At 47.6% G+C, this 143,764-nt stretch overlaps 2 protein-coding genes across 2 annotated transcripts; one reads left to right on the top strand and one right to left on the bottom strand.

Moving 5' to 3' along the window:
* Positions 1–49,696: 49,696 nt before the first annotated feature.
* JAM3 (junctional adhesion molecule 3) lies at positions 49,697–101,324 on the top strand. Its single transcript, XM_074976839.1, has 9 exons — positions 49,697–49,760; positions 89,773–89,838; positions 91,075–91,188; positions 91,915–92,067; positions 92,310–92,512; positions 93,241–93,340; positions 94,903–95,032; positions 97,369–97,423; positions 98,125–101,324. The coding sequence occupies exons 1-9, from the start codon at positions 49,715–49,717 to the stop codon at positions 98,158–98,160; spliced, it is 903 nt and encodes a 300-aa protein (XP_074832940.1). The 5' UTR covers positions 49,697–49,714; the 3' UTR covers positions 98,161–101,324.
* Positions 101,325–102,099: 775 nt separating this feature from the next.
* On the bottom strand, positions 102,100–143,126 carry NCAPD3 (non-SMC condensin II complex subunit D3). The gene is made up of 32 exons (XM_074976949.1): positions 142,942–143,126; positions 141,522–141,686; positions 141,344–141,405; positions 141,016–141,097; positions 139,046–139,179; positions 138,129–138,201; positions 137,289–137,414; positions 136,890–137,142; positions 135,977–136,039; positions 135,674–135,757; positions 130,917–130,990; positions 129,348–129,482; positions 128,420–128,640; positions 126,550–126,741; positions 126,116–126,216; positions 125,884–125,999; positions 123,075–123,182; positions 121,334–121,448; positions 121,136–121,243; positions 119,816–120,054; positions 116,810–116,889; positions 110,595–110,732; positions 110,110–110,243; positions 109,740–109,939; positions 108,946–109,056; positions 107,786–107,953; positions 106,400–106,566; positions 105,993–106,129; positions 105,761–105,838; positions 103,107–103,181; positions 102,960–103,020; positions 102,100–102,870 (listed from the first exon to the last, which is right to left on the bottom strand). Exons 1-32 carry the CDS (start codon positions 143,092–143,094, stop codon positions 102,759–102,761), a joined length of 4,065 nt encoding a protein of 1,354 aa, XP_074833050.1. The 5' UTR covers positions 143,095–143,126; the 3' UTR covers positions 102,100–102,758.
* Positions 143,127–143,764: the final 638 nt, after the last annotated feature.

The following is a 143,764-nucleotide window of genomic DNA, read 5'->3' as shown; positions in this document are numbered from 1 at the left end:
TGCCTGGACAGTGCTGTCCTGGGCTTTGCTTTGGCTTTTGAAGAGGAAAAGGAAGAGATGTGCTGGATCAAAGCGTGTGCAAGAAGAAATGAAACACAGAGGAGGGTATGGCAAGGGACAAGGAGCCACGGGCAGGTACAGACTGTGGCACAGCTCTGAAGCTCCTCTGGACTCTGCATGAAGCTGCAAGTCCTCACTTGTGAAATTCAGACTCAGGGCATCTCAGGTTGGCCCCCTAGTCAGAAGCCAGCGGGAGACATTCAACACTCTGGGGGCATAGCCAGAGCTCACCCCTTCTAGGCCGTGCATGTTGAGTGCCAGCAGCCGGTAACACAGGAGTGACTGTCCCTGCAGTCTACCAACCACCCTCCCCCATGTGCTGTGGGGAGATTGGCAGAGGGAGCGTTCCATGCCTCAGCCCCCTCAGCAAGCCCCATCACGCTGCGGCTGGGACAGCGAAAGAACAGGAACTGCAGGGAGCCAACTGCTGAGGAATCCCAAGGGAACACGGTGTATTCCTACCCCCCACACTGAATCACTTGGCACCGCTGCCAGCCAAGCTGCCTCGGCGGGTGCCCGCAGCTCATCTCGTGCTCCTTTGCCCACGCAGCAGATGGCAGCCTCGCGGCTGGTGAGCGTGTTTGTTTTTCGGTGGTTATTTTTACTAAATGTCCCTCTCCCAGGCCCCATGGGAGGATGGTGCCAGTGCTGTGATAGTAGGAGCTGGGGGGAAGAGAGGATTGGGCCTGGCGGCACAAGAAGTTGAGACGCCAATGGCCAGGTCACCTCCCGGCCACAGCACCTCTCGCATCAGCTCCACACCTGTACCACAGCAGCCACCTCAGCCTGGGTCCAACTGGGCAGACGCAAGGCACAGGCCCGTCGACTCACACTGAAGCAGAGGCTCAAGGAGGGGGCTGGGCTCTGTTCATTTTTCTCCTCACTTTTTCCATTCATTTATGCACCCTTATGGGAGGCAGTTGAAGACACTGGGGCCAGGCCTGATCTTCCGCAGCCACAGAGCTAACGAAAGCCAGAGCTGTTTGCTCAGAGCCCGGAAGCCTACATGCATGCTGACACCTGCGCAAAGAGGAAATGCAACACTAAGCGCCCTGCAGGCCCATGTCACGCCCGCAGTAGCCACCTGCTCAGTTCAGGGCCACTCAGCTTCTTGGCTCCCAGCACCAGCTTAAATGCACAGGCAGGGCTGCTGGCAGGCTGGAGGCCCCAGAAGCCAGGATGGGATCCAAGGCCCCAGAAAAGGCACAGAACAATCTCCGGGATGGAGCCCTGGCCTGTACAAGCCAAGCAGCTGCCAGCTCCAGGAGGTCTCCTGCCCAGTGGGTGCACAAGATGAGACAAATAAAGTCACCTCCCCCATGTGTGACATATGCCATTAGTGACCAAGTCTCCAGAAGGTAAAAGGCTGAGTCATTTCTTCTCCAGTCTGCTTCACAAAGGCACATTGCTCCCAGCGGTGCAGCGATGTAGCAGAGAACCCCAGAGAAGAGTGAATGAAGCTGGGGCCCATACTCAGGAGAGACCAAGCAACAACTGACGATCTCTTGCTGCGCAGATCAGATACTGCCTGCCACCCACCATGCATGCCAGCTGTCTACCTGTCTGCCACCCAGCATGCATGGAACCTAGCCCTCCACCAAGCTCTCTCGCCTTCCCCAAGACCTACTTCTGTAGTGGAGCACTGGCCCCCGCAGCACAGAGATGAATCTCCACTCTTGCCCTCACCGATGATCGTCTTGGTCAAGGTTGGAGCACACTGGTAGAGCAGATGGGGCAAAGGGTGCAGCAAAGGAACTTGTAAGAAAAATCTCCAGGATGGCTGCTGACAGGGGCCTTGGGCCTGCTGGGCTGCCAAACCCTTTTCCTCTCCCACTGTGATAGTCCCTGCCCGGGTGACATCCCCTTCCCACCCCTGTGGTGCAACTAGAACTAGGCCCCTGTGCCCACTTGAATCCTGGCATCACTGGGGCTTTCTGAACATGGCTTACTTAAACCTTCAAAGACTGCAAACAAACCAAGATCCCAGCAGCATGGCAGGAGCCCAGCACCAGCCCTTTGCAGCCTGCTGCATGTGAGGATTCACACCACCCCAGGCATGGTTTTGTTCAGCTTTTGACTTTCCTACAGCACAAGGCACCCGACCAGGACGGCAAGAAATACCAAGGGACCTAGGCAACATTGAACACAGAGCCTCTCAAGTAATGCGTGGGCAACAGGCTCACAGGAATTTCTAGGACGGAGCTTAATGAAGTCATTAATATGCTTGAAAGGAAGCCAGGGAGAATCGGCTGAGCTGCCCCATCCAAGCCTTTCATGTTCTTGTCGATACCATGGCTGAACATCCATGCCAGTTGGCAAGTGGTGCGCCAGCATCCTCAGGAAAAGGGCAAGTTAATGCATCACCCAGAGCCCGACAAGCTTTCTGTGCTAAGGACGACAGCACTTGTGCACCAAAGGAAGGCAGCACGTCCTGGTGGTACATCACTGGGCTGGGTCTCGGGAGCACTCGAGTCAATTCTCAGCTCTGCCACAGATTTGTCAGGTGAGCCTCAGGCAAGTCCTTCACTCGCTTGCGTCTCCGCTTTCTGTAATCTGGGGATGACGATACTGGCCTCCTTGGTGAAGTGCTCCGAGCTCAATGGATAAGGATGAGGTGATGTTATTCAGTTCACATTGATTGACTCACCCCACTGCCTACAGATGTAATTTGCTCAGGTCTCATTGTAGCCCACTCCCCCTGCCATTCAGTTCCTCCTGCTTCCTCTCCCCACTATTTCACTCCTACAGCTCCCATTTGCTCTTTCCCCAGGGAACCAGAGTACTGCTGGGAGAAACCATGCCCTGGCCCTAGCTGTCCCTTTCTCCTCTGCTCCAGCTTCACCCTCTGGATCTGTGAGGGCAAACCCTGGGCCTACTTGCTGCTTGCTCCTGCAGCTCCTCTGTTCTGCCAGGTAGGAAGGGACTCACCCCCATCCCTTAGGCATGGAGCTTTCCGTTCCCAGCACACCCGTGTGAGCAGCACCGCTAGGGAATCCATTCCATGGGAGGAAATATGGGAAGTTACACACCAGCCTCAGAATGGGCGGGCCTGGCTCCCCCCTTGAGCTAGAGACAGAGGGTGGGGTTCAGCTGACATAACACATTCTTTAATAAGACTGCTGGATATAGCCAGTCCCACATTTTCTCTTCGGCTGGCCCTTGGAATGCTCTAGCCTGTCCTGTGCTGTACCGGGCCGAGGGTCTAGCCGGCAGGAGGCCGATGCTGGACTGCACCTCATGGCTTGGAGGAGGCACTGTGTAAAAAGTACAGGAAAGTGAGGAGGATGCAGATGGAGACCAGGAAGTGGCCTTTACAGTTCTGTGCCAGGAAGACTCATGATGGGCTGGGAAGGAGACTCACTCTCCATTTCGCCACCCCAACCAGCTGGGACTGAACTTCTCCAAGAAGGATAAGGGGACTCACTCTCCTATGCCATTCAAATCTGGCCCAGACCCTCAGGAAGTACCTAGGCTACCAACTCCATTAGACTCCTAACGAACCTTGAAGATCAGGGCCAGGCTGCTGGGAGAATGTGTCCCCAGCCCTGTGCCATGGCAGACACCACCACTCCCGAGTTTTGCATAAATTGCACGCAGCTCTGGCGCCATCAGCGTGGACTTGCCCTGTGATATGGGAAGTGACCAGTGGTGAACAAGAAGCAGGACTGAGACCACCCCACCGCCACCTGCTCCCCAAGAGGTGGAACCATGATCAGTGCCAGTGTGGTGCCCTCGTGGCTCCTGATGTGATTCCCGCCCCCTCCCCAAGCTGCTTCCGGCGGAGACAAAGCAGCAGTTCCAAGCTCTGAAGAGTTCAGGCAACTCAGCTGTGCTGGAGAGAAAGCGAGAGCAAGACAGACTATAAATAACACCTCGAGGAGTGGGAGGCGGCAGCCACAAAGCACATTGCGAGCCTGCAAGAAAAGCAGGTGCGCTTTGGAGAGGGCATTCGCAGCCTTTGTACCTCACTGCGACGTCAGGGCTTCCCTCGGCGATGCGCTCAGGCAGAGGGGCAGGTGGGGATGAGGTATTTTCCACCCCCGTTTCCTCCGGATTGGTACACTGAAAAAAAAAAAAAAAAATCAGCATTGTGCAGTACAGACAGGAGAGTTATGACATCAAGAGAACAAAGGGAGGAAGGGGAGAGAAAGGGCTCAGGGCGCCTGAAACATTTAACAAGCCCGGCTGGAGCAAACAGGAGAACTGAAAAACATCCATGTTAGTTTGGCACAGCGGTAGGCCCTGGGGAAAGGAGCCCCAGAGAGCCAGGGTTTGGTGAGCAAACTGAGCAGGGCTCTCTCCTCCGTGTGTAGCAGGGGATATTCCAGCCACCCCCAGAAGTGCTTGGTCTGGTCAGTCACCCTGGCCTCACTCTTCCCTTAGGCTTTTCTGGTAGCCAGACAGTGAGACAAAGCCTCAGTCAGCTGCAAGGAGAGCCAGGACAGACATGAGATCCTCCTCCCTGGGGCAGGTTCCCTCTCAACCCTGGGCTCCTGCTGATCCTCCAGGGTGCAGCAGGGAGACTGGCTGCATCGTGGTTAGTAGTAAAGCACCTCGGAGCCCCACCTGTGCCAGGTGCTGCACAGACACCCACAAACCTGGTCCCTACCCCAACAGCTCACACTGGAAGTGCTCGAAGCTGCTGGGGAAAGGCTCTGCTCTGTAGCAACATGCCTTTGGATTGGCCCAGGTCCCTGGTGCTTGCCTAATAGGTGCTGGCAGCACAGCAGGTGAGCAGGAAGACCAGGAGCCAAGGAGTTAATTGGCTGGATTAAGGTTTGGGAGCAGACTCAGGCCAGGCTGAGCCAGAAGCTGGCAGAGCTAGTCATAGCAAAGGCCAGCTCTGCCCAGGGCAGCCTGCGCTCGAGCAGAGCTCCAGGTGACCCAGCCCTGCTGCTCTGACACACAGCAGCCCTTGGCAGTCAGCACAGTGAGAGCAGAGGGTGGGAGGAATGGTGCTCCTGCCTCTGCAACAGGCAGCCAGCCCTGCAGAGGGAGGGACGTGAACCAGCGATCTCAGCCTGACCCTGAGCTCAGCAAGGCAAGGGAGGAGAAAGCGGAGGAGGCAGAAATGAGTTGGGCAGAGGGATGAAGGGAAGCAGCAGGAGGCCACAGACACATCACAGCTGAAAGAGCACAAGGGAGGGGGCAGCATGAGAAGTGGCAGTGACAGCTCCCCTGGAGCAAGGCTGCTGGGGAGCGCCTGTCACTGGCCAGGAAGCCACTTGCAGAGGTGCAGCTGTGTCCTTGATGGGGGTGCAGGGAAAGCTGTTCTGATGCACGCCAAGAGACTCACAACAATCTCTGTCCCACAGAGGCAGCATCTGCCAGCCTGGTACCCAACCACCAGCTGGAGAGAAAGAGCCCTGCACTGGAATTCACCTCTCCCTGCCTTCTGGTCACAGGCCTACTGGTGAAGGATGGGCCCACAGTCTGGCTGCTCTCCCACCCCCATCCTTCCCTTGGCCCTACTTCAGCGCCCAGGGAATGGGCGACTGCCCCTTGGCCACAGGTGAGCAGTGGGGTGTGGTCGGCAAGAGCAGATAGAGACAAGAGGCCCCGGTGTCACCATCCTGAGCACATCTTGTGCTCTGCTCGCCTGTGGCCAGCACCCCCTGCTCCCCACCCACAGCCTATGTGCCCCACACACAGCTGCCTACACACCCATGTTCCTTGGCCACCATGTGAACCAATGCCAGGTCTGTCTAGGTATATGCCACTTGCCCTAGGTCCCCTCCCACACCTCACCCTGGACTGGTACACACTTGCCTCCCCCCAGCTCCACAATCACTCCTTTGCCTGGCACTGCCCCGAGCTCCTCCATACCTCACTCTCCTACCCCTACCCATGTCTGCTGTCTGGGCAGACACCAGTGTGATCACTCACTGGCTGCGCGTGTGCCCTGCGGACAGGCGTTCTCCACCAGGAACCCCCCGGCTTGGCTGGAAACCATCAGCCACCTGCTGAGCAGGCTCAGCAGAGACACCGTGGGCAGAGCTCACTGGCCCCTTGCTCCCTGATGTGCAGCGCAAGAGGAAGAGGAGCAGCAGCAACCCAGCATGTGGCTGCAGCCCCCACCCTCCCAAAGTGGTGCCATGACCCCAGCTCTGATCTCCCCCCTTGCCTTGACTCCCAATCCCTACCAAGCTACCTGCTCTGAACCCCCAGGCCTGCATCCTCCTCAGCCCCCAGCTTCTGCCCTGACTCCTGCATCCCCCCTATCCTCACACCCTCCCCAAGCCCCTCCACCCCACACAAATGTGTCTATCGCACCCACCAAGCCCCCACCCCGAGCCTCTCCAGGGGTGTGCAGTGCAGCAGGACCTGAAAGAAACTTTCGCTCCTTTCACTCCTGAGCAGAGCGTGTCCCTTCGTCCCCACCTCAGCCAGGGAAAGCTTGCGCCCAAGGCTCGCGCCCTGCTCACTGGAGCTCCTGGGCTGAATCCTTCCACTCTCCCTTCCCCACCTCCCATCTGTGGAAGAGGTGGGTCCTCCCTCCCCAACAGAGAAAGGCAGGAAAGTGACAGAACTGGAGCCAGGGCAAGGGCTCCTGCGGTGGGATCCTGCGCCCCTCAACATGAACCAGGCCAGGATGTCACCCACACACACACACACGTGTGTTGTCCCCACCGTGCATTGCAATTACACCTAGGAGCCTGTCACAGGCCAGGCCCAGACCCCCACCTTGTGCTCGGAGCTGTACAAACTCAGAACAAGAGGACAGCAGGTCCTCACACACCCATGCTGCCCTTCCTCAATCCACCCCTCTCCCCAGCATCTCCCTGGGGCAGTTATGGGGAACAGACGCCTTGCTCCGCTGCTTCTTCAGTTGCATTGAAAGGGAACAGTGCCGAGACTAGGGAAGGGAGGACACTTACTCCCAACATGGGGACCACTGTTGCCTTAGCTCAGCAGCTCCAGGCCGTGAGAGGGTTCTGCTCCATAGATGCTGGCTGGGCAGGAGATGAGGGGGCCCTTTAGAAGCCGTTCCACTGCAGACTGTACCTAGTCCCCTGCATTTGCTGGCTGCACACTGGTTCGTGCCCCTCGAATCCATCTATTCCTACAGCTGATAAAACTCAAGGCAGGTCTCAGCATGCCCCTAAATACGGACGAGGGAGCGCTCCACGTGGCAGGAGACGTCGGGGAGCAGGGGATGAACGGAGAACACAGAGCGATACAAGCAGCGAGAGTGGGGAAGGAGGGCAGAAGAAGGGACAGGTGCACAACCAGGTACTCGCACAGTGGAGCTCTGGAGGTGGGGGTGGGAAGAGGGGAGAAAGGCCGATGCCACCACAGGATTCACAGCTGACGCAAGCAGGCGCACAGAGCCCAGTTTGCTGAAGAGCCAAACAGGGAACAAGCGACCAGTCAGCCGCAGCATTCCCAGTAAGCAGAGTGCAGGGAAGGCCACCCAGGAAAGATTCAGGTGCCACCCAACTGATTAGCACAGAACCCAGAGCCAGCAGAGTGTGTTTCTCCTGGGGGTGCACATCTCCACCTGCCTCAGCGCCATAACAAAATTTATCCTGCACATGATGGAAAAAAATTCAGGGCAACACTGGTCAGCTGGGTGGTTTCCATCCTGAAGGATCTTGCAGCAGAGATCACCTGGCTATGAGTGGGACTCAGCCCCAGTCTCCCATAAGGCATTCATGTGGGGCCTTGTGAGCCGCTCATCTGGACATGAGTGACTCACTCCCCGTCTCCCTCTGGGAAGCCCAGCATGCCCTTTGTAAACACGGGCCACGCTTGTGCAGCAGGCAGCAGCAGCCGCTGCCACTCTGCTGGGGTTTTGTTGGATGTGGTGACAGACTGTGGAAGTGGTCATCTTCCCACTGAGTTAAAGTGCCAATTCCCCAGCATGTCGCTGGGGCACTGCTCTACCAGGCCCTGCAGAAGAGACATACAAGTGACATCTTGACCTCCTGAGATCATTAATGGTCCCATGGCACTTAACAGTGGGCAAATTCCTGCCATTCAAGAGACCTTAAGTCCTCGGCAGCTTCAGCTGTGCACAGGATTTCTCTGGACATCTTGGTGCCCTTGACACCTCTGTGGTATTGCTGTGGGCTGGTAAACAGCTGCTCCTTTCCAACTCACAAGTAGTTAGGGATACATCTGTCTAACCTTGATACCTATCACAGGCTGTACAGCGAGAAAGCTCAAGGCTGTCATGGCTTAAACCCTACAGCAGCCTGTTTTGGAACCCCAGGAGAGGGAAGGCACCAACTGCACACACACACCATGTTACAATCCCCTGGTGTCCTGAAGAACCATGGGACACAAATGGCTCCATGACGACTACACAGCCAAGGTCTGCCTGGCTTCACTCCATTCCTGCCACCTGCAGTAAGCAAAGCCAGCACCACGCAGCTTAGTCACACACGGACACTTCTGCAAGTCCGTTTATTGCTGGGAACTTTCAACAACCCCGCTTGCCAAAGGGCAGGGCTGGAGCAGAAGGTGCTGAAGTTGCAGTGCTTCAGGGACCAGATCCCCCCAGGCCTGAGAGCTTACTACAGCAGTCTAGATACCACAGTGATGGGCATGGCCTGAGACACAGAACAGAAAGCTCCAGGGCTGGGTGCTTCCTTCACCGCCCCTAACAGTGGTAGAGCCATTTGTGCTCCTCACTCCTGCCTTTTTAACTCACTTGTTTCCCCGCTCCAGCCAGCTCCCTTCCATCGGAACCCTGCTCCCAGGCAGTACAAATGCCACGATAGTTTCCTCATTATTCACGCGAATCAATGGGTCTCTGTTAAGTGCAAGAAAAAAAATAAATAAATAAAGGAGCAGCAGCCAAGCAGGATCCTGGCTTGAAAACCATCACCCCATCTGCCTCTGCTGCTGCAGCTTCGGCAGCCATGTGTGGTTCCTCCTGGCTCCGGCTGTAACTCACCAGTGCAATGAAGCTAGCAACGCAGCATCTGCATTGGGAAAGGGACTGCAAAACCCTCCACGAAGCCTCATTAGTGAAAGGAAGCCAAGCTCACAGGCCTAGCATGGGAAATGGCTAGAAATGCCTTCTTGCTGCACTCTGGCCAGGAGAGGGCAGCCTGCAGCTAGGCCCTGGGCAAGGCAGTGGGGGGACAAGCATGTTTTGGAGGTCGCTCTCTGGCAGGTTCAGATAAAAGGAAAAGTCAGCCTGAAGAGCCACCTCAAATTCACCAAAGCCCTACCCCAACCCAGGCTCTCGGCCTTTCACCGGGGCCCAAACAGTGTCCCTCCCAGGGCCTCGCCTTCAAGTTTGTCACGCCAAACCTTTCCTCCCTTTGCTGTGAAAGCGAGTCAGTCCCACCCCACGAATGTAGCCTTTAGCCCAACCAACCCAGTCCCAGCCCCCACATCCCAAACTTGCATCTCCACTCCTGGGGCTTCACCCCCATCTCAGCCGGAGACTTGGAACCTATGCTCCAGAACTGAGGGTGGGACAGCGAAGGACAAGGGGGTAGGCAGTGGGGGGGCACCAGCCAGAGTACAGGGGCAAAGGCATCCCACAAGGCATAGAGCAGTGCGAGGAAACTGGTCAACATTCAACAGGAGGAAGATGACCACTGACATCCCAGTTGCTGCTTTCCCTCTCTCTGGGCCTTGCCTGCTAGAATGTGCAGGGGGGCCAGCCACTAACATCCTCTCCAGAGCGACTGGGTAAGCAGCTTGACCCAGATCACCGCAGGCCAGGAGAGCCCAATTCTGCCACCTCAGTGCATGAGAGCGGCACGGGGGCCGTTGAGGAATTCCTGCCGGTGCATGGAGGAGCGCGAAGCAGAGTGAAAGAGATACGGAGAGAGCGCGCGCACGAGACAGATGGGCAGCAATGGAAACATACGTTAACTGGAAGGAAGCAGATCAACAGCAGGCCTGGAGCAGAGAGGCTCGCATATGCTCCTGTACATAAAGCCAAGCACAGAGAGGTTCCCCACTGCTGCCTGCTCCATTGCCATCTCTGCCTGCGTTGCAGAGCTAAACCGAAACCCACTGAGCAGCCAGAAGCCCACAGTTGGCTTCCAGAATGGGCAGGAGTCAGCGAGTCTCCCCCATCAGTCCGGGAACCTGGGCAGAGCCTGGCCTAAGCAACCGACACTGGCAGTATCAATGTGAGCATCAGTGCTGGGGGTGGGCAGCTAAGTCAAATGGGGATGTAAAGCCCCAGACCCTTTGTGCCTGGCTGGAAGTTTGGTTCCAAACTCTGTTCTCACCCCAAGCAGTATGGCTGTCGTAGTTCCTTTGGCAAGGCTGATCCAGCTTGGGGATGGGCTGACTTCAAATGAATCTTATTGTAGTCCAAAATGCTGTAGCTGCAAAATTCCCCCTGGCTTGTAGCAAGAGGACAGCTTGGGAGGAACCCTGCGGAGCAAAGCCTCCCCGTTCTAGCCCCCATGTCCTTCAGCAGCATGCAGAGAGGGAGGAAGCAAGAATAGGGAAGCTGACAGACCCAGGGTTCTGGTCTGGGCTCCAAGAGGGAAGGATGCAATTGTGGCTAGCGTAGGGGTCTGGGTGCAAGGAAACCAGAGTTCTTGGCTCCTGGAGCGAGTACACCCGAGTGCTTAAAGCCAAGGGGAGGCAAGCGGGGGAAATCGCTGGGTGTATTCTTGGCTCAAGGGCAGCTTCTCTTAGTGGTTAGAGCCGGAATATGGAAATTCTCAGCATTCAGTTCTGTCACAAGCTCATGCTGCTGCCATGGGCTTCTCACCTCACCAGCCTTTGCCTCAGTTTCCCCAGCAGTAAAATACGGGATAGCAAAAGGTTCTCAGAGGGTGAGGGGCTCGGGAGTCAAGGCTTAGTAGTTAGCAGGTATTAAGGATATTTGTAAATCCATAAATGGAAAAGAAGAGAGTTATTCTCCAGGTGCCTTGTGGGACAGGGCTGGGTTACAGATATAGGTCACCACTAAGGACTCAGGCAACTGATGCAGAAGGGAGGGGTAAAAGAGTAGCAGAGACCCTCAAAAGTCCTTGAATCATGCAGTGCAGTGCTTCCCTGCTAATTAGCAAAAGCCAGTCCAGAGCCCCTTGTAGCAGTGATGTCATCCCTACGCTCAGCTGATTGGGGTGGCAGGGGGAGCAATTCGCTGGCAGCTAGGATGCAAGCACTGACACCATCCTTTCTTGCTTTCACACCTGCCTTGCCTCTCCAGGCCCATTCCCCAGCCCAGCTGGTGTCTCTGATACAGGCTTGGAACCAGATCAGAGCACTGATGTGGGGTACAGTTTCCAAATCACAGCAGGGAATATAGCACACATGTGCTTAGTGGGCAGTGTCTTTTACTTCCTGGGGGAATACACAGGGTTTGAAACAGAGCCACTCTGTGCCAGTGGGGCAAGACATGCATTGCTCTGCCAGCCAGATAGTTGACCACCTGCTACCGTGGATGCCAGCCCAAGGCTCTGCTGGCCAGGCACTGAGCCCACCAGGTCCCTTCTAATTCCACACCCGCTCCTTATCACTTCCCCTAAACAGAGCCCCCTCATTTCCAACCAGCTGGGCTGTAAGCCCCCTAGAGCCTCCAGATACCATTGATCTGACCCTTCCCAAGGGCAGGGACTTGGGCCTGAAGACCTCTTGACATCCCTTCCAGTTCTAGCCTTCTGTGATCATCTGCCCCTCCTACCCTGTCTCCATCCCCCAAGCCTCCTGGGGTTTCCCTACATGCCCTCCCAGCCTCCCTGCCCATGGCTGCCACCTCTGAACACACCCCAAGCAGGCAGAGCTGCTGAGTACAGGGCCATTGAGGTGGCGGCTCCTGAAGGGGGACTTTCGACTGCCGCAGCGCTCACAACTTGTGCAATGTGCTCTACTTGTGCGGAATAATAAGCAGGTGGGAGGGGGGAAGCCGTGCTGTGCCTTTCCTGAGCGCTTCAGCCCTGGTTCTAGTGAGACCTACTCCCTGATTTGCTGGCCAAATGTCATGACTCAGATTAATGGCTCAGGACAAAGCCTGGAGGCTGTTAAATCAGCAGCGCGCACCTCCAAAAGAGCTGCCCCAATGCAGAAGCACACAGTACTGATCACTGGATGCCTTCCAGCTGCAGCTGAGGCCTCTTTGTGTCCCGGTTCGGGGCAGGGGGTCAGGGCAGGCAGCTGTCCCCACCAGACAAATACACCATTCTTCACTGACAGCATCTCTCACCGGCCAAATGCTCACACATTGCGAACGGTTGCCAGGAACAACCCAGCTTTCTGCACAGGCAGGACAGCTACCAGGGGAGGTTGTGAAGCCCGGGACTTTAAACAGGGTTCAAAAAGAGATAAGGACATGCAGACTGGGTCCATCAATGGCTATTAGCCATGCTAGGTAGGAATGGGGTCCCCAGCCTCTGCTTGTCAGAGGCTGGCAATGGATGTCAGGAGAGCGATCACTTGATGGTTACCTGTTCTGTTCACTCCCTCTGGGGGCACCTGGCATTGGCCACTGCTGGAAGACAGGCTCCTGGCCGAGGGGGGGATGAGTATGACCATTTTTGCGTTTTTAGCCAGATGCGAAGAGCAACACCTCTGAAGGCCCCAACCCATCCTTAGACTGGGAAGCTGAGCACTTCTCATGGGCTTCCATTCTCACCTTCTCAATCATCCTGCTGGTGACGCAGCAGGGCATAATTTGCACCATGGCTTGTCAGAGCTGCGCTCCCACAACTCGCTGTGGTGGTTCAGTGCCCCTGCTTGGGGCTAGAGGCACTGGTTAGGAATGCAAAACAAATTGCTTAAGTCTCGGCACCTGTTTCATTACAAACTGAGCATTGAAGCAGAGGGGAAGTGGGCTGGTGAGAGGGGTTGGACGCCAGCTCTTGACCCCTAGACTAGCCCTGCAAATACCTGCTCTGTACCCCTTTTGTATGTGCGACACATTGATCTCTGGCACTTACCTGGCTTCCATCACCACAGTATCTGAGCCCCTCCCTAGTCTAAGGCCTGGGGGCTCCCAACACCCCCTGCGGCAGGGTAGCATAATCCCCATTGTACAGATAAGGGAGAGAGGTTAAGTAATTTGCCCAAGGTCACATAAGGCAACTATCGTAGAACAGAGACTTGAACCCTAAGCTTCTACATCTGCCCCATCCTCTGCACAGGAACCACCAGGCCATCCTTCTACTCTGCCATGCAGTTTTCCCATCTTGCCTGCAATGGGGCCTCTCAGTCCTGTCCCAAGGGCTAGCATCCCCACTGGCTAGGACCCTGGGAAAGGGGACAGATTATGCTGTGCCTGGCTGTTTGGCTGACAACCCCAGCTCTGGCCCCCCAAGTGCCCTCTGTGCTGGGGCACTGCCTCCCAAAAAATGGGAAGCGGGTGCATCCGCCAGGAGGAAGCAACCGGGTAGAAGGAGACAAAGGCAACCAGTGTAAGGGGATTAGCTCCCGCAGCCAAGTGCTTAACTTTGGCCGGTTATCAGGGTTATAATAGAGCTGGTGTGTGTCTATTGACACCTATTGAGGCCCGACCAGTGCCTTGGTGGAACACTGTGGAGGCTCACAGCCACTACGCCTACACGGCCGTGCCAAGGCAGCTTAATCCTGAGCCACAGCGCCTCCTGCTATCCTCTTCCTGACTGCCTGCACGCAGCTCTGCCAATGCCTTTCAGTTCTAGCCAGCACTGCCCCCCCATAGTCCATTCCTGGGTTCCTGAATCCAGCATGGTCCTGCCTCCCTGCAGTTTCTTTACTCCTCCATTCCTGGGCCCCTCCTGAACAAGAACTGCCAACCCTTCTGATTTACTTGGTACACACCTCCAGAAGTGCCAGCACAAACAAGGCTGAGACTGGGCCAGGCTCAGGACGCTTGCGTCCCATCAGGGTTTCAATCTGGTTCTCAAGTGGTGGCAGCAGCGCATCAGCCTGCTGCTTGTTCCATCCTCATGGCTCTGTGAGCTGGGAGTGGAGAGAACGGAATAAAAGCCAGCAAGAGGCTGGGGATGGCAAAGACTGGATCGCCACTGCACTGGGAGACCTGGAGCTTTGAATCTTTCGGCAGGAAATACATTCTTAGCCTGGCAGCTGCCTGCAATCCCAGCTGCCCCTTGCAGGAGATTCTGTGCTGATCTTCACAGGCATGGTGATGGCCTGGCACTGCTTGCTAGCCCAGGCACAGAAACCACCATCCAAAAAGCCAGGACTGGCACTGCCTTATGCATCCCACTCTGCAGCAGCCGGAGCTGGACCCCAGCATTGCCAGTACAGGGGATAGAGCTACAGCACACGAGACGATCAATTACAGCTAACAATAACACCTGGGGACCTGGCTGCATTGGAGCAAGTGCATGCGGGGGATGCAAAAGGTAGAGCAGATTGGAGAGTTCTGGGATGGGCATAAAGACACCACCCCATCCTCAGACACAGCAGTGCAGTTGTCTCCTATCCAGCTAAACATGTGTGGGGCCAGTGATGCTAGCAGTGAGGCCAAGCAACACAGCAATCCCAGGCTCACTGGGCGACACCCCCAGCCTCATAACACCTTGCATCTCAGACATAGAAACTCATGGAAAGCAGGAGAAGCAGGAGCTCTAGCAATGGCACAAGGGAACAGGCAAGGAGGAAGGGAGGGCCAGCACAGGGTGGCCCTTTAAGGACTCAGAGCTAAGGTCCATCCTAGGATGCGAGAGTAACTCTTGGGTGCAGAATGAGGGTAGGGCTCAGAACGCCAAGCCTGCCCACGGACACACACCCACCCACCCACCATGCTTGCTCCCAACCTAGCCCTGGCTCTCCAGGGCCTTGCCGACTACTGAGCCGTGATAGAGAGCCTGTGCACCCACTGACACCCTCTGGGTTTCGGCAGCCTTAAGTGTCGGTCTGGGAGTCCCCAGGCCCCACCCCCAATGTCAGATATTATGCTCATTCAGCAAGTGGAAGAGGTGGTGTATAAGTTGACAGGGACACAGCATACAACTGACTTGCTGGACAGCAGAAGGCATCTCTTCCCTGCTGCCAAGGAATTAACCCTCCCACAAGGCAGTTCGCTGTGCCCTTCAACCCCCAGCAACAGGGGAGTTTGCTCCTGACCCTAGCTGGGATTCAGTTCATCACATCATACAACACTACAACTGGAAGGGACCTCGAGAGGTCAGTGAGTTCAGTCACCTGTGATCACAGCAGCACCAAGCACCATCCAGACCATCCCTAAGAGATGCCTATCTAACCTGCTCTTAAGAATCTCCAGAGGCCATTCCACAACCCCACCAAGCAATTTATTCCAGTGCTTAACCACCTTGATAGTTCGGAAGTTAACCTTCCTTGCCGCAGGTTAAGCCCTTTGCTCCTTGTCCTATCCTCAGAGGCCAAGGAGAACAATTTTTCCTCCCTCCCACTTGTAACACGCTTTTAGGTACCTGAAAACTGCTATCATGTCCCCTCTAACTCTTCTTTTTTTCCCCTCAACTAAACAAGCCCAGTTTCAGACTTCCCTCATAGCTCATGTTCTCCAGACCTTTTGTCATTCTTGTTGCTCTTTTCTGGACCCTTTCCAATTTCTCCACATCTTTCTTGAAATGCAGTGCCCAGAACTGGACAGAACACTCCAACTGAGGCCTAATCAGCAATGAGTAGAGCAGAAGAATGACTTCTCATGTCTTGTTCACAACATTCCTGTTAATGCATCTCAGAATCATGTTTTCTTTTGTAACTGTTACACTCTTGACTCATATTTAGCTTATGGGTCATTCCTTCCTGGACAGTCACTTCCCATTCTGTACATATGAAGCTAATTAGGTCTCTCTCAGTGGAGTACTTTGCATTTGTCCTCAAGCTTCATCCTATTTACCGCTGACCATTTCCCCAGTTGGTCCAGATCATTTTGAATTCTGATCCTGTCCTCCAAAGCACTTGCAACCCCCTCCCAGCTTGGTATCATCTGCCAACTTAATAAACATCCTCTATGCCATTATCTAAACCGTTGATTAAGACATTGAATAGAACTGGTCCCAAAACAGACCCCTGCTGAAGCCCACTTGTATGCCCTTCCAGCATGACTGAACTATCAGCCCAGAAGCTTGAGAGCTGGAAGCCTCTGCAGTGCATATCCCAGAGGGTGTCACTGCAGGCACTGGTCTCCCTGCCATGCATTTCATATCCTATTCCTTCTCCTGGCAATTATTATTCATAAAAGCCTGTGGATTTCAGGTTGCTTTCTAACACAGGCAAGTCTGGCATCAGACATGCCATTAAAACACTTTGCATGTCTCCAGAACCTTCTGCCAGAAGCTCTCACAGCTCTTTAAAACCACAAATGAATTTAGCATCACAACCCCACCCCAGGCTGGAAGCTGAACATAATGGGCCAAGTTTTCCCAGAGAGATCAGCACCAATTTAAGTACTATGACCAGCAGCTACATTTCCTCAGTGTTTCCCAGGTCCTTTAGGAGCACAGGGCTCCAGATGAGGATTCACTCACAGGTCTGGTGAGTTTGGGGTGCCCGTCAGGTCAGCTGGTCTCTAATACAAGTACCTGTCTGCAGTTCAGAGCAGCACTTCCCCAGCGCAAAAGCAGGAGGGAGGAAGCATGTTCTGGCTGGGAAGGCTGGAGAGGGCCCAAGCTCTGCTGCCCCAGGTAGGGTCAAAGCCAAAACCTGAGTCCCACTGAGCTGGGCCTGGGGGTGGTTGAGCACAGAGCAGCCTGAGCCCTATTGCCCAGAATCAAAGCTCTGGAGCTTTGGCACTTGGGGATCACCAAGCCCAGTTTGGGAACAAGTGCTCTAATCCCTTTTGCCAGCCATAAGGTAGAAGAGAATACCTATGTGCCTACCTGCCATTTGTGGTGAGAAGTCTCAGGTATGTCAAATGCGTGGCGATCCTCAGGTGACAGACACAAGGGCACCCCCGAGAAGAACTCACTAGCATCAGGACGGAAGGGGTATTGCTCTCAGCAGGTTTCTCCTGGGATTGAATTCCGAAGCAGACTTCTCCCAGCTCCACTTGAGTCAGAGTGGGCCAGGTGCTCCCCAAAGAGCTGCTTCTCCAATGCCCAAGGGTCTGGAGTTGCCACCAGCTTCCTGAGCACTGGGAAACGACTTCCAAACCCAGGCAGGCTCTGCTCCTCAGGGGATGAGCTATTGGCAGAGTGATTTGTTCCTGTGTGTGAAGAGCCCCTTTTCCATGCCATGTGGCTTGTCCAGGAGACTGAGTGCACCTTGGCGACTAATCTGGTGAGGAGTGCAGCTCGGAGAACATGGCGCTGGTCACCTCCCCCAGAAACAGACATGGCATATCTGCAAGATGCTCCTGCAAAGAGCAGAGCGACAGGTGCAGCTCAGGTCTGGATTGATGTGTCTAAACGCACTTTGTCTGGTGCCCCTACACCAGTTACTCCAATGGAAAATGAGTGTGAAAGGGTTTTGATTCAGTGCTCATCTACATGCAGAACTGCTCTGGAAGATCTACACCAGCCCAGCTGTGTGGGGATGCAGTCATAAAAGGGCCCTATTCCAAATTAGTTATATCAGCATGGAAGTAAGTGTCCACAGACGGAGTTAATCTGGAATGGTTAATTTGCTTTAAATTCACACCCAACCTTCCTCTGGATCAACTTTCAGGAGTTGCCAAATCCTTGCTGAGTGCTTGATGCCCTCTTTCACTGGTCTGAAAGACTCTATGCAGCACAGGGCAGCGGAGACCCATGCTGAGTGAGGACACAATAGCAGTGTAATGCTCCAGGAGAATCCACTCTGTGCCCAGGGCCAGTACTGGAACAGCAGAGGCTGCTGTGGGTGAGGACTGAGGTGCATGGGCAGAGTAGAGGAGGTGGGTGCAGCTAGGAAGGCAGCAGGTGCCCTGCAGCACAGATGAGCTTTGGCAGAGTTTGGGTGGCAGGGGAAGGGACTAGAGGACAGGGTTCAGGTGCAGTGGCAGAGCTAGGACTGAGGTGCACTGGCAGAGCCAGGGAGGTGCATGGTCCCCCCACAGGAAGGATGGGTCAAGACAGGAAAGCACCAGCTGAGCTGCGTGCTCATTAGCCATCAGAGGCTGCACCATTACTCCTTCCAGGTCTCATTCCCACAGTGCAAGTCAGTTCTCACCCCTTTATCAACAGCGCTGGGAGGGTTGCAGAAAAAGCATTGCGCCATTCAACTCAGCGGCAGCACAGCGATGATGCAGCATTTGGGGACCCCTGGAAAAAGGAGGCTATTGCCATGGGGACGGGGTGTCAATTACAGTATGCAAGATGGCAAAAGAAGGCATAGCAAAGTAGTGTACGCTTCAGTGCTGTGTTAATGAAGCCAGATCAGCCTGGATGCTGGCAGGGCAGGCAAACCCATGCGTGTCCCCGGGATGCCCGTCAGGGTCGTACTGGGCATTTAACCTGCATGTAATTTGTGCCACCACACCTTTGCTATTCTTGTCACCAGCACTGGCAGAGATGAAAGCCAGCACAAGTATTTCTGGCCACACTGCGCTCAGACCTCCATTCACAGCACAGCCCAACCACATTTTCCTGTTTGTCTGCTTCCTGCTATGGAAACAATACATTACCCTGTGCTGTTCCCACGGGAGGAGTGAGGTGAACAGTAGGGTGCATCTTTCTAAAACAAACCAGTCCATTTATAGTCCATAAACAGCAGCTGATCCCATCCTGCTGCTAACATAACACACGCTTGAGGGAGCCCAAGAATCGCCTCCGTGGGGCTAGCCTTTAGGATTAGCCTGGACAACAAGCACAGACACCTGAGCTTGCCCTGACCCTGGCTGTGGATCAATGCAGGAGCTCTCGGACGCAGCCTCAAGCTCCCTCTGCAGAAACTCCTTCCCAGCTCCTCCCCAGAGCAAGGAGCACAAGATGCATGCTGACAGGCTGCAAGGGCACAGCACAGCTGGTGAACCATCTCATGGAATCACACAGTCCATCCCAAGCCACTAAGATTCTACACAACAGTCCCTCCTAGGGGTTGGATCAAGAATGGTCCCACCTGTTGTGACTCCTGGGCATCAGCGAGCAACTCTACCCAGCCAAAAAGCAACCCAGGACAGTGAGTCAGTCTGGCTCGGTGGATTCAGGCTTATGCTATGAGACTAAAAGCTGGGCCTTGATCATTTCCCTGGGACACGGCCTGGCCAAAAGCCTGATCTACAGGTCACAGACATCACATAGGATACTGCTCCTGCTGACAGAGGTTTTCCAGAGCTCAACTCCCTGTTAGGTCCCTCTGTAAGGGAGATTTCCAAGCCCTTCACTCCACTGCTGGACCACCACCAACATATTTTAGTACCTCTGTGGCAGCTGGGCTCTTCTGAAGAATCTGACTTCTGGTATGTCCCTTCTCAGCTAGATGGCTCAGTTTCTCAGTCTGTAAAGTAGATCCAAGAATCTCATGAATGCATCATGTGTCAGAGATGGCTCTTCACACACCAGTAAAATCTGTTGGAACTTCCTCTCTCAAGTTCAGTCTGCATTGCTCTTTCCTAATGCCATCCCACTACTCATAGATCCCCACCCTGGCACTGCCTATTATTCGTTATTGGTCTGTTAGCCTCAGCTGTGATGTGCTGGTGCTGTCTTATGAGATGTGTACAGCACCAAATACTCCAGAGCCCCAAACTCAGCTGAGGAGTTTGTGAAGTAACGTACAACATATCCAAAAGGTGTTGGGGGGAAATTGAGCACTTCCCCATTTTCAGGGGAGAAGTGAGGCGCAAGGGGACTGGCATGCCCAAGGTAACACAGGAAAGTCTGTCAGAGGTAGGAACTGAAGACCGGATTTCCCCGAGTGCCAGCCTAGTGTTGTGAGCACAAGACCAACCTTACTCCGAGTGCTGTAAGCACCCTGTTATTCACCTCTCCCTTTGCTTTTCGAACCCTTCATGTGTTCAGATACTTGCTATGCAGCCAACCTCTTGCTCATTTCATTCTCCCTTGGCCATTTCCATGCTCTTCTTCAAAATGCCTCCCCATTTTCAGTATATTTTGGGGAAGGAGGGGAGGCAGAGACCTGAACACAGGGTTGCAGGAGTATTCCACAGAAGGACATATTTCCCACCCTCTGCATCTTCATTTCAAGTGGTGGGCAGCGTTTATGGCAGCTGCTTGTTTTTCTGGTTTGCGCCTTAACTCACTGCTTGAGGTCTCAGGGCCCCGCTGGATTAGTGTGCAGCTTGTCCCAGAGCAGACATGTTGTTCTGCACATTACAGTGCTACTGGATATGGCTCTGGCAGAGTTGGGCTCACTCATATTTCAAATTGTGAGTTCCCCCTCGGAAGGCTGTATTGCAACTGCCCTGAGAACAACTGTGCTCCTCCGTGGAAGACATTAATTATAAACCAGAATCCTATAATGTGGGACGTATCCTCTGTGCCATTGCACAATAATCCAGCAGTTGCACAGTGCTTTCCAGTTGGGGATCACCAAGCACTTTACAAATGCTAAGTTTCAGAACTGGCCTTGGGCAGCTAGTAAGCATCCCATTATTCCATTTTACAGATAGGGAAACTGAGGCATCACATGAGGAGGAGAACTCAGGGATCTTTGTCCCATTGCAGGAACTAATTAACCTTAAGGCACAAGCCCTGTCCCCAGGGTGGAAGTCATTCACTTCTGCTCATCAGGTCTTGAATGACCAACCTGTTACAGCAGTCACCCTTACACAGCTCTATCTGCGTTCCTTGTAGTGCTGTGTGATCACCTGGCACCACATGAAATTCCTATAAAGAAAAAGCAGGGTGAACTTCAAGGTTCCCTCTAACTTTTTTCCATCCATGGGCAGAATAAATTTTATGTGCACCACCTATAGGAACGCATGATGCCAACTCTGGGGGCTCCGTTAATCAAACCTCTCCTGGGTGCCACCCAAGCACTCGGCTTATAGGGAACTGTGGTGACCTTGTCAGTCTTGTTCCGCCTCTTGGCCTATGTGTCCTGCCCCAGCCCCATCTGTTTAGACTCCCTTCTTCAGGGCAAGGACTGTCCCTTGCTGTATTTGTGCACTCTCCCTGCTACAGTGGGGCCCTGCCCACAGCCTCTAAGTCAGTTGGGCTACACAAACAATAGTCCACATACAGACTGAGGGCTGAGCTGTGAGAAGCTCTGAGCACCAGGCAACTGGGACCTGAAAGACATTCCAATGGGTCTCCCATGCCCACACCAACACCCACATGTAGGCACCTATGTCAGAGCATGGGGGGACACCAGGCCCTGCACCCCACCCTCAGTCAGGTGTGACTCTCATTCAGAGGGTTTATTAGTTGTCAGGGACACCGTGTAGACCAGACTGGTCAGCACAGAAACCAGCAGCAGTCAGCACAGTCCACCTTAAGGAGAGTCCCCCCCCTCCCCACAAGCTGGGACCCTGGCCTCCCTTTCAGGTTAGCTGAGATTCCCCAGTTCAACTGCCCATTCTAGTTCAAACCAGCCAGGCCCCTCCTCCCTCCTTTGTCCTTTATCCTCCAGGAAGAAAGGTGTCACCTGGTTACCTAGGTTACAAATGGTGTGCAGCCCCACGACCTGTGTGAGAAGTTCACACACCAAAACTCCCATCACCAACAGCACACTGATACTGTGCCCAGGGAAACTGAGGCACACACCACTTGTTACTACAGGACAGTAGGAACCACATGCAACATGCCAAGGAAATGAAGTCCTGTCACCCCCCCTCTTCATCGCAACCCAACTCTGCTTGATTGCAGTGATGGGCTCCTATACAACAGGAGCTGGGCCCAAGATTTCAAGCAGAGCACTTTCCGAATCAGCTCGGGCAAAAAGCTAGTCAGTCACAAACACCGAGGCCAGCTAGACCCTCTCTTGCAATAGCCTGTCCCCCTGGAGCCAATAGGGACAGAGCGGCCTCTGCTGCCGCCTCAGCTAACCCATATGTAACGGGCTGGGGCAGGGTGAACACTTTAGTGACTGCATGAAAATAAGCCATGGGACAAAGCACTGATTTAATACTGCTCATAGTTAACTGGCAGTTTGGCTGGAAGAGACCAGGAGGATGAAGCTGCTGGGGCAGAGGATGAGTGTACATCGGCACATACCGCACCTCAGTTTCAGGACAGACTTGGCATAAGAGACAAACCCAGCCAGAGAGCTGGGCAGGTGCCATCAGCCCCCACTCCCCCTCCAAAGGCTTCCGACAAACTGTTTGTCATGCTCCTCTCACTGGCTGTTGCCACAATTCTCCCCTTTTATCACTTGTCTCAATGAGCATCAATCGCAGACCTCTCATCTGCCAGAAGCAACACAAGCCAAGAGCACCAGGGCTAAGGATGGGGCAGCAGAGGTGAGTGGGGAGAGGGAAGTTCCCCCCCACACCCTTGGGGAGAATGCAGCAGGGAGATCGTGGACCCAGTGGGGTCTCTGTGCTCTGATCCAAGCTTTAGCCAGAGACACTGCAAGGGAGAGCAAAGTCTGCCCTGCAGAAAGGGGGAATGAAAACAAAGCAGGTTGGGGAAGACATCAGGTGCTGCCTGGACTTCTCCTCTTGCATCCATGAGTTGGACTGTTTAAAAAGCCAAAGAAAGCTGGGTACAAGGCAGACATGGGGAGGAGAGTCTGGATCCAGAGTGACAGGCAGCCCAGGCAGGGGAGATAAACTCAGGCTTTCTGAACCTGAAAAAAAAAAGATTCTAGAAGGGGGAAGGTGGCGCTTGGATGCTGAGGGAGCAGCTCCTCCTAACACCTGAAGCCAGAGATCCATGAGAGTGAAAAATTGGAGAGAAGGCAGAGAAGAGCCACCCAAGGGCTGGAGGACATTCCTCCTGGGGAGAGAGTGAAGGAACCCAAGCAGTTTTACCAAACCAATTGAGGTGACTTAACCGTAGCGTACACACATCTTTCCCAAGAGACACTGCTGGGCCTCTAGGAGGACTCTAACAGAGCAGAGGCAGGCAGAACAAGCAAAGGCTGGAAGCTGAAGCCAGAGAAATGCAAGTTAGAATGACTTAGGTCCACTTGGGTTACCCGTGAAGGTGGTTAACCTTGGGAACAGATTCCCCAGGGACGTGGAGGAATCTCTGTACTGAGGGTGGGAGAAGAACCTCCACAGAGCAGGACAAACTACATCAGGACCTGATGCCTTTCAGAGGACAGGCTGCAGCCAAACACTCATTACTGGCTCAGTCCAGGGTAACTGGCTGACTTCCTCCAGAGCAGCATTCCAGGAAAAGTCAAACTAGATGGCCCCTGGTGGCCTGAAGGTCTAGGAATTAGGGCCTCTCTACCCTGCCCCTTACTGCCAGTTCTCAGCACCACCCTGTTGTATGTTTAGCACTTACTCCAGTTGGAGTCCAAGCAATACAGCTGTCATTGCCCCTGCCCCCATGAAAAGGGGGATCTCAGCTCAGTCAGTCTCACTGGCAGGAGGATCTCTGATGTTCCGCTTGGATGTCCTTGTTCTCAGTTCCCTCCCGTTTGTAACTTGTAACATGCCCCCTGCGCAGAGCACCCTGGAGCAACGGCCTTCCTGCTGGGAGAGATTTAGCAGATTTCCTCAGTGCCCAACATCCACAAATGCAGCCCTGGCAGCCCAGCGCTCAGACAGCATGAGCCGGCCCTCCTACCCACACAACTATATGATCATGAGATTTTTTTAGAAGTACATTCCAATGCCTAGGGAGGCTTCACAATCTCCATCTTTGAAGATACTTAAAAGCAAGGTAGATGAATACCTGTCAGGGATGGTTTAGATCAGTGTTTCTCAAACTGTTCCACAGAACAGCTCACAGGTGTGCCATGAGCATCTGGCACTCTTTTGGTATTATACACTGATAGTATATTTTCTGTTTTTAAAACCAAATACAATGTTACTTCCTCAGTGCTACAACATCTGCTTAAGTTATTTTGTTGTTTGCTTTTTTGGTCTGACAAGAATATTAGTTAAGAACTTTTTCATTGGTGTTCTGCATACAAACTATTATTGTTTGGTTTTCTGTGGTCTCAAACAGTTAAAGAAACACTGATCTACATGGTGCCCTATCCTGCCATGAGGGCAGGGGCGTGGGTTTGATGAGCTCTGGAGGTTCCTTCCAGTTCCAGTCTATGATGGGTCCTATTTCTCTACCTTCTGAGGGTATGAGCCATCAGGGGTCACATTTCCATGGCCATCAAGCTCACAATTAGGGATGTTGAATGATTAACCAGTAACTATTCTGGTAAACATGCTTCACTGCTTGGAGCAGCCATGATCATGGAAGGGCCAGCAGGCCAGGCAGTGGGATCCCGCAGTAACAGTGGGGCTAGGCAGCAGGCCTTTATGTTAAAACAGTTAACCAATTAAGCACTATCCTTTAACAAGTTCACTATTTTAACATCAGTACCGACAACCTACTTTAATGCAAGTAGAGATTCTCCCCTACTTTGTCACCCGACTCCAGGAGTTGGGGGCTTAAACACAAAGAAACCACAAATAGCAACCACCACAGGGCCTGATTTTGCCAAGAACTTGGTTCCCAAGTCTGCTCTGCTGGTTGTTTTCATGTGCTCCTTCCAACAGAGTTGAGAGGGGTCAGACACAGCCATCGTGACAAACACCCATAGAGTAAACATGTCTGGATCTGTTTGGCTTCTCCCAGCTCTCATTAAAACTAAATCAAGCCTTCCAACAGTTTTACCAGGCATGCTTGTTTCACAGGGCAGAGCCAGACTAAGTCACATCACTACAAACTGCCCCCCACCCCACCCCAGGGAGCACTGGGCAGCCTACTGCCTGGATTGCTCCACCAGGGCAATGGATGCCCAGCCTAGACCTGGCCTGGGAGACAGCTGGAGGAGTGGAAGAACAAAAGAACAGCTATACTGGGGGAGACCAAAGGTCCATCTAGCCCAGCATCCTGTCTTCCAACAGTGGCCAACGCCAGATTCCCGAGAGGGAGTGGCTGGAACAGGCAGTCACTGACTGATCCCTCTCCTGTCATGTTTCCAGCCTCTGACAAACAGAGGTGGGGGACACTGTTCCTTCCCAGCCTGGCTAAGAGCCACTGATTGGCCCAACCTCCATGAAGGTGTCTAGTTCTACTTTTGATGCCATTCAAGTCCTGGCCTTCCAACAGGACCAGGGTGTGGCTCCCAGAGACAGGGAAGGACTGGAGGGATGAGGAAAAGCAAGAGGAAGATGTTCAGCCAGAGATGGGGAAGAACAGGAAGAGAAGAGGAGGAAGCCAGCTGAGGGGAGGTGGATACATGCTGGCATGGAAGCTCTCCAAGCTGCACCCTGAGCAGGGCAGCCACTTCCCCACTCCTCAACCAGAGCTGGTTCCAGGCCCAGCCCACCTTGCTGGGAAGCACAAAGCTGAACGTTAACAGGCCGCACGTCCAAATTCTGCATGGGCTGCACAGTGCTTCTGCTTTGTGCACTGAGCTCAGGGGCTTGCCACGCAGCTGGCTCCATGGGCCACACGCTGGGCCCAGCACAGCCTGGGCGCTGACTAACAGCAATGCAAGCACAGGGTGGGTCTGGGGCCACCAACCTTCTCCCCAACCTCAATGCGGGTGGTCCTTGCTGGCCTGCTGAGAGGCCTGCCTTCTGCAGCAGTGCCAGGCAGGAACATGCCATAGCTGCTAGCACCTGCACCAAGATGGAAGGGATGACTCAGAGGATGAGGCAGATCTGAGGGAAGAGAGGAGAGGGGGGAAGGTGGAGGGCCAGGTGGCCGTACCTCCTTTGGGTGTACATGTTGCCTCACTGGCTCCCCTGTTACTCACAGCCCAGCTGCCGGGGTGCATGCAAGCGAGGGCGTGCGCCCCCAGAAGTGCTGACTCACTGGGAACCCAGCCAACGAGTTGAGGCGGGGACGGGATATTTTTAATCCCTTGTGCTGATGTGGATTCTCTCTTCCTTTCAGTGGGTGGATTTCGGTTGGGAGACAGCCCTGGCGGGTGCTGAGCACAGGCTTTGTCTGATGCCATAATTGGTTTGCTCTCTCCGCCACACAGCTGCTTGGCTCCCTCGCCTTTGAATCCAGCCCTGCTGAGTTGTTCTGTTCCTTTTGCTTGTGCGTCAGTCACCTCCACAGGCACTCTCGTTCCTCTATCCTCCACCACTGCACACCCCTGTGGGCCACTGCTATGCTCTGCTGGCTTGTCCATCCCTTGGTTTTAACAGTGCTTTTCATCCCAGGGGTTCCATAAACTGTAGTCTTCTACAGGTTACTAATTGGGAACTGAGCTATGGAAGTAACAGACTTGCCTAAGGCCACTGGTGAGTGTGCAGGGAACAGAACCCAGAGTTCTGGCCCTGAGCCCACTGGGCTGCCCACCTTACTATAGGCTAAATTTTAAGTGAATTCCCTCCCCCCACCCCCACCATGTATGTTGCTCTACCTGGAGGATAATTGGGCAGGCAGCAGAGGAGACTGCTGTATCATTCCATTAAGCCCTACTGGGCCCTGCCTGGACTCCATGTGCACTTCTGAGCACAGGAGGGAAGATGAGCTCATGGTTTAAAAAACCAGCAGATCTAGATTCAGGTCCCAGCTCTGCCACTAAGTTCCTGGGTGCCCTGGGGAAAATCACTTACCCTGTAAAATGGCACAATCCTTTATCATCTGACTATTGAAATGGTCAAACACTGGGGGGCACATTCTGTCCTTCACTATATATGTACAGCACCAGCACATCGGGCTGAGAGCTCTCTGGGTGACTTGCCACACCAATTAGAGTCTGTGCTTGTATACACACCATCACATGCAAAACATGAAGGGACATATATCCAAATACCACAACAAGTGGGGGAAAGAAGCCGTCCACACAAATGGGGAGAGATCCCCCTGCAGGGCTTGTCGTTGCAGCTTTGGGAGAGGATTTTTTGGCACCATCTGTAAACCATCATGTGGAGCTGAGACTTGGCAAGGAAAAGAAGTTGTTCACAAGCAGCAAATGGGAACACTCACAAAAGGCACCAGGCCTGCTACTGTTAGTTAACCCTGCAAGCGTGTGAAGGGATGTGCAATGAGTTGGGCTGTCACTTCCTTTCCTCTGCTAAAGATACACCCTGCCCCGGCCAGATGAGATTCCCCACCTCTCTGGCTCTCCTTCCCCAAACAGACCCTGGCATACCTCCCTGCACCCTGCTGAGGGGGAAGCCTTGGAAGCCCCAGGAGCTCTCCTAGGCAAGAGGCTATTGGCAGTGTCATCACAGACTTAGCGTAGTTATTGGCGGGACAGACAGCAAAGCAAACTCCCTAAGACAATTAGAGACAAATTCCCACTCCACCACAGGCTCTGTTCTCAGGTTGCAGTTGGGTGTTTCCAGAGAATTCCCCATGCAAATCCCTCCCAGTTAGGGACACACCCAGGTTCCCAGGGGCTCAAAGCTCTCCAGCAGCCTGGCTGGTTTACAGAGGGCTGACGTGAGCAGGGCCATTCCAGCTGCTGCAGCATATGAGCACTGCCAGTACCAGGTTCACAGGAGGCAGCGTTCCCTGGGTGACCCAAGGCAGCCCCAGGGTTCTTCTGGAGGCAAGTTCTCACTGATTACTAACTAAAGGTGCCAGCTCAGGCAACACACAGGGACTATTTGAGCCCAGGAGCTGCAGAGCTCCCACGCCCCCTGTGTTTTTCCACAGCGCTTTGAACCATCACCATCCAGGTCCAGGAGGTCATTGGGGAATCAGCCCTGCTGGCAGTGGATTGTAGCTACTGGTGTCACCGCCAGAAGACAACCATATCCCATGCAGAGTTATCAGCTTGGCACTGCTACTCAGAGCCCTTTCTGCTCCATGTGCAGACCATGGGGCAGGTCACTGTCTCACCTCCACCAACAGGTGTCACTTCACACCCAATCATCCCAGCAGGTCAGGCTGGTTCAGGTAAGTCACACCCTGAGCATTAGGGGCCAGACCTGGGGGTATGACGGACAAGAAGCAAAGCAGGGGCTGGCCTGCCCCCATCCATACAGTGAAATCCCTGGGCTGCATTCTGCAGTTTCATGTCCAATGCACTCGGCACTCACAGCAGGACACGGTCTGCGCTGCTGAGTTAATTGAATCTCTGCCTTCTTTCCTGGGGCTGAGACTTTGGTTAATAAATTCCCTGGATGGCTGCCAGGTTCCCTCCTCTGTCTCTTGGCTGAAAGGCAGTGGTTGCTGCAGCACCTTTATCCATGTCACCCCACAATGGGGTTTGGAGTAATTCCAAGGTCTGACAGGCACTGGTGAAGGATGGTGAGCAATGGGGTTTTTGGGAGCTGATGAAATGACTCAGACTTCAGTGCAGCATGGGGGTGGTGAACTGCACACGTTCATATGCTCCATGTCTAGTCGAGGCAGGGCAAGAGGCAAAGGGCTAATCAGCGCAAAAGGCTTGAGAGCAGGTTGGCCAGACACCTGTCAGGGATGGTCTAGATTCACTTGTGCATGCCTCAGCATAGGGGGCAGACTTAATGACTGCCCTGGATCCCTTCTGGAGCTTCTCTCCAGCCGGAAGAGCCCAGGGATGTTACAACCCTTAACCAATTAGAAGCAGCACTTAACTGTTTGAACCTAGATTCTGCTATCCAGCCTGCCACCCAGCCCTGCTGCAACCATGCATCCCCACCACTGGCCCCAACATGGCTGCAGGGTCCCTCTGCCCTGCCCACTGGCCCCATCACAGCAAGGGCTAGCCTGTGTGACTGGCCACCACCAGAGTTAGTGAACAAGGGTGGGTTAACCAGTTATGGTTAACACCCCTACTTGTGGGGACGGACTGCTTGGAAAGCAGAGTAGATTGTTGCACAAAATGGTTGAGACTTGCCCAAGGTCATGCCATAAAACAGTGGAGGAGAGAGGAACAGACTCCACACTCCCCTCCCCACATCCTCGTTTCCCCTTTGCTCTAAACTACGCTCCCTACCGTATATCTGCCTGCCCCACAGCCATCCACTGCCAAGCCCAGAGTTCCACTGCCAAGTTCTAACCACTAGTCCCCACTTCATAGAGCAGAGGCTCAATGCTGTGCTGTAACCACTAGACTACTGGGTGCAGAAGCCCTGAGTCCTACCGCCCAAGGGGGGGCTTTAACTTCTACACCCACACCTCCAGGCTAGAGCAGGGAACATCGGCCAGGCATTCAGGAGCCCAGCTGCTAAGCCTGGCTCTGTACAGGCTGGCCAGCAGACAAAGCAGAAGAGGCCTCAGAGGAGCCAAGCTAGACAAAAATAATGGTGAGTGCTTCAGTGCCCCTGGGCTGCCTTGTCTCCACAGGTCTGAAAGGTCCCAGAGTGAGCATGAGCAGCCGTGGTGCTACGGGGGGAGGAGAGGACAGCAGGGGCAGCTCATTTGTGGGTGGTGCAATGAATTATGAGCCTGAAGACTCAGTGAATTCAAGTCACCTGATCTCCTGCCATCCCCCGTGCCTGCCTCTCCTGGCCCAGCTGTAGGCCCTGCTCCTGGGTACCTCCCATCATGCTGGCAGTATCAGCGTCCTCTCCCACTCTCGCTCCCCTCTCTTGCAGTGAGGGCTTCCCTGAGCCCTGCAACCATGAAAAGACAAACCCCAGACAGCTGCTCACCAGGCTTCGACACTTGCGAGTCAGCCAGAGATAGCAATTGCCTTGGGATGTCAGAGTGACACCCTGGACCTGCAGGGAGCCCTGCCCGCCTGGGCTTCGAACTGACAGATAGGGAGTAACATGGATGCTCAGACCACATGAATAAAGCCACCAAAATGCTCACCTCTGGTACAAATGCCAAGCTGCTGCCTCCATTCAGTGTGTGCAAGTAACCATGGGGGTTCAAATACCAACAGCAAGGAGGGCACTCCCTTTGGATATGGGAGAGCCGTGTGTTAATCCTAGCTCTGCCACTGAGCTCCTGTGACCTTGAGCAAGTCATTTAGTCATGCCGTGCCTCAGTTTCCCCAGATGTAAAATTATACTAAGCCTCCTTGCAAGCTCTTGCTGGTAAGCACTAATGTTACTACTCCCAACAGGGTTAGGCGAGTCCAGCACCTGTGAGAAAGAGCCAACTTGCCAGCAGATCAAACACTTATCAAGGGGGGGCGGGGAGAAGAGGCTGGGGACATTCCAGAATGAGTAGGGCCCCAAGGGCAGGGATTTGCTCCAGCACCCTCAGCCAGACTTTACCCTGCTGTCAGCGCTTGTGTGCAATGAGCCAGCTCATTATCACAACACACCCCAGACCTGGCCGCAATTCAGAGAAGCTGCTTTGTCATGTGCCTTGTTCTGAAAGCTCAGCTGAGGATGGCTTGCAGCATTCATATGCTATAGGAGCTGAGCTGCTGCCCTTTGAATGGCTTTTCAAAGGGAACAGACACTTGGATGACAAAACCTATGCAAATGGTGAAGCGATGGGACAGGACGTTAACAGCACAGATGTTCCTATGGCAGAAGATTCCATTCCAATACCCACGATGATTTCTGAATGCTTTGGCCTGGCGATCTGTCACTTTCTGGGATTTTCTGATGCTGTTATGTGCAGCTCATTCTCATGCTTGTGTGGGCTAGTGATTAGAGCAGGACAGTGTCAGCTGGCCTGCCTTTTAGCCCTAGTACTGAGGAAGTGCAAGGCAATAGTGAGAGCACTGGGCTCAGTACAGGGAAGGTGAACAGTAGTGTGAACTGGGAGTCAGGATGACAATTCTGCAACTGACTGGCCAGTCAACCTCCGGCAAGTCCCTTCAACCCTCTGTGCCACTAACTCGCCCTCTGTAAGATGAGGCTAATGCTGTAAAATGCTCCTGAGATCTCTGGAGGAAGAGCGCTCTAGGCAAGCCAGTGGGATTGTTCCTATTCCTTTTTACAGGGGACTCACTCACACCAGACCAATGACCCCTCCTTTGCTCAGCCTGCAGAAGCAAGTGCTTTGGCAGACTCTGGACCAGTGCATGATCAAGGTCAAGCTGCCAGTGAACTGCAGCAATTCTGGCCTCTGGCCCAGCCTTCCACAAGGAGTGGGAAGCTGATGAGAAGGAGCTGGGGACAGACTGTTAGCCTGCCTGCAGAGCACCAGTGAAGAGAGGGAAGAAGGGGCAGGTGTTCCCAAAGTCGTATTGCTTTGCTTCTGATACGATGGAGAGTGGGAGATACAGTCGTGGCTGTTGGCAGAGCAACCTGGTGATGTGTCCCACTGTGGGGTGGGCAGACAGCCATCCAGCTATTCCCTCCCCTTGGAGAGGGGCAGCTGGGTCCTCGCCTGCCCTGCAGTAGAGAAGCCCCTTCAAAGCACAGCTGTGCACATGCAGACAGGTGCTAAACATTCCTGGATGCACCTCCACCTGCAGGGTACATACAGGTACGCCCTGGAATACAGACATCCATGCAGACGTATTGACATGCAGCAGGTAGGCCTACTGAGCAGGCATATGCCCAGCCATGCACTCACCCAGCCAGAGGCCATGTACATGCACACACTGGGACACCTCCGCACATGCCCCCTTGCTCACCCACACTGCTCTATCCTCGCCTCCCATCAGCTCCAGTCTGGGCAGGGCCAACACCACAGCACCAGCAGGTTCCCACTGGCAACAAAGTTGGCCCTGCGCCTCAGAGGGCCATGCTCAGTTTTCACATGGGAAAGGCTGTGAGCTCCAGCTAGTCAAGAGGCTGACTCTTGGTGTCCTCCAGGAAGAGACTGACTAGAGCCCAGGTTGGGTCAGAGGTGAGTGATATGGCCCGTTGGCGGTCAGTTACACCCTGGAGAATTCTCTGCACATCTGTATCCACCCCCACCTGGAGGATCTAGAAGCAGGGTGTGAACCTGAGCCAACTATCAGTTCGCCTAGGTCAGTATCACCATGTTTAAGTCACATGTAGAGAAACCGAGGCACAGCAATGTGCCCAAGGTCACGTACCAAGTCAAGGGAAAAGCTGGGCATAGAAGCCAAGAGTCCTGGCTCCCAGAGCTCAGCTTGTCGCTGTCCTGTCCTTCTCCGTCCCTGGCTGGTTCCACACCAAGTCAGCTCAGTTGCTCTAACACAAGTGTCACAGATTCAAGTGCAGAAGGAGAATCCAGCTGGGTTTCAGTGCCTCCGACAGGAGCACTGGGTGTGAGGATCATGGCCAGGGAACAGGACTAGTGAAGCACGAGGCAGCTCCAGGTCACACAGCCATGTGAGCCTTAGCAGTAGAGGGGGTGGTACTCAGCTCTAGGGCTTTCTCCTGCCCCTTTGGCTAGGCCCCTTCATTCTAAGGAACATCCAAGAAAGCAGCCCACTCATGTCAGCTCATAAGGGGATTTAGATGGTGTTCTCTCAAAAAGGACCCCAGTGTACATGAACCACACAGGAGTGAACTGCTGCACCCTCTGGCATGCTAATGAGGCACTGAATAGGCACTTCAGCACCTCATTAATATTCTTCAATTTGGCCATTAGCGTGGCCATTTGGAAGTTTAGTAAGTGTAGACATAGCCTAACTGAGCTCCATCAGTAACTGAAATTCAAACTCAAACATTTGGCCCAGCAAACAACTCACCCAAAAGTAACTGAATTCAAATGCAAACAATCAGCCTAGCAAACAAATTCTCCCTCACATAACTGAGATCAGTAAGTGAAATTCAAGCTTAAACCAACTCACCCATAAATAACTGAAAAGTCAAACAGTAACTGAAATTCAAATTCAAGACAGCCAGCCCAGGACCAAACACACTAACTCTCACCTGGTTCAGTGGGGTTCTCCTTCTCTCCCAGGTCAAACTCGCCTGTTTGCAGCTCCCACTGTTGGCTTGGCCTCTGACTTTTTGGCCTCAGGGCAGAAGCGGTGGACCTGGGCTCTGGCACTGGAAGGTGACCGGCAGGGAGGGAGACCAAGTCAACATGTTCCTCTGCAACCACAGAAGTTGTGGTCCCTGGTTGAAAGAAACAGTCAGGAAGGACAGGACCTCTAATGAAAGCAAACACGCTCTGGTGATAAGGTCCTTGGTCAGTTTGCACCCATTCATGGTCACTGCCCTGCACAGTGTTAAACCTTCTCTAAACAGAGCAAAAAGTCTAGTGTGGTCAAGCTGGTGCAGGGACAGCTCAGAGGCAGAGCAGGAGAGGGGGTCTCCAGGCTCAGGCACTGCCCACGGCCAGGATGCAGGCTGCTCTTTCAGTATCTGCAGTCAAATCCATTTTTCAGATCAGGACCTGCTGCCCCTGCCTGGCAAGTGCTTCCACTGCTCTGTTGCAGGGGTCCCAGGATGACAAGACTGAAGAGAGGAGCCAGTTGGTGTGGAGCAGAGCAGCTGCAGCAGAGACAAAGGGAGGTAAGTCTCCAGAAATGCCTTGGGCAGGAGGACTTGTCCCCTCCCTGGCAGCACATGGTTCTTGGACAGAGTCTTACCAACAAGGGTCTCAAAGAACACCAAGCCCAGAGCCACAGAGCCATGTGAGCTCCTGACTTCTGTGGACATCAAGGGAGAAGCAGATGGGAACCAGTGACTCACCCAAGGTCACCTGGGAGGGCAGCAGCAGACCTGGGCAGAGAACCCAAGCATGCAGAGCCCTCTTCACCTTCCCTGAAGGGAGCCAAGTGCAGCAGGTGAAGCAACTGGACTGGCACTCAGCCCCAAGTATGCTCCCCTGTTACCATAATCGATTGTGATTGACTCTAGTGGTGGCAGGAGCAGGCCTGGTGCTGTACCTACACTGCAGGAGGCAGCTGGGCTGGTGGCAACTGGAATCCCAGCTCCACTCTGCAGCTGAGTATCGCAGCTGGTTCCTCTGGCTAGGAACAGCCAGTCCTAAACATCAGTCCCACCTGCCCCATCCTGCTCTGAGAGCCAAGCCACTGTGCAAATCCACAGTGCCCCTCGTTCCCATGGCCTGCTTTCACCATCACACCTGTGCCCCATCTCCCCAGGCCTCCTCCACTGCCACCCGCATCACTGGCCAGTCCTGTCCCTTGTCAATTGTGATACTGGAACTAAGGGGTTCTGCCACCCCCAGCCCAGCTTGATGTGGTTTCCATCTCACAGTTTACTGTCTGGTTCAGTGGCTTTCAGCACTCCTATGATGCACCCAGCTGCCACACAGCTGATCCATTATTGCTCCCTCCCCCTTCCTCTAGGGTGCCTGGCCCCTGAGCTGTGGTGCCACACAACACACCCAGGCTCCCTCTTCTGGGTCAGGCCAAGTCAAGATTTCAACTCATTCCCTGACCAGCAGCGAGGACAGAAAATCTACTCAAGGAGCAGAGGCAGTTGCTGCCCGATTGCTATTGGAACCGGAGCAGAGATGGCCCTTCCTCTGAGGGTCTGTGCTGTAGCAGGTGAGGACACTAAATCAAGTTTAACTGGTTAACCAGTTAACTAAGTAAATGGGTGTGGGGGCAGCTGGGGAGGCTGCTCCAGCCCAGCAGGGATGGAGCAGCCCTCCTGCCTTGAACAGGGTCTGCTACAGCTGGGTTGGAGCATTCCTGTCTGCAGGGCCACTCCTGATGTGGGGCATTCCAGAGCATCCCACCATGGGCAGTGGCCCCAGCATGCTGTGCGTGGGTGCATGCCAGTTGACCTGGAGCAGTCCTGGTCTGTGGCGGGGGCCACTCCAGCCTGGCTGGGCTGGAGCCACTTCCCCAGCTACCCTTCCCTCCCAGGGCCACTGCAGATGAGGCTACTCCAGCACAGCCAGATCACCCCCAGCTGTGGCAGCCCTGTGGGGATGGAGCAGACACCTGCCCATGGCAAGCTGCTCCAGACCACACTCAGCAACCATAACCAGTAAGCAGGTGAGGCTAACCAGTTGCCCTTTAACATCCCTGGTAGTCAGGCAGCAGAGATCCTGCTGCAGGGGCTTCTTGGACTCCACAGCCAGACATGAGACAAGGAACCCTTCATGCAAGATCAGAAAAGCCAAGTACCATCCCTTTTACCATGAGGCCGGTTCAGATAAGGCCTCACATACTCCATCCTATCTGCTGAGTGACGACATTAAAGATCCCCACAAGGCAGCAGACCTCTCCCCTTGCCATTTGTTGGCTGCTGCCCATCCATCACCCTAAAGGTGCAGCTAGTGAAAATGCTGTTCTCCCTTGCACATGGGAGGGTTGCTAGTTGGGAAAGCACAAGTCACAGCTCTAAGGTAAGACCCAAACTGTGCCCTGGGGAGTGGGAGATCAGTTAACACCATCTCACAGTTCACTGGCACTTTCCCTACAAGTCTCAGAGCACGCTACAAAAGACAGTAAGGGATGTTACCCTCCTTTTCGACAAGCAAACAGCAGTACACAAAGATGCCTGAGGTCACAGCAGGCAGGGCTGATGGGAGGAGGGGCCAAGCACCCATATGTTGCAGCTGACAGCAGGTGCTTAGACTATCATACTATGATTGGAAGGGCTCTCAAGAGGTCATCATGCCTAGTCCCCCATGGCAGGATGAAGAACCCTCTAGATCATCCCCGACACACATTTATTTATCCTGCTCAAATATCACCATAGTTGGATGTTTCACCACCTCCCTAGAGGGCATTTGTTTGGGGCCAGGCAGCTCCATCCATCGGGGTCTTCTCCAAATCAATGCCCTGCTCCCATACACAGTCCCTAATGCTCCTCCCTGCCCCTGCAGGAAAGAAGGGGCCTATTCCACAGTGGGTTTGATCTTACAGCACACTAGTGATGCCAAGATTAGGGCTAAACAGAAGCAAGTCCTGCAGGAGACACCTGGGAAGGGATGAGCATTAATGGCTGTTAGCCAGGATGGTGGGAATGGCATCCTTAGCCTCTGTTTGTCAGGAGGTGGAGATAGATAACAGGAAGGAAATCATTACCTGTTTGGTTCAGTCCCTCTAGGGCACCTGGCACTACCAGCTGTCAGACAGGACACTGGGCTTGAAGAACCTTTGACCTGACCCACTATGGTCATTCATATGAACCTCCCCCCACAAGGCATCTCCATTGGAAGCTAGGGTAGCCACAAATGCAGGGTGGAAGAGTTGTGGGTCTGTACAACAGCCCATAAGGCAACTCTCACCAACACACCCATCTGGCCCAATGCACATATCACCACTCACTCCATTCAAGAAGTCTCTTTGACAATGCAACCCTCCAGTGGAGTCACAACCTGTATGCAACAATAAATCCCTTTCTGGGGTACCTGTTTAACAGGGACCCATCACAGCATCCTTAGCAGTGTCACTCCATAGGATGTTCCCAACTTCAGCAGGAAGTGGTGCCTCCAGGGCTTCCCTTCCAGGAGGAAGAGCCCCTGCCCTTAGGTTAGGGCTCTACTGCCAGTCCACCAAGGCTTACCTATGGTCTCTCAATAGCTCAGCACTCTCCATGGTGCCCGCCCCGCCCCGCCCCGCCCCCCCCCATGCACTCTGGCAGCCAGTCCCATACATCCTCACTCACTGAGACCTCCCACAGAACTGAACTGAGAGCATGCCTGGCACCCATTTATAGGCCCTCCTGGCCCCTGATAGGCTGCTTTCTCTGGCTGATGCTCCAGCCTCCCTTGGAGGACTTCTCCATGGTTTCTTTGTATGAGGCATGGCAAAGCCGCAAGCCTCCAGCAGGGGGCTTCAGGGCTGCATCTGCCCCATTTTCAAATGGCAGCTGCTTCTAAGCCATCTGTAGATGTAACTCGGCTTCCCCCAATCCTGAGGGCCCATGGAGCACAAGCCAGCCCCATCTGAGGGTTAACCCACCGCCAGGTCCACTTTGCCAGGCACCAGAGAGGAGGCTGGCTGAGTGGCCTGTCCCTCTGGGCACTGGGTCAGGAAGGGGGAGCTGCGGAAGCAGGGCTGCTAATTTTGGTTGGAGACTCCAGGACAAATCTGGCAGATTGGCAATGCTATGCAGAAGGGGGTGAGGCTGGATAACTGACCCCAGGGGAAGGTGGGGAGCTGTGGGGAAGGAACAGGGGAAAGCACTATTCTCCCCAAGTCAGCTGCTGCAGTGGGCTCTGTTTCTACAGAGTGGGGCTAGGGAATGTTTCCCAACAGCACCCGTGAAAGCGATGCTCCGAAGGGCCCAGACCCACACAGAGCGGCAGGGAGGGCAACTCGTGTGCCCCCAAGTCCTCCAAGGAGCTGGTTTTCAGGGAGGAACACACAAATGCACACATCCCCTCACACATCACGCAGCAAGAAGGCAGGGAGTGAGCCTCAGGCTCCCCCAGGCTTCCCCCAGATTCAAAAAGGTGAAGCTTCATAATGGCAAGAGCACAAGCTGTCAAGACCACCCAAAGGACATACCCTCAATCCAACCCCACGGCTCTCGAGCCAGCGCTTCTCCTATGGTACCTTTTGATTCGCGCCAATGGAAACTGATTGTCCACCACTTGGTCCGCGTCTGGTGAAACTGACACATCCTGATAAAAATCGAATCCTGCCCAGCCCAGCTAAGTGCAGGGCTGGGAACAACTTACTCCAGAAGGGACTCATGTCAGCAGACAGGCTCACTCTAGATACGTCACCCCCACGGGCTGCAGCTCCAGCTCTGAAGCCAAGGCCAGGGTCACAATATCTACAGAGAGATTTTTAGAGTTTGCGGTATCATGCTCATCGGTCACCTGAGACTCGGAAGCTTGCTGTCATGGGCTGGAAAGACATATCCAGAATGGCTGCACTGCACTGCACTGCTTGGACATCTGGATGTCAGCTGAGCTGGGTTATGTTCCTTGTCCTGCCACAGACTCACCAAGTGTCCTTGGGAAAGTCACTGTCACTCCGTGCCTCAGTTTCCCCAACCTGGGGATAGCGTGGATGCTCTCTCCCCACACAAAAAGGCTGTGAGGCTAAAACTAAACAAGCAATGCAGACAGGCAGCCCGCAGAGGGAGTGGGGCCAACTGGAGGAGTTTCCACCCCACAGCCGTGAGTACCATGTTCTGGCAGCCCTCACAGCGCCTGTCGCAGGGCTCCATGGAACAGCAGCTCCTGCAGTGGGTGCTGGAACACAGCCTGGTACCAAGTGTGACTAACAGGGAAGTGCCGCGTGAAGGGCTCTGAGGACACTTCATGAGCTCGCAGGATCCTTCTGTCCCTGTAGCAAGAGGAGCGGCTGCTGGTTCAGCTCCGTGGGAGCAGTGACTAACATCATCCCCCGTGTAGTCATTAATAAACCCTGTTCCCAAGCAGGGAGAGCAGGGGAGGGGCACGACTTGCCCGCTGGCAGTGTGGAGATGGTATTCATAGTTATGGGGAAATGTCACTGACACATGGCAGGGGATTCACCCTCTCCTGTCTATGGCACTGCCCCGTCACCCCTCTGAGAAGAGAGTGGGGTCTGTGAGGCCTGGGACTGGCCACACAGGGCTATGCCTGCCAGAGCAGAGCTGGTCAGAGAAGCCAGCTTAGGATCCCCTTCCTGGGCACCCCACTGAGACCGCACACTGCCCTCCCCAAGGACAGCACGCGTGCTGCAGCCAGGGGACCAACTCTCTGTCCATCCCACAGGCTACGGAGAGCCCACACCCTGCCGCAGGAACTTATGGTCTCTGAGCTCACTGTCTTGTCAGCTCTTCGGGGGAGCGACTGGCTCTTACCAGGCTCACAGAGCCTGGTGGGGCCCACGTCTCAGCTGGAGCCTCTGGTGCATAATAATTACTGCGCTGTCACGGCTGGTGTACTTCCAGTGCAGCTGAGTGCCGCGTATGCTGGCGTCCTAAATGCCCCTCTGGGCTCGTGGAGAAGGCCATGCTTATTTCTGTCTCTAACAGGCTGCAGTTGGCTGCCTTGTTCCACCACCAATCATTTGAAATGCCAGCAACAGTGAAGTTTTCCTGGTGAGTGCCGACTGGGTGAGTGAGTAGAACGACTTGTTACTGACACAAGAGGGAGCCCCTGGGTTGGAAGAGATTCTTTCAGAGGGAGCTCGACAGCCCTGTGCTAAACCCCTGCAGCAAAGACCGCCTAGCTCCTCAGCAGCCAGACATCAGGCCTTAGCCAAAGCCGAGTCCTACACCCAATGCAGCCTGTATCAGAGGGACTGGAAGATCCTCCTCTTGCAGAGGTAGGAGCTTATGGGAGAGAGGCTGGTTCCTGTTTCCAGGGCTGATCCTGCAGGGTGCTCGGTGCCCCATTTGTAGAGTCTAGACCTCTCATTGCACTTATCCTGCGTGATGAAAGGGATTCGCAATGACGCCAGGCTGCTGGGTTCAGCATGATGCTGGCCACAGGGGTCCTTGGCTACTGCTGCAGAAAGTGGTCGCACCCCATTCTGGCCTCTTCCCCTCCCCTAAGTGACAGGCTCAGGCTAATAAATGCAGCTCTGGCCTTGTTTGTGACCCTGAGGGGTGGTCTTTGGGAGTCCCTGTCTGACCCCTCTTGTGGAATGCTTTTCCACCCAAGGAATTAAGGAGTGCCTGTTTATGAGCAAAGCCTTGGGGAGTATCAGCTTATCGCCATCACATTGTTTGGGGAACAGCACAGCCAAGCACAACACCTTGCTTTGTGTATTGTTTTTCCATTCCAGCCCTCACCTTTAGAGCTCTCCCTTGGTTTTGGGAATGCTGACACACAACACATTGCGCCAGTCGTTTGAAAGGGGATAGCTGGGAGTTTGCAGGTTGGGATGCAGTCAGGGTCAGAATTTCTCTGTCTTTTAAAGAACATACCAGCCTCACGGCTCCCACCGCCTTCTGGCAAGTGAAAACCAGAAGGAGTTTTGGTTGCGTTCTCCTCTGCATATATCCTGGCTTGTTTCACATGGCAGCTGGAAGTCAGCCTCCCTAAATGCTCACTGAACTAATTTTGACCTTTCACCCGAGCGTCTGAATGTAGACCTAGTTGGAAACTTGCAAAAAAAAAATAAAAAAAAAGACAACAAAAGTACACCAATACCTTTCTCAGAGCTGAAGAAGAGCTTGGTGTAGCTCCAAACCTTATCTTTCCTCAGCACAAACTGACCCAATAAAAACGTTGCCTCATCTCTAAAAACAAAACAAACATTTTAAACAACAATGCTATCGGTATAAATTGAAATGCTTCACAGATGTGTCAATTCTGACAAAACTTCATTTAAAAAGCCCCAAATGAAACATTCCAATTTTGTAGAAAGCTCCAATTTCAACATTTTTAGAATAAAAAATATTGACTTTTCAATTCTGTGTGAAATTTGTTGCTCCCTATATAGCTTTGTTTTTTGAGGGCTAAGGGAGGTTGACATTGGAACACAATATTGAACAGAATGCCTGACTGCCAAAATAAAATGTTTTGTTTGACTGAAGCATAGCTTTCTTCTGAGCTGTGTTTTGCAGAGGTGAATAGACCAATTGCCTACACTGTTAGAGCAGTGGCTAGCACTTGAGAGCTCCTGGCTCTTAATTCTGTGCTTAGACTGCTAGGACAAGCTGCCTCCATGCTAGTGGCTCAGAACTTGTTTGGTGGCTTTGGAGGCATGTTCGGGGAGAGATGGGGAGTGACAAAGCTTTGTCCAAGGGGGTTTATCCTTTGCAGGTGTTTTGGTTTTGTTTCATTCTGGAATTATTTTTTTTTAAATTACAGAATACCCCGGGGAATGGAAAATACAGGCCCTGCCAAGCTCCACGTGTCTAAAAGTGCATTGGAGAAATGGTCTCGCAGGGGTCACCATGTTAGTCTGTAGCTTCACAAAAAGCAAGCAGTCCTGTAGCACATTAAAGACTAACACATTTATTTGTTAGGTAATGAGCTTTGGTGGGTAAGGTGGTCTTTAAGGTGCTACAGGACTGCTTGCTTTTGGGAGAAATGGTACGTTGCTGAAGCCTACAGAGGGAGGTGGGCACACATCCCATGGCTGCTTACTCAGATCACTGGGCAGTGCTCTCTGCTATGCTCTGATGACCAGGGATAAACAGGCCTCATGCTTCAAGTGTCCAGCTGGAGGTTGGGTTGGGGGCACCTGGGAAGGGAGCACTGAAGTTTGCCAAGCATGAGGCAGTGTCAGGGGCTGGTCTGCGTTGGGTGCAGGTTCCCAGGCCAGATGGTCTGGAATTTTGCCCAATAACTATCTGACTTCAGTATAGATGAACTCTACAGCCGAATCCCAGAGGCTGCACCCTTCTGAATCACAGTCCCATCCCCACCCCACCCCCCAGGCCCACTGAGGGAATTTTGCTCTTTAACTGTGATGACAGCAGACACAGGGCAGGCATCTATTTTCCCAGAGACAGGAGTGCTCTAGCAGGGCTGCTGAGAACACGCTAGCACACAACTGCTGAGCCAAATTCTATCTGGAGTATGACCCAAGTGCGAGTAGAGTTGCAGGCTACTAAGGCCTCAGAGCTCCCTGTCTGCCTGTTTCCTTCTCTGTGAGAGCTAATCTCCAGAAAGTTCTTTAAGCAGTGTCATGGAGGCAGCAAGTGCCCACTGAGAGCAGAGGGAGTGCACGGAGGGTGCCATTGGGTTGCTCAGTTGCACCAAGGAAGCAAGAGACACTTTCTTGGCCCCTCCTCTACCCTGGGAAGTTAAAAACCTGGGACCTGCAAAGGGCAAACCCCCTTGGACAAAGCTGTGTCACTCCCCATCTCTCCCCAACGCACCTCCAAAGCCACCAAACAAGTTCTGAGCCACTAGCATGGAGGCGGCTTGTCATAGTGGTCTAAGCACAGAACTAAGAGCCAGGAGCTCTCAAGCGCTAACCATTGCTCTGACAGTGTAGGCAATTAGTCTGTTCACCTCTGTAACTATTTCTTCCCTATGTAAACTAGCAATAAGGTCACTCACATGCCCCACTGGAAGGATGCAAGAGCTGATATGCTATGGTCCCGACCCCTTAAAATGCCACTTGCCTTACAAGGATGCACTCAGCACTTTGGAGTGAAAATCACTCCAGAGAGCAGGAACTCCTTTCGAAAACTAGAGGAACTATCCAGGGCCAGGGCTGGTACCACTGATAGCTCTGCTTGCCCCTCTCTAAGGGGATTCATGGAGCTGGAGAAATTTCAGGCAATAGCAAAATGCATTCTGAAAAAGGGTGCAGCACCTGAAAGAGAAGAGAGTAATAGAGACTCGCAGCATAACACGGATGGGGTGGAATATTCCTGAACTGCCAAATTTTGCAGAGATTTCCCAAGCTTCCCCTGTCTTTGGGAGAGAGGCATACGGAAGACCCAGGAATCTTTGCTTCCCTCGTCACTGACATCTTGCAATACCTGGCTAATTCTGGGAAGGAGACAGGGATGCAGTGGCAGAGGCTGCAGTGTCGCAAGAACCAGGAGAAAGACTAGAGCAGAAAAAGAAAGGAGAAGGTGAGGTGAGTCTGGATGGACAGACACTTATAAACGGGATGAGCAACGAGAAATTTGCAGCTCAGCTGATTTAATGTCTCTGCACATTCACCCGGCACGGCAAGGTCCATGTGTTTGCTCATCTGCCTTTTACAGGTGACAAATTTTCCCTCCATCCCTATGACCATGAATGAGACAGCATCTGTTTAACTGCCTTTACAACAGTGACTGAGCTGGCAGAGACTATGGAACCCGGCCCATATCCTCAAAAGAATTGGGGATCTTGTCTTCCACTGAAATCAATGGAATTTAGGAGCCTAAGTACCTTTGAGGTTTCATAGATTCCTAGACTCCAAGACCAGAGGAGGCCCTTGTTGTCCTCTGATCTGCCCTCCTGTAAAGCCCAGGCAGAGACCTTCTCCAGACACCATCCCTAAGGCAGATCTTTCAGAGGAACACCCGAACCTGACTGAGCAATGGGCCGGGAGACTCTACCATGACATTGGTACATTGTTCATTGGTACATTGTTCCGATGGCTAATCACTCCCCCAGTTAACACTGTGTGCATGGGAAGCCAGGACCTCACACCCAGAGTCTTCTGCAGAAGGATTTTGCCTCCAAACCAGTCTGAAACTCCTGCATGAAAGTAAGGGTAGATCCACCCCCATTTGCAAAACACCCACAATGGCTTTGTATTCTAACCCCTCTGGAGCTGCTCATGGGGAATGCACCTGCCACACCCATGTGGGGCACAAAGGGAGGAGGGTGTCATGTTAGTTCAGGGGCTAATACCCAAGTCCACACACAGTCCCACTGCCCCACTTGGGAGCATGGCTCTTCTGTGGCTCCAGGTATGGGAGAGGTATTTCCCTTAACGGAACAACGTGCATGTCAGGAGCTCAATGCACTGTATACAGTGAGGTGTGTATCCTCCTACAGAGAAGGAAAAAGATGGTCACTGGCAGAGCCAGGGACAGAATCCAGGACTTTCGACTCCCAGCTGAGTGCCCTACCCACTAGCACACACTACCCCAGAGGGACTGCTCATCATAGCCTGCACTCTGTGTCTAAGGAAAGGGGCCCCAGCTTATTGCTTATTCAAGCAGCAAGCTACCCAGGACAAGTGCTGCTCCCATGGACATCTGTGGGGGAATGTGGCACATGGAGAGCCCGCAGGGGCAGCTTGCTAGGGGTGGGTGGAATGCGGCACATAAACTTGTTCACCAGCAGGGAAATCTAAGGTGAGCGAGGGTGGGTAAAAGCAAGATGGTGTCTGAGCTGTAAACCCCCACTCTTGGGAGGTGAGGAGTGAAGCCATGAGCCAGCCCCGGCTGTGTGTTCATTGGCTACTGAAGTATGGAGGTGGGGATGGCCCTTGGCTGACTTGGTTTGTTCCTAGACGAGCCTGTTTAAACAATTGTCACAGCCACCTCGGAAAGTTACTGAGTTATTTTTGGAAAAAGAAAACCAAAATTATTCCCCATCTCATCGTGCGCCAGGATAAATAGCATCTAACCAGGGAAGGTGCGAAGCCAGCAGGATGCGGAAGACAAGAAGAGAATCAGGCACTCATACATTGGAGGCACTGAAGGAGCGGATAATGCAGCCCCACCTGTTTACACGTACCCCCAAAAGTCAGGCCACCAGTCTCAGGGTGCTGCTGCTGGAAGTGGCACCGTGGGATCAGGAGTGCCAGTTCACTGGTGTATAATGTGTATTTCAAGTACAAGACTCAGGAATCAGTTTACACTGCCTGGGAAAGCACTGCCAGTTTGGGGCTTTAAAACAACAGCCCCAGTTGCACTGCAATTTTGGTAGTGATTGTTATTTTGGAGATACCTCCAGAGTGATCCATAACACAGAATCACACGATCCTGGTACTCGCCTGCAAGATTCTTCCTCCTTTTACATCTGGCTGCCCAGCAGGAAAGGAGCCCCAGGTGCAGCTGCTCCCCAAGCACTTACCCCTTTCTTGCCTGGTTCCACACCCTTGCGAGAGGAAAAGGCGGATCAGGCATTGATTGTCCCAAGGAAGCTTTGGGAGTTCTGGAACCCAGACAGGCTCTGACCTGCTACTTGCTGGCCAGCCTGAAAGCCTGGTGCTCAGGATATGGCTTTAGCTAATCAGAAGCCTCTGCCAGGCCCTTCTTGGCCCTGTGAACTGAGCAGCTTCATATGAGAATGACCAGCTGGTCTTGCAATGTGCAACTCTCTGGTTTACTGGGGAAAGGGATGACGGGGAGAGGAGCCGGCTGTGAACAAAGCCCAACGCAAAGCTGCAGAACTCTGCCACCAGCCTGAAGGGCATGGTCTGTCTAAACAGCTGCTGTTTATCTGAGCAAGAGAGCACCCACTGCATGCATCAAGTGCACGCTGCCATTTCCTCACCTCGCCTGGGGCTGGCCAGAAATTCAGTGGGGTCGGTACGGGCCACACAAGCCAAACCAAGGATGCTGCTTTGGAAAACCAGATCAGCTGGCTTTTGTTGTTGCCAAAGGGAATCCAGAGTTTGGAGGGTCCAAATCAGGCCCCTCCCCCAACACACTTTTTGACACCATGTCTACATGTGCTCTCCAAGGGCTGAATCCCCCATCTCCCCACACACATTGTCCCAGGCCTGTATTAATGAGGCTGTACTCAGGGAGGCCCTGGGGGGGACAGACCCATCCAGTCTGTGGCCTGCTGGTACTACTGCTCAGTAGTAGCTGCTTCATGGTCTGGGCTGCAATGGCTAGTGAGCTGTGAGAGCTCTAAGGCAGCTGTGTTCCATCTCCAGAGCAGAGTTGTCTGGTGTCCCCATGTAGTCATGATTTCACCAGCCATGCTACTGCCAGCTGGTGTGTCTGGACGCTCAAGGAGGGTGGACTCCCTCCTGCGCAGGCTTACCGCATACTGGCGTGCAGGAACTGCACAGGTGTAGAACATGAGGTGGGGTTTATCCCCAGGTTAGATTTCAATGCCCAATGAATCCCATCCCCCTGTGCGAGGATCACTACCCTCTCTGATCACACAGGTATTTTGTGGGGAGCAGTAAGAATAGAGAAACAAATTCTAACTGGAGAGCTGAGTTATATTACCCATCATCCATAAACCCAGGCAGGAGCACGCAGAGAGGCCCCAGCTGGGGGAGCCAAGCTTAAGACTACAGGACTATTTTAAACTGTCTGAATGTCGTAAGAGTTAGCTGTTCTTGAGTGTGGGTGGGGTGGGGACCCAAGCTGAGCCAGAGATAGCAGGGATGGGGGGCTCAGTTTGACTCAGGGCAGGCAGGTATTTCACAGCTGTGGAGAGCCAAAGAGAAAAGGCCAGGAGTTATGCTAATGGTTGCGGGTATTTTACCAGATAGAAAGACATTAAGCACAGTTACATCTCAAAAGCATCTGGGATACAAGAATTGGCCTTAACTAATCAGGCTCTCTCAGGCAGTGGGTATTTTACATGTGACCGTAGCATTTATTTCTTAGGCTCTTTTGCCTCTGAGACACTTCCTGCGTTCCTTTAACCCTTTTTTTCTTGACTTGCGTCAGACATGTTTGTAAATTCAACTGTGTCTCTGTGGAGCTGTGGAAGAGGGCAGGAGAATAGCAGCTTGTACTGACCCAGACAGGGGAAGGAGCAACCGCTCCAGATCCATTCCAGTCTGCTGAGGACCTGCTGTGTGATCTCAGGAGAAATCAAGTGTACTTGTGTGCCTCGGTTTCTCCTTAGCTGATGGATTCCTTCGCTCACTCATTCAGGAGTGCAAGACTGAATTAATTACCGCATCCCACTTCCTTGGTCTCACCTTGAGTTTCTGGGAGACTGAACTCTTATTCCAACCAGCACCTCCCTCCAATGCCCCAATCCAGCCATTGTCTCCCAAGGCACATGACTGAAAAAAATATGGAATATTTCAAGTATTTGGACAGCACTGTGGTTCCCTTGATAAGAAAATTTCTTCCAGAATTAGCAAAGTCAGCCAAGTCCTCGTCTGACTCTAAGCAGAAGTTCTTAACACAATATTTGTTTCTCCACTAACTTGAAGATCTACAATGCAGCGGTTTGATCAGCTCTCCTGTATGGATCTCAGAGGAGAGTTCTTTATAGATGTCACATTAAGTAGCTTGAGCAATTTTACATGCTTTGCTCAGTAATACCCATTTGCTGGCAGGATACAGTGAACAACATTAAGGTCCTTGAGAGGGCAAATGCAACCAGCATTGAGGAAAGGCTATTTGAGAGCACAACTTAGGTGGACAAAACATGTTGTCAGAATGGCATACCAATATCTCCCCAAACAGATCTTGTAGCGGGAGCTGAGTCCAGGCAAAAAAAAAAAAGAGTGGTCCGTATACTCACTTTAACGGGAACCTGAAGAGCAGGCTCCAGTGGGATGGCATCAGTCCCAAACATCTTGAGTCAATGGGGCAGACCTGGACTCACGGGTGGTCTCTGACAGGATCAGCATGTCACAGCTTTGAGCGGGATCTCCAACATCATTTCTAGGCTGCATGTGAAAGACACCACAAATCTGTATCATCAAATATCATGGAAAAGGACCTCCCCTGACTTCAGTATGGCCAAATCTGTGCAGCAGGGTTTGAAGTTATATACATAGCCATCAAGGGCAACTGCGACAGTGTCATAGTCATAATCCTCCGTGGTGGAATACCACTGAACTCCTCCAAGACATTCAGAGGAAAAGTGCTATACAAGGTGCAGAGGCCACAAGCTGTCCAGGAAATTCACCAATGGAAGCCAAGATTTTGTCTTCAAATGGCTTCGTAGTGGACGCAATCAGAAGTTGTTACACAGCCTTTACTCAGGCAAACCTGCCATCTGCTTCAGTGATGAAGAACAAAACAAGAAGGGCCACATGAGGCTTGAAACTTTTACCTCAAAACATTTTTTTCTACAGCAAAGAGCTCTGAACTTAAATGGGAATTTCCACAACAAAGAATTTTCACTGATAGCTTTTGTTTTTTTCATCCAAAACTGAAAACAGAAAAAAAAAAAAAGCTACAAATGAAAATTGTCAGTTTTATTTGCTGAAGAATGTGTCAGTTTTAAGATTTTGATCTGATCAAATCCCAAACATTTTAAAAGAAGAATTTTAATGAAAAACTAAATAAGTGTTCACTGACACTTTTCATGGGGAAAAACCCACCTAGCTCTTATTTTGATCTTTAAAAATCTTTTTATCTTTATGTACAGGTACTCAAAACTACAGAATCTGAACACCTGAGCATCTTTAATGTACTTATCCTGACAACATCCCTCTGAGGTGTAACAGGGGCTGCAATCACTGTTTTACACATGGCACACTAGGCCCAAAGAGGTGATATGATTTGCCCAAAGTCACACTGAAAACTTGTTTCAGAGCAGGAAATTAAAGCAAAGACTCCAGCTAAGACCCAAAACCGTTCCTGAAACCTGCCTATGGAATAGTGTTGCAGAAAAAGTGCACCTTGAATCCCTTTGGGTTGGAAAGGGGCATTACAGCTCCCCCAATGGGTACACCTCACAACCCCCTGCCTCACTGCAGCACAGCCTAAGGGACACACTTCAGCCATGTTAGCCTGGGTCAGGGAGTGATGTCACTATGGCAGCCCTCCCTTGTACAGCGGCTCAGCCAGTGGGACGGAGTCAGGTCACAGTGGCTGCCCTCTCTTACAGGGCAGCAAGGCTCAGGGGATACAATGAAGTCACTGTGGCTGCCCGCCCTCACAGGGAGGTGCTGTCTGAGGAACACAGTCAGCTCACTGCTGCACGTCCCAGGGCAAAGTGTCAAATCTCTGCAGCCACCCTTCCTCACGGGGTGTAATGGCCTGAGGAACACAGTCAAATCATAGAATTGGAAGAGACTTCTGCTCCAACCACCTGCTCAAATCTGGCCCAACCCCAAATATATCATTCCCAGCTAGGACTTTGTCAAGCCTCACCTTAAAAACCTCTCTGGATGGAGATTCCACCCGTTCTTTAGGCAACCCATTCCAGTGCTTGACCCCTCTCTGAGTAAAATATGTTTACTGATAACCAGCCTAGATCTAGCCCACTGCAACTTGAGACCATTGCTCCAGGTTCTGTTATCTGCCATCACTGAGAACAGACTGGCTGTAGCCTCCTTAAAACCTCCCTTCAGGTAGTTGAAGGCTGCTAACAAATCCAACCTCATTCTTCCCTGCTGAAGTGTGGCAGAGTGTGATGCCACCACAATGCCTCCTGCTGGTCCCTCAGGAATTAGCTCAATCCAGCCTCTGGAATGCCCTCTCCCAGCTGGTGTTCCCCCCACTGTTACCTGTCTTTTGTTCTCCACCAGCTGATATCAGGACCCATGTACCTTCCAGACCCTGGTGCCCTTTCCTTAGGGTACTGCCCTGCTGCAGTGTCCCCACTCTCTGCACACAGGGGTCTTCCCCCCAGGGAACCCTGATTCCCAGGTTCCTTCAGTGACCCACAGCCAGTCATCATCTAGCCCTTGATCTCAGAGGTAAACTGCAGTCTGGAGTGGCCCCTCATCATTGGCCTGGGAGTTTGTGGATCTGCTGCTTTCTCCTACCCTGGCTGTCTCCCTGCAGCCCTAGCACCCTCAGGCTTTGTCTCAGGCTGTACAGCCTAGGATCTTGCCTCACCAGAGCTCCTCCAGCTTCGCCTACCTTTCCCTCCAGCCCCACTGTGAATTAGGAACCTTGGCATGTAACTCATTTACCACTGGAGGGGGTGAGGGAAAATTGGGGGGGGGTATGCATCTTTCTTAGGGGAGATGGAGAAATCCCACTGTGAAGGTTGAGGATATCTCCAGACATGTAGCCGGACATGTGTAGGCTGAGGAGGACCCAGTGGCTGTGGTACAGGTAGGTGCCAGTGATGCAGGGAATGGTAAGAAAGAAGTCCTGAAGGCCAGACTTAGACTGCTATTCAAGAGACTGACATCCAGGACCTTCGCTGTAGCTTTCTCTGAAATGCGTCCAGTTTCTCACACAAGGTCAGCTATATGAGCAGAACTGCAGAGTCTGACACTGTGGGTGAGACAATGAAATAGGAAGGAGGGGTTTAAATGTATTGGGAACTGGGGACCCTGCTGGGAGTCTTTCCTTCCTTGCCGGAGGATGCTGTAAAAGCCAAGACACTAACAGGATGAGAAGAAGAATTAAATTCTTGCAAGGTAGGTCCGTGGATGGCTGTTAGCCAGTACAGGCAGAGATGGTGTCCCGAGCCTCGGTATGTCAAAAGCAGGGAATAGGGAACCGGGATGGGATCACTTGATGATTACTTCGCCTGGTCTTTCTCTCTGAAGCATCTGGCACTAGCCGGTCTTCTCACTCCCTCTGAGGCCCGTGGCCTTGCCCGCTGCTGGAAGACAGGCTACTGGACCAGCCGGACCTTCGGTGTGACCAGTCTGGCCCCTAGGATCTATTATTGTGTTGTCATGGTGAGCAACTTGAAGCATCTTTTCTAACCTCGCTGGAGGTTCCCAGATACAGAGGCTCCAACAGCCTTTTGTCATGGATTCTGTTGCCCCGACAACGAAGCTCCGGAATCCCGTTTCCTGGATACTGTTGCCATGGTAGCCGAGGCGTGAGCCGCATCCTTCCCTCCTCCTCAAACCCCCCCCGCCCCTTTCCCATGCTGGGGGCCGGCCAGGCCGGCAGTGCGCAGTCTCCAGTCCCGGCCGCCAGGGCTCCGCACATCCGATCATGGCGCTCAGACGGCGGGCGGTGCTGGTCCTGCTGCCGCTGCTCGGTGAGTCCCGGCCGGGGAGAGGCAGAGAAATGCCGCGGGTGAGAGGTGCCAGTGTCCCGGTGCGGGGCAGCGGCCGCGCCTCGCCGCACGGGGGAGCGTGGCGGGGATCGCCTGCAGTCCGGCGAACGGGCCGGTGTGTGAGGGGTGCACCCGCCGAGCGCACCCTGTGCACGAGGCCAAGGGAAGCGGGGGCAGCTCAGACCCGGGCCTGGGTTAGCAGAGGTTCTGAGGGCAGTAGGGAAGAGGGGCCGCACTGCACCCTCGTATGCAGAGTGGGGGGGGGGCCCGCTGCCCCTCAGTGCACAGGGTAGCCTGGGAGGGGGGTAAACATGCTGCACCCAGTTGCGTGGGCTAGCAGGGGAGGGGGGACCCAGCATGACCGGGTGTACGAGGAGGGCAGGGAAGGGGGGCTGGCTGACCCCTGCTGCAGGGATGGGGTGGGCTGAGCGAGCCCTAGTAATTGAAAAGGGCAGAGGAAGGGTGGGGAGTGGCTGCCCCCTCCTGCGTGAGCTAGCAGGGGCACGGGTCCCAGCACGGCCTGCTGTATGAGGAGGGCAGGGAAGGGGGGATCAGCTGTCCCTCAGTGCAAGAGGCGAAGAGCATGGGTTGTCCCCCACCTTACCAGTGCCTGGAGTCGCCGAGATCAGCGCACCCCTGCACAAGGATGATGAGGAAGGGAGGACTGGCCATGACCCGGTGCATGGGGTGGTGTGTGTGGGGGTCTTCGGGCAGCGGGCTGGTCCCATAGAGCGGGAGGAATGTCCTACCTGCCCAGGGTTTGGGACCCAGGCTGGGCTGGGAGTCAGGCCAACAGCCCCCAGGGCAGAGCGTTCTTCCCAGAGCCTGCCTGTGTGGAGCACTCATGTGCCCCATTGCTAGACTGAGAGGGGCCAGGGACTCCCCACCACAGTATGTGTCCTTTTGCCCCTGGGTGGGGCTGGCAGACAACTCAGGGCTTGCTGTGCAGGAGGGCTGGGTGGACATGCTCCAATCTGCAGGGACCAGAGCAGGGCCATGGGGAGTGTCAGTGGCCTTGGACTCAAGATGGTTTTAAGAATATCAATATCTCTGCTTGCCTTAGCCCCAGAGGGTGCCAGGAATGCCTGGCCTCTGCAGGCAGGCAGGCTGGACAGTAGAGCCTATTCAGTCCAGGGCACAGGCCCCTATTGTTCAGGGGGGCCTGCATGAATGTTGGCAGTTTTAATTGCAGAAACAGTTGCTAATGCAGTTCAGGAATGAGTTTGGACTCACTTGTCTGGCTATGAATAAAGACAGGGACAGGGTGGGGTGGCAGCCAGTGTGCCTGGTGCTTCCCCTTGCTCCCACCCCACAGCCCCTGCTGCTCTCTGTGCACAGGGCACTGGAGAACTCAGTATTTGTGGATGAGGGTGGGTGTGGAATGTTCCCAGCCTAGCAGGCCCGGAGTCTGAATAGACATACGTACGCTTAACTTGATGTGCTGCCCGCAGCTCTTCGAAGTCAATGGAATTCCTCACAGGCTATAAAGTGAAGGAGATACATAAGTCTCAGCATGGCAATGATCTTGATGCCCCAGAGAGAGGGCTCCGCTGATTCTGGGACTTCCAGGACATGTTTGATGCCAGTATGTCAGTATTTTAAACCTAAACAGAAGAGGAGATTTGGATGTCAAATTCTATTCAAAAAAATTAATCAGCGTGTTAGCCGGGGTTCCTCCAAACCCAAAGCTCTCAGTAACTTAATCTACATGTGGTGGCATTAGGATAAACTGGCTTCCGCCTGCCATATAGCTGACACCAATAAACGAGAACCACATTCTTTCCCTTTGAAGCTGGTACTTTTGTTAGTCTCCAGTATTCCCATTGGAATACCTTCGCTCAGAGTCATTGCTTAGTTTTGTCTCTCGCACGTGCAAACACAATAGGTTATAGAACACCCTTCGGAGCTTGGAGCAGTATTTCAGTGACACAGCTGGAGCGTTTGGGTGGCCAACTTTTATTCTGTGTCTGGAGATCTTGATCTGCTGGACCCAGACCCACAGTTCCCCTCTTATGTCTGAAAAGTTACAAGACACAGCAGTCGAGAAAATATTACATATGTGACCAAACAGAATCAGTCAGTAAGGAAAAAGTAGGTGTTACAAAAATACATAATGACAACATATTAATTGTTGAGCATGCTGTTCGTTTGGCAGTCCTATTTCCCATGGCAGCTGTCCAGAAATATATCCAAGCTTCCCGTTTTTCATAGATGCTCACCCCAGCATATCAGCGTGGTTATACAGTCAGGCCTGTTTGTTGTGATAGCTAATGCCTCTCCCCACTTCCCTTCCGCGTACACATACTGGTCTTAGCTATGCTGAGCTCCTGCAGAGGCTTTTGAAATGCAACAAGCAGAAAAATTAATAATCCATTCAAATCATTGGCTTCTGCATAAGGCTGGTGACGAAAATGCCCTTCCACAAATATGCTGAGGCCCCAAGGTGCCAAACTCCTGGTTTGGAGCAGTTGGATATTCACAGCCGTGTGTAGATGATGGCTACACCTCAGTGGCATGACTATGGCACTGCAATTGTGCCCTGGAGCACTGTTGTGTAGCTGTTCCATACATCAGTGGAAGGGGTTTTTTCCTTGTATGGAGCTAACCCATCTGTCTCAGAGGTTGGAGCTCTGTTGCTGGAAGACTCCTTGTACGGACTATACTAGAGGTTAGGTTGATTTAACTTTGGTGCTCAGGGTGTGGAATTTGTCACAGCTCTAGCAACACAGCTAGGCTGACCTATTTTTAAGTGTCGACTAGGCCTGAGCCTGTAAGCTTTTTGGGGCAGGAACTGCCTCTTGCTCTGTTTACATACAGCACTTAGCACATAGGGGCCTTGGTCTCAGTTGTGACCTTGAAGAGCTATCATAATCCAAATAAATAATACTCCTGTGGTGGGCCCTGAAAAGAATCTGAAGAGCCTGTCTATGTTAGGGACACGTGCACAAATGTAACTACCCCAGAAGATTAAGTTGTGTTGGTGCAAGCCCTGTTTTACAGCAGTGCCATACAGCTTCAGCAGACTTGCTACATTAGCATAAACGCCTCGAATATAGAGACAAGGTGGGTCAGGTAATATCTTAGGAGACCACTTCTGTTGGTGAAAGAGACAATCCTTTAAGCTGCACAGTGGTCTTTGTCAAGTCTGCTTTGTTTTATCCTGGGACCAACATGGCTCCAAAACAACAAACAGCTCGTATGGACAGGCCTCGGGCTGGATTTTGAACATTCATTCCTTGGTTTACATCAACCCTTTCCTGGCCAACTGTGAAATTCAGATACAAGTCAGGATTTTGAATGACCCCCCACAAACTTTCAGAAAATTCAGAGGCATTTGGACTGAGAGATTGGATTTGGACCTGCCTTGGATGAAAATAGATGGATGGATGCTTTATTGTCATCGAATGGTAGTCAACTCAATTAATTTTGACGTGTGTTCAGTTTGTTGCTACACTGATATGTTTGATTCTATAGTCATTTATATTTTTAAACTATGGGGTAAAAGTCCGCTGGTATTTGTTAAAACATACAGTACAGCTGTCCCAGAAGCAAACAAGTGCTCAGAGTCAGCTGTTGGTGCCAAAAATGGCTCCTTAAATGCAGAATTTTTAGCTCTAATGCTCAATGGATGTGTTACTTGTGAGAATTTTCTGACTGCAAATAGTTGCAGTGTTGCTGTATTTTCAACAGGCAGTTTAGGGGAAAAAAATCAGAAGAAACAGTTCTGTGAGCTGCAACAACAGTGGATTCATGACAGGTTAAAAAAATCTTAGGAAGGGCTTAGTTCTTCCAGTTCAGCAAGGCATATGCTGGCAGTGCCACTAAAGTGGAACAGAAGGGGTTGTGAGTTTCATGCACATCCACTTTACAGCTGTTGACAGAGAACGTGATACCAGCAAATTCCCTTTTGCTTTAAATGCTTCTGATGATTATTTTATTCCTTAAGCACAAGTGGGCTGAAGGAGGAAAATGTGTTTATTGTGTGAAGGGAGAAAGCTGCTGAGCGAGACTGACCTAGCAGTGAACTTGGGCTGTCTTTAAAGGCCAGTTTGCTTCCTTTGGGGAGGTTAAATTTTGTGTCTTTTGGACAGCACCTTACTTTGTGCGGTTATCCATTGGCATGCTTGGGATTTGAACCGTGGCTGCTACTTGAATCACCTTAAGTGAGTTTACAGAGAGGAATGTTCTTTTGCACCCAGTTTCACAAACAAGGACAGTGGCTGCTTTACATGTTGTCCATGGGTAGCTAAGGGTATTCCTTTCTCTTTGCTGACTCCAAAAGATAGAATGTGGTTTATTTCTTTATTGCTTTATTTTTTGGAGGGTGAGAGGAGAGGGTTTAACTCTTGCAAGAGGAGTTAGAATGTGCATTGAAGAAGAACTGGCCTCCCACTGGTATATTTAGAGCTAATTATAAATCGCTGATTGCATCAAACCCTGAGGATTTAAGGAAAGCATGTGAACTTTTTATAATGCAAGCCCAAGGCCGGGGAAGAATTTCCAGAGAGCTCTATGTGCTGTGTTCAGGATCCCAGGAGGTGTAACTGCCTGTATGCAAAACATGTGTGTTCAGTGCAAGCCCTCCTCCCAACAGGCTAAAATAACTAGTTTCTTTGCATCATCATTTTACTAGTGCCTGGAGTCTTGTTTTGAAATTGCAGAATATAAAAACAGATGAATTAAAGATATAAAATTAATGATTCTAATTACATTCCAATCTGTTTCCTCTGTCAACAGGCAGATAAATCCTGCCATCTAATTCCCTGTTGGTAAAGGCTGTTTGCTGCCCTATGTTGGGGTACAGTAAATTCTTTCATAGCCGGCATTCTATCATCCAGAACTCTCCAATAACCGTCATTTTAACCAAAAGTAAATTTTAGCTGCCTTTTCCATAAGCACAGTGTAGTGAAAGTGAATACAAATAAATACAGCAAATACAGTACAAGTTGGTTGCGTACAATACTCTAAAGTACTCTGCATACATTTTTGTTTGTTTCTTAATATCTACTCATGTTTTTCTTCAGTGTTATGCATTGCTATTAGCCAAACTATTTGAATATCCAGCAACCTTCCATTCCTGGGGCTGCCAGATATGAAAGACTTCACTGTATTGTGTGTTGCTCAAAGACAAAAGAAACCCAATGAACATCAGAAAGGCATGTTATGTAGCAACACAGACACACATCATAAGGTGAAGCTCACACCTTTGCAGAGTTTGCCCATGACCGAAGCACATTTTGATGGTTTAAATTGTGTTTAAGCAGTTTGCTCTGCTGAATTGCACCTGCTGTGTTTTGCCTGTCCTCTCTAGCTGTAGTTCTAGCTACAGTTGTGCTCAGGGCAGGCAGTGCTTGTTGGACTACACTATCCAGAATCGCTAACTGGCAATTGGGCAGCTGGCTTTACAAAGCTTTCAAGTTTTTCTTTCCTTCACATGCTTCGGCCTAGTTGAACGCACCCCCCCCCATGCACAACCCCCCCTCCAGTTAATTTGAATGAGGGGCTGTCTTGGAGTTCAGTTATTTCACAATGTGTTCTGTTCCAGTGGCTTAACAATGAAAGATGGTTGTTTGTCTGTGTTTATTTGGCATGGGGCAGCTGATAGCTGTCCATACAGTTGCTGTGTTGGCCTGAAGGATAGCTGGATCCTGGCAAATTTCTCTTTCTTGTTTTAGATAAGTGGAGGTCGAGCAGGCGTCCTCCAGGGATAAACTATGTGGGAGGTAGCATTAAAGATGCTTCCTGTAAGAGAATCTCTGCTGTAGTTCTGTTATCACCTCTTCTTTTGGAGTTTGATTTTTGTGCTGTATAGAACCTTTGTGTGGCTCCACTGATAACATACAGCTGTCTAGCACACGGCCTGGTTGTGTGAAAGCATTAAGACAGCTGCATAACAGAGCCTGAAATCTTTAGCAATAGCATGGCAGAGGGATGGGTGCAAGCTCCGAAGAGGTTCCTTTTCTTCCAGGTTTTAAAGCTCCTGAGCTAGTTGCTTTCCCACAGCTATTGAGTGTTCAAAGTCAATATCACGAGCATTAAAACAGGAGTCATCTAGATCCAAACTAGACAACTGAGTGGAACAAAACCTGTTGAAGCGTGTCAGCAACAGATACAAGAGCACGTTCTATAAGTGCAAACCCAGATCTACACGGATCCCTACTGCTGACATCTAACTGCCAGACTCGAATCCCAGAGGGATAAAATACAGGCTTGTAGAAACTCGTCACATAAGTGTAGCCACACGTGGCTGGAATTAATTAATTCATAAAAATAATACTTCAGCCCAGCAGCCCCCAGGTCCTCTGGGTAAATTTGCAATATTCATCTCAGTTACCTTGTGATGAAAATGTCGCTTCACAAATAAGGAGAGTAGAATTTGTGTTGTGCTGTGTCCTTCATGCAGGCTATTCCAAATTGCTTTCCAGGGCAGTTTACAAATTCAAGAGAAAATAAAATTTTTGAAGCAATAATGGATGTGGTAGATAAAATTAAATTGCATTTGGATACCGTTCAGGGGCAACCTGTGGGTTTTCTCCCCTAAACTCATAAATCCCAGGAATTTCAGAGTGAAGGGAATGCTCTTTCTCTTGCCTTATCCCATTAGTGTGCCTGATTATTAGAACACAAATCTAAGATCACCAGGAGCATAGAGGCCTTATAAATTATTTAGGTGCGGCTGGCCCATTTAAAGACTCTTCCAGCTTTAAAAAAACAGAGTTCTGTGCCCCTACAGAGATCTGTCATATCTCTGATGCGTATATGTGAAAAGGTAACTGTTGGTTCAACCTTATTTCAAGTCAGTCTGCAATAGCACATTTTAAAATATCTCTTATTCAACTAGAGTGAAATGTTCAAAAGACACCGATAAAGCTGGGTACCTAACTCCCTTTGAAATCCAAGGGGACTTTTGTTCCTATCTTCCGTCACCTCCTTGGGCAATTCCAGCTTTAATAAATGTTCAGAACATTTCAAATCTATTGCATAAACAGCCAGTATATGAAAGAGGCTAAATGACTTTGTGGGCTTCAGTTCTTCACTGCCCACTTTTTGAGAGCGTGAAAGAGACATGGTTGAGAGAGGGCTGGATTTCAGCACTCTCTGAAAATCAGCTCCCCTTAAAGGTGTCTCAGTTTGGCTCCTCAATAACAGAGGCAATCATAATCACTTTTGACGTTCTTGGTCAGTGTGTCTAGTGATGAAAAATACCAAAACAGTCTGGCTGTACTCAGAGGTTGCTAAACATATGCTCAATCTCAAAAATATGACACAATTGTGGTCTCATTAGTCATAAGCGATGGGACAGACAGGCAGCCAGAGTGGTACGAAAGATTTTTAGAGAGACCAGGGTTACATGCCAAGAGGCCTTTGCATGTCTGGTAGCAGCGTGGGCCACCAGCTGGTGCTTCTGAGCTCCAGGGGTAAGACTAAATTGGGTCCAACCTGAAACCTGACCTTCTTTCTCCAGTTCCACTTATTCTGTTACAGTTGTGATATTACTGTAGACATACATCTTTAACAATGTTTTATGAGCCTGTATAGGCCCCGATTTTGTTGCCTGTGGGCAGATCCCTGCGGCCACGTGGATTTGACTTGACTGGGACTCTGTGCTGTCTCTGGGTTGCACTCTGGCATAGTTAATTGCAGGATCAGAGTCTTAATCATTTGTGTCAGAGGGATAGCCACGTTACTCTGTACCGTAAAAACAATCAGGAGTCTTGGGGCACCTTAAAGACTATGTATGTCTACACAGCAGCCTTCTTCCAAAATAAGCTATTCTGAAGAACTTATTTTGAAATAACATTGTTACATACAAAATGTATTTCGAAATCGCACTTAGTTATATAGGAATACAGTGTCTATACCATCAAGCCTATTTCAAAATAGAGCCATTGGATGCACTGTGGTTTATTACAAAAGTATGCTGTTTTCCCTGTCTGAGCAGCCCCTATTCTGAAAAATCTGTTTTGAAATAGGCACTATTCCGCATGCAGTAAGGTTTACTACTTTCAAAATAAGTCAAACACTATTCTGAAATTACTTCAAAATAGTGGTTGCATTGCACACATGCTAGGATGGTTATTTTGAAATATCGGCTAACCCTACCCGAACAGATTTATTTAGGAATAAGCTTTCATGGGCAGCATCTGGTGAAATGGATTTTTGCCCACTTAAGCTCAAATAAATCTGTTAGTCTTTAAGGTGTAAAGGGATTCTTCTTGTTTAAAAACAAAGAAACAGTACTCCCCTCTACAGTGCAAAAGTCTCTATCTTGGAATAACGTAATGCTAACTTTTAAAAAATATATAATGTTTAACTAAAATGTGACATGATTAATCCCAAAGTTCTGTCAATTCCAAGTGACATGTGCATGCACCACTTTACTGCTCCTCCAAACTATCCATGGACAAACATGCCTGTGTGCAATAAACTTTACTCTGCATTTTTTCCTGCAAAGCCTGTAATTTAAGATTGGCTGAGCAGATTTTGTCTCAAATACTAAACTAGTGATCCAAAGGCATGCTTAAAACCAAGGCAGACAGTTTGCTCATCCATCTTAAGTACAATGATGAGAAATCTTTATTTGCCTACAACAGAAATACAGACAGCTCCCTTGGGCAAAGACACAGCCAAGCTGTACAACGCTGTGTTTTAGCCTTGGTAGATGTGGGGGTAGTTGTGGCTATCACAGCCAGGTTATCGATCTCTGGAACATACAAGCCCTAACCCTGTTGTATTGTAGCAGCATGTTAGGGCCTTAGCTGTGGAGCAGGGCCCCTGGACGTGGGGACTATACAAACACAGAACAGAGAGAGTCTCTGCCATCGGGAATCTTACAGTCCAAACCCCATTGGGATGCATGATGTAATTAATGCTATATGCACCCAAGTATTTGCAGGACTGGGCAAAGAGGTTTGGTTGCTAACTCTGTTTTTAAGTCATTCTGGCAGAGGACACTTTTCAAAGTTTGAAAAGTTAATGAGTGGAGTGAAGATGTGAAGCCCAATATCATACGCTGCTCAATTGAGTTCATGTTATCCTTAAAAAGATCTTGTCAGGTGCTCTTTTTTCATATACTTCCCCATCATTTTAACCACACCTTTGCATCACTAGTATTTTAGACAAAATCTGCTCAGCCAATTTGAAATGACAGGTTTGTAGAAAAAATGGAGAGTGCAGTATATTATACACATGCATTTATGTCTTTTTTTCTTACTAAGCCCTGCAAAAGTTCTAAGGTAAACACTTCTTCCTACCAGTGGTGTTTTTAGTTATTTATTTTTTCAGCCTCTCTGTTTTCACAGCAGCATTGTGATACTGTTTATTTTTGTGCCACTCACAATTCTTGGGTTTACTTCCTTTTTATAGTACCAATAGCTGCACTTTGCTTGATAGCATCTTGGAGGTGAGGAAATCAAAGGACTGGAAGCATCAATAAATTACTGCATCACAGTGGGTCAGTGGTATTCTCACTTGCACAAAGGCAGAGAGGTCACAGTCAGAATATTCAAATTTAGCTGCCTGAAATTGGGTTCCTACATCTATGTGTTGGCACCTAAATGAGCCACCGGGATCTGACCTCCAGAACTAACAGCTAAAGTTACAAATGTTTGAGCTAAGGAGCCAATGATGTGTCTCAGGGAGCTGTAACTTACATCCTCTGCAGATTGGCACAGAGGGAGACCTGTGACACGCACTCCCCAGTGCATTACCACAAGCACCTGCAGCTCCCACTGACTTCACTGGGTCTTTTCGGTACCCAGCACTTTTCAAAATCAGGTCATGTTTATTTTAGGTGCCTAACACTAAACCCTCACAATCATGGTGAAGGAAGGGTGATAATGCACAGTTCTAGGGCAGTACAAGTGACTCAGTCAAAGCAAAGGGGAGCTACCAATCCTGATTATCCGTTTGCTAACCACTAATCCAGACCACCTGTCAATCAGGCGTTCTCAATTTTTCTCATGCCAGAACCCCTGCCTGTCCCCCGACATCTAATGTGGATCTGGATAGGACATTCTTCCTGCTGAGAATAGAATGGGAGGGTTTCTGTGACCATCTGACACCTCTTGACAACCCTAACAGTATGAATCACACTCCGTGTCCAAGCACAGTATGGGCTAGGTTCTGTTCTCAGGGTACGCTGAAAATCAACCCGGTCAGGGTCAATCTTCCAGGGTTCAACCCCTGTACTCAATATTGCGAGGAGTGAAGGAGGTAAACAGGAGAAATTCTCTCATCAACCTCCCTCTGCAAGGACGGCCAGGTAAGCTGACTGTAGATAGATCGACTCTAGCTACACAATTGTCATAGCTAGAATTGTGCATCTATAGTCCACTTCAATGTCTAGTGTAGACCTGGCCTCAGACGATACTGGCCAAATCTGGAGTAACTCCACTGAAGCTAATGGAATCACTCTGGATTTAGGCTGGTGGAGACAAAGAACAGGGTCTGTCCTACCGCATGTGGCTGCTGCAGAGCAAATATCGCAACCTTGCACTTTTCTGTGGGTCAGCCAATCAAAGGGTGGCAGTGGGGAGGGTGTCACTGTCAAACCTATCAACAACTTGGCTTCAGAAGGAAATTGCACTCATGTTACTTTATGAAATCAGGTCAACTGTCTCCGAAGCCAATTGACCAAATGGGCAGAGTTTGAACTGAGACCCACAGCCTGACAGTTCTTCATGTGCTAGACCGAGGCAGGCCTGGGGAAGAATGTTGCAAGCAGACATGCCGTCCTGGGGAAGCCAGAACGAACCCACCACTTTCTGAGAGAAGCAGCGTGCCTGGCCAGAGGCGTCTGAGCCAGCGGGTCTTTGCCCAGGAAAGCTCATGCTCCAAAATATCTGGTAGTCTGTAAGGTGCCACAGGACCTCTTGTTATTTCAGCTCCTGACTTTCTCCCTGGTGAATCTCTGATCAGCCTGGCTAGAGCGCAGCTGTCCTTGCCCTGCTGTAGTGCATGGTTTCATAAGCTTCTCTCCCACTCATGGGAGGAGAAGTCCTTCAAAGTCTTCTTTCTTTTTCAGAGAAGCAGCTTCTAAACCACTGCCCTGTCCCCTTCATCCAGTACATAACTGACTGTGCTTCATGACCGAGCCCCACCATCTATGCTGGGATTTGAGTTGGCTCTTCCAAGGGCGTGGGGCAATTTGGGCTTTTTATTGGGCATGGGGAGCTTCACTCACATTCCTGTTTACTTTTGAGGGGTCTCATCCATGGGCCTGGCTTGCCCCTGGAGATACCATGCAGCTGTTACTGTTAGTGGACTGCAGGTCCTGCTCACAAGTCAGCAGTAGGTACTGTTCATATGAGTTACAAAGGTTCTCAGCAGTTTAACCGTGGGCCCAGATTCTGTTTCAAACACTCCTTTTTTCTGTTTGCGTGTGGGAATAGCCTCCCTTTTGCAGCCAGTGCCAGGGTGGTGAGCTGGAGCTGACTGATTCAGTGAATGAGGGTCTTCCTTGATGATAGAGAACTCGACAGGAGATGTAGAGCCAAAGCCAGAAGCAACGGGGATGGTGCCATGAGTGGCACAGTAGAAACTGCAGCAGGTCTAGACTGAAGTTTGGGGGTTAACTGGAATGAATGGGGAGCAGTATTTGTATCGGAAGCAACATGGCTGTACCACTGCTGATTCCACCAGCATGGTGAGTCACCAGTGGTTCCATAGTCTCCTTTACACCCACATACTGGCTGGTAGCTCAGACAGCTTTGCACTCCCTCCGTGAAACTGGCCTGTTGCTGAGAAATCTTGGTGAGGCCAAGAGATCCTCAAGGCAGGGCTCTTTGGAGCATGTGCTCTGTACCAAAATGTTGCAGACTGGATGGGGTCCCAGTGCGATGATTACATCTGTGTCACATAGCTCTGCAAAGGACTAGGCTAATGCAATCTTATGGCTATTTGGCTTTAGTGCTGTGAAACTGCTTGGAGCAAGCAACTGCAGCTGCTTGAACGTCTACTGAGAGCTTTAGAATTCCTGGCTCAACCTCCGTCACTTTGGAGCAAGAGACGTCATGTGTCTAGCAACTGTCAGTCAGCCTCATGCTCCTGACGGGATGCCGTATCTCTTATTACGTAATCCTACTATTTCAGTCCCCCTTCCCTTCCCCCTATTTTTCCCTCTCAGTCCTGAGTTCAGGTTCCCTGTATATCCCTCAGTTTGCAACAAGGTGAGTGCAACCCAAGGTGTGTGGGTTGCATGAGCATAATGCATAACGAGGGCTCCTCTGCGGAATTGAGTCACGGAAGAAATTAGGCCATAAATATTCCAGCAGAAATCCCCCCTTTACTTGCCCAGCAGTTCCACCTTTGCATTATATAAGGGGCTGTCTTGCAGCTGAGCAGTGCTGGCTCCATTATCCAGGGCTCTGCCACCAGTGCCAGAAGCATGAACAGTGGCAGGAGCCTCCCTGTCGAATGGGACCCTGATGCCCCATTGCTTTATTGCTGCTCAGCACTTTTCATTGTCAGGGATTTAACCCGGATTACCAGAATATTGTGGGCCTGTCAGGAGGAATCGTCTCCTTTAGACCTTATTATCCGGTCTGGTTCTGCAGTGCCAGCTTTCAAAACAATGGCAGCCTTGCTCCCGCCATACGCTGATGAGACAGCTCTCAGCAGTGGTTCTCTAAATCAAGGGAGCTTCTGCATTAGAGAGAAGATAGCAGAACTAGGTTTCATTTGCTGCCTCTCATGCTTAAGGACTTTACAGAGGCTTTATTCAGAGTAAAGAGTCAGATATCACGGCTACTGTGACTGCACAAGGCAAACGCTGCTCTCTGGGCTCAGCGACTTGCACGCAGCATTGGATGGGGCTCGACTGAGAGGCTCGTGCCTTGACAGGTGTTGGACCACTGAGATGGAGAAATGGCTTCTTTTTATTTTACATTTCTGCTCTCCCTGTCTCTGGGAGCTAATCCTGTGATGCAGCAGGGAGGCCTGCTGCCCTGCTCAGTCACTGATTTACTGTGTGACCTTGGGCAAGTCCTGTTAGCTCTTTGCTGCCTCAGTTTCCCATCAATCATAGGAGATTACCTTTTCTCCCCCAGGGTGTTGCAAAGATTATTCATTGTTCTGCACTGTGCTTTGAAACAATACCGTAGTTCAGCATCTTTACAATTGCTGACTTAGATACCTCGGTCTGATCCAGGAGCCAAGCTTTGGGGCAGGGTCTAGCTTTTCAATAAGCGCACATACTGCACCAGACCAGTGGGGCCCCGTGTCCTGATTGTGGCTTCCAGGCACTACCACAATGCAAACAGTGAATATAAATCCTGCAGTCTCGCCAGGCCCTGGTCACTCTATGTCTGTGTAATTGGATTGCCCTTGAGTAGGATTTTTGCTGCGGCAGATTTCAGGTGAATTCTGGATGCTGGCAAGGCACACGCCACGTGACTTGCAGTATTGAGAAGAGAGTGTTTGTGCATCCCAAGGATGTTCCATCTCTAGGGAGGTGCACGCCTGAACAGGGGGCTGAGACGTTTTCATATCTGATGATAGCTGGACCACATCCCATTGCTGGAACGAATTTTTGCTCCAAGAGGGTTACCCTCTTTGGTTGCAGTTCAGAGACTCCCTGTTGCACCCTGGATATGAACCTCCTGCTATTGAAAGTCAGATGCCTTGGCTGTATCTTGGTACTTGTGGATGCTTTGCGTGCGCTGAACTCTGCGTGTTGGGCCATGTATTTTGACATTGGGTTGTTTCATTTGATCTCCCTGCAAAGAGATTTCTCATCTCAAATCCCCTCCTCTCTCATCAGAGCTGCCTGAAGAAGGGGAGCTCAGAAGTCAGGCAGGGTGGGCCCCACTGCCACTGACCAGTGGGGACAGACAGGGCCATGAACTGTTTCACAGCTTCGCTGATGTGGGGCTTTGATGTGGGGATGGGACCCTGCCCGAAGCAGAAGGCGTTCAGACACCAGCCTCTCTGCTGTCGTGGGCCTGGGCTCTCACACAAGGGGCTCGGTTATTTTTCGAAAGAGCCATGGGAGGTTCTCATGCTCGCTGTCCTCGGAAGCTCTCCCTGCACCCTAAGGTTCCTGAAGCTGCTTGCGGTTGTAACAACACCTTGCCGGGCCATGAGGCTGAATGGAACAGCTTTGCTTCAAGTGATGTTTTGCTCTTAGTCAGAATTGCAACATGTGACGCTTTGGCCTCTGTTCTTTTACAGTTCATTAAAGGACAAGCTCTGGCTGCAGTGCACAGCTGGAGGGGTTCTGCTAAACACAGTAGGGTGATGCAGTTGTGCAGTGGTCAGTCCCCCTTCCCAGTGAGGAACAGGACGTCCCTGTGGAGCTCTGCGACATATCATGGGGATGGGGAAACAGGAGCAGGCCCTCTCCACCTGCGTGGGTCCCTCCAAGTCTTTCAGTAGAAAACTGCCAGAGACGTTGCTATAGAATGGGGCAGGGAGGTTGGTGAGGGTGCAGGAGACAGACGAGAATGCAGCTCACTCGCCCCTGGCTCTGTGTTCTCCTGTAGTGCTGTCAGGAGTAGAGATGTGTTTTGCATCTGCTTGCATTATGGACATACTCCATGCCAGTCAGTGAGTAGAGTAAAGCAGGGCCACTTGTACATGGAGACTTTCCTGCCTACAGTGCCACTACCAGACTGAACCACTCATGTTCCTGGCAAAGCCCTTGGAGATGTAGCACCTAAAAGGTGCCATCAACTGGATGCAGAGTACAACCTGACTCATGGCTCGTCAGATTCTTACTGGGTTAAGATGGGCGCTCAGGCCTACGTGACTGACTGAGCAGAGGTGAAAGTAAGTTGGTGCGCTCTGGTGTGCCACTCTGGCAAGAACCAGTGAGGGCGCTCTGCTGGGAGCTGGCTGGTGGGTGGCATGGCTAGGGATGCACACTCCCACTCCCACTCTCAGCTCAGCTCCCGTTGCAGGCTGGGGTACCCAGCGTGCCCAGCAAGGGGAGGCAGGCAGGCTAAAGGTGCTGGGTGAGGGCATGCTGTAGGGGAAATGTGCACACTCCCAGCTGGGCTACTTGTGCTCCCACGCATGTCCTGCTGCCCCTCTCCATGGACAGTGGGTAGCGCGTGTGCAGTCTGTAGCAAGTGATGCTGCTGGCGATCCCAGGGAAAAAAGCCAGGGGAAGGGAGCAGTGGGCTGTGGGGGGGGTCGTCTCTTCTATCGCCCCTAGTTTACCTGCAGCAGTGCCCCCACACAGCTGTCCCCCAGCCCCCTTGTGGCAGTGGCAGCAAACAGTAGGAAGGGAGCAGGGACCTTTCCACCAGCCAGATAAGGTAACCCAGTCCCTGGGCTCCCTGCATACTCTCTCCCACCCCCCAAGGTCATGCCTTGACTCCTGCACCTCCCAGACACACACTCAGCCCCCTCCCCTGACTCCTGCAATTCCCCTGCACACAGCCAGCCCCAGCCCTCTTCCCTGACCCCCCCACAATTCATCCCAGCCTTACATTTGTTGGAGGTACTGTTCTATTGCATCCACCCACCCTGCCGCCCTGAGGCCCCTCTCCCAAGGCAGGCAGGTTGTGATAGGACTGTATCTGTCAGAAATCTGAGTTATTTTCACCCCTGCACCTTACCATTGAATTGACATACCTGTCCCTGGAGCACCTGGGTGCCTGTCTTGGATTAAATGCAACCAGGGGTTAAATCAAGCTGTTCTGGACAAGATGTTGCAACCAGCACTTCTGCCTGGACTGCTCCAGAAGTCATGGTCTGGCCAAGGTCTGATCAGATAGGTGGCTCTCCAGCACCGCAGCACAGAGCAAGTGACGGGGAGGGAGTTATGAGCTGCCACCATTGGCTTGGGAAGTGTTTTTGCTTCAGGATGAAAGGGGCATTGAGAGAGGCTCTATGGGGAAGGATGTAGTAAGTCTACAAGGTTACATGGTTCACTTTTACCATCCAGCGCAGGATTGTTCTTTTCAGTGTATTTTCTTAATACTTTAGCCATTCGCCCTTTAAATGGCCTGAGCAAGGGGCCAGGGAAGCTCTTCCAAGTCGGGTGGCTCTTGTTGGAGGCAGATTCCATTGTTCGGGCTACACAGTCCTTTCACATCCCCTTCTCCCCTTGTTTGGGGACACTGCATGCCATGGGTTCCTCCTCCCCGCAGCATGCTAAGCCTTCAAACTGCAGACTTTCTGGTTTGGGTTTTATTTCCTCACTTGGCTTTAGAGAGCCTGTCAACACCGACGACTAAACAGTCCGTATGGCACTGCTGTGCGAGGGAGTGGATGACCCTGAATACCTTCCTGCAAAGATGTGCTGGTGGCTTGCTATGTAGACCCGTCACCCTGGCGGGGCAACAGAAAAAAGCTCTTCTGATTTAATCCAAGCATGAGATGCACAAGAGCTGCACGTCCGGTAGAATTCCTCCACGCACAGAGCAAGCCTCCTGCGGCGGCAGCTGGAGTCTCCATGGGAAAAGGGCCTTTGACCGGGACATGCAGGGTAGCATCTGGCTAAAAATAGCAAAAAGAAAAATAAAATTAAAAAACAAACAAACAGGCACTTAGGAGAAGTTAGTTTCTGGCCAAGTGGCAAATTTGACTCCACCATGGCATAGAATCATGGAACTTTTTTCATGCCAAGAAGAGTCATGTGTGGCGTGTAGGTTCTGATTGAAGGCAGGCTGGGAAGGGCCATAATGATCGTTATTATTTTGTGTGACCAGAGCGCTGTGCGGCTTTAGGCACAGGTTGGAGCCCCAAAGAGCTAGGCACTGCCTCACATGTAAATGCAGGAAAGCTCAAAGCACTTCTCTTCCCCAAGGATAATGAAACCAGGCTCGTAGAATCATAGAATCACAGGGCTGGAAGGGACCTCAAGAGGTCAGAGTCCAGCACCCTGCCCCAAGCAGGATCAACGCCAACTAAGTCATTCCAGCCATGACTATGTCAAGCTGGGACTTAACCTCTAAGGAGGGACATTCCACCACCTCCCTAGGTAATGCATTCCACCACTCTCCCTACCACGCTCCTGGTAAAGTAGTTTTTCTTAATATCCAACCAACTCCTCTCCTGTAACTTCAGACCATTGCTCCTTGTTCTGCTGTCTGTCACCACTGAGAACAGTTTCTCTCCATCCCTTTTAGGCCGCGTCTACACGTGCACGCTACTTCGAAGTAGCGGCGCCAACTTCGAAATAGCACCCGTCACGGCTACACGTTAGGCGGCGAGACGTCGAAGTCGCTAACCCCATGAGGGGATGGGAATAGTGCCCTACTTCGAAGTTGAATGTCGAAGTAGAGCACGTGTAGACAATCCGCGTCCCGCAACATCGAAACAGCGGGGTCCACCATGGCTGCCATCAGCTGAGGGGTTGAGAGACGCTCTCTCTCCAGCCCCTGCGGGGCTCTATGGTCACCATGGGCAGCAGCCCTTAGCCCAGGGCTTCTGGCTGCTGCTGCTGCAGCTGGGGATCCATGCTGCATGCACAGGGTCTGCAACCAGTTGTCGGCTCTGTGGATCTTGTGTTGTTTAGTGCAGCTGTGTCTGGGAGGGGCCCTTTAAGGGAGCGGCTTGCTGTTGAGTCCGCCCTGTGACCCTGTCTGCAGCTGTTCCTGGCACCCTTATTTGGATGTGTGCTACTTTGGCGTGTAGACGTTCCCTCGCAGCGCCTATTTCGATGTGGTGCTGCCCAACGTCGAAGTTGAATGTCGACCTTGCCAGCCCCAGAGGACGTGTAGATGTTATTCATCGAAATAGACTATTTCGATGTTGCTACATCAAAATAAGCTATTTCGATGTAGCGTGCACGTGTAGACGTAGCCTTAGAGTTCCCCTTCAGGAAGCTGAAGGCTGCTATTAAATCACCCCTTAGTCTTCCCTTCTGCAAACTAGGTAAACCCAGATCCCTCAGCCTCTCCTCACAGGTCATGTGCTCCATCCCCTTAATCATTTTCGTTGCCCTCACTGAACCTGCTCCAGCACATCCACATCCTTTCTATACTGGGGGGCCCAAAACTGGATGCAATACTCCACATGTAGCCTCACCACTGCTGAACAGAGGTGAACAAGAACTTCTCTAGATCTGCTCAAAATGCCCCTCCTAATGCACCCCAGTATGTCATTGGCCATCTTGGTGACAAGGGCACACTGTTTACTCATATCCAGCCTTTCATCCACTGTTCAGTCCATGTTGTATGCATCCTTCATGTCAACAGGTGTATTTACACCCAAGCTTGTTCTGCCTTCCTAGTTCCTGATTCTGTTGCTAAGGCCCGAGGTCAAAAATTCAGCCCTTGCATAAAGTGAGGCAGCTCCTGGCAGTCTGAGACTTGTGCCAGAGTGGATTTCAGTCTGGTACACTGCAGATTGTTAGGGGTTATTCTGGCTCTTTCCAGGAGAATTTCTCCTCACTTGCATTCTTCTCATGCAGCTTCTGCTCAGAGTTCATTAACTTTCTCTGGGATCTGCCCCATTTTCTGTAGCAGGTGCACAGCACAGCTTCAAAGGTGCAGTAAGGAAAATGGCTGGAGCTCGTCGGTGTGAAACGATCTCAGTAACACTTCAAAGGGTCTTGGTGGTGAGCGCGTAGGCAGACGTTAACACTCCCTCGGAGCCTGCAATCTGTCTCTGAAATTCATTCGTAAATATTCCTGTGTACTTGTTACCTGGGCAGTTACCTCGGATACCTTTGGCTAAAAGCATGCAGAGAGACAGAGCAATGACATTCTCTGGTATGGAGAGGTGATCCTTAAAAGGAAAGCTGTTTCCAGCCCTCTGTCCTCGCCCCCTGTGGGTGGTTGGCTCGCTGGTTGGTGACCTTTTCCATCTCCTATTTTTGCCACTGGAATATGACGTGGTGACTCAGTGACTAACCTCATTCTGAAGTGCTGCTTGTATTGTGTTGGTCAGGCTACACAATGGAGAAGAACTAAGAATTCAAGAGATTAGAGTCAGAGAAAGGAGTAAGGGATTATAGGCAATGGGTCTGAGAGTTGCCGTATTGTGGCTTGGCGCTGGGTCTAACAATGAACATTGCAAAGGCCAATGCTGGGAGCATATCCGCTTCTTTCCTTGGAACTGCAGACAGCTGGTGATGGTCTTTCTGAGCCAGGGCCCGATTCAGGGAGGGTCTCAGCATGCAGGGAGAGGAGCATTTTGCAAGATTGACTTTGGGGGTTTGTGTCTCTTTTCACCACATCTTGTGCAGAAAAAACACCTAACTCACGGGGTGCTGCTCTGGGTGTGAAGTGCGGCCCAACGTGCTGTGGTCCTCTTTGAGTAATAGCTTTGCCTTGTTTTAGGCGCTGATGCAAACTGAAAACTTGACCATATTGAGTAGCGGGACGTGGAGGGGGTTCATTTTGCACAGGGGGGTTGGGATCTCCCCAGAGTCAAAGCAGAACGCTGACCAATTAGTGAACTCTGGGCTACAGCAGAGCTGTCCTCCGGCTCTAATCATCAGCTTCCTCAGGCACTCCCCGTCCAGAGAGAGAATACAACAGGGTTGTTGGGGGTGGGGGGGCAGTCAGGGAGGAAGGGCTGGGGAAAGCTATTGTCTGGGATGACATGAGGTCATCCTCCCAGCCTCTTATCTTTGCCATCTGCCAGCTCTCTCCCAGGAGCCCTGGTGTTGGTATCACAGCGCAGTGGGGAAGGAGAGGGCAGCTGCTGAATTTACACAAGTTACAGACAGTGCCCAGGGTGATTATAGCCCCTGACATGGGGCTGGGTGATGGAAAGCCAGCAGCAGCAGAAAGGTGTATGGACTCCTCACTTTTCAGTATTCCCATTTCTGTCCCCTTTCACCCTTCTTCTTCCCAGCCTCGGTCCCTGCTGCTCTAGGCAGCTTGCCTAGTCACTAGCGCACAGGAGTCACAGTACGTTTCTGTCTCTGCCCCGAATTGCTGTCACCTGGAGTCCCTGTAGCACTCGGTGCCTCAGTTTCCCTATTGATAAAATGGGGATAGTACCTATGTAATTCTCCATGTGGGTTTGAGGTGCAGCTAATGATTGCCAAGTGCTAGGACTGTCTAGGGAAAGTTGCGCAGAAGAACAAGGTGGTTGAGATTTGTAGAGTGGGCTAGGGGACAGACACCTCTCCACTACTAATGTTAAAAGATAGTTGTTGAAGTCCCTTAGCTAGCTTAGAAAATCTCAAGCTGTTCTGGTTGGAAACTGGAGCATTTCTAAGATCTGATAGCTCTGTGTCTGTTTGCTAATTAGAGCAAAAAACAGTGATCAATAGAATAGGACAGTCTTAGCCAATCCCTGGACAAGAGACCTGTTTTTGTTCCCTTCCTGATCATTGCCAAGGACTCAGTGAGCACATAAATGAAACCTTTCTCATCTCTCTGCCTCTCTTCTGAGTCATGCCGTGGTACAGCAAGCGCAGTGTCTGGTTTCCCAGGAGCTGCTCTGATGTTGCAAACCTAGAACTGTTGCAGAAGGGAGTGGGAGGGGTTGATCCTTGAGGTCAATGATGAGAGAGACCCACTAACTCATCCAGGCAGAATGCAGTCCCCTGGTGAGACATAAGCACTATTCATTGCATTCTGCGCTCCCTCCTCCCTGCCAGTCTCATGGGAAGTAAACATCCTGGGTGATGTGCCTTTTGCAGGAAGGGAGCAGGAATTTTGGAAGCCGGATGTTACACAGATGCTGGTGTTAAGGTGCCTATCCTTGGTCGCTCACTTGTTGTGCCGCTTTAACGTTCTCCACAGCTGCACACCATCTGTTACTTCCAGGTGCAACTGATTCACTCAGTCTTCCCTCAGAGATGGTTGCACTTTAGTCCCAGCCCCACTCTGAGCCTGGTGGCGTTGAGGGCAGCAAGAATATAGTGCCTACATTGAAGAGCTTGCATTGGCTCCTCTGTGGTGCTTGTCCTGCCTGTAGTGGAAGTCAAGACATCCTTGCTAAACTCCTTGCTTTTCCAGACTCCCAGTGTGACCTTGGACAAGTCACATAGTCTCTCTCTGTGTCTCATATCCCTATTTCTCACATGGAGACAAGAGCTGTGTGTGTTAAAAGTTGGTGCGATGTTCAGATTGTTCTGTACCAGGAGCCTGCGGTAGATGGATAGGTGCGAGCTGCACCTGTGGTTGTGCCCCAAGGAAGTGAAATGAAATCTATTGGGAGGTAGCCTGTGATTTTCACAGACTTGGTCAGGCAGACAACTGCTCCAGCCTCGTGCCCAGAAAAAAGATGTGTTGTGTTGAAGAGATGACTCATGCAGAGAGATCTTCATCTGCTAGGGCCCCACCATGTTTCCTTGCTTCTCTTCAGCGAGTCATTTGTGTTGTGTGGGCGTGTCGGCTGCCTGTGTACAAACTGCTTTGCCGTCTGCCTGAGAAAGAACAGTAAAGTCCCCTGTCACGGACAGGCTGTGTGCATGGATTGCTTTCTCTGAGCATTAGTACTTGAAGGTCTTCAAAGCACAGAGTTAAACCAGGAAACTTGCAGGTTAAGGTTTTGGTAGCACTGTTAGGTTTCACGTTCTTTGTATATTAATGTTAATTTCTGTGGCCTGCTTAGCAACAAGCTTTTGTTGCATTATCAGTGAGTGAGACCCTAAACTCTTGCGTTTGCCGATTTGTTCTTTTTAATCGCAAACCTCATCCCTGATCCTGCTCTGAGCACCACATGGGGGTGGAGCACCACTGCATGAAGCTGACTGCATGATCAATGACCTTCTTCATTTGGCGCCAACAATGAGATTGTTGCTGTAAGATGAAGCAGGTCCCTGCTCTGAACAACCTATTGATCTCGTGTTTCATTAACATGGGAGCATTTGCATTATATTGTCTGGAAGACAGAGGCATGGGCAGGGGGACTTCTCTTTAAAAAAATGATTTTTCCCATGTTTGATGTCTATTTTTGGTTTCTTAAAGCTCTCTCATACCCTCCTGTGCACTGTGAAAGACTGTGAACACAGATGGTTTTCAGACCCCCTGCATTTGGACAAACCCAAGCACCAGCCTAGCTTAGAGGGAAAAGGAGAACACTTCATAATACCCAAAAAGAAAGGCAGGGAAGAAGCTTGGCCGCTACTGAGCCCAGAAACAAACAGTTACAGTAAACCCTCAAGTTATTCTGGGGTTGCAGGAACGCAATTCCAGCGTAACTTTAATTTTCATCCAAGGTGCAGGGAGCTGGGATCCAGGCTAAAGAGCCTTCTCTCTCTCTTCCCCCAAGCACTTGGCTGTCAGACAGCCATGCGGCTGTGGGAAGGGAGGGAGAAGGCTCCAGCCACGGAGCTGTGGATCTCCCTGCCCCGGTCATGGACCTTGTGGCTGACTCAGCGGGGTCTTACCACCGCCTGTGCTCTCCCCACACGCCTCTCGCGAAAAAAATGGGATATGTGCATGCTGAATGCCCATATCTTGAGGCATTATTGTATGCAAAACTAATGAGCGAAATGTATTTGCACTGGAGATCGGGGTGTTAGTTCAACCCCTGCCCCCAAACACTTTTTCTTTGGAGGTAACAGGCTGCCCTGACTGTTGTCTGCATAACCCCTCTCAGAATAATTTGTGACATGGCAAAGGCATACGTGCACCACTGCTCTCTACTAGACAGAGGGTTGCTCCCCGTGGTTTCATAGGCCCTAAACAGCTAGCTCAGTGGCCAGTCTGATTGCTGGCTAACTTATCGGGTGATCTAAATAACTAAGATAGCCTGCCAGAAATTAGCTTTTTTAAAAACAACAACAAAAACAACCGTGGTTCCTTATTGACTGCTGAATGCATTCATTCTGCTCTTTAAGGCAGTCACAATGCAGCTGACCACTGTCATGGTTCAGAAGACACCAGCTAATGTGACGAAATTTGTACGATTTTCAGGATAATGAAATGTAGGTAATTGGAGTAGGGCTCTGTCGCAAGAAGGCTGATGCCTCACTTTGATCATTTGAGAATAACTAGTATGGATCTCCTAAGTGCTTGTCTAGAGCTTGCCATCTCAGGATCTCAAAGGACTTCCCAAATTAGGTTGGTGCATCATCACCATTATACAGATGGGTAAATGGAGGCACAAGGAGGTGCAGTGACTTGCCCCAGACCCCACAGCAAGTCAGTGGCAACGCTTGGGAAGGAAAGAACCCTCTGGGATCAGACTGTCTTCCTTAGCTTTTAGGCAGTACTGCCCTGTGACTATTAGACTGTAAACTCTTTGGAATGTTTACCAAAAACGTTCCCTCTCTATTTTTCCATGCTTGGGCATAATGAATTTCGTTCTGTGCACCAAGGCATGTGCAGATGTGCACCACTAGTAGAAACACACACTGCCAGCTGTGGGCGCTCCGCTCATCAGCTGGTGGCACCTGAACGTCTTCTGGACTGTCGCCCAAGCACTCAGCATACAGGGAACACTGGGTACTACTGCTTCCATTATATTTGTAAAGTATAGCACATTGGGACCCTAGTCTGACTGAGACCGCTGTGCGCCACTGTAATATAAACATTCAGTAATAATAAACTGGTAATATCAGCTCTCTGGAGACAGGAGGAGAGCACAGATCATAAGCCAATAGAGAGGCAGTGCAAGTAGAACAGCACAAAACGCTTTCTGGGTTCTACCAGCAAGAGATGGAGACAAAGAGGAAAAGCAACAGAGAAGAGGGGGAAGGAATTAAAAAGGAGCACCCTGGCATGTGGGGAAATCCCCTGACATATCTCTCTTCATCCTTGTATTTGCCATCCCTCTTGGTACTGTTCATGTTTCCTGCCTGTGCAGACACGTCTCCTTTGTTTGTGGGAGTCTGTCAGGGACTTGGCTTCCTTTTTGCAACAAGCAGCACAAATGTGCATCTAAAATAAGTCAGCGTGTTTTACGTAGCTTGTAAAAATAAAAGCCTTCCAGCATAGGCATCTCTGACAAAGCCAAGGATTTATGTCTGGCTGGAGTATTTTCCAGTGCCACATGGTTGCCTGTGGGAGAAGAGCCTTTTATAACTGATAGCAGCTCCCACACACACCCGGCTCCAGGTCCATGCTGTTGCTTAATTTGGACATGAATGCCGAGAGGCTTTTGTTTGCTAATCTTTAGCTACACATCTCCATTGTTCCTCAGCCTGCCCCAGGCCCCGGCTTGACTTTGTCCTCGGCCAGGAGCCGACAGAGCGCCTTGGAGCTGGCCAGATGCATGTGGCTCTGCCAGGCCTTTTGCCAACCCAGCTCTTCTTTGCAGCTAACCCTGAGGTGGCCATGCCTCTGCCACAGTGAATGCGTCACTGACCCTACTTGGGTCAGCAGCTGGATTTGAACCTTATATCTTTAGTGCTAACAGCACACAGGGACTAATGGATTGAGGGTGGGAGTCTGCAGGAGGTAGGCACCAAACGCCTAATTGGTGAAGGCACCTTCTCACCTAAAATGCTGATAAGAGCTTTTAAAAATTCCACTAGGTGCTTAAGTGAGTTAGGTACCTAAATCCAATTGAAGACATTAGTCATGGGGTGCCTAAGTCACTTGTAACTCCCAATAGGTGCCAGTCTGCACCTTTGTAAATCTGATGCCTGTATCTCTAACTCAAGTGGGAGCTAGCAGCTAACTCCCTTAGGCTCATTCCAAACCCCCTGCCTATGGCCATTCGTCAGAAGAAGTATCAGGCTCACAAATCTCAGATGTGGACCAGCTGGGAGAGGGAGGCAGAGCACACCCAGATTCCTAGTGCATTGCTGATGACTCAGGTACAACCAAAAGGTTGTGAAAAGCAGGGCACTGACGACCCCCTGCTCAGCTGACACCACATGGGAGAAATGGCTGATGGTTCAGGGCTATTCTGGATGTAGGGGAAGTGTAAGTTCCAACAGGATGCTTGGACTTCCTTTGATAAATCTGGCTCGGTCCATGCCAGAATTCCTTAGAACTTCTGGGAAAGGCAAAAATATGAAAGATCTTTAGATCACTCTAATTATGTCCCTGCCTTTTGATTACTTTGCACTTATTTAGTGTTTTGTATCTGTGGATCCAAAAGCATTTTACAAAGGTGCCTGAATATCATTATCCCTGTTTTTCAGATGGAGAAACTGAAGCACAGAGAAATTAAGGGCCTGCTTTTTTTTAAGAGGCGCAGAGAGTCATATTCCTCTGAAAATTAGGCTCTAAAAATGATTCATTCAAGACCAGCTGGGAACAGAAAGTAGCTCTCCAAATTCCTTTTTCCTTCCCTGGTGCACTAGTCATTGTTTCTTCCCCTGCTATGGTGGCTCTCCCCCACCCCATTGGATATAAGAAGCTGACCAACAAAAATGGGAACTGTTACTTTTCTTGTAAGCACACAGTTCACATACGTGTGGCATTAGAGGAACAGTGCTGGGTTCACCTGGGCTGCCCTCACTATCATGCTTTGCAGAAGTTCACCACAGGTGTTTGCTTTATCTGTTGTGCCATCCGTTTCCAAACGAGTGCTGTAAGGTGCTTCTCAAAACTGGCAGTCAGACTTGCTGACACACAGAGCATTCGGCTGACAGGCCTCCAGGGCCTAAAAGTAGATCATTCATGCTCACTCAGCTGCACTCTTGCTACATGACTTAACAGCCAGGAGAATAATGATGCATAATAAGTTAGTGAGTGGTTTGTAATAGGATTCTAACATGCCTTTGATGCATTCTGAATTGCAGAGCAACCAAAGATTATGTGATGAAAGAGATCCCAGCACAATGGACAGGGGACCTTCCTCTTGCTTTTTTTGGGTGTGGGTGTGGGGCAGGTAGGGGGTGTGTGTACGAGTTAACTCACCGCTGGTGTGTCCCCTCCTGGCCAGCATTGTGTAGTCTCTCTTTCCTTGTGTAACACCTGAGCCTGTGGTGGTCTCTCTTCTCATGACTCAGCCAGGTCTCTTTAAAGTTTCTCCCTTTTCAGAGTATCCATGTCTCAAATGGACTATGTCATACGCAGCACTGGTCATCCATTTTGATGTCTGTCAGCTCTCCAGGGCTCCTCCCACATCCCACTGTTCTGTCAGAGCAGTGGGCCCAGGGTTTCTCTCTGAAGCCTTTCAGCCAGAATCCAAAGTGCAAAGCAAACTTCAACAAAAGTAGCTTCTGCCCCATTCATGGGGCTTAAACTTTTAATCCATGTTGGGACCTCCCCAGCTCTGCTAGTGCTGGACACTGACTCTCTAGGGCTTTCACCACAGAGTTGTGTCCCTACATAAGAATGGCCATACTGGGTCAGAACCAAAGGTCCATCTTGCTCAGTGTCCTGTCTTCTAACAGTGGTAAATGCCAGGTGCCCCTGAGGGAATGAACAGAACAGGTAATCGAAAAGTGATCTTTCCTCCATCCCCCATTCAGGCAAACAGAAGCTAGGGATACCATTCCTCCCCATCCTGGTTAATAGCCCTTGATGGACCTACCTTCCATGAACTTACCGAGCTCTTTTTTGAACCCTGTAATAATCTTCCCAACATTCTCTGGCAAGGAGTTCCACAGGTTAACTATGCATTGTGTGAAGAAGTACTTCCTTTACATTTGTTTTAAACCTGCTACCTATTAATTTCATTTGGTGACCCCTGGTACTTATGGGCAGGAGTATATAACTCTTTATTCACATTCTCCATGCCAGTCATGATTTTATGGACCTTTAATCATATCCCGCCTTAGTAATCTCTATTCCAAGATTAAAAGAATCTCTCTTCTTTTTAGTCTCTTCTTGCACAGAAGCTGTTCCATACCCCTAATCATTTTTGTTGATTTTTTCTGAACCTTTTCCAATGCAAGATATCTTTTTTTTTAAATGAGGTGACCACATCTGCATGCAGCATTCGAGATATGGGTGTACCAAACATTTATATAGAAGCATTAAGATATTGTCTGTCTTACTCCCTTAGTAATTCCTGACTTTTTTTTTTCTTTTTTGACTGCTGCTGCACATTGAGGCCACGTCTACACTACAGCAATCTTTTGCCAGACGATCCTCTGGCCGAGATAGTCTTTTGAAATATCGCATCTACGTGTAAAACGCAGCTCGAAAGAGCAATCCATTTGTTCAAAAGAGCGTGTCCACACAGCCCCGGGTGCTCTTTGAAAGAACAGACCGGGAAACACTGCTGACAGGCTGGAAAGCCCTTCTGGGAGCCCTGGCCACATGCTCCCTTAAAGGGCCCTTCCCAAACGCCCCCTCCCTGCACATGCTGTTCAGGCCTGGTGTGCTGCACACAGCCTTGCAGAGCCCCTGCCCAGCCCTGAAGTCCAGCCCTCAGAGCCATGGACCCAGAGCAGCTCCAGACCTGCAGGCTTGCCCTGGCTTGCCTGCTGGCCACCCTCCTGGTGGCCGTCCTCCACCTGCTATGGTGGGCTGGGACTTGGCCGCTGGATCCTCAACCCACCATGGCCCCTGCTGTGCCACCCCTCCCCCAGGTCATGTGGCGCAAGTGGAGTTACCTGGCGAGCTTTGACTGGAGAGACTGGGTGGACCTGGCCGAGTGGGACAACGCACTGGCGCAGAGGGGGGTGCAGTGGGCTCTGCCTCGGTGGGGGTGGCTGCTTCACTGGGGCTCAGCCTGGTCATGACCCAGGCTGCAAGGCCCCGTAAGGCAGTGAAGGCACCAAAGGCGGGGAGGCAGTGGGAGGCTGGGCGGGCAGCTCAGTCAGGGCCGCGCACACCGTGCCCACCACCTTTGTCCATGTCTCCCGCCGCTAGGCCAGTTCAGCCTCCTCCAGCGTCAGCTGAGACTCCGCCAAGGTGTTGTGATGGTGGAGAGCAGCTGTGTCGACTGCAGTCTCATCTTCCCACCCACGGCAATGTGCCCTCAGTCTGTGGGCCTGCCCGGGTGCTGATGGCGGAGCTGCTGTGGCCCTTTCTGCTGCCCCTTCTGGACTTGGATGCCCAATGTCGTGGATGGGGCTGGTCGGCCCCGGGCTTGTGCTGGGGCTCGGCCTGCCCTCGGAGGGCACAGCTGGAAAGGAAGGAAAGGAGAGAGACAGTCAGTCCCACAGCCCAGCCCTGGGTGCTGCCCCTCCCCACCCCGGGCCAAGGGACATGAATGTGCTGGGACCAGTGGCATGTGTGCCTGGCGTGGCAGGCCCTGCTGCACATGGCTTGTGTGCCATGTTGGGGATGGGGCTGAACGTTGCAGGGCTGCCCTGTACCCCCAGGGAACGGGCCTGCAGGTGAGGGTGGGGTCATCTGGGCAGGGAGCAGGGGGCGGCATGTGTGGCAGACACACCAGGTGCAGCTTGGCCCTTCCTACCCCGCCCCAAACACATGCAAGTTGCAGCGCTGTCCGGGGTGCGGGTGCTGGGCATCACTTGCATCCATGCCCACGTGCTCGGGCTACCTCGGAGCGTGGCAGGCGTGGGCACCCTTGCCTCTCCCTGTCCCAGCAAATGAGACGCGCCGGGCACTTACCTGAGGATCCCTCAGGGATGTTGGGGGGATGCTTGGCTCAAGGGTGTGCGGCTGGAAGAGCCAGAAGGCAGAGCGGTCACGAGGGTCCATCCGTGGAGTTGTCCTCAGATGGGACCTCAGACTCCAGGTCTGGCCTAGCTAGAGGGTTGCGGCTGGTCCCTGTCTATACCTGGCTCCTGCTCCATTGTGGCAGAGGGCTCCAGGGCTGCCGTGTCCAGAAGGGCGCAGGGTGGGGAGCTGTCCTCTCCCGTAAGGAGCCTGTGCAGCTTCTGGTAATACAGGCAGCTGGCCGGTGCCTGCCTAGACCTCCTGGCGCTGTCCTGGCCCCTCACGTAGGCCTGCCTCAGCTCCTTGACCTTGCACCAGATGTGGTCCGTGGTCCAGGCAGGGTGGCCTTGGGTGGCCAGGCCAGTGGCTAGCTGGGCGTAGGTGGGGGCATTGCGCTGGTAGTTGGTGGTGTTCTGGAGAACCTCCTTCTCATGCCAGAGCCCAATGAGGTCCGGAGCACTGGCTCTATCCAGAAGGGTGCCCCTCTGTTTCAGACGCAGGGCAGCGGGCTCCTGTGACCCCTTAGCGAGCTCCTTGGGGGGCGCCCCTATGGCTTGTGGGGCAGCGACATCGTGGCTCTGGTCGCTGCAGGAGTGGCTCTGAGGGTGTGGGGCTATGGGGCTTACCTGCTTGCTTCCTCCATGCTCTCAGCTCCCTGCCATGGGGTTTCTGTGTCCCTGCAGACTTAAAAGCAGCCTGACATGGGGAGCATAAAGCTCTGTTAGCGCTGGACAGGATGTCCCCTGTGCGCCAGCTGGCTGGCACCATCGAGTACGGCTCTTTTGAGAAGGCAGCCCACGGAGTGTGTGCAAAAGCTTTTCTTGGAAAGATTCTTTCGAAAGGGGGCACTCTTCCCCATCTGGGAGTAGAAAAGTGCTTCTGAAAGAAGAGCTGTGTGGGATCTTTCGAAAGAAGTTGGTAGTGTAAACACAGCTTGAGTGGATGTTTTCAGAAAACTATCCACACTGAATCCAGGATCTCTTCCAAGAGATAAGAGCTAATTTAGTTGCTGTCATATGACATGTGTACTGGGGATTATATACTCCAATGTGCATTACTTTGCATTTATCAACATAAAAATTCATCTGCCATTTTGCTGCCCTGTTACCTTGTTTTGTGTGATCCTTTTGAAGCTCTTCACAGTCTGCTTTGGACTTACCTAGCTTGAGCAGTTAAGCATCATCTGCAAATTTTGCCCTCATTGTTTATCCCTTCTCCCGATAATTTATAAATACATTGAATAGGATTGGTCCCACTACAGACCCTGGGGGGATACCACGAGTTATGTTTTTCCATTCTGAAAACGGAACATTTATTTCAACCCTCGTTTCCTGTCTTTTAACCAGTTATCAAATCCATGAGAGGACTTTCCTTCTTCTCCCATGACAGTTTAATTTACTTGACAGCCTTTGGTGAGGAACCTTGTAAAAAGGCTTTCTGGAAATCTAAGTAAGTAAACTCTTTCATATCCAGCATTCTATTATCCAGAACTCTCAAATAACCATAAGTAAAGTAAGTAATAAGTATTAGCATAAGTAATAAGCATTGTAACAACAGGTACATTTTAGTTATGTTTTCCATGTGTACAGGATAGCAAAACTAAATACAAATAAATACAGCAACTGCAGTATAAGTTTACAGTGTACAATACTATTGTTATTGGTAAATAAAGTACTCTGCATAGTTTGTTTCTCAGTATCTAATCTTGTTTTCCTTTAGTGTTGTGCATTGCTAGGTATACCTCTCTATTATCGAGAATATTTGAATGTCCAGGAACCTCCTGGTCTCACAGCTGCAGGATATGAAAAAGTTTACCGTACGCTATATCCACTGGATTCTCTCAATGAATTCTGGTCTGGACCCTCATCTCCAGTCTCCCCCCATGGCTGTCTGCCTGGGGCTTGTCTTTACACAGGGCTACTTCAGTAGTCTCCTTCCCCATCTTCTCCCACTAGGGCCAAGGGTACAAAAGCTCTCCTCAGACATCTCCTGTTACTCAGAGAGGCTGTAGAATTCTGCTCCCCTACCCTCCTGCTTTGTGCTCCCTCCTTGTGTAGAACCCAGCCAGCTCCTTGCCCAGCTGGGACTCATCTTTAATTAGGCCTGGCTTGGCCTTCCCTCCAGGTGCAGCAAGGTGCATTAATTGGCCTCTCAGGCTGTAATACAGCAGATTTCTGGGGGCACTGCTGAGAGGGTCAACTCAGGGCCAAGTGCTTAGAGATGGCTCCTTACAGTCCAGGACTGGCGGGGGGTGGGTGGGAGGCACCCTCCCCTATAAGGCACACCAAACCAGTCACGAATAGCACCACACTGGCTAGTAGTAAGTCATACACAAAAATCCCCTAAGACACACCAGCTTTCCTATGCCACCCCCAGTAGCACTCCTTATACAGATGAGAGGTTGTAAAACAATCTCATCAAATCAGAACAGGTTCTTCAGATCCCAAGGACCAGCCACATTCCCAGGTCAATTTTATACCGCAGATCGTACTCAAAAGAGCTTGCTGTGTCAGTCCTTTAGAAGCTACAATGTAAAGGTTTATTAAATGGAAAGAAAGGATGAGAGTAAAATTGTTAATAGAATCAAATACACCAGTTGCAAAGTTCTTGGTGCAGGCTTGTAGCAGAAATGGAATAAACTGACATCTTAAAACAAGTCTTTGGAATACATCGTCTGCTCAGATGGGTCATCAGTCCTTTTAGGCTTCAGTTCATAGTAGAGATCCTTCAGAAGTGATTAGCTCATTGAAGACAAAATGGAGGAAACCCCAAGGGTCCCCTTGTCCATCTGAGGGGAATCTCATTTTTCTCGCTGTGTAGAAGTACATTCCAAGTGGGAATCTGTCACATGAGCAAGTCACCTGTCTGTGTATGATTCAGTTCATTTAGGAGCAGCCATCACTTCCCTCAGGGGCCAGCAACCCCTGAAATGGGTACCAAGAGTGGCACACAAGTGGATTTTCAGCAGCATGTGAGACGGGAGCACAGCCCCACCCCTTCTCTCCCATGCAGCCGGGGCCGCCAGTGGATAAACAAAAGACCAATTAATACAACCAATCACCACCTAAATGGTGATGCTCTGTATCTTATTTATTAATGATGCTGTCGTAAGTCAGACCACTAGTGACTTTAAAAATTATCACCGGCACTTGGACTGTACATAGAGGTCAAAAGGTCGGATTTTGGCTCTCTGCCTTGGAAAGTTTGCTGACCCCTAGCTTACATGCTGAGCTGTGCATTCAAAGCAAAGTTCATCAGGTGTAGACTGGCACCACCTGAGGTGCACTGTCAGTGAAGTACTGCTAGTCACTTGAGTAGCAACCCTTTCACAATAGGTTGGCCAAGCAACCTGGTGAGATCTCCCAGAATCAAACATTTGAACTGCAAGTACATAACCATTACTCCTAACCTCAAATACAAAAAATGATGTATGTGTATAAGCAGCACAAAGTCAGCAAATCACCAGCTTTTCATAGACAGCTCAGCTCGCTTTGTACACGATTTGGTGCAAACATATAGCAACGGTTGCAGCGATGATATGAATGTTCATCTTACAATCCAAGAACATCACACAGGTTCTCAATCTTTTGAGTCCTGTGTGGGGTACATATCCCATCACAGTGTATTTTATTTAAAAAGATAAATGAATGTATCCAGCAACTATGAAGTTGAAAGCAATCAGTCTATGGGAGTCACTACTTCAGCCATCTCACATCAAAGATCAGTTTGAGGCAACGACTTGAATGGAATCTTTACTGGCTGTATTGTTTAATTCTGGTAGTATTTAGCCTATAATGCCTGTTACCCAAGAACTGCTTAGTGTCAGTTGAGAAAGGAGTCCAGGTATCCCCTGACTTTGGTAAGATATTCTGGTTCACTCCAGAATGCCACTTGAGGTTGCAAATGAAAGGCAGTGTCACACTGGTTAATAATAGAATGGTGAAATGCTTGGAGAGATGTTATGTGAGAAGTTAACTCCCTAGTGTCTGTAAGCAGGTATTTGTCACCAGCAGAAGAGAGAAATACTTTTTTTGACAGACGAGAGATGTTTATTCATTGTATCTCTGTGGGGAAGTAAATGAAGTGCTGTAAGCTAACACACTGGATGTCTATTTACAAAGTCAAATGTAAGTGAGAGGTAAAGTCAACAGGGAAACGGCACAAAGGGAAAAACAAGCCCTCAGTAGGGAGCCAGCCTGGGACCAATGACCATGAATTTATGGAGCATATTTAGGAGGCAAAGAACACGTCCCCTCATTGTGCACCTAGGAAATAAATGGTCAGCAGATTGCAAAACGGGGCCACAACCAGCCTCGGTTAAAAATGTCTTGGGAGAGGGACAGCTGTTTAGACAGGAGGCTAACCTGGTAGTTAAGTTGGGTCTATAGAAAGCATGGTATGAGTTAGTTTTATACGCAACCATTTGTTGTCAATAGTCTTCCTATCACTTGAACCATGGACAAGAAACCTACTCTGGTTTTCCATATAAATCGAGGTCAATGCTGTAGTTAGTATTAAGCAAAGTGCAGAGTTGAATCTTTCAGGCTGGTACAGTCTGCAGCCAGTGTCAGAGGCTGGCTATCTCAGAGTAATGCTGCAAAAGGATTTGGGGACTGGGATGCATTTATAGCTAAACTACAAGAAAAAGTAAGGGCTGTCATAGCCCACTGGAGAGTTACAAGCAGCGTGGTGGTGTTCAGAATATGCCATCCAGCTAAGCACAAGCCAGACTCTTTCTGGCTGGAGGCAAATGTGACAAGCCCTGAGTACCCCATTGCCTCAGAAAGATTCCCATCTATTCTAAATTTCTGTTTAGCCTTCTTGACCTGCTTCCCCCAGCTCCCATTCCTGGTTTGAAAGGGGACCCAGGAGATGCTGGGACATGTATTTTAGTGCAGTGTAGATGTCCATTCAATGCTGATAGGTTCCATAAAGCTGGTAACTGTTTACTGAAATTCAGTCATCTTGTAGTGGTTGACGGCACTTGCAGTAGCTTTAGACACAAGTTACACATAATTTACACATAGAGCCTTGCAAATCTGCAGATATTTGGATGTGGATATAAATGTTGTCGTCACACAGGGCTGTTTCTATGGACTGGAATGTCTTAGTCAAAATCAGAGCAGAAACACATCCCAGACTGGGTTGCACTGTCTTGGATAGAGTGCTGATGATATTTGGGCTTCAACCCCAAGTCTCTCTGGTCCATTAGGAATCCAGCCAGCGCCACACCTGTTGGCATTATAGCAGGTTGCCAGCTTGAAGAAGGCAGAAGGTTTTAGGGCTGGAATGTATGCCAATGTAGAGAGGAAGTCTGGCACAAACCTTGGATACCACGACATTTTATTTTGAAATGGCAGGTGAGATTTCAACAACAACACAGTCTTTGTGCTGTCACCACACTGGGTGAATTTCTCCTCTCCCGAGTACCCATAGTTTAAAGCTCTTCTAAAAATGGGGATTTTGACTAATGCTTAGGTAACTGTACCAAACTATTCAAATACCATGGCTGCCATTATGATAGTCAACATTTGCCAGCAACAGAGGTGTCTGATGTCCCAGTGTTCCATTCCCCACTGCTTACACAGCAGAGTGTGGTAACAGCTAGTGGTCACCAGGCCCTACACCCTCATCTGCAGTCAGATGTGACTCCCAGCCAGTGGGTGGAGCAGAAGGTCTATTAGTTGACAGGATCACAGGACGCAATAGGTACAATCTGTCTTGGGGACCTGACCCTCATCCCTGCCTCCCAAGCTTGCTGAGACTGCCTCGCTCCCAGCAGCTCAGTCTACAAAGCAAACCAGCCCGACCCTCTTCAGCTTTTGTCTTGCTTCCTGGGGAAGTGGGGTTACTTGACTGCACCTCTTCCTGGGCTCAGGTTACAAAGGGCATGGGCATTGTGTACGTGGGAGAAGCTGTCACACCCAAAACTCCCATCACCAGTTAGGTGTTGGTGCAGTGCCCCAGAAATCTGAGGGTCACACACGAGCTTACTACAGGACAGTGGAAAACACATGTAATATAAAAAGGGAAATAGAATCCCCACAATCCCCACTTTGTAACGCTAGGATCTTTGATTTTTAGTGGTTTCTGTTGCCTCAGAAGAACTGATGCTAGTAGGGCTCATGGTAGTAGAGCCATCCAGCAGCAATAAGCTCATTTGTTGCTGCTTTGCAGCCTCTTTGTGCAGTTCATTGCTCCCTCCATGGATTTCCTTCTATGCTGTATGATAAGGCTCCCTGGCTGCAGTTCTCGTCTGCTGCACGTGAATAATAAATCTGACTCTGTGTTGATTTAAGGCATCACAGCTACACTGTGCCCACAATCGATAAACATCATAATCTGGGAGCTGCTGCCGCTGGCTCCAAGCACCCAGCTTCTGTATCTGAAACCTGTTGTTGTCCTGCTTTGTGCCTGCTGGGGAAACATAAATCTCTTGGATCGGATGGATAGGAAAGTGTAGGGGGAGGAGAGTTTCCAGGAAATAAAATGCGTGGGATCTCAGCTCCTGGGTTCTGTTGTACCACCACTAGGTACTATGGTGCTACCTCCTCCTTCCAATGAAACGATACACAATATTTTTTATCCCAGACCCTATTACCTGAACCTCTGCATTATCCAGGTCTTTTCTTTGTTCCTTATGCATCTCATGCTGGGTGACAAGGACAGAATTCAGGTAATGCAGAGGTTTGAGTAGCAGAGCAGAGACTGCAGAACTCCGATGAGCAGGAGGAGGATTAGCCAAAGGCAGCAGGGGAAGCTACCCCAGTGAGGAATGGCTCTTGCCCTCTCGTTTGTCTGACCCCCACCCATGTCCCCCACACTACTGGGATAATCAGGAGCGTAAGACAACAGTTAGTGTAGCAGATGTATTTCTATATCTCTCACCCTATCTGGCTGAGGAGACGACACTGCTCTGGAAAATGGCACATAGTGGAGAGCAGGCGTGGGAGAAAGGTTCATTTTTCACCCTGCAGCAGTGGATGTTTTCCTCTAAGTAGCAAAGATGGGTGCAGATGCTGACTCTGTTGTCATTTGGGTGCATCTGTGCAGTCGGGAAAGCAAAGGTGGGGAGACAGACGGGAGCACAGTTGCTGTGCAAACTGTCTTCTCCAGCTATTGCAATGCATCCTGGCTCTCTCCCCGAGCCTTCCTGGTCTCAGGAGATGCTGCTACTTACAGTAGCTGTTTTTGCCTTACTCCTTCAGGGAGAAGGGGTCTTACCTCAGGCATCACGAACAGCTGCCACTCCCCTGACTTCATCTCACCCATTCTTCAAATTAGGCTCAAGGCCCCAAGTGCACCAAACCCCCTCTACTATTCAAGTCTTCGCAGATATAACTGCTGGAGTCCTGGTCCACAACAGCGCCCTCATGGAGGATGCTCGTCACAGAGGGAGAGATTCAGAGCTGGGATATGCATTACTGTTCCTCTTCAGGCTTTGGCTCCTGTCTCAGAATGTTATTGCCCCATTGGGTAGGCTTGTAGGAGTGAAAAAAGCATCCTCCCCCATTTGCATCCTCATCCATGTGTTCTCTTCCTTGGGCATGTTGGCTCCTTAGTGTTATTCAGAAAAGACTTTTGAGTCATTAGTCAGTGTGGAGTTTTTGAATGATGCAGCAAAAGCATCAGCAAGATGCTGTTGGCGAGGAAAGGACATGCACATCCAAGCTCCTGGGCAGGGAAGGATGGAACTGAGGGACTGTGGGCTTTGCTGCCTCTGGGTAGGAAACCCCAATTCAGAAACAAAATGGACTCCAAGTCAGCAAGGAGCATGTTTAAAAGTGTGTCAGGGGACTTCAGAGGGATTTTTCTGAGCTTGATGCTTATCTTCATATGGCTGGTTCCTTGAATGCTCTGGACTTTTGCTGGCATTGGGAAGATATACTTACGGTGGCTAGGGTCAAAACTAAGGATCAAAATCAGATTTGCCATGTGGGCTCTTCAAGGAAACAAGAAGGATCAAAGAGAGAACAAAGGAAAAGGAGCATGTTACAGCCTGTCTGTGGTCTGATTACCATTCAGCAGAGCTAATTCAGGAACCTGCAGGTCTGATATAAGTGCTCTTCCTCCCTCCCTTTGACCAGCTAGTCCATGATCCGCTAATGATGGCAAACCAAGACTGGAGCATGCTCTTCCACCAGCTGAGATCCAGCAGAGAAGGTGGCATTCTTCTGTGTACCAAGAGAGGGAGTATTTTCAGACTCAAATCCAGGTGCCATGAGGCTAAGTGCTCACTATATTGCATTGAGAGTCATGCTAACCCTGACTGACCACCTTACAGGACCAGAATTGAGTCAACATGAGGCTTCTCCCTAGTGCTCTAGAAATGCTGAGATAGAGAGGAGTGCAGAGTCAACCAGTAATGGTTTGACTGGGGCGTTGGCTGCTTTTTGATGTCTTGTGACCCTCCCTCCCCCAATCCGTGTGGCGATTCTCCTGGAGTCATGGCCTTTAAACTGCACCAGCCTCGCAGACCATCTTTTTCTTGTTGAGATGGCTGCTTGGGACAGGAACTATGCCCACTGTAGGACTGAACAAACCGTCAATCTATAACAAATAATGAGTGACCATAATGCGTGGGAAAGATTTGAAGTGTCTAAAGGATGTAGGAGCATCGGGGCCAGTCAACTGTAAATATCATATCTTAGGTGGCTTTTAAAATCTCTTGCCACTCTCTCTTGTGCAGCAATGGGCAGTTTCTTCATTTTATCTTCCCGATCCACCACAGTATAGGAATTTTAACTTCCTTTCATCAGGAGTGGTTGGTCTGGAACATTTCTACCTGAAACAAACATGAGGATTTCCAAATTTTTGTCTTGATGTAGGCCCATTTCTTCCTCTCTCATTTCATTTTAAGTCCCTTCCCCTGTCTTGTCATGCCTGTTTCATCCAGGATAAAGCAGCACCTTGATTTCTGTGCAAGTCAGGTCACTGGTGGCTTTAGTTTTCATCTCTGTGATTTTGCTCCATGCAGGAGGTGGGGACATGTCAATGCATTGACCTGAGTGGGCTTCTGAAGCAGGTCTTTAATAATGAGTCTCCATGGTGGGCCTTGTTCACTATTGCTGCAGCCTGGATTGTGTGCCCTACTGCACCACTGAGAGACAGGGCTGTGGAAGAACCATGCTCTGCGGGAGGGTATGATAACAGGAAGTGATGGGCCCTGCCAGATACTAGAATACTAAGCAGTAAAACTTTTTCCATGTTTGCTTATGTGGTCCAGTTTTCCTGTTGTGCGGTGCTGTCTGCCTCCCTCTGTTCCAGCGAAGCTCTGTGCACAGTTGGGGGCGGTACGCATAACATGTTTTTTGCAACCTCAGGTCCTGTGCGGATGAAAGGTGATACAGTGTTTGGAAAGCTATAAAAGGTCTGAAGGAGAAAACCATCAAAAGGTGTTGCTGGCAGCACTGATTCCGAACGTACAGGAGGCTGGAATAGCAGCAAGAACTTGGAAGCAGGAAGGACAGAGAATGAAGATAGCCCATAGCAGACAGAAGGCTTGCAGCATATGATGGGTGGGATTGTCTAGAGCAGTGTTCTTAAACTGCTCTGCGGAACATTGGTGTGCTGTGAACATTTGGAAAAATACACTGATGGTATACAATTTCTCTTATTAAAACCAGAGACAATGTTACTTCTTCATTGCCATGGTACCAGATTAAACTACTTCATTTTGTGTTTGCTGGATATGTTGCTGTTTTGTTTTTATTTTGGTCTGACAACAATTTTTTTAAGTAAATGTTCATAGGTATTCTACATAAAAATATTATTGTTTGGTGTTCCACGATCTCAAAAAGTTTAAAAAACACTGGTGTAGAGCATGCTGCATTGGCTCATCCCTGCTCCCCAAAAAGCCAGTGCAAAAGCTGGTTGTGCCGGTAGCAAAGTCAAGCTGATGCTGAGTACTTCTGAACACTCCATTCACAGCCCGACAGCCGAGCCAAATTGAAGCAAATAGGAAATTTGTCATTGACCTCAGCCAGGTCAGGAATGCTTATAAATTGCTCCTTTCCAGTTTCCTAATGGTGTCCTGTTTGAGCTGTAAATCTCCCATTTCCCTTTTTGTCCGGCTTTTTTTTGTAGCTGTCTTCTGTGCCTTATTAGTCATGCATTGTACATTTCTATACTGCCTACTTAACCTCCAAAGTATACAACTAAATATATAATCTGTGTATTGACCAGGGATGCAGAAGGTTGACTGGTTACCTGGTAAGCATGAGGCTTACCAGAAGGCTTACGCAGTAACCAATTAACTGGACCTGTCTCAATCCAATTGGAGGGCCAGCTGTGGAAGGCTGGCCAGTGGGATCCCACCTACAGCGACCCAAGCCTGGAAAAATCCCTGCCTGTGGTGGGAAGACCAGCAGAACCATGGCTGCAGCTGGCGAGTTTGGAGCAGCTCTCTGCCTGCAGTTCCCTGGCCGGTGAAACCCCAGCTGCAGCGGGCTGGAGTAGCCCCACCCATGGGAGGACCAAACTGGAGCAGCCCTGAGCAGTGTCCCAGGTGGTGGGACCTCCACCCCAGTGGCTCTGCACTAGTCTTCCAGCGGTTAGCCAGCTAAACAATATACATTTTAAGTTGAACCAGATAATAGTTTTAATGAGTATATGATAATCCCAAGATGCGTGCACACAAGTTGTGCAAATCTCAGGTTAATGTAACTCTGAGTGGTGGGAAGCTGGCACCTGGCTGCCCACCACTCAGGGGAGATGGGAAACTTACCAGTGCAGCAGCAAAGGTGAGTTTCCCAACTCCAGTTGCGGGGGCGCAGCTGGGAGCCAGGCGCCAGCTCCCCGCCACTCACATGAGCAGCAAAACTGATAAGCACTGCTGTGCTGGTCAGTTTCCCCGCTCCTGTCAGTGGCGGCTGCCAAGAGCCAGGCTCTTGGTTGCTGTCACTGACAGGAGCAGCAGCCTGACTTTTCCCTGCTCCTGTCAGGGGTGGTGAGAATCAGGCTGCTGCCCCTGATAGGAGCAGTTTCACAGCTCCTGTTAGGGTGGCAGCCTGACTCTTGGCTGTCACCACTGAGGAGCTAGGAAACTCACCAGCACAGCACTGACTCTTGATCAGTTTCCTGGCTCCTGTGAGCAGCAGGGAGCTGGGAGCCTGGCCCCCAGCTCCGTGTGGCTCACAGGATACAGGAAACTGTCCAGCGCTCCTGCTCTGGTCACAACCTCTGCATAAGTTGGGGGTCTCCTATAGTTACATCCCTAGTATTGACTGTGGATGGAGCTAACAAATTCCACATTTTAGAAAGCAACAAATTCTTGAGACTTTTTTCCCTTTATATCATCTGGCTAATTAACGTGAACATAAGTGTCCTTATTTTGCAAGCCACTTTTGGCCATTCTTTTAGCATTCATCCACTCTGCAAATGGAGCACAGGGCTAGAGGAAATGTGTTTTGCTGGTATTGTGCCAGTTTGTCAATTCTCTTTAATTTTTGCTTTTCGTATTTGCACAGAGATTGATTGTAAATAAACAGGAGGCTGGCTAATGGCTGGCTGGCAAAGCAGTTGAGGCTGGGGCAGCATTTGTTATAGGGGAGCTGGTCCTTACTGAAGCTGGCTTGGAGGATTTCTTACCAGGGAGTAAGTTTATAACTGTATGATTTATGAGCTGGGCTGTTCTTATTCCCTTTTGTTTGTTTTTGTAGGCTATCGAATCTTGGCTGTGGAGTTGACGTCCAGCAACACAAAGCCCGTGGTGCAGGAATTTCAGCGTAAGTGTGGTGAGGGACTTGGTCTGTAATAGGATCATGACACTTCCGTGTAGCTGTAGATTTGCATCACTCCCCACAGTGGGGAGAACTTGGCACGTGTCTCAGGGTATGTGCTGTGGAGAGCAAGGCAGAACTAAGGCCCTGAGTTCCAGTATATTGCCTAAGTGTGTTCTTTCATCTCTCGCCGTTTAGTAAAGCACTTAAATGTCAGAGTTCTGCTGAAGCGCTGTGATTGTGTTTTTAATTGAAATTTCATTGACCTCATTGGCACTTACAGTGTAAATTTATCCTCAGGCACACGTTTAAGTGTTACTGATCTGACATTTGCTACAGCTGCAGAAGGGTTTTTTCCCCTTTCTAGAGTAAATCCACTCCCTTATTAGACAGCAGCTTGGTCGTTGGAACAATTCTTCTGGTGGTCTGGCGATGTCTACACCATTACATCTTTTTATACCCCTGAGAGCCATAACTAGGATCAGACCTAAAATGCTTCACTGAGGTGGAGCATAAATGCAGGTGAATGCTGCATTTGAGATGTGTCAGGATGCACGTACTGGTAATGTCATAAGACGCTGTTCTGTTCTCTCAAAAAGTGTTGGAGCCGTGTCTAGGAGGACCCGGCAGAACCCAAGCACTGGACTTAAACACTCAAGCGAGAGTAGTGCTGTGATTCAGAGGACTGGGATTTGGGAGATGTCATTCCTCTTTCTGGCCTTACTGCAGACTTCCCATACAATACTTGGTTCGTGTTCTGTAAAACAGAGCTGAAGATGTCTCCCACAAAGGGGACAAGGTTGTTGTATTCACTGACAATGGAGATGGTGGATGAGATCACACCATTGCCTTGTAAATGCCAGTGTGACAGTTATAACTGAGACATTGCTCCAGGAGATAATGGTGACCCTTGCTCCATCTTGTATGCTCGTTAGTAATGGAGCCATTGCTGGGTGCCTGATCTGTGAGGAATTCTTTGCTGTAAATGAGACACCATCATTCCAAACGTTCTCCTTTCTCTCTGAGGTTGTTATCTGCATGAGTATTAGTTTCAATGGCCGAGGTCTATTTTCCCCCATAGGTTCCTGGAATGTAGTGGTGTTCCTGTTTGTGAGGCAGATGAAAGATGGGGACTTTGCTTGAGGAAGCAACATCTCCCCATAAAATAGTGTGTGAGGCAGCTTGGAGCAGAATGAACTCACATCTGCTCCCTGTTAACCTCTGTTTTATTGCTGCTGCTAGGTGTGGAGCTGTCCTGCATCATTAAATCCACCACGACGCCCAACCCGAGGATCGAGTGGAAGAAGATCAAAGGCAGTGACACCTCCTACGTGTTTTTTGACAATAAAATGCAAGGTATGGAGATGGGTTGCCCTTTTTACTCCTTTCCACTTTATAACCACAGAAACAGTGAGGGCAGGGAAGAAATGCTTCTGTGGAAGACAAGAATTCTAGCTTGCCTTCTAATTACTTCCACAACCTGGGTTGGTCAGCCAGGGTTCAGAACCGAGTGAAGCCTGGGTCCTCTTTCACAGCTGTCAAACCTTAGCCAAGTGGTCAGCAACAAGGAGTTGCAAAGAGCGCTGTTGTGAGAATGGAAGGGGAGCTGGGCACCCTTGATGTGGGATTATTTATTGGGTCAAAAGCTGATGCTGATAGTGCAGACCCCTTAATCCTGGACCCATGGTCCTTTCATGCAGTCACCGACTATCACAAGGCAAAGCTAAGCATAGCTGTCGGGGACCAGACTTTTCTCTCCTCTTGTCCCATATTAAACATTGAAGATTTACCCTCATCCCAGACACACACTGCTTTCCAGAGTACTCACTGCAGTGCTACTTCCCGTTCATCTGCAAGGGGTTAGTGTGAAGGTGGAGTGTGCTGCCTCCCCCAGCAATGCCAGCCCTAGGATCTGGAATAGAAATTCATTCTCTGGCTTTACTACTTGCAGAAGGTGTTACACTTTCCAGTTCAAGTTCTTTCCTTCCTTCAGAACTATAGAGCTGTAGCCTTTAAAATGCATTGGTGGAGGTTGCAGCTAGAAACATGGTCTCTCCTGTTTGTCTCTCCTCCCGGCTCCAGGAGACTTTGTAACACGTGCTGAAATTCTCAGCCGGACGTCACTGGTGATCAAAAATGCCACCCGCATGGATACTGCCACCTACCGCTGCGAAGTGGCAGCCCCCGACGATGCAAACATAGTAGATGAGATAAACATCCAGCTTACAGTGCAAGGTATTGCTTCTGCTCAGGGCACCTTTGCCAACACTGCTGGCTTAGCAGTACCACTTGTAGGTGTCCCAAGACAATCTAATTTCTCTGGTGGGCCTCACCTCTGGAGGGGGAAGCAGCCGCAGTTATGCTGGGCTGGGGGCCAGCTGAATTGCTGCTCTGTGCTCCAAGGGGGTTCTGGAATAGGTGGAGTCCTGCAAGGTGGTGGGCCATGTGATTCATGTTTTCTCTCTCTATTCCTTCAGTGAAGCCGGTCACTCCTAGGTGCAGAGTCCCTAACGCTGTGCCAGTGGGCAAAACCGCCACCCTTCAGTGCCACGAGAAAGAAGGCTACCCAGAATCCACCTATAGCTGGTACCGCAACAGTGAACCTTTACCAGCCGACTCCAAATCTAACCCCAAATTCCATAATTCCTCCTTCGTTTTGAACCCTGTAACAGGCACTTTGGTAAGGCTCTTTTGGAAATGAGAGACTGCTGTTGCTGGGTTGTGGTGGGGTTGCCCAGCAGAAGGAAAGGGGACCTGCTGTTTGCATATGCCCAGATTATGAGTAGATTGAAACAAAACAGTTGGAATAGGTTAGGTGTTCAATCCCCTGTGGGCAAGCAGACTCCAACAGGAGAATACAGGGGGGAGAACTCCATGGGACCAGAAGAGATGACCCCCATGTTTTTTGCCTTTGGCTCTAGAGTAATCTGAGCCCACTGTTGTGAGGGGAGAGGACTGGCATAGCTCCGTGTCCCTGCTTTTCTCTCTCCAATAATGGTTTGCCATAAAAACTCAGTTGCTGTAGAAAAGGAAGAGAAGCATTGTTTCTCACCCTCAAAGATCTCTCTTGATCGCTGCCGTCCCAGGGGAACAATGTCCTGGGTCCAATTTACAGCGAGAGCTCTTGCTCTTAAGCAGTGAAGCCCTAGTTGAGTTTTGGAGCTCTGTTGAGTCCTGTGCAACTAGAATATCTCAGGCTGCAAACTTGGAAGCACATTCTATTCTCTGCAGGGCTTTGGTGTGATCAAAAGGCAAGCAAAGAACTACCTGTGTATTTACATCCTCCTTCCGTGGGTGCCTAAGGCCTAGACCACTGGCAGCTCTGGCTGTTGTGTTTAACTTGTTTACTGTTTGTTAAAAGCTTGCGATTCCAACGGTCTCTGACCTGCCATGCTTCCTCCAAAATAGGTCTTTACTGCCGTGCACAAGGGCGACACTGGCCGTTACTACTGCATAGCAACGAATGATGCTGGCTCCGCCAAGTGTGACGAGCAGGAGATGGAAGTCTGTGAGTGGCTCTGCCTATCTGTAGGAAGGGGTGCTTTACATAATGAGAAACTCTGTAGTATTGGGGAGATGGTTCTCAGTAGTACCTCATGCAACCTCAAGTATGTTCTTGGTTCTTCCCAAATCCCTAATAATTCCTGGGTTCCCGCGGACATAGCACTGTGCTATCCAGAAAGACGAGACAGACACTTGGCTTCTGACATCTGTAAGGCTTGATAACAACATAGAAAAACATGATGGCAAAGTGTGGGCAAGAGCTAGCAGAAAATAAGTTGTAAATGAAAACCAGGGAGAACAGACTGGGTCAATTCGTTTCACAATTCTTGAGGTTACTTAGCTGATTTGTATATTTGATTCTCATCATTATAATTGTAAGTTAATCATGGTAGTGTGTAAGGCCCACCTTCTGCGAGGTGCATCCCAGACCCAGAATGGCAAGCAGTTCCTGCTCCTAACAGCATGCAGTGTAAGACACATCAGATAGCAAAACATGTGTTAGCACCGTGGAGGTATTGATGGGATTGGCTCAGTTCAACTGGAACAAGCAAAATGGAAAGAGGAAAGACAACAACAGAGGGGAGAGGGGCAGGGCAGGGCAGGAGAGGGGCTAGCATGGAGAGAAACTGAAATGAAGAGTCTTTGATATATTGATGTGGGAGCCCACAGGCGTAATTTCCATCTTGAGGAAACGTGCTCGTATTAACTCTAGCCAAGGGACCATGCTAAAAATAGAAGTGCAGCTGCAGTAGCATGGGGCTCATTTGCTCAAGTATGGTCTCTAGGTTGGTGCACCAGGCAGGTAACCCTTCTCATAACTGCTTTTAGCAAGCTGGCTTGATCATACCTAGTTAGGGTGTGTTTCTTTGAGGCGGCTGTTAACCCTTCCAGCTCCAGTGTAGACATGTCAGCTGATGTGGGGAGCAGATGTAAAGAGCCAATCAGCACAGGATAGAGAAAGACAATTTGGAACCAAAGGATGTTCTCAATGTTCAGATGTTCCTGCTTTGGCTGCTTCTACAAGCGGAGGCTGTGGCTGGTGCCTCCTGGTAATGCTTCCCCATGGCTCTCTGCGTCTCAGTGGTGCATTTCAAAAGAGACTTCTGAAGCACTTGATTAACAAGAGCCTCTTGACTTATAACATGGAAATGTGCACGTCAGATAGGTTACAAGCCTGTGCTTCCTGAGTCGTTGCTGCAAGAGCAAAGGGTGGTCCAGGCTCAGGGACCCAGGAAGTAGTGCTAGCTCAGAGTAGGTGGCAATCAGGCCATGCGGATGGGAGATAATTTTGCAATGTTAATGTTCATTCCTGAATCTCAGTTGCACACACTGGGACTACTGAAGACAGGTGTAATGTGGGGTATGGAAGCAGACCTAAGATACCCGATCATGTGTTCATCTGATGGACAGGAAGAGGCTACTGGTGGAGGTTGGGACACAGAGGCTGGCCATGTGTGGGTGGAATCTCAGGGGGTGAAGAGTCTGTGTCAATTAGCCTGTGCGTGGATAGAAGGCTGGGATACATACCTATGGGGATCAGTGACTGATGCCTTTTCTTTTCTCCAGATGATCTTAATATTGGTGGGATTATTGGTGGTGTTCTAGTGGTCATGGTGGTTCTGGGACTGATAACGCTTGGCATTTGTTGTGCATACAGAAGGGGTTACTTCGTGAACAACAAACAGACTGGGAAAAGGTAAGGCTAAGTTTGCAACTTTCTTTCCTATACTCCTTTGCCTTTCCTAGCATGCGCTGTCTTTGCATGGCATGCCACCTATTGGCTCGAGAATGGGTCACTGCCTGACCTTTAAATACGTAAGTCCCTAATTAACTCTCAAGACCTGCTCAATTCCAGCCAGCTCCAACGGTGCAGTGTAAAGACAGATTTGCACAAAGAAACTGGCATGCAAAGGGCTAACCTTGGCAAGTCTCCACTCCTATTTGCTTCAGGGGTCTCCTGTGAGTATAGCAACGGCCTTACTGGTTCAGACTAAAGGTCCCTCTAGGCCAGTATCCTGTCTTCCAAAAGTGGCCGATGCCAGGTGCCCCAGGGGATTGAAGAGAACAGGTAATCAAGCGATCCCTTCCATGTCACCCATTCCCAGCTTCTGACAAAGAGAGGCTAGAGCCACCATGCCTGTCCATCCTGGCTAGTAGCCATTGATGGACCTGTGCACCATCAACCTGTTTACTTTTTTGAACCCCGTTAAAGTCCTCGTCTTCACAATATCCTCTGGCAAGGAGTTCCACAGGTTGTGTGTTGTGGGAAAAATGCTTCCTTTTGTTTGCTTTAAACCTGCTACCTATTAATTTAATTTGGTGACCCCTGCACTTCTTGTGTTACAGGAACAAGTAAATAAATTTACATAGACGCAATAAGATCATCTGTTTTTTTCTCTATCCTTTTTGAAATGATTCCTAACGTTCTATTTGCTTTTTTGATCCTGTGCTCACCTGATAGACAGGAAGAGGCTACTGGTGGAGGTTGGGAGACAGAGGCTGGCTAAGTGTAGGTGGAGTCTCAGAGATGATGTGCCAACTAGTCTGTGTGTGACGGCTGCTACACATTGAGTAGATGTTTTCAGAGAACTATCCCCAATGACTCCAAGCTCTCTCTCTTCATTGGAAATAGCTAATTTAGTCCGCATTATTTCATATGTATATTTGGGATTCTGTTTCCCAATGTGCATTACTTTGCATCTATCAACCTCGTCATTCATCTGACATTTTGTTGCACAGTCACTTAGTATTCTGAGATCCTTTGAAGCTCTCCCCAGTCTGCTTTGGACTTAACTATCTTGAGCAGTATATATCTGCAGTTGTTGCCACCTCACTCTTTACCCCTTTCTCCACATCATTTATGACTATGTTGAATAGAACTGGTCCCAGTGCAGACCCCTGCAGGACACTTTAAGACGAGCTAGAGGAAGAAGCCTTGCTCTAACATTCTAGTTCATCGCACAGAGGCTGGGGCTTAGCACTACTAATTCCCAGCAATCCCAGTTGCATTTACGCAGGAGCTTGGCAGATGCTTCCTTTGGTCACATGCTGCTGGCATTTAGAAGTCAGGGATTTACTGAGCAGAGCTCATTGTGTAATCAGGACAAGCATCAGGCCATGCTCAGAGAATGTGTGAGAGAACTGTCACAGGCTGGAAAGCATGTCTTACTGGGTCCATCCCAGCACTTACATTTAAGATTAAAAATGGCCATTTCTGAGTTGATCCCATCGATGAGAACTCATTTTCCTGAACAGTACAGAACATTTAAGACTGCAGAATTATGGGAGCCAAAGACTCAGACTATAAATAGCTTCCAAGCTCAGAAACAGAAGGACATTTTAGTTAAATATTGAGCTTCTTTCAGGGATTGCGTAACCTCTGATAGGAGCTGCATTGGTCTATTTCAGTGTCAGATTTCAACAAGAGCCTCCTCCCCTTCTGCAACCCTTCCATTGAAAACATGATTCGAAGTGGATGAACACTGGGGAAGCAGGATTTTAAACAAAAAATTTCAGATTCCTGTGCTGGACAAAACTAGCAGAGCATTCTCATAACCCTGTGCAATAATAAAGGATTATCGGTAAACCTACCAGAGGCAGTCAAGGGTTTAAACGTAACTGCACAGTAATTATTAGAAGCAATTATGCTACCATGGCAAAGAAAAACTGCAGTGACCAGAGAGAGAGAGGCTGGAAAACTATTAAACTCTTTTCACAGTTGTTGCAGCCAGAAACACAGACACGGTGGAGACATGTTTGGCACCTTCTTCTCCCTCCATGAGGAAGAGCTCATGTAGTGGGTTGTGGTTAGTAGGCAAAGCGCAGCTGCTTTGAACTGGGGAGAGGTCCAGGTTTGCTTTAAGCAGAGCTAGCTGTGCCCAGTTCAGTTTTCATTTTAACAAAAAAAAAAATCCCTTTAGTTGTCCTCCCCACCAACATATTAATAGATTAGAATGAATAAAAACACTGCTTCTACTTTGCAACCTCAAGTCCCATCATCACAAGAATCAGATCTGTTTTCCCTTATTTCAGCTACAAGACTCCAGCAAAACCAGACGGTGTTAACTATATCCAGACAGATGATGAGGTAAGCTCAAGGAAGGGAAACAAGGTGCACGTTACAGCTTTCCTTTGAGATCTTTGAAGGAGTCTGTACAGGGCCTCTCAGCTCAGGAATCACATACTACCTAGGGCCCATAGTTACTCTCCAGAACAGAATTTCTTCAAGCATGGGTTAGAAAGCATTTTGTGACTTTAGGACCTGGGACTAAGAGAAAGGACAAAGATCGGTTATGTCCTTGGGAAGGGCTTAATTCTTGTACACTATCTTGAGTAGGCCCTTCCTGTGATGATGATGTTTAATCTTAAAACTGGGTTATGTCTTTATCAATAACTTACATTCTATTAGTCAACTCCATTAGACAACTGCCTGTCTTTGGCGACTGACTGCCAGTGTGTCAAATACAGCTCTGTTCTACCTTAAGCAGTGGATTGGCTGCTCCCTTGGAATTGGCTTTCCTGGATTAACAGACAGTCCATACTGATGACGTAAGAGACCAGTGTATTTACATTTCAGCGTTTGAATTGCTGAGTATTACTGGTAGATGCTTGTCCTTACCAGCTTCTATGACCTGGACTGAGATAGTGGGGCCAAGATGGGACTCTGGTGGAAAATATAGATTACGCAAATGTTTTGTAAGCTTACATTTGGACTGGGGAGAGCGGGCAAGAGGAGGTACCAGGAGACCACTGAGGAATGTTGCTACACACATCGGTCTTTTGTTGCAGGGGGACTTCAGACACAAATCATCATTTGTTATCTGAGATGCCAAAAGGATACTGCAAAGCAGCCAGAACAAGTATGAAAATACCTCCTTCAGGAACTCAAAGCAAGAGCAAAAAGATCAACCAAGTGCGCTTGGAAGAGTTTAGAAACACACAAACGTGACTTTCTTTTGCCAAAGTTAACACCACTTACTCCAAACCAGTCTTTTTCCTCCCTCAGAGATACCACCTGGACCACCTACATCTCTCCTTGCATTGTGGAGGAGCTGTTATCTTTTCCAAGACTGAGTATTCCCCTCCCCAGAGCTGTAGTCTTCCAAGCTGCAGCTGCTCATGTAACTGCCTTCTCCCTGGGGTGCAAATACACAGCCAGAATGTCCAAGCCAAACAGGGGAGAAGCTTTAGGTAAATGGGCATCTTGATCTGATCGACAAAAGGTAATTAAGCTCATGAAGATTTATCCTCTAAAGGGGAGAATCTTCTGCTTAGTAGCACAGTGCTGAAGCCTGGCTGACAACCTTTATAGTTGTAACTGTATTGGTCTGTTGCCAACTATGCAGGTGAGGGTTTCATGCCCTCCTTTGTGTAGTTTGATTGTTAAAGGTCTGCTAGGCTGTGCTGACAGAACTGTTATCACATCAACCCTGCAGAGTCTGAGCCACACAGGCTACTGACCTCACTTACTGGCCCCTATTGAGCAGATAGCATTGGCTTTCACCGTTTTTTCCCCCCGTTTTCTTTTCTCTTCTGTTTTTGGGGGAGGTAAGGAGGGCGGCACTGGGATTAGGAACCCCTGTCAGGATTTGGTTCTGCGGGTGTCGAGCCAGAATCTGAGTCAAGCCCACAGTGGTGGGTGCAGATATAGTACAAGCAACTAACTGGTTTAAATGTCTAAGCCTTTCTGCCAACAGTGGTGAACGCTGTTTTTCCACATACGCAGGATTGCTTTTGTTCAGTTTTACCTTAAAAACTCACTGAACACAGGCAGCTTTTAACTCTAAATTTGCACAAAGCAGGCTTGCCTGTTGTGTAGCTATTTAAATTATTTAAAGACTCTTATACTGCAGGTAGAGAATCTTAGCATTAAGATATCCCTTCTATGACATTTAAAGCCAAAACCGCCCTTGTGGGCTAAATCCTACAATAGTACTGAGATTAAGTCAAACTTTTCTACGGACCCTCTTGATTTTGTAGAATTCTGCATTCTAAATTTTTTGCAAAGATATATTTTGATTACTTCAGCGAAGATAACATTTCTATTTAAAATGTAAATATGTTGTTATGCCAACAGTATTAAATAGCTATTTTTTTAAAAACAATTCCTGTTTAAACTGCAACCTGAAGCTCAAATGCTGCTACCGCATGGCACGATCAGAGCATATCAGTATTATTGCAGAGTACAGCAAAAGCAACTTTAGAAACTGTGGATAGAGAAGCATCCTCTTTCTCCCAAGCTAGCTTCAACATTTTCCATGGCAAGAGAGGTCTTGTATGACATAGACTAGAGTCACTCAGGGATCCTTTTTGTAAGTTTAAAGCAGGAGCTATTGAATTTTATATTTCAAGTTGCTATTTTCTTGCAAAAGAGCAATGCTTGCTTGCAAGAAATACCCTGTGAAGGTTTTTGAATTAAGATCTGACCAGGTGACAAAGTGACATCGAAGATAAATCTCTCTGCAATTCTCTCAGTTCATTTTAAATCTGCGGCAGCTACACCAACTCTTCAGAATTTTTAGATTGCATAGCAAGGAAAAGACCTCTGGAATTATGAGAGCAAAAAGCTTGATGCAAAACGTGCTTTCAAGATGTTAACTAAAACTTCTCTTTAGATGGTAGATGCTACCCTTTTCTTGGTTTTAAAGGGATCATTTTTAAGTCCTTGTGTTCAGAAATGTACGGTATTGGGCAAATGCTAAATATGAAATACTTAGATGCAACACTAGAGCAGTTCAGTGTTAGGGTTGAAGAATGATTTTTGATGTAGCATAATTTAGTGTTTTATTTCAAATATAAGTTGAGTTGTCTTAACTTTTGATGCTTACACAGTATTTTGAATACTTGACAATTTGGACTGTCAGTGCTATTTTTCTGTGTTCTGTATTAATCTGCCATGGACTTTTCACCACATATTGAGTGATTTGGGGGCCTTGCTGGATCTGCTGTTGCTGCATTTATTTAAACTTAGTCCCACCACTTTCTCCATCTGGTATCAAAGATAGAAGTAAAGATAGGGTAGCAATAATATATGTGTGCTCTCCAAAGCGCATTGACACCTTGCAATTGATTTAGTTACCTTTAAGATGTGCTCTTCTTCCAGTCAACATGACAGTAGGATACTTTAACACTTCTTTACTCTTCAGTTTTATCCACTACTCCTTTCTTATACTGCTTGTAAACCATTAAGATGGAGAGAAAGGAAAAAGCCTACAGCCACAGCTTCTTGCATTATGGGAAGCACTGTCTGAAACTTAACCTTCTGTCAAAGGCAGGATTTCTCAGCTTGCAGAATCTGTGCATGGTGAAGAGTACAGATTTATTTTTCAGATGTAAAAAAACATGACAGTGGCATCTCTACTGGGATGAAGGGACCTTCTCCCCCCGACATAACTTGTCTAATTTGATTTACAGAACTCCATGTAAATAGTTTAATCTGCAGATTTATACTAATGTATTACGTTTAAGTTTGCCAAGAATGTTTTACATACATATCAAGGTATTAAAACATCCTTGTGGTGGTAGTGTTGTTTCTTTTTTCAATTCCTATTTATCCAAAACCATGTGTGCTTTGAATTCCTTGTAACAGATGAAGGATTCCTTCTGTTTTCTGACAGACTGCTTGTCTACTTCAGTTGGCAAGAAGAAAGAACTAAACTGGTGTTACCAAATATAAATACTTGATCAGTCTGGTTGATGTGGAAGGTTTTTCCACCCCCATTTCTTCTCTTTCTTCTGTTGTGTTATACCTGTGTCCGGTCAGTGACAAAACAATTCAAAACCACTGCTGATGAGCTTTATTTTTTAACTAGACTCACTCTAATTACAAACTGACTGGTGTCTTACTGTTTAATATGCCCAGTTAACTTGGGGTGAAGGATGTCAATAAGATGAAATGCGTAAAAAAAGGAGGTGGTCTTACTCAAAACCACTTGAATTAATTCTGTACGTCTTGTATTAATTTTGAGATTAAATTTGACCCCACTTGATGTTCTGTCTTAAAGAACCACCCTGGAAGTAACTACAATATTGGTAAGGTTAAAATGGAAGTTGAATTTTGCCCCTCTTCCTTTTCAGTTGTTTAGGGAGGAGTGTACGAAATGCATTGTCCTGTAAGTCTTAGATCTACAGAACAAGTTATGTAATGCAGGGGTATTGCACTAGGTTTGAAGATGAACATTGGAAGATCTCAGTCCTGTGTGCAAGGGCACCAAGGAGGCTGGGTTTTCAACTTCAGCTGCAGTTCCAGTATTCACATGAGCGTTAAACATGGAACAATGTGGCTGGTTTGTACTGAGCTCTAAAATTCAGCATAATGTACCATCCTCAATAAAATATGCAGAACCTGCTTTCAATGAAATGAGTAAGATCATGTTCAAAATCTGCCATTCCAACAGCTGAAGTTGTATTGGATGCATGTGTAAGTCACACCAGCTGGCTGGTGGTAGATGCTTTATTTGGCTGTCACATACTATCACCCATTCTCAGGACTGGTGTTAGGATCGGGAACACTATGAACAGGTGCTCGAAGGGAGGGGGGGTTCCCCACAGGAATTCAAGTATTTATACAGATGAGCACACCCGCGCTGTTGGAGTGTCTTGTCAGAACAGTAGTGTTTCTGTGTAGGCATGGACAAAATGAAAGCAGTAAGCAAGAAACAAATGAATACAGCAAGAGATTTCAAAGAAAATTTGGTTTCATCACAGCAAAAAGCTGAGAAGTAGATGGAATTTGTTCTCTAAACATTTATTTTTCATAAAATTTTAACAGCGAGAAATAAGGAGTTGGTCCAAGAGTGGAAATAGTCTACTCAGGAGAGAAAAGAAGGCTATATGTACACACATAAAATTGCCTTTTCACCACACATAAATCCTTAATAATTTGAAATTATATCAGATTTGTGGGTAGGGCAGCGTCAAGCTATTCTACATATGTAGAAATTACGGAAACTAGTATATTATAAACATGGGACAGCATAACATCAAGAAAATGATTTAAGCCAATTCCAGATCCACTTATTTAAGGTAACAAGGTGTGACAAGCATGCCATTTTCAACCAAGCCAATATTTCTAATAGCAGCTTTTATATACAATGGACTAGGTTTTATGGCCAAGACAGACTTACATTTTAAAATGGACAAGCCTTAACTCCTGCGCAGAGACTAGTCAGCCATCATTTGAGACTGCAGCTTTCTGGCATTCCCAGTTGTCCTACAGCAAAGAATATCATTAATTGATCCAAAGCTATCAGCTTATATATCAAAACGAACTCTTGTGTACATATAAACACTTATAAAACCAATAAAATGCAAGAGGAGGAGGAGGAGGAACACTTGTACACACAGTGATCCATAATTATAACTGTAGAGGGAGTTCTATACAACAGTGATTCAGAAGTACACAGTGCATGGATGGGGAAATATCAGTTGGCTGGTTTGAGGGGGGCTTTCCGCAGGGATCTCCTTAGACTGGCAGTTGGGCTGCTTTTTCTCCTGGATGGAGATTCTACCTTCCACTGACGAGGCACAGGCCCTCTACAGAAAGGAAACAATAACTGTTTACTTGTAAAAAGACACTAGTATTACTTAAAGCCCCTGGTAAGTAAGGCCTGGGCTGAACTTACGGTTTATCAGGTGACATCAGGCAGAGAATATCTTTCTGTTGATCTTGGGATCCTTTTTTGTCTGCAAGTGACAATTTTACGTTAAAGATGCAAATTTGATTTCTTTTCTGTTTGATTTTACAAGTTAGAAGCATGAAAATAACTTGCCTTCTGCTGAACCAGGGGTGTGTGTCAGGCTGATGTAACTGACCCCTGCCCCAAAGGTCAAGTTATCAACAGTTTCTGAAAGAAACAGACATCAGTAGTCAGCTTGTTGTATGGCTGTAGGGTAAAACAATCCCTTCCTACCAACTCAAACAAGCATGCATGCTTCTTTCCGGCCCACTGACTCACGTATCAGCTCATCTTTTATGTAGAATAAAGGCAATGCAGTGAGATTGGTCATCCTCACTACCCACAATCAACTTTATACCCAATGCTGATAGCACTTCTGCAGAAAGGTTTTTGGGAGTAAGGGCACTTTGAAGTTGCACAGGTACTTCCAAGCACCCGCAGCTACACAGCATGCCAGTGCTTCGAAGTTTGCAACTTCAAAGTTGCCGTGGGGAGAATTAGTCTAATACGGTGCTGCATATTCATTGCACCACTTCATTAGTATTTGCCTCTCAGACTGATTACCATGCCCCTTTTGAAGAAGGGGGCAAGTGTAGATACAGCCATCCTGTTTTATTGAAGCCCCCTATATATCATGTGGTATTTCCACTGGTGTTTGTCTTTAAATTCCATAGTGAAGCAGTCCATTCTCTCCTAGGCCCACTTACTCATTGCTGCTGTCAAGAGCAAGCAGTAGATGAAAGACAGACCCCAGGGTGGCAGAGACTGATCTGCTAGCCAGAAGAGCGTTGTACAAGATACAAGGATGAGACACAGCCTCTCAACAGCTCAAGTCAGAAGTGATTTACCAATAACTGCATCTGCAGGAATTTTACAAATGATAGACCAGAGAAGGAAAAATTTCTCATTTGATCTGAACAACCAATAAGGCCGAATGCCATCCTGCAGACAGTTCAGTACAGACTAGTTGAAGCAGCAATAACACAATGTACAGTTTGTGTCACTGCTGGGAACACAGGCTGCTAGGAAACAAAGCAGGATTTTAGGCCTGGTACCACTGGCTATTAACATTCATCCTATTTTATAGCATATGGCTCTTAAGTGAAGCAGCAGCACAAGCCCCTGAGATGATATGCAGCAGATGAAGGAAAGATTTCTGCTCTGTAAAGCATCTCAGTAATCATCATCTTATCTACAAAAGGCACTAAGCGTTCTGATAGTGCAGTGGAGTGGTTGTTGTAAATAACTAGGCAGAGGGAACCAGAAAAAGAGAGTGGAGAATACACAAAGATAAGGGTCACAGAGTCCATGAAGTGCAAACGTTATCTGTGCTTGGCTTCTGCTTGCTCACATATGCAGCTAGTGTGCTGCCTAAATGGCCATGCTTTTTGTGAATACCTGCTCTGTGTGGATACTAGGTATTTCTACCCAACTGAGGTACGACCAATCATTTATGCCTAGCATTAAATAACGGGCCAAGACTGTTTAAATGACAGCTGACCTGTCATTGCTACAGTTAAGATGGAGTTTGCTTAATTTTTGTGGGGAAGTTAATCATGCATACAGAGCGATAATACAGAAAAACACATTCAGAAGTGGGAAAGGTTAGGCGGGTGTCAATAGAAATGCATTTACAGGGCAGATCAGCACAGTCACATTTCATAGTCCCTTCTGCATCCATGGTCCAATACATATGAACAGAACAAAAGTGGGGCTCTGTAGATGTCCTGCCCATCCAAAAAATACCCCAAAGAAACTAACAGGAAGTGGCCTGCCACATTTTCCCCTCTTTATGCACATACTTGTCTCATTCAGATGATCAAAGGGATGGGGCTTATTGCCCTACACCATTTGGATACTTCTAAACTCTTACAAAAATAATAGTCAACTGTCTTTTATTATCACACATGAAGTATTGCATAACACTCAGGAACTTGAAGTCAGGTTTTGTGAGGCTGCAGTTTAGCTGCCACAGACATAATGGGCACAGATACTTTCTGATGACCTGTGTCTCAGAGGCATTATTGCTGCAGTTTACATTGCTTGTTTCCACAGCTGAAAACAATTATTGCTTCCCCTACGCTCACTTCAGCTCTTATTCAGAGAATAGCCCGCTCTTGCTGAGAACACTTCATAGGTTGTTAATACCACCTTATCAGATCCAAGCCAATTGTAAAAAGATCTTTCTGCGATCACAGCTTGTCAACTCCTTCAGTGATAAGTTAGGTCTTGGCTGGGTGCTGACCTGGACACTTCATCAAACAGAAGGAAAATACCGAGCAGTTATCTTTTCTAGAGTGACGGTACTCTGTTCATGCTGCACAATCTACAGTTCTGAGCAGAGCAAGATGATCACAGGAAGAGGTGCTGGGCAACAGCACAGGCATTATGGGAGATGCAGGTGCATCTATGAATTGGATGATGAGCCAGGGAAAAGTAGGGGAAGCGCCCCTCCTCAGCAGCCCAGATGCTGGGAGAAAAAAAGAAGCAACCATTCCCACCATTCAGCAGCTGAGAGCACAGGCCCTTTCATTCAATGACTCCACACTAGCATGGCATGCTGTGGCTCTCAAGCGCCATCGTTTGGCCACTGCTTTAATACAGATATATAATAATCCAGAGGTAAGTGGCTCTCTAGTAATGAAAGGTTGACTACTGCTGCACTACAGTGTTGAACTATATTGGTGCACCTGTACAAAGAAGGAAGTGCTTAGGCATCTTGGAACGTACAGAGCTGGGTTACTTACGGTCAGGAGTACTGATTGCTCGGCCCACCAGGGAAACGTTTGCTCCAGTAGACTGTTGGTTTAGGCTACACAAAGATACTAAAAATAACAAGAAAATAAAAAGTTAAGGACAGAAAGGTGCTCTCCAAGACAGTTCTACAGCCACACATCTTGCTCACAGACATAAAGGACCAAGTGGCTTCCACATTAAACCTGCTTTCAAACATGCAAAGGCCTACTGTTGACTGCTTACTTTGCTTGCTGTCAGCAGTGCTTGCTGGAGAAGGAGAATGTGGCCTTCCTCCTACACTCTTGCTGCGCTGCTTGCTGCTGGCCTCCATGGCTTTTTTGGCAGAATTCAGGATGGCAAGCGTGCTCAGGGACATCTGCCTATCAGGCAAAAGAAGTCACAAAAGCTCTCCCATTGGTTTCCCAACAAGTCACTCCCAACTCACTTTCAACCCCCCAGCAACCTCTCACACACAGAACACAAAAGATAAGGCTATGGTGAAACAGCAGGGTCTAATTAATGGTGGTATTCACATTACTGAGCTGAGCAAAAAGATGACAGGCAACACAGTGGTCTGGATCCTTGACACACTACTAAATGCCCATCTGCAAAGCATCATTTTAACTCACAGTAAAATTTGAAAGCTATACCTGGGTCTAAATGGCTGCTGTTTCAAAATGCCAGCTCTGGGTGTAGTAAACCCAAACGGAGAAAGAGAAGCAGGAGACCCAGATGGCGAGGGCTGTCTTCCAGCAACAGGTGATGTGACTTTCTTGTTCTGGCAACTAGGAAGTACTGCTGTGTCTGAACTTGGGGACTGAAATGGAAGAGAAGGGGAAATGTGGTTGCCATAGTTTGATCACTTTATGCATGTAGTTTATAGGATTGCCAGATAACATGACCTGGTGTGTATGTATACAATGTGTCTGGTTAAGTGCCCAGGACCAGTACCAACAGGCCAAGTTTTTCCAAAGTCACACATTAATCTGGGTGCTCAACCTGACACATCTTAAAAAAAGTGGCCTTCATTTCAAGAGCAGGAACTGAAAGACAAGCACCTTTAAAATGTCATGTTACGTAGCCAAAAACTGAGGTACTAAGGATCACTCATCCCTTTTGAAAGTCTTGATCAAAAACCAACCAGTGTTTCCTGGAAGTTGAGTGCTTGAGCAGCCACTGAGGAGAGATTTAGGTACTTCACAGCCACAACCAGCAGCCTGTTTTTGTATGGGTGGTGCACATGCCTTGGTGCACATAACAAAATTTATTCTGCATATGTATGGAAAAATAGAAGGGAACTCTGCTTATAACATCTGAAGACAACTACAATTCTACTATTTCTAGCCTAGGTTGAGTGGCTTCAGTAGAGAGTACTTTTCGCAAGGTGTAATGAAGGGAGAGAGGTCCCTATCACAGCATCAAGTGACATTGCCAGTTTCTAAACATCCATAGAGAAAAAGATCTTTACCAGTTAGTAAAGGACTGGCCATAGCCAGCAATTTTAGAACCTTAGGCCATCAGTTTTACTTTTGGGCCAAAAATGTCTTCCCCTTACTTTTCAGACTGTGCACACAAAGACTTTCATGAGTTTTCTGATTTTTATGAACACTGGAAATGGTTCAGATGTACACACCTGAGAAGAGCATGCAGAGAGTGCAGGATTGTCTGAGTACAAATTGAACCAGGAATTGAAATTGCCTAGAAAGTGAAGTTGAACCCGAGTGGTGGTATTTTCACTGTGGAAGCACAGAGAAATGTGCACACAGTAAATATGTTAACTAGCACATTAGACTGAGTTTTGTATGAACTGAGAGATGAGAGAGAGGTAAGAGAGTTAGTCTGGATGTGGCTTTTAAAAACTTATCAATGTCTCAAAAAAAATGAAGTCCTGCTCAGCACAATCTTAACAGTGAGAAAAATATGGGAGAACCATTCAACAGACCATGCACCGGTCCTGTAGGGTGATTTATAGCTATAAGGGGTATGGTCTCTAGGTACTATTGCAGCATACACCTTGTCCTGGTAAAGGGCAGTACCTGTATTGTGTTCACGTCACTGATGACCTCTGTCTGACCTTCTTCCATCTCTCTTTCCCTGGCCAGTTGCTCTTCATATTTCTTCATGTCATACTCTAGCTCTGCTGCCAGCTGCTTGTCCACCGCAAAGAAGTCTTTGATTTCATTCCGATAATCTTGCATCACTTCCTGGAAAGCACAACAGTCAATTTATTTTACTTCCCCAGCTCAAAATCTCTTCTGACCAGCACTTAACATCTATATTCACATCACAGCTCTCGAAGTCCACACAGAAAGGCTACTTGGGACAGCAGAACTGTTTCTGTTCAAATGCAAGAAAGGGTTTATCTGTCAGAGGTCTGCAGCTGATTCATAGCTTTATAATGCTACTCGTTATTGAGAACAAAGAAGGTCTCTACTCACTCCAAAGAAGGAAGCCTTTTACTTATTGTAATACACAGTCCTCATCTGTATTTCCATCATGGCCATAGCAACCTGACAACCTGGCTGTAGGAAAGGAATGGTTTACCTTCTGAAGCTGCACAATTCATTTCATTGGGTTTCAAAGCCTCCTGCTATGGAGACTTGGGTTATACTCCTGCAATGGGACTGGCATACCGCAGGTTCCATGGGATGTGCTCCCAAAACAGTGGTTCCAGGAAAAATTGACTTTTTTTGTGGACAGGATTGGGTGGGTGGTAATTTGTACTAAATCACTCACCAATCTGCCAAATAGAATTTTAGCAATATGAAGCACTTTTTTAAATAAAGGTTTTAATACTTAAAATTAAGCAAGGGATAAAAAAGAGATTTGATGTCTATTATAACAGGAGTTAAAAGTATTTTTACATGGTCTACGCAAGATTTGTTTTATTCTTTTAGTAGTAAAAATTGTGCCTGAATTTTCTGTACACACACACACACACACACACACACACACACACACACACACACACACACACACACACACTATCCAAAATGACAATTTTAGTGTGATTTTTTTAAAAGAAAGACAGAGAAATTTGTCTTTTATGGGATGCGTCATATCTAAGGTTTTGCAGGAACAACACAGGAGTAGGGCGGGACAGGAGCAGGATTAAAACACAGTCCTTTGCAGGGCTTTACTTCTGGCCATGCCTCCAAATTCACAAGATGGCAGAAAAGCTCAAATCTTCCCTTACCCGAAGATAGTTCATGAGGTCTCTCAGAGCTGGAATCCTATGCTGTTCCAACAAAGACTTCAATGAAGTGATTATTGGGATGATGTTTTCTATGAAGTTCTTCTTCTGAACCTGTAGTTTAAAGAAGACACTAAACACTTAATACGATAGAACAAGGGATTTGTTAACTTCATTCTTATGTAGCATGGCCCTTAAATAATAGCCTTATGGCCCCAGAAGAATAAACAAGTCATAGCTTAATGTGCACACGTCGCATGCGCCCATATGTCATGTAGTTCTGCTTTCACTTTATCCCAGTCCGTGATCTGCCTTTAAACTGGTACACATCTGTTAATCTATGGCAAGGTGCTGACAGCTGCCTCAAAACCTATCATTAACTTCAAATGCTTCACCTGTAAAAATGTCTTAGAACCTAAAGGGAGCTGTGGTGTAACTCCATTGACTTAAGAAGAGTCATAGCTGTTAAAACCATACCTGAATTTGGCTCTTGAACCAGGGTTAAACATGTTAGTCTCCAAACTGCTGGCACATTCTAATTCAAATTGACTGTTGGATATGTCCTACAAAGCAGTTCTGGTTTCTGGAGGTTATTTTCATTTTGCAACATACGTTGCTTTCACAGATTCACGGCTTCTCTCCAGAGCACATGGATTGTATGGTCACCTAATCTTGGGAGATAGGTGGAAGTCCCTACAATAGACCAATGAGTTTACTCAAGAGTCTCCCTAGCTGCAGGTTTATAGCTCATTCAGGGCTGAGCTCACTACTCCCACTCCATGCCAAGCAGTACTCACTTGTGAGATAAGTTTTTTTTGTGCTGCTTGCATCACAGCATTGGCCATGGCCATTTCATCCTCATCTGGCTGGATATCTTCATCTGGTTTAGATCTCATAGCAGACAGTTTGATCTCTTTGCAGCTAAGGATTTCAAACGTATCTGAGAGCAACTCATTAGCTTCCATGTCCATTGGGAGGATGCCATCCACAAAGCATGCTGTAAAATACCAGGAGGGGGAAAGCTTTTATTCCCAGAACCATGATGTTAACTATAAGCCAGGGCAGATGAGTCCTTGTTCTACACCCAGAGACTAAACCAGGTGCAACTGGCTCATCGCAGGATTTGTTTTTACAATACTCCATCTGTGCCAAAAATGAAGCCCTTACCCATGATGTTCAGGCTGATTTTAGAAGTGATGTTGAACCTTTGCTCATCGGTAAAATGCTCAAGCAGGAACCTGTAGATCTGCATTCTTTTTCCTTTGTTATCCTTCCCCTTCAGAGAAAAGAGATTCTTCTCCCTGGGTAGATAAAGACATTTTAACTTCAGCCAATACATGTGAATGGAATTACGGAAGTAATGAGACTTTAAATCTAGCAGAAAACATTTGAATGCCACCTTAAAGTTCTGCAAATCTACTGCACTGCATACATACACATTCTACTCAGAAATCTCTCATGTAAGTATCAAAGGAAAGGCAGATTGGTGTTAGCTTACTATGAATTCTTCTTAGATTTTTATTTTTCATTGCTGCGTACTCTAAAAAGTGACCAAGAAAGCTCCAGGTCCAAAGACTGCATGCCCAGCACCACACTGATTCATATGCTATTCTCATTAACATTAAATGAGAGGTGGCCAAATAATCACTGACCTTTCACTTTGGGGAAACTTGTTGTACTTCTCGTGTTTCTCATATCCGTTGAAGTGGAAAATGCACTCGATGAAGTGTTGGGAGAACATGACTGGATTCCTCTTCAGTAACAAGTGCACCAGGCAAAACTCCCCAAACCTGGATAAAGGGTTGAAAAATTAGAACCACCAGAAAACCTCTTCCATTTTGGAGGCCACCTCCTAAGTTATAGCAAGGTGTCCAGGTAATTCAGCTATCTAACAGGTTGTCTTCAAAGGAAATAGCAAGAGACAGCCTTTGGGGAGTTAAATCTTTCCGGTGCGACAAAATGATTTCCATGCCACATCACAGCCTTGAGAAAGATGCAGAACTATTTACTTCAAACCCTGCTCCCCACACCATCCAGAATTGTGCTGAAAAGCTTTCAGAATCTATGGTGCAAGTTTATTTCCATTTATAATTCAACACAGTTGAGAGAGAGAGAGACAGAGAGAGGTATCTAACTTTGGTGAACAATAAATCATGCATACATTTGTCAACACTTAAATGACTTACAAACCTAAGTCCTATTTTAAAAAGTGACTTAGACACTCAGAAGACTAAGGTGACCCAGATTTTTAAAGGTATTGAAACACTGCTGAACCTAGCATCACAACACCTAGCTGATTTAGGAGCCAACATCATATTTTCAAAAGGGATTTAGACCTTCAGAATAACCACAGCTTTAGCCTGGTCAATCGTCAGTTGAGTTGATAGTACAAGATTCTGACAAGTATCAGAAGGGTAGCCTTGTTAGTCTCTATCCATAAAAACAAGAAGCCCTGTGGCACTTTAAAGATTAACAGATTTCTGGGAACATAAATTTCCGTGGGCATGCTTCCTGCATCTGACAAAGTGGGTCTTGGCCCATGAAAGCTTATTCTCCAAAAAATCTGTTAGTCTATAAAGGCGCCACAGGACTTCTTGTTGTTTAGTACAAGATTCTGTTACAAACAGAAGGCTTCTTCATCCCTCTCAGCCTGGAACGTACACTGTTGCGGACCAGAAAAGCAGTTTTAAGAAACAATTCAAACTGTTTTGAAAGCTCAGTGACCTTGGACTATGTTCACTGCTGAGCTACAGGTTTGACTGCGGGTTTGGCCATACACAAAAGATAAGAGAAGAAAATGGCTGTGTTTAGGCCACTCGACCAGAAGTCAGAACAACTAGGGGTTAACACCTGGTTTTGCCATAAACTTCCCATGGGACCTTGTACAAATCACTTAGTTGCTCTGTGCTTTGGTTTCCCATGTGTAACATGGAAGGAATAATTTCTCGTTATCACACAAGGGCATTAGGGGGATAAACTTAGTTAATACTTGTGTTGTACCCAGCCATGACAGTGATGACCGCTAAGAGAACCTGTGATTCCAATCTCATTGCAAAGCTACCACAACAATGGCAGGTGTTACCAGGGACAAGATGTTAAACTGCATCAGCTGGACTCAAATGCTGGAAAAAAAGGCTCAGATAAAAGTGTGCTGGCAAAGCAAAGCAGTGTGGGGATGCCGGACAAGGAAAGCAAAGTTTTGAACTGGACAATCTCCACTAGTGTGACTTGCTTAGGCACAAATGTACATGAAAGCTTGCGAAGTGTTCACTCGTATTAGATCTGGCGCTTACCAATGCTGTGGCTGTGCATGGCAAGCCAAACTTAGGGGCAAAACAGTATATTCTATGAGACATTAGAATTTGCAGCAAGCTGTCCCCTGTCCTGGAAATGGGCATTAAATTATGAATGAAATTAACCTTGCAGTCCACTTTTTGATTTTTCTGGTAGAAGTCTGAGCATTATTTTCAGAAGCACCTAAGTGGGTTGTGCATGGAAAAGTCACAAGCAACACAACTGATTTTACTTCCTATTGAGAAATACCAAAGATGATGCTCACTCAGGAAACACCTGTTTATTGGGAAAAGATTCAGGGAGTTTTGTGGACTCAGTTCTTAGCAGTGATTTGACCACTGGACAGCAACTGAGGCCAGGCCTCCCACACAAGGGATACCAACATGCGAAGGCTATGAATGTTTGCATAGTGTTAAAGTATTCGCAGGGAGGAATCAACTGGAAAAAGCTCTCTGGCCTGGAAAAGATTTTGGTGCAGGGAACTCTTACCTACCACCATCTAATCTGGCATTATACAGTAGTTTATGTTCTGCCTTTGGTTTCATGGTGCAAAGTTCAAAGTCATTTAGTCATATGCACCAGGTATCAACTGAGTTCTCTGAAAGGAAGGTGATATTGAGATCTATATCTGCACCAATTCAGGGGTCAGAACTACAGGTTACTTAAGTGAGAAAAGGTTGCATGAAGTTCAGCCAACAGAGGAAATAGGGGAGGGACAGAAATAAAGCTTAACAGCATCTAGTCAGAAGATTTTCAAACATGGTTCATCAGAGTTGAGAGTGAGGAATTCTAACAATAACCATGTTAAAAACTTATTTGGTCTAGACCAGCAACAGGCAACCTAGGCTGGGGAGTGGACTGTATGAATAGCACTCCATCTCAGTAGGCCACAAGGATTATTGTAACCAAGATGGTCTCCCAGGACAGTATAGTTTTCCTAAGTGTGCTGTGTACCTATAATATGCAGGATGTGTCAACTGATCCAGTGCTTTTATTGGATGCAGAGGAAGTTCCTGGCTTTCCCAGTTTATGCCATTAGCATGCATTTCACATCACATGCACTTGCTTTGTGTTCATCACTTTAGCATTGCTGGTGGGGAAAAAGCTATGCAGATGGAAACCAGTGGAATGTGGCAATCCTGAGAGTGGGCCATAGTAAGCAAAATGTCTCATGGGCCACCCATAAAACCCCTATGGGCTGCATGAGGCCTTTGGGTTACAGGTTGCCCTCCACTGGTCTTGACCTACGTATTTATCGGCAATTTGTAAAGCATTTTGAAAAGGGACCATGGGGGTCACTTTTGCTTTGGCTATGATACATCAGTCCAGCCTGTCTTTTTAGAACGCTTGTTTTTAAACATAAGAATGTCAGGCCTTCTCTACTTTAGAAGACTATTGCCTGGAGAACAACCAAAACCTCAGCACTGGCAGAAAAGAAAATACCAATAAAAAGATATTGAACAAAATATGCAATAAAAACATTATCTCATCTATTTTGTCCTCTAGCATTGCAAGAGTTAGAGAGTGAAATCTGAGCTAGATAAGGCAAGGGATTGTTATCAATATCTCTTACACCCGCTGCTAACATTGTAGGCATTTGTTAAAGATTCTAATAACCACCCTGCACATACAAAAGAGGGAGAACTCACAAAAATGCTCCCAGACTTCCAGGAGATATGAAAGAGCAGACTTGCTGTTTCTAAGTTAGGAAGCAAGCAGAAACTTCTCTCAACTCTCCCAAACTCATTTTTCCAGGCCTTATTAAATCATAAGAAGAAAGGACAGAAAAGTTTAAAAAAAAAAAAAAACACCACACCCCACACCCTTTGCAACTCATCTTTAAACACATTCCCTAATCAAGTCTGAAGGCCTTCCTGAAGTTCATCCCAATTTGAGCAGGCAACCCACATTAATAAACCACATGCAACTGTTATGAATATGATTTCAGGCAAGAATTTTGGAGCTAAAATGAAGGCTAAATCGTTCAGTCTACAGCTCAGCCAAGCACATAATGGTGAGGTAATAAAAAAGTTTAGAACCTTTGCTACGAATAATGTTGCTTTGGGAGCCTAATGGTAATCAGATCATTAACCCTATTTGAATGTAGATTTGTGGGGTTAAGATTACTATTTCAAATGTAATCTGCTATGTTGGCACTCACGCAACACAGGTCGTTTCCCATGCAAAACCTTTTCATTTGAGTGCTGTAAGTTCATCATTGGAGAAGAAAACTTTAACGGCTTTAAAAAGGAGGAACTATCAGGTGAGTGGCATTGTTTTCTGTATCAGAAAGGTACACATTTGTGTTGACATGAGAAGCAGTAACTGTGCTGATTCAAGTGGTATTTTGTTTCAAGGATTCAAAATGAATTCAATCTACTGCACAAAAAAACATCAGGGAAAGCAGTTCATGTAGGAGGAGCAGTTTTAAAGTGCTTAAAACTCCAATGCACATAAGACCATCTCCCTCTCCTCTCTCCCATATCAAAAGTCAACATTTATGTGCACGAGAATAAGCATCTGACAAATTAGTTTCCAATTGCCAAGAGAATATAAAGCAGCAGATGAAAAACAAAAACAAAATACAAAAAGTCAAAGCTTGCATGTGTTCTACTTCCCAGAACTCAAAGGGGGAAGAAAGCAAAACAAAAATTCAATTTTATATATTTTGCAAAGTTAATCATTGCAAGGCCAAGTCCTGTATGTCAATTCCAGCCTGGAATAAAGGGTTTTTGTCTGTGTGCACCTGCTGAATATAAATGCCCAGAAAAAGATTCCCAACAGAAACGGTTATTGTTCCATAACTGGAGCACTGTATATATGATGCTGCAATGCCACCACCTACTGGAACAAGCCAGGACTGAACATTAAAAAAATGCTGAAGAACAACCCTAGAGTGGGGTGGACAACAAAACTAGCAAGAAGAACCGTTTTTTTCCAGTTTGGTAAAAAACTCAATAATTCAAGATCTGCAATGCATGTGAATACAAGCTGGTCCTTAATAAAGTGAAACCTCACTTTTTGTAACCCCTAGTCAAAGAAGAGTACACACACAATGATTTTTAATATGAGACATGTTTACTGAAGGACGCTCACAAACTTTTTACATATTCTATTTCCTCACTTCGCATGTGTGTTGTATCACTCTCTTCCTGACTTTCACTCCTGAACCTTCTCCCGCCCTCTCTCTCTCAGCAACGGGTGCTCTTTAACATTGCAAGAGCACATATCGTTTGCTATTTAGACATGAGTTGTTCATTTTTGGGCTTTTAGGTGTTTATTTACTGCTTATGGAAAATAATCAGGTGAGGTTTTTTTTTAAAAAGAAAACAAACAAACAAACAAACAACACCCCAGCACTTTGCAATTATAGCATCAGGAACCACAAAGAAGTCCTGAAAGAGCCACACGTTGCAGACGCCTACCCTACACTGATGGTCTTGGAGGCTTGACCCCTCAATTTACTCAGAGTAGGTAGGAACACTAGCAGCAGCTGGGAAGCTTCCTCTGCACACATCATCTACCCATCCATTCCCTAGAAGTGCAGCTTAGAAGGGTGTTCATCTTTCCATGTCCCACTCAGACAGTGTCCTTCCTTCTGAGACCGACAACAAGGGTACCTGCCAGTATCAATGCGATGGAGCTCATTAATACCCACCCATTAAGAATTAAATCAGAACAACCAAGTTACTGCACCGAGGCCACAATAGGGTCAGACAGCAAAGACTTATGGTCAACTTTTCAAGTATGTTTGAGTAGCATCTAGATCTCTAAGCCCACAGAACCCAAGCAATTCAGATTTCAGGGTAATCCGGTATGATTCCTGGTGTGTATGAGTATGGCAACAGGTCTTCCTTCAAGCAGCAGTTTCAAAGCTCCAACTCTGACTTCTAGGGACTCTGCTGGCTGAACTCTTCCTCTCAGCAGCTCCTTCTAGCAGCTTCTCCTTGCCTGGGCCTGGAACTTCCTTTGAGTCACCCACTCAGTTATCCCATTCTCTTGATCCATCCCAAGTGAGTCTAATAACACCCAACATCTGTCAAGACTAGCTTGGGAAAGAGGGGAATCTTGCCAGCAGACTTGGGATTTAAACAATCACCTAGAGTGGCCCCAAATCTTCCTCTCCTAGACATTAACTGCTTCCCTGGACCCTCTTCCTCACTTCCAGTGATTACTTGCATGATTTTCCTGACCCACATCTGCTTTCACATGGAATGAATAACTGGCCTCCCAAACCATGTCCTGTGGTCTAGAGGCCAGTACCCTGTCATATGCAGTCATGAAAGAAAGAACAGCTGTTAACCTTCACTGTTCTGCCTATGCCCTTGCATTCTTCTCCCGCTTGTCACTTTTGTAGTTTCAAACAAGGCCAGGCTCAGAAGGAAGTTTCCCACTCCTCCACTCCCACTTTCAAAATGTTATTAGGCACAGCTGAGTAGAAAGAGGGTAGAGATGAGAGAACATGTGAGCTTTCCAATGGAGATTTCTCTCTTACATTCAGAAAGAACAACGGCTGGGATTTGAAATTCAATTTGCTTTGCTCTCTGGATATCTTACAGAACTGGTATCCTACCTGGCAATATCTGGGCTGGGATCCACCAGAGAACTGACAAACCTGAAGAATAGAGACTCTTTCCACTTCACAAACTCCTCCTACAGAAAAAAAGTAGACAGTGAAATGTCAGCATGAACTAGGAATGGCTCCACTAGTTTCCTTAAGATTGCATCCAGATACATGCTCTGGGTCATAACAGAAGACATACAAAAAATGCCGAGAAGGCTTTAATTCTGAAAATATTACATATATTTAAATGGCAGAGCAGCAAGTGTCCCAATTGATCATCTAAAGTTAGCAGAACAAGAGAAGGAAGAGAAAATCCACATTCCAATGCTGAGATGCCAAAAAGCCATTCCTCTAGGTTGTCCTCATAAATTAACACAATGGTAGTCTGCCTGCCTAGGACTCATTATTAAATAGAGAGTGGAATACCTGCTGTCTTTCACGTTCTGAGGTCTGCAGCACAACTGACAGATAGCAAGAGAAGGTTTGTGCCATGCTTCTGTTTGGTTGACACTTACCTGTTACAGCCATCTACTGGGGGACGGTGGGGAGGATCAGGGGGAGAAGGGTACAGATTCAAGGAAACAACACAAGACAGACAAATGTTGAACCAAAATCACTTAGGCTATGTCTACACTACGTGATAAAAACTCAATTTTCAGACAGATAGCTTGATTTTACAATGTCACTGTCTTCACTGTAATACTATAAGGTCGATTTTAGGGAGTGCTAAAGTCGATATTCTAACACCATCGAAAGTGACTCAGCGTAGCATAAAGTTTGAATTAATGCTAGTGCGGAAATGCCATGTCTTTAAATCGACTTCATTAGTTTTCAGAGGTGTTCCGTATGTATCCCACGATGACCCACAGTTGTCCGCTCTGGCTGCTTCCATCTTCCCTGCTCTCCAGGTGCACAGGAAGTCGGTAACAGGAAGCCAGAGAATTTGATTTCATCACCAGCAAGTCTGAGAAATTTAAAGGGCGCTCAGAAGCCTGAATTTCTTTTAACCATCACATTGTTAGCCATCACGTTGCATTGTTAGCCATCTCTTGCCATCATGAGTACTCAGGGTTTGTGATCTGAGTTCTCAGGGTCGCAAGAGAGCTCCAGCATGGACCCATAACGAGATCATGAATCTCGTTTCAGTTTCGGGAGAGGAAACAGTGGTAGGCAGACTGTGACTATCCAAGTGAAATGCAAATATTTATGAAAAGATTTTGTGTGGGATGATTGACAGAGATTACTCCTGGGACATTTGCAATGCCGGGTGAAGGTGAAAGAACTCTGGCAGACTTATGAAGTACAGGAAGCCAAGAGACAATCCAGGTCATCTCCAAAGATGTGCAGATATTAAGAACAGCTGGATGCCATGTTGCCCATTCTTTATTTGGACTCTGCAGGAAGCCCTTTTCTGGAGCCTGGGGAGAACTGACAGGAGGTGAGCCTAGAAGGGGGGCCGGAGGAAGAGGGCAATGGAGAGGATGACGGGGCAACAAGCAAGAGCCTGAGGTAGCTATTCCCAACAGGCCAGAGCTCTGCAACCTCAAGCTGGTCCCCTCTACACCGATCCCCAAAACACTGGTGTTCTTTTTTTTTTTTTAACTTTTAGAATGCTATCATCAGGTTGCGGCTGGGTTTAAGTATACATTTTCTATGGATCTATGCCCCTCAGAACAGCGTGTTGATATTTCTGGGGATGGAGCATTTATCCTTTTTGGCAATCTCCAGGAAGGCCTCATCCAGATACTCTTGTATTTTTTTCCCCCATGAAGTTTTTGGGCAGACCTGACTTTTTGTGGCTTCCACAACAGTACATCTTGCCATGCAACCAGATAGCAATCCGCTATCATAACGCCACACAGCATTTTGGTAAATTTTCCAGGCTTGTGCTCAGACGTCTTCTTTGGCAACTTAAAGAAGCATTGCAAATTGGATTAGATTTCTCTGCAATGCTCCATGCCCTTTTGCATTTCCCTGGACTGCATCGTCGCACCACATGGTTGGCAGGTACTCCTGTCAGGTGTTGCAAACTTCCATGAAGTGATCGCCACTCACTTGTGAACTGTTAAAGACAGTTTCATTCTTGTATTGCTGAACTTCAGGACAGGGGCCAGGAAATCACAGAGTTCCATAAAGTGGACTTGCATGTGCGTAAGTTCTGCACCCACTGCTGGTCGTCCTAAGACTCCAAAACAATGTGGTTCCACCAGTGACTGCTGGTTTCATGAGTCCAAAACCGCTGCTCCACTGTCAGCAATGCATCCATGTGAAAGTTCCTGGTCCACAGTTGAGTGATTTCCTCTCCAGCATCATCATCATCCCAGCCCACTGACTTTGTCATCAAACGATACACTGCTTGACTTTCCAGAAAGTTGCTGTAATGGCCTGTGCAACAATTTGAAGCACTCAAGGATGCATGCATGTGCTAGTGCTGTGCCTCCATTTCCTGTGTTTTCACGCCGTTAGTGGGTGCTCTGAATTCTAGGACAGGGCTTTGCATTCTGGGATCGTGATATCAAACACCCACAAGCAACTGCAGCATTCCGTCCCCACTGCCGTCACAACACAGTGGTACAACCCCCACAGAATGCAATAGGGCTAAGGCACTGTGGGAGAGGTACCCACAATGCACTGCTCAAACAGTTGAGCTTGGACAAAGCAATAGGCCTGTCAACAGGGAGAAACGGTAAGTCAACTTTCTGGAACATCTGTGGACAATTAACTTTGAGTTTATAAGACTGGGGTTAAAAAGTCAAAGTTATTAAAGTCGATTTTATTTCATCGTGTAGCCATAGCCTTAGCTAGCCTGCTGAACTACTATGGTGGAAATTTACTTATTCATCCTCGTTCAACTACAGCAGTAACAGTTTACTGTTAAGTGTATCTTAAAGTCTGGGTAGATTGCAAAGATATTATAGGGTCAGTCTGAAAGCAGCAAACATATTGTGCAGATTGTTAGGATTCTTTATGATGGAAGCTGTTGTAATGGAGTACTAGCCGAAGCATTCTACTCACCTGCAGAAGGTTGGTAAGCAGGATCAGTGTTTGCTTGCGGATGAAGGGGTTCGGGTCCTTTAGGCACATGGAAATGTTGGGAATGTATCTGTCCACCATAGTGGTGTAGCGGATGCAGAGGTCACACATAACTATGACAACATTATTACGAATGGCCACATCTTCAGACACCTCCAGCTCACGAGCTAGGGCTGCGACACATTTCTTTGCGAGATCCTCATGCTGCAGACACAGCTTACCTGTCAGACAGAGAGAGAGAGAGAAGACGATCAGAGCTGTGAATACTACAGTTCCTAACGTCCTCACAATTACCCTTCCACCTCCTTTTGGTCCCTGATGACTCAAAACACATGGACAGAGAAATCAGGACAAGGAGAAACAGAAGCAGAAAATAGCAAGTAAACAAGGAATAAAAGCAAGAAAGCCTTAACGACAACTGTATGAGAAACCCACAACCTACCCCAAGGGAAAGGTAATCAAGAACTGTCTGACCTCTCTTCTGAGAAAACAAGAGACCTATATTATGAGTCTAGTAACAACATTTCCTCTTTCCCAAAAGGCCATATAGGAAGCTAAGAGCACAGCATAAAGATGGATGCATAACAAGAAAAGAGCCACCCTGTAACATTACTAGAAGCCTTTTAAAATAACACTAATATTTTGTACCTCCAAGGGTTTCTAAGATCGTTAAGAACACAGGATTTAGCCTCGTGTTGTGCATAAATGAGGAAGCAATATTTTTGCTGCACTAGAGAAGTGACATGTTCACAACCACACAAGTAGTATAAATCAGAGCTGGGAACAGAACCTAGTTCTAACCTTCATTATACAGGATATATGTACTTAACCCAGTCTTTAATGCAAAGTTTCTGGATCCTCTCTCATATAAATAGAAAATAGGAACTGTTGTCAAAGAACCCTTCTAATGCAGCCTGCTCTGAAAAGCACTGAATTCTTCCTAGGCCTCTGGTGAGCCTCTTGTGCATCATGTAATTCTACAGTCAGATGCCAACAAATTCAGAACACAAGCCTGCAGGGTTCTTCAGGTCCCACTAACTGTGCTACTCACTGGTTAGATACTCTAAATCTTTACAAAATTATCCTGTTAATATGTTAATACATAAGGTCACCCACTCCAATGCATTTACTGGTTTGGAATTACCAGAAAACTTTGAGCTATAGCACTATGAACACTGAATACAGTTCATGTCTGTGACTAAGCTCTTGCTAAGAAGTTGTAGCGATTTTAACTATGGAACAGAGAAAAGGGCAGGAATCAGCTGTACACAGCACCCATTCCCACTATAGGACAGCTCTTACCCAGTGTAATGAATGCATGGGCTCTGACCACTGAGGGCATAGCAGATCCTCTGAATTGGGATAGTGGCTGAGAAACTGGGAGTTCTTCACCATCTGGAGGACTACACACTAAGAAACAACAGACCAAGAATTAAAACCCTCAAAACCAGAGAATTTTCATTTATTAACATAAACTTAAGACCAAGGAGAGGGCCTCACATTGATCTACGTTGACAGGACAAGCCAGGATAGACTGAATCAAAAGAAAGATGCGCTTCTCCACTTTGGCTGGACACAGCTGGGCAGTCTCACCCAAGGTGAAGAGATGTCTCACCTAAACAGAAAAGCAACAATGCAATCAAAAGAGAAGAGAGCCGACAACTAAATCAACAAGCTTCCATATGTTATTCTAATCAGCCAATGTTTCAGTGGTGCTACAGCTTTCAAAACAGCTTAAAATTCTCTTTGCCCTTCAGAAGGGAAGATATCACCTGAGATATGAGCCTGTAGGAGGCCCAGTTAGAGCTAATTCGCTACTATCTAACTGCAGAGAGCCAATTTCCTTTAAGTACCTGTTTCCAACTTCTCAATAATAAATGTCGCTACTGAAATCGACCAGGTCGTAGGGATAGATTTAAATTTCTTCTTTTCTCAAAACACACAAATGAAGGCAATGGCATGATGAATTTTGCATTAATACAATCAGCTCAAGTCTCCCAAAACTCTGGAAATGAACTCTATTTTATGGCTCTCTCGTACGTCCCTCAAAATTTCCATTTGGAAAGGTATCAAGTCACTGATACACAAAGGTTCCATAGACATGTGCATACAAATACCAAAGGGATACAGCATTTCCCCTATAATGATAACTAATAATGCTCTTCCTTCTTTTGAAACTTCAGGATCTGAGAAAGTAAGAGCAGCAAGGAAAGAGAGGAGCTATACTTCTTCAGCCTGCAATGGATGCAGTTGATGACTAGATGGCTTTAAAAATGGACTGCTCTGACAAGTAAAAATGTGAAAATGAGACTTGCTTGCTCAAAGCAGCTCTCTGTGTATTAAAACTCTCTCTGTTGACAGAGTTATTACTACTTCTAACTTTGCCACTCCTGCCAAACCAGCACAACTCAGAGAGTGAACTGGATTCTGCATCAACAAAATACCCAGTCGTATTCCAATTTCAGGGGTGATCCCTCCAGTCCCACACTTTGCTTTCAAATTGGGAGCTCAGCTCCACTGGCATACCCCAAGTGAAAGTAATCAAGATGCACAGAGCTAACTAAGGATACAATTTTAACAGGGTTGCACAGATGCAAATGAGTGAAGCATTTGGCCTACACTACATAATGCTTTATTGTGGTGGCAATACATGAAACAGAAGGAACACATTTGACTTTCGCACCATAGATGTCAATTCTCAGACAAATTCCCACGAAACAAGCACATTTGATGTACAGCCACTCAGATTAAAGGTCACTGCACTGATCACATTTGGAGTATTCCTTCACCACCATATAGACTAGAAGTTATTCAGGAAGTTTAAGGGGAAAGGCTAGATTCTGAAGAAACTGATGGCCTCAGTGATTCCCTTTCGCTCACAAAAGCTTTCTATGTGGAGCCTACTTTCAAAGCACTACTTACTGTGTGAAACTTGTGTAACTGACCCAAGCCTGCTGCTCTCTAGGACTCACAGGAGAACAGAATATTTCATCACGTTAACTATTGCAGTGAATATTTAAAAATAAAACAGCCATAGGATTCCAATTCATGTTTATTTCCGTAATAAATATCAGGAAAGCAAGCTAAGGGCCAAAAGAACACAACAAAAAATCCTGTATCAAGTTACAAGGCAGAGCACTCTCGAGGACAAAGCTCGGTTGGACATTCATGGAATCATCATTTTAAAGACTGAACAGATGAATTCTTTGATCAGTTGGCACAAAAAGGATGCCAAACTTACCAAGAGGTCTTCTTGCAGCTGCTCTGCGCCATCCTTTTTGAGGACTATACTGGAAATGTAGCACTCACAGACAGTCACTAGATCGCCACATACCTGATTCAGCAGTTCCTGTTCAAGATAAAGGCAAATCAGTGAAATGCATGTTAAAGAAATGCATCATGGGTAGAATATACTCCATGCATAAGTTCTGAACTGGTAAACAAAACTCTTATTCTAGAATCTGAAGTGAACAATCCCTGTCTCAGCCCCTCACGCTAAGCAGTTTCTCGACGCTAAAGTCTTGTTCCAGTCCTCATTTAGAAAGCCAGCTACAGGAATCAGCTGCATATAAAATCTGAGTAACAGCTACAAATGAACTTCTGATCTGAACAGTTACTTTCCCTTTTTGGTATTAACTTTAAAAGCAGGGATTGCTGGTATCTAAGATGAAAGGGTCAAGTGTCTTCATGTGGCAATGCTTTATGAACATTCCACTTGCCCAATGAGACAGAAGAAACCTCTTTATTTAGCACGCTGGTATAAGAAATTGCTTAGTAGCATATCAGCAGAACACAGTGGTTCCTAGCGCAGTAGTGTGGTTACTGCATCTTCTCAAGCTATTTACTTAGCTACTCATGGTACACCATTGGGAGGTTGATGTGATTAATGTTGGCAATGGAAATTAATATATAATATAATATACATAAAGAGTCTAATATTGAGGAATACTCTGGCCAATTTAACCTTTTTCTTTTGAAACCAATGCTACTTAGAGTGAGCTCTATGACTTAGCTACCGAAGATAGCTATTGAGATGGAGCAGACAGATGGAGCATAAAAAGGAAGAGAAACCAGACTGCAAAATTAAAAGGAATATGTAATATTCCACCAGTTAGTTTAACTCTTCCGAGAGTTTCCTATTCTCCAGAACTCATTAACAAACAAAGATCTTTAGATACACCTGGTTTGCCTTCCCAGTTTGTCTCACCTTGTTCCTTTAACATAATATGAGAAACAGTCACCTATTTCCTTTTGAATCCACAGCAGGTCGACAGCGACCAGCTCACTCAATAGTGGCATACATGTAATGCATCTGTTTCTTCAATATAAGCTTCAGGTTGAACCTCTCTAGCCTGGCATCTTTGGGACCTGACTGGTGCCTAACGAGAGAATTTGCTAAATCATAGGAGGTCAACATTGCCTAGCACGTTACCAACACTTCTGCTTCTTATTGGGCTCTTAAAAGACATTTTGGGCTAAATTACAGCAAAATGAAAGCACAGAATACTGAAAGCCAGCATTCATAGCTGGAAACAGAGTTTATGGGACTATGAGCAACTCGGTCATGCCCATGATAAGTGGTTGCCCAGCTAACTAAAATCATGCTGGATTATGGATGTTGCCGGATGAGCAAGTGTTGGATTAGAAAGGTTCAACTTGCACTGGAAAAATATCTAAAACATAAACCCCTGTATCAAAATAATATTATTCCAGATCCGTTACAAGTGATTCCAAGTGCAAAACATCATCTTGAAAGAAACATACCCAAACCCACTCTTGCCACGAGGCATATGACAGTGTTGGCGGTATATGCTAGCGAAGATGGTACGTAACTGGCTGGATAACTGTTCTCAGAGAGAGTAGTTATTAATAATAGTTTGCAGTCACTCTGGAAGGGCATAACAAGTGGGGTTCCACAGGGATCTGTTTTGGGACCAGTTCTATTCAATATCTTCATCAACGATTTAGATACTGGCATATTGCGTATGCTTATTAACTCTGAAGATGATGCCAAGCTGGGAGGGGTTGCAACTGCTTTGAAGGAGGGGCTCATAATTCAGAATGATCTGGACAAACTGGAGAAATGGTCTGAGGTAAATAGGATGAAGTTTAGTAAGGACAAATGCAAAGTACTCCACTAAGGAAGGAACAATCAGCTTCATATATATAGAATGGGAAGGGACTGTCTAGGAAGGAGTACTGCAGAAAAGGATTTGGGGTCATCGTGGACAACAAGCTAAATATGAATCAACAGTAATGCTGTTGCAAAACAAAAACAAAAACAAACAAAAAAAAACCACCATGATTCTGGGATGTATCAACAGGAGTGTTGTGAGCAAGACATGAGAAGTCATTCTTCCGCTTTAGTCAGTGCTCATTAGGCCTCAGTTGGAGTATTGTGTATGGTTTTGGGCCCCACATTTCAAGAGAGATGTCAAGAAACTGGAGAAGGTCCAGAGAAGAGCAGCAAGAATCATTCAAGGTCTAGAAAACATGAGCAAATGAGGGAAGACTGGAAGAACCGGGCATGTTTAGTTTAGAAAAGAGAAGACAGCGGGGACATGGTAGCCATTTACAAGTACCTAAAAGAGGGTCACAAGGAGAGGGAGAAAAATTGTTCTTCTTGGCCTCCAAGGATAGGACAAGGAGCAATGGGCTTAAACTGCAGCAAGGGAGGTTTAGATTAGACATTAGGAAAAACTTCCTAACTCTCAGGGTGGTTAAACACTGGAATAAGTTACCTAGGGAGGTTGTGGAATCTCCATCGCTCGAGATATTTCAGAGCAGGTTAGACAGACACCGATAGGGGATGATTTAGATGGTGTTTGGTCCTGCCAGGAGGACAGGGAACTGGACTTGATGAGCTCTTGAGGTCCCTTCCAGTTTTAGTGTTCTATGATTCTACAGCCAAATAGAAGAGAGGTACAACTTCCTGGAGTAAGAAGTCTCTTTTGTGCACTGAACAGCCCTGTTTTTTCAGGAGAGGAAGCGTTTCAGTCTTCGATACACATGTGAAATAGACTATTTTAAAAACATATTCAAAGCCTCACCTGTGCCTCCCCTGGGGCCTCTGTGTATGCATGGCAGAGCTTCTGCAGAGCTTCAACAGCTGGGCTAATCACCTCAAGGGGACACTTGAACTCCTTCAGCCACCGCTGGATATCATCTGAGAAGAAGGGCAAACACCTTACTGAGGCTCATGCTAACTGACTATTAACATGCAAATGAAAACACACAGTGGAGATTGGGAAGCTGAACAGCGACCCATACCAAGGCACTCACCAATCAGCCTGCCCTGGGTGATTGCGGGGAGATGCTTTGCAACATGCCCAATCACGCACAGGATATGACCTGTAGGATCAGTGCTGGGGTGAGCCTGCTGCCTGAAAGACCATAAAGGGGAGAAACAGAAACATTAATCCAAAGACAACTGACTAGAGTCTGAAAATCCTTTCATTTGAAGCACGCACGCTGAAGACAGAACTGTCAGGTTGAATGAATACACGATAGAGCTCTGAGGCAGCTATAAGATACTGGATGTTCACGGCGACCTCAAGGATGAGGGTCACAGCTTATCCCCTGAACGGAAGCACCATTATCTGAAATTAAGCACTAGGTCGCCAAACAGCATGCAACCTGTGGAGGAGCAAAAAGAGGAGATGGTTCTCTTGGCACCCGCTCTGTGGTCAAATAATAATTAAGGTAGAGGCACACACCTGCTGACACTGTCCCAGGAGTCAATTATCTTGGAGTAATCCAGCTTGGGTGATGACCCCGCTACTTTGGCTAGCAACATCCAGGCTGGCGCTGCGTGCTCTGTTTCCACGTGCGACATTACGTTATTTATAAAAGTAGAAGAGAATTTCTCCTTCCGGGACCATACGTAAAAAGCTTTGTTTAAATAACGGCTACAAGCAAAAAAAGGAAGGAGAAAAGAGCTAAGCACACAACAGACAGAAGCGCTAATCCCAGGAACTGTATTCAGGGCCAGCTATTTTAGATGCGCCACCCTTTACTTAGCAGGCAACACAATGAAGCTGGTGATGTTGGCAGCCTGTAGCTATTTATGCAAAAAGCTTTTACTTCTCATTGTTCTAACCAAATCAGGATTTCCATTCTACATTTAAACCTTAAATATTTACATGTTCTCTTCTATAGTCCAATTCCTAATTCAGGTTTAGACAAAAGCACAGATGTAACACTATACATTTCAGATCACTGCTAAATTGGGCTTGATGTCTGGTACGCTCATTGCCAAGAAAATTTAAAAAGAATCCAGCAGAGGAAGATTTCTTGTTGGTGGCTTTCTAGCTAACATTCACAAGTCAAGAGGAAAAGATTTGTTATTGAGGGACAAGACTGGGAGTTACAAACTCTGGGTTTTACTCCATCTCTGAGGAAGCTCTCTGTGCGTGCCAGTAAGAAATTCACCTAACTTCTCAGGGCCAAACTTTTCGCTTTGGTCAAATAAGGACAATAGTACTTGCCTTCCTCACTGTGGGGGAAATCTGAAACACTATGGTTATCAAGCGCTTTGAAATTAGCAATTGGAAGGCATTATGGATGCGTAAAGTATGATATACAGGGGCCAAAATTAGACTAGTAAAATAGTTTTGCAAGCCAGAAGGCAGCACGACTAACAGATCAGTTTTCTATTTAAGAACTATTACATGCTGTTGACTAATAAACATAAGACTGCTTTTCATCAGTGTTGTGTCCCTGTCATTTTGTGTGACACCTCACATCTTTTGCTACTTCCCACAGCTTTCAGCAAAAGGCAGAAAGATACTATTAGTCATAAGACAAGTAACATATTGTACACCAGAATGAAGAAAAAACCCCATGTACTCTGATCTTTATAAATATGTATCTATGATGATGTTTTCCTCATCACCATACCTTCTATTTATTTTAATCGTCCAAGGTCCTGGCACTACACCAATAAGACAACACGCGTGTCATTCTCCCATTCAAATAATAAGGTTCGGGGAAAAGCCATCAGTGACAAAGTTAAAACGTCCAACATCCAACTCACAGAAGAACTGTGTTCACCAACTGCCAACATGGAAATAATTGGCTGTTGATTTGCAGGCCTACTAATTTCTTAACATTAAACCAGAAGAGCAACACAAGAAGCTCAGAATATAAAAATACCTACATTAGCACTGACAGTATCACTTAAGAGTAACGTGTACTTGTATTACTACTTTCACCTGGGGATCTCACAGTGCTTTATCAAAAATTAATTATGCTTCGCAACATCTCTGTGCATTAAGTATTATATACATTTTAGCAGTAAGTAGAGATGCACAAAGGTTGTAGTCCTATATCGAGTGGTGGAGATGGAAACAGAACCCTAACTCGGGTCCTAATTCACTTGTATAACCAACAAACTAGCTACTATTGTTCTACAAAGCAATCAATCTCCTGACATAAGGGTAGCATGACACATTTCAAGCACTTTTATATAAGTGCAAACATTACAACAGCAACACATCCACAGAGAAACACTGAGTTGGAGTGAGCTAACATACAAGAATCAAAACAATTCTTTATGGACTGGAATTAACAGTATAGCTGACCTACCTCAACTCCTGGTTTTCTGCAGTGATGAGACCAAGGAGATCCCAGGCAAGCATCTGATTTTGGTCTTCACATCTGAACTTACTGTAGTGTTTAATGTGCTGCAACAAAAGCTGATCAAGGCAGTCCAAGGCCTTTTCCTGCACAGAGGTCTCACTGTCCATCACAACGGGTACCACGCCTGCTAACCAGGCTTTCTGTATCATAACATCGGTGTGTTGAGTCTAAAGAGAAGAAAATTCCATATTAAAAATACTTTTAAAGCAGTAATTAAAGTTCTGGGCGTGGGAGGGATTGAAGAGAGCTGATATATGCCGACCGACTCAAGAAATGTTTGCTTCCAATGTACTGATGAAGCAATAGTTAAGTCTTCCAGCATAAAGGACCAGTTAAACCTCAGATCTCTACAGCATGGAACTGATGAATATTATAGTCATGATCAACATATCTGCTGTTCCTATTGACCTGAGGTTTTGCACTATTTATTTACTAAAACTAAAATCAGTCTGATGTAGTGTTCCAGTAAAGCATTACAGCAGGTAATTTAAAACTAATGGTTAATAAAACTTGTGCTCTTATCCTACTTTACTAACTTTTTGTAAATAAATAAAAAAGGAAAAATCTTTCAATGACACAACCTGCAAATTGCAATCTCAGTACTATGTTTCAGACTTTAACATACCAGTTTGCTACATGAGACCTGTACCAGAGCCAGAAAGAGATGTGCATAATAACAAGAAATGTCTAATACTATTCACAACTGCACATAAAATACATCTTTCATGTCAAAGGCAATACAATTAAATCAAGCTACAAGAATTCTGTGGCGATATAAGTTGTTAGTCATGTGGTCTTTTCCCTCCTTTTCTCCCTTCAAAATAAAATTATACTCTGCTGGTTTTGGCAAATATCATGCATTTTTTCCCCTCACCAAAAGGAGCTCTGTAATAGACTGCAGCGCCTGCTTCCGCACAGAGACTGCTGGGTCCCGACAGCGATCCTGAAGAGTGGACAAGTCTTCTGGTGTACATTGGATCACGTTATGTTTCAAGATACTCATGAAGACCTAGAAATCAAACACCACGACAACACCAAAAGGAATCCAGTAAGCATGCATTTAGTTGCCAATGAAAAATCCAATCCACTTCCTGTTCATTTCAATAGATGAACAAGTCCCCATTAAATTAAAACCCAAGACTTAGGCTATGTCTACACTAGCGCCCCCTTATTGAAATGGAATGCTAATGAGACACTTCAGGATATGTTAATGAGGCACTGCAATGAATGTGCAGTGCCTCATTAGCATAATGGCAGTCACGGCACTTTGAAAGTGCTGCTTTCGATCGCGCGTGGCTTGTCTACATGGGGTCATTTTCGAAATGACGCCGCACACTTCAAAATCCCTTTCTTCCTATAACCAAATAGGGTAGATGAGCTGCGCGACATCGAAAGTGGCACTTTCCATGTGCTGAAGCGGTCATTATGCTAATGAGGTACTGCATATTCATTGCAGTGCCTCATTAGCATATCCCAAAGTGTCTCATTGGCATTACCCTTTTGAAAGGAGGGTGCTAGTGTAGACATAGCCTTAGAGGTACAACTGGGACACACACACAAAGAACATGAACAAGCTTTGTAACAACACTTAGATAAAAACAGCTTCACCTTTTCTCCTGCACAGTCAAAGTCAGTTTCTCTTGGTATTTGTGTGGGTCATCACGCAGTGTAAACAAGGGAAAGGAAAACATTCTAAAGCCCCACACTATGTACTTGTAAAAGGATAATCAACCAGACTGTGGGGCAGGTGTTCCATTCTTCTTTTAAATGGATGGAATTTGGGACAGTGTCTCTTTCAAGATCAACTACCTGTTATACTAAGATACTTTATCAAAACAAAAACAGCAGTCATGCAGCACTTTAAAGGTTAACAAAATGATTTATTAGGTGATGAGCTTTTGTGGGACAGACCCACTTCTTCAGATATTTTGAAGTCTTTAAAGTGCAACATGACTGCTGTTTTTGTTCTGTTAGAATACGGACTAACACAGCTACCTCTCTGTTCCTAAGATATTATATACTTAAGCCAAAGCAGAACACTCCAAAAATTGAGGCTGGACAAAATCCAGTTCCATTGTAAATGAGTTCGTGAATTCTCTACTGAGTAGTTAACTAACAACATGCCTTGATTTATATAAAGAAATTGCTTAAATTAAAAAACACTACTGACATTTGAAAAGAAGTCCTATGTCTACATGATGAAATAAGTGAACTTCAATGAGAATAAGGGTAAAATTCTTGCCTGCACAATTCACTCATCAGTTATTTGGAACAAGGGGAAAAGACATTTTGCAAGACCTGCTTATATGCTACAGTAACAGCAAAATGAGGCCATGAACTTTCAGCGAGGTCCATGTGGGTAGATCGTTGCATGAATTCATTGCTGGATGTTAGCCTACATGCCGATATTAATTGCACACTAAGTGCTCAATAGAGAATATACCTGGAGTGCAGACTTCCTGACATTTGTCTTCTCATCCCCTGCTCTCTGTCTCAGCATAACCATGATCTCCTTCCCTGTCCATGGAAACACAGTCATGAGCTTCAACACTGGTAGAGTGCAGAGCCACCAGGAGATGCTGACAAGGCAAACAGCACACTATGACAGTGCAGGGCACAGCTCCGCACTATGTGGGGCATCAATTGTTGACAGAGAAAGAAAAATCACACACAATGTGGCAGGTAAACCAAAGAAAATCTGAATTTCAAATTTTTTATTTGTAATTTTAAATATATGTACTGCTTGTATATTTTAGATAAAATCCTGAAAGTTAGTTCTGTACATAAACACAGCCATCCTGGGTCTGACCAATAGTCCATCTTGCCCAGTATTCTCTGTCTCACAGTGGTAAGTGCCAGGTATTTAAAAAGAAATGAACAGAACAGGCAATTTCATAAAATCCATCCCCTGCCACGGTCAGCCCCATCTTTCAACAACTGAAAGTTGAGATACTTTGAGCATGGGGTTGCATTCCTGACCATCTTGGCGAGTAGCCATTGATGGACCTACCGTTCATGAATTCTTTTTTAAAACAAATTATATTAATCCATAATGACTCCTAGATCCCTTCCTTATGTGCTAACAGCTAATTCACAAATTATCATTTTGTGTGTATAGTTGACATTTTTTCCCCAACATCCATTACTTTGAATTTACCAACATTGAATTTCATCCGCCATTTTGTTGCCCAGTCGTCCAGCTTCGGGAGATCCCTCACAGTCAGCTTTGAACTCGGATACCTCGTGTAATTTTGAGTCATCTGCAAACTTTGCCATTTCTCTACCACTCTTCCCAGATTATTAATCAACACTTAGAACAGCACTGGTTCCAGCAGAGATCCCTGGGGGACCCCACTATTTACATTTCTCCATTGTGATAATTAACCACATATTTTTACCATTGTTTCCTATCTTTCAACCAACTACTGACCCATCAGAGGAACTTCCCTCTTATCTCTTGACTGCCTACTTCGTTTAAGAGCTCTTGGTGAGGACCTTACCAAAGGCCTTCTGAAAATCCAAGTATAATAAATATATTGCGGGGAACCTACTGGCCCACAACTTGCTTTGATTCAGCCCATGAGGCTCAGGGCTCCGTCACCTTGCAGCAGGATGAGCTGGCATTGGCACTCCAGCCATGTTTTGCCCTTCAGCAGGGCGGGGAAGACCTGAGCCTCACGGGCTGGATCGAGGTAAGCCGCAGGCTGCCTACAGCCCATGGGCTCTGCCTGGAAAGTGGGGAGGAAGAAGCTTCAGGAACAGCAGCAATGGGAAGCTGTTTCTCTGTGCTCTCTTGCAGGTTCCACACCTTGACTGCTCTCACTGGCTGGGAAACACAGGCAATGAGAGCAGCGGGGTGGTGATGCTTTGAAACATAGGGCCATGTGGAGTCACCTGTGTGCCCCCAGGAGGGCCAGGTAGGCATCTCCATTCCCTTCCACTTCCCACCCAGACCCTGCACCCACAGCCCCTTCCCGCACCCTCTACCTCCCAGACCCTGCACACCCACCCTACTCTCAAACAGCACGCCCCGACACTGAACTCCTCATTTTTGCCCCACCCCAAAGCCTAGAGGGCCCCACAAAATCTACTAGCTTGGGGTCCCCAGAAGAATTAATTCAGCCCTGGGGGTAAATTCATGGATGAGGGACTGGACACAGAGGTGGGGTTGAGCTGGTAGAGGCATGTCCATGTGGCCTTTATATTGCCGGCAACCTGCTTTCCCAACAGTGAAATCTCGTACAGCTATGATGATTAGCCATGCAAGTCTGCAAATGGACCTCAGTCTGAAATTTCTAGAACTGTCATTAGCATAGCACTGCCGGCAGCAGTGCTGTGCTAAAGGGTTGTGTAGATATGGCCTAAATGTACTAAATGTTGAGGTAAATAAAATAAAAAAAAAAAATAAATAAAAGGAATATGTAATTTGTGACCAATTTTTTTTGTCTTTATAAAGGGGCCTCAGATCATTTTTAATGTTAAAAATCTCATTAAATTAACACCTTGCAACACTTTCAAGAAAATTTGTATTATGATAACTCTGCCGTTTGTGGGACGGAGATCCAGGCAGCGGGATATGAGAAAACTGCTCAGAAACACCCCAAGATGTGTTTCAAGCCTCACACATCATTTCCATGTGCTTTACAAACACTAATGAATTAAAACTCAACAACCCTGTGTAATGATGTAAGTATTAATACATCTATTTTACAGATGGGGAACTTTTGGCATAAAGCAGTCAAATGACTTGCATCACGTCACAGAGTTAGTGGCAGAGCAAAAATAGAACCTAAGAATACTAGTGGAAGCCAAAGAACATTTCCCTTCCCCATACATGCAGATTAGGCCAAAAGCTTTATTTCCTTGTCCATAGTGAAACAAATTTTTACACATTATTAGGGAAAATGATATGTTGTCGACCAGCTAGTTTAGAAACTGGTACATATAATTCGGTTCTTATATTGTTAGATATCACCACAACACAGAATAATCAGCAACTAAGCAATAAGACTGGTTGTTCTGGTCAGTTAGTTTCAATGCTGCTCTCATCTTTCAGGGTTCCTGTATTTCATGTTTTTCTTCTTCCTAGGACACGTCACAAAGCCTCAGCGTAAAATGATTCCCCAATAAAATACCATGTTTCTACAATTCATGTCCAGCTTGGAGCACTGGTTCTGTGTGCTAATCACTAGACTTCTGATCCAAAGATCTCTGATGTCAAACTGTATCATGCCACTGAGTTTAATGTACTTCGGATCAGGCTGTAAATGTGCTTTTAATGGGAAGTCACCCCCACTTCCTCCCACCAACTCGAGCAGTTACACTGTTTGATAACATCAGATCCTTTTAGTGGAATAGAGGTGTACTGCCTCAATTAGAAGCAACAAGTTTTCCTGGAAGGTCTGCCCAGGACAAACAACTACTGCAGGGGGAAACAACTGGCTAAGTGCCACTGACAGAGCATTTCAGCTCTGTAGGCAGGCACAGTACAAAGGTGACCTTCAGCCGTCTGAGGAAGCCTAACAGGGAATCTGGTTTCCAGCCAATGGGAGATGCAAAATTGTGCTGTCGGTGAGAGCAGCGTGCAATGCCTGCCTCCCTCCCTCCCATCCACCCTAAGACATGCAAGCAGCACTCAGGGAACATGGTCCCACAGTCAGATGCTTTGAATGGCTTGCAGGGGTGGGGCAGTCAGGGAGGGAGCCCGTCTGAGGCACTTGCTGGGCCACGGGCCAGACCCGGTGACTTGGTGGGCAGTATTTTGTCTGCCCTGGGTTACATCATGACCAAATGAGGTCTGTGGAATCAAATTCACAGTTTATATTGGCTACTGACCATCAACAAGAAAGTCAATAGCAAACACCTCATGGAGAACATTTTGATAGGAAATTTTTGCACTCCAAAGTTTTAAAACAGTTTTAATTACGAAAACACAATAAGCATTTATAGCAAGCAGTCCTGTGGCATCTTATAGACGAACAGATTTATTGGAGAAGCAGCTTTCGTGGGCAAAGACCCACTTTGTCAGATACATGAATGCATGCATCAGACAAAGTGGATCTTTTATTGGAGCATAAGCTTTCATGGGCAATATGTTCGTCTACAAAGTGCCACAGAACTTCTTGTTTTTGTGGATACAGACTAACACGGCTCCCCCTCTGACACTTGGCAAGCATTTTTAAGGTCATACTGTCCTTTACGTTACTACTCCGCAATGTAAAAAAGCCTTAAACCCTCTAATTCTGTTTTAGACCTTTCAGGAAATTAACTGTTAAATTCTGCTGTACCTGAGGGGGACAGAGTCTGCCCCTCGACTCCCTCTTCACAATCCCTCTCAGAAGAAGCTGTCACACTAAGATAGGGAAGAAGTCCTTTCTACGGAACAGCATGGGGAAAAAAGAAGTCAAAACTGATGGATGCCAGGGGAAATAATGAAATGGGATCATTAGCCGTACAAGGGGCGTGGGAGGGAGCAATAAATATAAGAGCAACAATGTAGATACAGCTATGAAATTAACGAAAGCTCAAGGCAAGAACCTTGAATATAAGATATATAAGAAATATAGCCAGTAGAGGGATTCTCAGAGGCAAATGGTGCGTTACGTGGTGAGCTGCCAACTTATGTGCCAGTTCTTGTTATGTGGACAAGTTATCACTAGTGGCTGACCCTGTTGCACCAGTTCATTTAACCTCATATCCTGCTTTCAAACAGTAATCGATACATGATGATGCAGAGAAGTGAATTCCACATTCACATAACGCACCAAGGCAAACGTCCAATATTTTATATGAGGAAAACATATTTGTTCCTTGTGTACTGGAGCAAGAGATTTGATTAACATTATTACAAGCGATGAAGCTACAAGCGTTATAATCCACATAATTTACTCCTTCCAAAAGAGATGTTAATTAATCTGCTTTTTCACAAGTGCTTCTGCCCCATCAGTAGAAATTGATATCAATACGCCAAGATTAAATACACTTTCCAGAGTGGTCCTTCAAGACTTAAATGGAATTTCATTAAGACTGAAAAGTCCACCCCTTCCTTCATCACATGTAAGTGGAACCTAAAATTTCCAAGAAAGATCTGTCTATTTATATAGAAAACTAGATGCTGAGTACGCATAAGAGGAAATGATTACCATCAAACACTTCCAAAACTTAGTATTAGCTGAAAAGGCAAGTGTAATTTTGACATACCATCAAAAACAGTGGTATCTCCAGTCCTGGTCAATTCAATGGTCTTGAAAGTTGGAAGAGTCTTCAGTGGATGGTTGGAGGGAACTAAGAGAAAAAGAAATCAGTATTGAACATACAAAGGATACGCTCTCTGCATAGCGTGGGTCATGACTAAACAGTGAGTTGTATGTGCCCCTGCCTCCAGTGGTTTGAAATATCAAAATTACTTCTATGTAGAGAACATAAGACATGTGGAGAAAAACAAAACAAAACAAAACAAAACAAAAAACCCACCAACCCAACATCTTTAAAAGAAGACATTACCTTCTGTGTGGGTTACCAAACTCTCAGGGTAGTTGTTGGTGTCTAAAAGTATATGACCAGAAGCTGCCGAAGGAAGAAAAAGAATTAAACAAGATAATTCCATTCAGGACTCTTCTGTCCAGAAATAACCAAGCAGGTAATCTAAGAATAGGAAACTGCAGATGTGCTACTGGAGCATGCCATCTGGCTTTTACTCTCACCATGGAGTTTAGCATGCTAAAAACACAAGAGATTCCAACTTTCCAGATACTAAAGGTCTCTGAATATATAAAAGTGTGTCAAGAATGAGGAATTTATTTTTTATAAAATGTTTCATTTAGTAGTTTGTAAATGTCTTTCAAAGTCATAACACAGAGCAATCTATTTAAAACAGTTTTATGGGCCTTAAAGCCACTATAATATAAATATAAACATAAGCTGTAATGAGTAACAAGACACATCTAACATTTTATTTTGTCACAATACCTAAAGGGACATATGCACAGATTAATTGCTTGAAAATTAGATCTTGGTTCTCCCAATAACTATTCTCCTCAAAATTAAAAAAGATATTTAGTAACACTGTTCAGGTTAAACCTCTCTAGTCCAGCACTCTCTCATGTGGCAACATCCATAATCTGGCATGATTTTTGTCAGATGGATGACCACTTATCAGGAGTGCTGCCAAGTTTCCTGCAGTCCATAAAGTTTGTTTCCAGCCACCAGTCTTGGCCCTCAATGCTCCGTGCTGTTATTTAGCTGTCATTTACCCCTAAATGTCTTCTAGGAGCCCAGTAAGCAGTGAAAGTGTTGGTACTTCTGCTAGACAATAGTGACCTCACATCATCTGGCAAATTCTCTCAACCAGCACACCCCTCAGGTCGAATGGTGCCAGATTAGAGAGGTTCAACCAGTACTTAGTTGCCATGCATACTACCTTGTAATAGCTCCTGTATACTATCTAATGTAGAAGCAGCTTTCATTTCCAGACAGTAAGCAAAACTGGACAGTGCTTTGCTGCGGACCGTAGGTGCTTTGTCAGAGCAGCGACCAAATACCATATCCTGCACTAGAAACTTGTGTTTTAGAAGCTTCTGATGTTCTACAGACAAGGAGCTGTCCGGTTTTCTCTCTGGCAGGTCCAACAGAGCTAAAGCTACATCAAGGGCAAACACTCTGTATGAAATCTGTAGACGTGAAGAACACAAAATTCTTTATTACATAAGTATTAGTGGCAATAAGAAAAATACTCTTTACTGCTAATACAGTGCTTTACATGCTCAAAACATTCCATGTTCAAAGGTCTGGTGCATTAAAAAGGATATCCACTTACCTTAGTATTATGCGAGAATCTATAAAGCCAAGCTATAAAGTCAGCATACTCTGCACAAGGCAGCTTATTCAGCAATTGCATCAGGGCTTGTGCAGCATAGGTGCGATAGTCAGATTTATCTGGGACCTAAAATACAAGGACAAGGGTATTTGCCAATACCAATACTCTGATGGTCTGTAACGAGAGCTACTAAGCATTTCAGTCCTCAGAAAAAAAAAATCAGATTTTTCAGGAAGGTAATATGGTATAGTAGCTCAAGCACAGGACTGTCAATAGGGAATTCTGGCATTTTAAGCTTTGCAAATGAGTTACTTGGCCTTGAGCATGTCACAAATCCTAAACAAAGACTTCTCCTTTATAAAATGAGAATATTAGCAGCTTCCCACACCAAATGTGAAAACGAGGAAAACTTGATTTCAAGTGTGATCCATTGACACCCTAGCAATTCCCGATTCTAGCTTCTCAAGTCACACTGACAGTAACTACTCATAAAGCAAATGTTCTACGTGGCCACATCAGTAATTCCTTTGTCACAGGATTTTTTAAATTGTTAAAAATGTCAATAAAAGATACAAACAACTGTGAACAGTGGAGAAGTGTCCACAAGAATCTTTCTGACACGATGCGTGCCACACTTTCACAGTCTGAAAAACATTTACAGAGTCCCTCCGTAACAAGAATCTCAGACATAGTAAAACACTCCACAGAAGACTACGGTGATAACTTTCCCTGTTTAAAAACTGAAAAGATGGATTCTCCACGCTCATTTGTAAGCACCGTGTTCTATCCAAGAACAGCGCTGCTGTCTTCAAATCTGAAATATGAAAGGACCAAACATACCTTGGCACAGATATGCTGCAGTAAGATTCGGAGCACAGGAAAGGCGATGTCCTTTAGTTCATCTACTATAGAGCTGCACAAAACAGAAACAAGAAATTTATAACAGGTTGCTTTTATAACAAGGAGCACAATTTTAGCCCAAGGCTAACTCCTAGATTCAGACAAGCAGCTGTACACAGACCTTCCTTATTCCAGCTCTACCTGCCAAATATTGTTCATTGTCTCTGCATAAGCTATGCTTTTAAAAAAGACTTGATTCTAAGTGCATGAAGAGGAAGTCAGAAACAGCAGCGGTTCTGCTACTAAATCTACCATAATCCAAGTGCTCAAAGTCCTCACCAGTTAGTTGCAACTAAACAATCACTTAAATAGAGCCGAAAAACAGAATTAGCCATGTCCAGCCTGTCCCAAATGCCTGTGTTCAATAGCAGACAGCAGATAGTTGTACATGTAGGAGATGCCACACAGAGATGGAGTGCTTATACAAAAAAGATTGCAGTAAGGAACATGTTTTAAGAAGAGGGTTGGAGGAAAGAATGGGCTCTTGGCAGATGAAAAGTAGGGTATCAAGCCAAGCATAAAGGACAAAAAAAAGCTGAAAACTAGTAAGAGGAGTTAAGGGAGTTAAGTTAAGGGATATATTACTAAGAACATCTCCTTCACCACACTTTGTAATTAACTAAAAGCCTCACAATCTGCTGCAAGTCTAAAGCAGGAGATATTTGACCTGCCATCCCACTTTTCAACCTTTCTCCAAAAGACAAGTTCTAAGTAAGCTCTTATGACAGAAAATGAAATTAATCCTCTTCTACAGACAACAGTTGCACAATACGCCATAGTTATACTAATCCCTCTATTAAGTAGCAGTTGAGAGTGAGATAACACCAGCAGGAAGACCCAATAACTTTGTACATCACCTGATGAATTTTATTGCATGATTCCTAGCACTAATAGTCTGTGACGTGATAGAATGGGCTGTATGCCTGGATCCTTCTTCTCCTTCCAGCATGAGGATGATTCTCAGAAGACGATGGAAGATGTGACGTAAAGTCTGGAAGACACAAACACAGAAAAATCAACAAAATCGAAAACTAGAAAAATACTGTCTCGATTATTAAAATAATCTAAATCCAGGCAGCTTCATACTACAGAACTTTCCATAACAAAAGGGAAACAGAATACTTTAAAAGGGAAACTGCAGACCCAGAAAACACCTTACTGAAATGGGGATAAACGTGCCTTAATTGGTGTCACACAAGACTAAAAAGACGTAAAATGTTATTTCTAGTGGAACAGAACATAGGCGTAACTGATGGAAATTCAACTGCCTGTGATACACAGGCAGTCAGATTTCTAATCTTAAACTCTATGTATCAGTTGCAATAGAAATCCACCAAATCTGGGGAAATTCATTACTGTCTCGCAGAAAGTACCTTAAATTAAATGACTTTGCTCCCTTAACACACTAAGGCTACGTCTACACGTGAAGCCTACATCGAAATAGGCTATTTCGATGAATAACATCTACACGTCCTCCAGGGCTGGCAACGTCGATGTTCAACTTCGACGTTGCGCGGCACCACATCGAAATAGGCGCTGCGAGGGAACGTCTACACGCCAAAGTAGCACACATCGAAATAAGGGTGCCAGGCACAGCTGCAGACAGGGTCACAGGGCGGACTCAACAGCAAGCCGCTCCCTTAAAGGGCCCCTCCCAGACACAGTTGCACTAAACAACACAAAATACGCAGAGCTGACAACTGGTTGCAGACCCTGTGCCTGCAGCATGCATCCCCAGCTGCCGCACCAGCAGCCAGAAGCCCTGGGCTAAGGGCTGCTGCCCATGGTGACCATAGAGCCCCGCAGGGGCTCGAGAGAGAGCGTCTCTCAACCCCTCAGCTGATGGTTGCCATGGCGGACCCTGCTATTTCGAAGTTGCGGGACGCCCAACGACTACACAGTCCCTACTTCGACGTTGAACGTCGAAGTAGGGCGCTATTGCTATCCCCTCATGGGGTTAGCGACTTCGACGTCTCGCCGCCTAACGTCGAAGTTAACTTCGAAATAGCGCCCAGCGCACGTAGCCGTGACGGGCGCTATTTCGAAGTTAGTGCCGCTACTTCGAAGTAGCGTGCACGTGTAGACACGGCTTAATAATGCAGGAGGTACATTTTAGGCATTCCATGTTTTAGCTGTCACACTTTCCTTATTAATTACCTTATTTCACTGAAGGGACCTGGACACGGAAGAGGCAGAAAGGAGGATCCCAACTCTCAAAAAGTAAGCACTAGTGGCCTCTTGACATTATATTAGAATCCAGAAGAACATGGATACTTTACAAGTTCAAATGCGCTATTGTACAATATGCCAATTATTAAGCACTGAGGTCAGGTGCTTTATTTAACAAAAGAGTACAAAAAGGCCAAACTGCAGACTTTCAACAGAATTATATGTCCCTCTAAGAAGGAATTTTCTGAGAGCTTGCATTAATTCTGTTCACCACAATAGGCAATATTCCCACAATCCCTACTGTCCATTATCACCAAACATCACAACAACAAAGAATACCAACAAATTTAGAGCACCATCTAGCAGGAAGTAAAAGAATTGCCAGTTTAGATTCTCTGCTCTAAGACACTGAAGAGATGCAACTTTACATAACCTGATTTTGAAACAATTACCAAAATGTTTTCATTAAACTACATGGTACAGATACACAACGTACGGTCATAAAAGTTGGACAAAATAGGAATTAGAAAAAAGAGGTACCTAAACCTATCTCCAAATAGGAACGATAAGTATAATAATTAAAGTGACTGACCAAAGGGGGAAATAATTGTTCGCTGCCGATGTATAAAGGCCTGAAAGATTTAGTTAAGACTTTTACCTTATCTTCTACACCATGAAGTGGAGAGCACAGCAAGCGCAGTCCATGATAGGCCAACTCTGGGATATATTTTGCTTGGTTCCTAAGCAAAAGGACATAATGAAGTGGGTTTGCCTACTGCTGGCTATTGCTTTATATCAATAACGTGATCGAACATACGTTGTATTAAGTGGAAAGACATTTAAATTCACTATTGTTTCTACGTAAAAATAGGACAACTGAATTTTCCAATATTATCATTTTCATAACTGCCAAAGAATAGTACTAAATATGTTCACCACTTTACCTCTGCAAAACAATGTATATGCATTAAAAAGTAACAGCTCACATTGTTCCTGAAAACTCCAATTCATGCCCTGCAGGTTCCAAGCTAGTCAACTCAACAAAGATCTGCAGAAAGAAAGTAAGGGGATGAGGTTATGGGAGCGGTAGTAGTGATGATGGTATGGCCTGGGAGTGCAGGGGGGTTGTCCATGCACAACTGAGTCCTCAGTGGTTTTAGTTACCTGCATGCAATTCTGCACACAATGAGGTTTCTCTTTCAGAGAGAACTTGGGCAGAAGTCTTAAGAAGTTTTTCAAGAGGAGGAAGATGGCTTCACGAATCTGAAGCAGGTCATGTGCTGAAAAATAAATCTCTTCTTGATCGTCCTCTTCAGAGATGTCATCCATCTAGATTGGTACAAGTTGGAAAAAAATTTATCATCGCCACAATTTATCATAGTCACGTTCATTTTTTTCTTAGAAAACAGAAACTCTTGTTTGTACAAGGCAGAAACTCTGATTAATTTACTTGATTAACAGTCAGGTAGAACTGAAGTTTTGATCCAATGAACAACATTTTTGCAAAAGATTTAGTGGTATTTAGTAGTAGTGGGAAAAAAGAAAGGAGGAGGCACATAGAAATATATTACAGTTTGTTCTCCACTGAGACCTCACCAACTCTGCCCCACAAAGGCTAGATGTCTGAATGCTGATGCTGATCTATACAAACTCAAATGCCTAAATTCCTAGTTCTGCCTACTCTCTCTCAACCTCTCTCATCATGACACTGCCCTCATGTTCCTTATGCCCAGCTCAGGCTAAACTAATTATAACAAGGATTTTAGAAAAGCTAGAACTTTTCAAGAGGTACAGTGCAGTCACCTGCACTCCACAGGAGGCTGCAAGTATTTAGCCCTTCGTCTACCATCATTGGATTAATACAAAGATCTGAATCTCCTTCGTCCTCTCGTCCAGAGGGGTGCAAAGTAGGGGGTGGGCCTACTCGGGGCTGTGTGAAATTTCTTAAGGGGAGCACAGCACAATGGGCTGCAGGGTCTCAGGCTCATCCATCTCATTAAAATGTTGAAATACATTACTGGTTTTGTACACACGTATTCACTTTTATATACCAGTTAATAAAGTTTTTACTTTCTACATACTTATTTTCTTACACATGCTGAAAGAGGTTCTTTTCATATGAACGTAACTGAAATTTCTGTCGGTGTGGATCATATTAGAAAGGTTGGAGGTGGGGGCCTGCTAATTGCAGGGACAATAAATGGGGCCTGATGTAAAAAGTTTGCTCACCCTTGCTTTAGTCCTACTAACATGCAATACAAGCTTCAGTCTGAACTCATAATTAGCATCAACTTCTCTCTACTGCTGAACGTGTTAATGATACGCTTCAGAACAGTACACTATCTTCCAGCACAATCCACTCATCAGTAAAGAAACTGCGAGCTAACTTTGCAATCATGGCTTTTCAGAAATGTGTAACAACACACAAAGTAAAAAGAACACACCTTGATTTCAGAAAGCAAATTTGAGTGTAAAGTGCTGGAAAAGAAGTCTCATTTTGACTTGGAAACAAAACAAGTTTCCTACCGAGTTATGAATTAGTAGAGAGCCTAAGGTGCTGTATCCAAAGTGAATATCATCTTACATCAAAATTCTCCTTCCTGGTTGGCCTTCCTTTCTTTTTATTTCTTCTTGCTTCAGCCTCAGACCTTTTGGCTTGATCCTTTTTCCTTTTCCTAGCCAGTTCAGATCCCTGAGGCCAGCTCTTTCCCAGCGTCTGAAGACATTTATCAAACATCACTTGATGGAATACTTGATTAGCTACACTGCCTGCCCAGAAACAAAACAGACCAGGATTTAAAGCATCTTCAGAAAAAATCTACAAATACACAAAAAGCATAAAATAATTCAGCCATCTGTTCCATTTGTTTGCACACTGCTGCCACCCTGGTGCCTTGAGGTCCAGAAAGTAAAATTAGCAAAAACATTCTCAGTTGGTACTTACAGAACAAGACAATGAGCCAAACTGGAATTTGCTGCATTATTGGAAACAAAACCACAAAACTTTGAACAAGAACATTCATCAGACTTAAAACACGAAGGCTATGTCTATACTTGCTCCAGAATTTTGAAAGGGGCACAATAATGAACCTAATCAAAATAAGCTAATGAGGTGCTGCCATGAATATGCAGCACCTCAATAGCATAATGGCGGCCAGGAAACTTTGAAAGTGCTGTTTTCGATCGTGCGCGTCTTATCTACACAGGGTCTGTTTCAAAAGGACCCATTCACTTCGAAATCTCCTTATTCCAACTTTTCAGCATTGCACAGCCACTCAACTGTAGACAGGAATAGCTCAACAGCTATCACCCATGTCACTTTACATTCTTATGAACAAGAAACAGATAAAAGCACTGTCCAGACAGCCAAAGTAGGATTAACCAGACTAGCAAGAACAGAAAAGAAA

This window comes from Carettochelys insculpta, chromosome 25, assembly GCF_033958435.1.
Source record: "Carettochelys insculpta isolate YL-2023 chromosome 25, ASM3395843v1, whole genome shotgun sequence".
In the NCBI taxonomy this organism is placed as follows: Eukaryota; Metazoa; Chordata; order Testudines; family Carettochelyidae; genus Carettochelys; species Carettochelys insculpta.
The sequence above is the reverse complement of the archived record's forward strand: the minus strand, read 5'-3'. Positions and strand labels throughout refer to the sequence as shown.

Excerpts from the sequence above, each read along its gene's own strand:
- JAM3 (XM_074976839.1), top strand. The coding sequence starts at position 49,715 with ATGGCGCTCAGACGGCGGGCGGTGCTGGTCCTGCTGCCGCTGCTCG. Across the intron at positions 92,068-92,309 it reads CATCCAGCTTACAGTGCAAG|TGAAGCCGGTCACTCCTAGG; the intron begins GTATTGCTTCTG and ends CTATTCCTTCAG. Across the intron at positions 93,341-94,902 it reads CGAGCAGGAGATGGAAGTCT|ATGATCTTAATATTGGTGGG; the intron begins GTGAGTGGCTCT and ends TCTTTTCTCCAG.
- NCAPD3 (XM_074976949.1), bottom strand. The coding sequence starts at position 143,094 with ATGTTTGATAAATGTCTTCAGACGCTGGGAAAGAGCTGGCCTCAGGGA. Across the intron at positions 141,687-142,941 it reads CCAGGAAGGAGAATTTTGAT|ATGGATGACATCTCTGAAGA; the intron begins GTAAGATGATAT and ends GTACCAATCTAG. Across the intron at positions 107,954-108,945 it reads ACCTCATGAACTATCTTCGG|GAAGTGATGCAAGATTATCG; the intron begins GTAAGGGAAGAT and ends TGTGCTTTCCAG.